The 135,840-nt window shown below is 39.4% G+C and overlaps 2 protein-coding genes across 2 annotated transcripts in view; one reads left to right on the forward strand and one right to left on the reverse strand.

Annotated features, from left to right (window-relative positions):
- Positions 1-3,455, forward strand: part of LOC109483895 (glutamate receptor ionotropic, NMDA 2A-like) — an 18,478-nt gene extending 15,023 nt beyond the window's left edge. The window contains 4 exon segments of the mRNA XM_019787035.1: positions 631-732; positions 1,251-1,402; positions 2,089-2,309; positions 3,221-3,455. Coding sequence (XP_019642594.1) covers positions 631-732; positions 1,251-1,402; positions 2,089-2,309; positions 3,221-3,455 — 710 coding nt within the window.
- A 4,583-nt stretch (positions 3,456-8,038) lies between these two features.
- LOC109483897 (glutamate receptor ionotropic, NMDA 2B-like) lies at positions 8,039-75,211 on the reverse strand. The gene is made up of 12 exons (XM_019787036.1): positions 75,140-75,211; positions 74,517-74,958; positions 44,137-44,768; positions 31,856-31,970; positions 25,185-25,375; positions 21,749-22,068; positions 20,389-20,511; positions 18,158-18,378; positions 15,357-15,511; positions 13,355-13,542; positions 9,637-9,875; positions 8,039-8,668 (listed from the first exon to the last, which is right to left on the reverse strand). The coding sequence occupies exons 2-12, from the start codon at positions 74,934-74,936 to the stop codon at positions 8,039-8,041; spliced, it is 3,234 nt and encodes a 1,077-aa protein (XP_019642595.1). The 5' UTR covers positions 74,937-74,958; positions 75,140-75,211.
- Positions 75,212-135,840: the final 60,629 nt, after the last annotated feature.

Here is a 135,840-nt window from a genome sequence, read left to right on the forward strand (position 1 = left end):
TACATGGGCATTGTTACATTATAGGGACATATGCGGTTCCAAATTTAAATTGTTTCTACAGTGTTTGTGGGGCTGCACTCTTACTTTAACAGCTCGACTCTAAACAAACTTAAGCTTGTCATGATATATTATTCTTATTTATCTTTTTTGTATTGGTGCAGATCCAAGTTAATGGTACGTTTAGATCCGTATATTATGAACTAGTCAAAAGTATAGGTTATTAGGATTTTGTTCTTACTCAACCGGTAATAAATTACGTTTCCCACCTGCTTACGTTTCGATGCCTGTCAGACATCTTCCTCAGAGCTTCTAGATTTAACTGCAGTACTACTCCTCGCCGCTATATGTAGGTGGCGCTTTTGCCCCTTTTGAACACAGCCCCAAATGTGGCTAAGTTTGTATCCCCCCTCGAGCTCGTCCCGGTCCATTACGGGGATACAAACTTAGTCACGTTTGGGGTTGTAATTTCAGTAACTTTTGTAAGAAAACCCGTCCGTACCCAACTGCTAATATTAGACCTGTGGAGTATTGGACTTGGCCACCGACTAAAAGTATACAGATGACTATGAAGTCATGAAAAAGAGGAATATATTTTGAAATCCACATATCATCTTTGATGTTTTCCCCCAGGGTATTTGGACATGTTCAAGAGTCAGTGGGTGGAGGGGATCTGCAGCAGAAAACAGGAACTGGAGAAAAACACCCATCGCCTTGCTATCGAGAACTGTTCAGGTTGGAAATCATACTGTGTTTTGGAGTTTATATATAAGAAATATATGAAAGATACGAAAGAGCCAGCCAAACAGCGACCGATTTTCAGAAGCTAAAAATTCAGAACAGTAGTTAAATAGACCGGCTCTTATCTCCCCATCAGTCACTCTATCTGGTCTTCTTTAACGAACCGCGACGGGGGCCGACATCGTTTACTAGATACCATTGACCCAGTGTTGACGTCACACTTCAAAGAAACCACGTGACACGAAGTCTCGTTGGGCCAGTCTACTGAAGAAGACCAGAGTGACTTTTCGAAAGCTCAAGATGAGAACAATCTATTGTGTTGGAACAGAAGTTTCAACTTTAAACAAGTTTCATCTTCGCCAAAAGCAGTACTTATACTCAATTGGATATGATTGTGGAATCATAACCAGTTGCTTAAGTTACTGCGTTTTGGCGTATCTTATTACCTGGATGTCTAACCTTCTTCGACGTATGTTTCATCTTCCATGAAAAATTTGTTTTGTGTTCTTCAGGAGTCTTCATTCTCCTACTCTCCGCCATCGCGCTGAGTTTGGTGATCTTCTGTCTGGAGCACATCGTGCACAAGTACCTGGTGTTCATCGGCAAGTGGCCCATGTTGTCAGACAGCGACATCCCGCCCTCTCCTGTGTACGAGAACGTACAGGTCAGACTTTCAAGCAGGAGTAGGACAGTGGATAGATTTACCCATGTGTGTTATATATGTATTAACCCAAGTTATATATGTTGATGAAAGCTTAGGAAACTGGTAATTTATCTAGTTTAACTGAAACATGATACTAGTAATCAGTAATCTGTTGGCACCAACGCTTCTCGCTCTATTTATTGATGTAACGTTACACGTTTGTCAAATAATCAATTTTTTATTCAATAATATATCGTACCTAGGTATTTGTCAATATTGGGTAACGGGAGAGGAGTGAACTGTACAAATCACTTGAATATTGTTGCTTTGTGTGTATGGGGCTTAACAGATATATGTTGTAACGTCACATAGTCCCTGTCCTTTTAGCAACGCTGGTAAAAAATATTTTTGCAACACTTCGATTGAATTTTTGGCAATATTGTGGGGCTTATTGCATGACGTCCAATACAAAACTTAAATGGCAGTCGTCGATAAAGGTTATACACAAGAGATACACAAGGTTCAAGGAAATGGTTACTCAAGCAGTTTGACGAATTTTGAAAACTGTCAGATTTTTCAAGTAGCATCCACTACTTTTCGTCAGTGACAAAATGTAGTGGATTCTACTTGGAACGTCCAGCATCCACTATTTTTCGTCAGTACTAGTGTTTGAGTAACACATAATTTTGTTAAAATTGATCTCCCAGGGTACCGGAACACTCCGGATTAACGGCGCAGAGCGGGTAGTGGTGACGGAACACAAGGTAATCAGCCATGGCGGGGACACGTTCGATGACGAATGTCCCGGATGTCAGACGGCTCAGGAGCAGATCCACGCGCTGACGTCACAGGTTCGACAGGGTAACGAACAGCTGCGGAAAGCCTTTACACGGCTGGAGGAACTGGAGGGCGATGTGTCAGCAAGCAGGTAGAATTAGTGTGCATACAAGGCCGTTCCTTGTGTGTTTTACACCCAAGGGCGGTTATACGAGCCATACAGATACAGATCCCTGAAGTCTTCGTCAAGGGCACAGACAAAGTGACTGCGAACTCAAGTTAGGAACAACTTATATTCTCACAGAAACTTTTAAAATGAAAAATAAAGATAATAGCATTTTAAAAGACGTTTGAAAAGTTGTTGAAAAGTCATTATGTACCTTTGTCCTTTCTTCTAATTATTATTACTTTGTTTTATTGTTTCCTTTTATGTGTGAGGAGAGGGCTGACATAAGTTTCATAACCTTTTGCCCAATCCTCGAAAAATAAATGTGAATAAAATAAATAAAAGTTGTTGAAGCGTGAGTCAAACTTCCCATCCCAGAAGAAAGGAAAACAAAACAGGGCACATATAGCTAAAACGGTTTGTTTCTAGCTATGATGTAGTTTGTGTGGCTAACATAATTTTACAGTTGGTGTCATAGGAACAGAGTAAACTACCGCGAAGAACTAGGATTTGATTTTTATGGCAAGGCATTTAAATTAAGCTTTTCTTTTCATTTGTAATACGTCTAATGTAGAATAGTGTCAAAATAGAAAAAAAATAGTTGTATACCACTTTGTAAGCCTTGTACGATTTCATCATTCATGAAAATAACCAAATTTGACAATTAGACGGTCTGTTTGTACAACCTCCTCACAGCGGCCAGAAGTGGTACTGCAGCTTTTAAAATTTATGGAGTATAGCAATTTCCGGCATTTGAATTATGTTACGATACTGAGCGCTTCATTTTATGTTTGAAATTTTTGGCAATATCGTAATTTTAGTAGTCTTATCTGGTTAGGACAATCTGTAAGACATGTAAAGGTTGAAAATTCTCCTGTGGTGTTTTTTTTTTACAGAGAGGTGGTCCCTGAAGTTTTGAATGTTCACAAACTTTTAAACGAAGACGTCACTTCGAGAGTACCGGAACAACCTGGTTCCCCGATGTCCCTTCATCGCGTGGTACTACAACTGACAGCCGGCGATCGGGGTGAGGACGAGGATACCTCTCACGAATACGAGAACCTCGGTCAAGCTGAGTCCTCGGGTAATATCTCCTGTCCAGAAACTGCCAAGCATACGGATCAGGACTAAAGCCAAGAAAACACAAAAGGTCATGAAATTAATAATGATTGAAATAAAGTTCATCTGTGTTTGTAGTATTCATCGTACAATGTTGAACTTTATTCCAACACTAAATGAAATTTTCAACGACCACTGTCGCCTTCATCAGGATGACGCATGACCAATCACTTCACAAGGTGATCTCGCGAGAGTTACGGTTGCAGACACGTGAACTTATTCACGCGAGACTTTACGGACACGTGACGTAAACAATCGTGGATAATTGACCAATAGGATTCGCCGTCAGCGTTACTCCGCCAGCCGTATCGTACTTACGTGTGTAAGACGTTAACGCTTCCTTGAAAAAATTGCTATCGATTTTAATGTCTGATGTAGTGGCGTACAGTTGACAGAGGTGGAGATGTCAGCTGATAGACTGTTCACGGATCACAGGGAGCTATGCGTCAAGTCACTTGCCGGGCGCAAAGTCATCTGTCTCCGTCTACACAACAGTACGGATGTCGTTCGTCAAATTACGAGTAATTACAACCTGTGTGTGCTCGCCCTTCCCCCTGGTACACACCGGCAAATCTGACAAAAGCAGCCGGAACAACAAAGTCACCAGCGCCGTCAAACTGCCAATCATGCCGCGGGAAACAATGCCTGGCTCGCCGAGAGGTCGATATTTCATTTTCTCTGCAAGGAAAGCGAGCTAAATGATGCTGCTGCCATACTGCCATGCTACTCAAGAAAAGGCATACGTTCTGTTGTGACAAAATGAGGCACTGCTGTGCTGTGAACAAGCTTAAGTTGAAACTAGAAAGGTAACACTTGCAAAGCAAATGCATAATGTTTACCTTGATCTGGTCTATCCCAACAAACTACTGTACTGTTTATTTTTACGCAATGCCAAATGCATCCATATGTATAGAGAACACCTTTCTGATACAAAATGTAACACAACACAGGGTGTCTGCTACAGCACCAGTCACCATGGTGACAGACGTCTGGTCCAGGTCATTGACTTCATTTGTTTGGAGAAGAAGAAAAGGAAGAAACTGACAGAAAACAACATAATTTCCGTCTGCGATGGTTAACAAATTTGTAGAGACTGTATAAGAAGGTTCTTAATTCAACAATCATATTTACACTTCTGACGTTTCGGTGACTGACTGTCACCTTAATCAATAAGATCGCATTAGCCAAACGTGTACTTTGACATCAAACCAACAGGTGGTTTTAGAAGAATAGTTTATGCATTCTGATTATACGTACGCCTCTGCTATACATTGTTCTTCTTTTAAAACTTGACGTGTAAAAAGCAGTGTCTGTGTGTAGCACTTATGTATCATATACTATCATGGAAGTTCAAATGTGTTGGCAGTTTCGTGTTCAAAGCTACTAAGGCCAAGGACATCTATGCTCTTGCTGAGCCATTCTCTTGTAACTAACTGCAACTGCAATGATATTGTGTTTGGTTAGATAATGATAGATATTATCATAAAATTCATCTGTGTTGGTAGTTACATGTTCAAACTTAAAACTTTAGATCCAACACAAAAAGTTCTCTCACCTAGAGCTTTCGACCAGTCAACTCTGGTCTTCTTCAGTAGACTGACCCAGTGAGGCTTGTCACGTGGCTTCTTTGAAGTTTGACGTCAACACTGGGTCAGTATACCGAGGAAGACCAGAGTTGACTGGTCGAAAGCTCTAGGTGAGAAGACTTTGTGTTTGATATAAAGTTTTAACTGTAAACAAATAAGAGATATCAGTACTTCATTTTTCCTCAATATGTTAGTTCTGACAGGATGTGATGTAGTTTTCTGCTGAACTAAGTGTTTGAAACAAGTGTGTAATGGTTGTTGCAAAGATAATCATAAAGAATAATCTCTCGACCTTTCCATTCTACAATACATGGCTGTTGATAAAATACATGTGGAGTAAAGAAAAGAGTGCAGTCTATCTGTGTCCATTGTCAAGACCGTATTTGTCATTATTTCCCAACCACCCCCAGAACGTTCTTTGAACTGTGGATCGCTGTCTTCTAGTCTAGAATTATTTCTCTATGAAATATAGTGTTTTTATACGTTTTTATATGTTTCAGATCTACAGTAACGTTATTACATCAACAACAAGAGTCTCCATTTCAAGTATCTGCCAAGAAATAGACTGATCCGGTTTGAACTCGATCGTACGTACGTGCACTGAAGCCACGCCTCCCTTAACAACGTCACCAAATGCTGTTCTCTTATTGGCTGAAACGCTAATTATGATTGACATCCTGGAACGGTCTATTTTACTTCGGTTGTAGTTTGCAAAAGATACCACACGTTACTTCATTGTGCAACATACCGTTGTTGATTTATTTGGATAAACGAAACATTACATTTTCCACTTCTGTGTAAAAAGACTAGGACGATATCATTTCCAGTTAACAGCTAGACGTGAAAACTTCATTTTTGTTTCCATTCTAATTTATTGTCAATTGTTACGTTATTTTCAATACCAAATATTTATGTGCTTAATTTCTTACTTAGCATTTTTCTTAGTGTGGCCGAAACTATCCATGGAAACAAAAGACTTTTTCACGTTCTGCTCAGGCCACATCAAGTAATTTTTATGGATGACATCAACGTGCGCATTAATTTTTGCCTGATTTTGGAAAAAAAATTGTTGCCCTCTAAAGTGGTCAACATGCCGAAAATGGGCAAAGATGTCTGTTGCCATGCCGGAACGTGGATGGCTGATAATTATGAATGGCTGATAATTATGAAGACAGGGGACACATTTAATGTTTTGTCTTTTACTTTGATGAAGTGATGCATTTCAGTCCTTTTACTTGAATATGTGATATTCTCACTGAACCAAAATCATTCGTACAATGATTGAAAACTTACTTTTTTTCAGTGGCAAATGGACGTTGCAATAGTTGGCAGTAAACTTAGCACATTATAGGTACCATTTCTTGTTTAACAAGGTTTATGATGTCAAAATTTTAATTTGTAGGAACCTTGTTTTTTGGCACGTTTTTTTTTCATCCTATTGCATTAGATTTGGAGTCTGCGGAGGATGTCAACCATGAAATTTACGTGCTTTGACCTTAAATACATCGTGTAAGCACCAGGACAAGAAACTTTTTGCTGCTTGACAGCTCACTATTTCAATGGAGAGACGGGTACAAAAATATCATCGCCAGACTTTTGTTACGTTTGTTTCACGTGTACTTCACGACTGTTGGCAACACTGTGAGGGTTAAACGGGCCATCCTCCAATTTTAGTTTCCAACTTACAGGGTCACATTTTTCCGCTAGAGGGCGCAGTGGTACTGACAATAGTTTGGTTGTGCGAAATAGCTGGTCTAATATGAACTTCAAACAGATTTATTTCAAAATGGGGCTTGTTTTTTTTTTTTAGTAAGAAATACATATATAGGTACGGGTGGCATTGCGATATTTGACTGCTTTATAAATTTATCCACAAGATTTGTAGATTTAGAGAAAGCATTCCAAAGGCATGTACTGCGTAAGTACAAGTGCGCCAAGGATGGCCCGTTTTCTCATGGTCAAGGTTAGTTTCTTATAACTGCACAAGATGCTTACGTTTCTTATACCATAAGACAATCTGTCTTCACTAGACAACGTATCCTCTGAGGAGGAATTGTCACTAGAAATAGTAGGACGACATATCTAGGTTGCCTGGTGTAGTTACTGGTTCATACTACTACTCGACCGACCGCATTTTATAAACCACTGAAAAGAAAAAGGCCAGGCAACACTCTGGTAGCAGCTTTCTGTCGGCTACTGTACAATAAAGAAGGATATCAACAAGTCGGGATACTATAGTCATTCAAGTAGGCTCTGATATGTAGCTTGCGGACGGATATTTCACGGAAATTTCATCATCCACAATACAGAAATACGGTCCTCTATTTTCCTATTCTGTACATTGGCATTTACAGGGACGTAGAAAAGGCCCGTTGGTGATGGTACATGGTATAGCAGCGCTTCACACGCTGATTTCTAGTTCCGTTTTCCCCCAGTAGATTTATCGTTTTTAGTACTTAATCGCTGGCCTTGGTACAATAAATTCCACAATCCTTCAAACCTGAGTAAAATAATACAAATAGTTTTGATGTAAGTTCATCATCAAAGGTCTACGACGCAAAACCGTGGTACATACAAATAAAAACCTGATTTTCTCGTATAGTCTCGTCGTGTGGTTCACATCAAAAGCAGGTTGGAAAGTTCCTGAACGAAGCTTGTATTCAAATTTTGCACCTGGTACGAGTTCACACCCCGAAGGCGTGACAGTTTTTAGTTTTAATACCGACGTAAGCGTCTCCTGAGTTTTCATAGTGTCGGCAAATGCTGTGCAAATCCTTGCAGCGAGTCCGTGTTCTTGATGGCAAAAGCAAACGGTCTGGAAAGAACTAAAGACAGAGGTTGACACTGTGATTTGCAAAGCTGCTATGTTCTGCAATAAAGGCAATATCTTCAGCCGAATAGTTCTTCAAAATTAATAATCAGTACAGATAATTTCATTTTTAACGTAATTTGATTTGATTAGGTTTGATGCTGTTGTGTTCGTCGCCAGGTCGTAAAGTAGGGTTCCGGTCATACCGCCGACTCCCGTCTGCCCGGCAGTCTTTGTAGCACGATGCCGTTCGGCTCGAGTTCTTTAAAGGGGAATTCAACGGCACTTCTGGGTCGGGGAGGGTTGTCCTGTCGCAGATAGTTCGCCTGGTGGTTGGCATTGACGTGTTTCAGGAAGGGACTCACTCCTACGACGGTGTGCACGTTTCTCGTCCGAGGCTTGGGGTTCATGGGGAAGGTGTTGAGGTGTAACTCGTGGAAACTCCTCCGCCGGGGGCTAGGCTGCCTCAGGAACGGGTTGGAGAGGGGATGCTGTGGCCGCATGACTGGAGACTGGTGCGCGCTTCTGGACACCCGAGGTCTGTCGGGCTTCAAAAACGGGTTCGGTACGACGTTTTGTCTTTTGTTCGACACCGCGCTCACCAGGTGGTTGACGAACGCTTTCTCTATGGCGTCCTTTCCTTTGGCACTGTCGCTCTGCTCGGTCTCGTTGTCTTCGGCATACAGCTCGGACATGTAAGGTTTGCTATGCTTGACGGAGCTGTAGGCAAACGCCCTGGTGGCCATTATGACGTCCGCCTCCACTTCGGATCTTTTCCTTTTTTTCCTCTTACGTTCAACCTCCTCTCCCTTCAGACAGCCGTGTGTGCCCTGCGAGAGAGAAACAAGAGTCCCGTAATTTTAAAGTTTTTTTTTTTAATTTTCAAAGATTTTCTTTAAGATCTGATTTTTTTTTAATTTTCAAGATTTGAATATTTTGAATGTTTTAATGTTTCAATTTTTTAGTAGATTTTTTAAATTTTAAAAATGTTTTGTCATATACCTACAAGGTTTCCTACTCAGTGACTACAAGATACAGCAAAAATGATATTGACAATGATAATAATAAAAATGATAACTAACCAGTTACAATAATATTGATAAATAATAACAAAAATGTCCAATCGAATGAAAGTTCATCTCTGTTGTTAGAATCCAAAGTTGTAGAGTTTAAACTTAGTTCCAACACAATAAAATTAAGAACTCATCATAAATTGTCGGTCGACCTCGTCAACCTTTGTCAGATGAATGACCCACTCGCCGCTAACTCTCCGGAAGTCGGACTCGTGATGACGTCATGAGTGAATCAAGAGTGGCGGGAATTCAAAGACGGAGTCTCGCACCACCAGACGACCGAAAATTCTTGGAGAGTCCCTTTCTTGTGTTGGAACAAAATCTAAACTCCACAGCTAAAGATTCTAGCAATATTAACTTTCAGTTATAGATTCCAGTAATACTGACCGTCAGTAATAGATTCCAGTAATACTGACTTTCAGTAACAAATTCCAGTAATACAGACTTTCAGCAATAGATTCCAGTAATACTGAATTTTAGTAATAGATTCCAGTAATGCTGACTTTCAGTAATAGATTCCAGTAATACTTTCAGTAATAGATTGCAGTAATACTAACTTTCAGTAATAGATTGCAGTAATACTAACTTTCAGTAATAGATTCCAGTAATACTCACTTTCAGTAATAGATTCCAGTAAAACTGACTATAAAGCTTAAGAGGAGCAACCGGCTTGACCTTCAAATAGCAAACTATTAGACATCTTGTAGGAACTACAAAGTACTTACCCTGCTAACGATTGCCAATAGTTCTTTCTTGTCGAATTCACACCGCTTCAGTGGCTCCCGTAGGCATCTGTAGAAGAAGTGTTCCAAGACCAGGATGACGATGCTGAGGACTATCGCGGCCAGGAGGAGGTAGAACACCCCGGCGGTGTTCTCTATGCCCAGCGGGTGCGTGTCCAGATCAGACGACGCCTGGTTGCACGATCCTGTCAGCCACAGTTCGTGTAGCTCCTCCAGCTTACCTGCATGGACGGGCAAGCGGGCACACGGTGCCATTTAGCGAACGCCTGGTTGGACGTAATCACATAGTTGACAGTACATAGGCAGACAATGCGGCACCTTGCGAGAAATGGACATGGGAATGGATGTAGCAAACGTGCTTCGAAGGTTATGCAGTCTGTCCTCTAGTACTGACTTATGTACAGGGATTACCAAACGGATCGTCAACGTTAGTGAGGACATTTTTCTTCCTTTATGCGGTGTTTTTGTGAGGTAGGGAAAATTCTCGGGAAAAGACTGAACCGCCAAATGGATGGTCCAAGTTAGTGATGACATTTTTCTTCCTTCCTACGGTGTTTTTGTATGATAAATTCTCGCAAGATTGAACCGCAAGGAATGAAGACGGGTTGAAGTCTGCAACACACAAGCGCTAGCTGTACAACACACTCCATGGTTTGTCATAATGCATATTGATACATTGCAACTTCAGTGAACAACAGTGCAGGTCAAACACAAAAAAAGTCACAAGGATCGGTAATATTGTGTGGTCCTTGGTCTGCGGGCAAACAGTCGTTACAGTGGAATAAAAGTCATGATGTTAACATTCATTCCAACCTCATCGTTACCAGGATCACCCCACATGCTTTAGGACTCTGGGCCCGTTTTGATCTCAAAATATGCAGCCTTGTAAACCACCAACCTTATTCAGACATTGCCACGATGGTTAAAACCGCCCATTTTATCTATGCATTATAACTCTATGGATTACTACTGTCAATTCCTTGCCTTCAGCGCTACGTAAAATTGCGTTGCCCTAATTGCTGTTTCTTGTTGCTAAATTATGTTTATCGGACCATCTAAACGACTCTGTCTAAAATGAAAATGACTAAAAGGTGGTTTCACTTCATTGTTATAGTGATGAGGCTAGAAAAGTACATACTGTGGCCCCAGAAAGGAATAGAATGTGAAAATGTGAGAGTTCAGTTGAGGCAGTGCCGCAATTCTGTAACGGGGCTGGCACAGACCATGAATAAAGCATCACACACTGGAGGACAGGGTTTGTCGAAAAATACACTTCGCTTTTTCTTTTTTTGCTCTAGACCGGGGAGTGCAGCACAGCACAAAAATATCGACACGTTTTGCTCCATGTAAAAAAAAGTGAAAAAATGTTGGGGAAAAATGACTTGAAGGGGGACGGCACGAGACGGAACGGACATCCGCATAAAAGTAGAAAACACAAGCCGTACTCGCTAGGTACCACGGGGGTTTTGGAAGGGGCGAGGCGTCACAAACCCCCGATAGCCACTTTGTATGAAGATCTTCTATAAAATCTGTGGGTAAAAACAATAAAATCCGTAAGATAGTCTCCATTAAGCTTTCTCTGGAGCGCACATCTTACGCAAAAATTCACTCAAGATAACAATTCTACAAGTGTCGCTTGAATGGAATGAATTCGAAAAGAACTGTAACGTCATTATACAGCATTCGGGACGAGAGCAGAAAAATAACATATAGTGTATCACACACAAAACCTTCTCTGAAATGAAACAATTTGGTCTGAAATGATAATCTAAGAAAATGTATATTTTTGCTTTCGTTGTAGCAGGTTCCCACAATTAATTGCATGAAAACTGTGACGTGTATTATTAGTATGATATAAAACTGGCAGCTTTAATGTATACTATTCATCGCATAAATTTGTAAAACGCCAAATACGCACGATTAAGCTGTCCAAAAATAAGATGCACTATTAGACTACACCAAGGCATTCGATTAGACACAACTCTTTTGTAAACGAGGTAGGAACGAGAAAACTACATGATGTAATACATATTCATGTATCAAATTTTTCTGCCTTAATCGCTGTGTTCAAATTTGACCCAAAAATAACAGTATGAAACCTAAAATCGATTTCAAACTATCTGCATTCTGTTACAAAGAACTGAAACGAGAATTAGGCTTTTCTAAAGGGAAATCTGCAATACATGCGACACGGTATCAACACAGCTACCGTGTCCTATGAATTAGTATGCTTATTTCCTTATGTCGTGGCATAAGGTAACTTTCCACAAGACTAACCAATTAGTTGATCCCTGAACAGATCATTTTGCACGGCTCACTTCGCCCTGCTGAGAGGGTGCTTTGTTGTCTTCATCTTCTACTAAATGGTTGAAGCATAATTTAGGATACAATGAAGCGGTATATAAAGTGTACGCCTTATTTGCTATGTGGGTCAAAGACCGTGCTATATTTGCCTTACTTTAAGTCGCTTAATCGAAACAGACTCTTTCAGATATTGATATTTCGTGGATACGCTCTGATAACAGCCATTCTGCATGTGTTAAGGTGTTTTTTTAAATGCGAGTTCACCTGCTTGTGGGTTTATACTTTCATGCAGAAAATAAAGACAGAGACTTTTTGTAAAACAAGATGGAATGCAAGCGCAACTCAAATTTCACCACGACATCTCAGAGGTGTACGTATTGTCCTGTGGACCTGAACTGTGACTTGATTCCAGGAAAACATTCATACTGTTTTATGAGATATCCCGTTTCTAAGTAGCAAAGTAAGATTAAAATCGTAATACAATTATGAAGGCGATGCCTGGCAGCGACAGCATAATACAAAACAATTACCACAAATAGATGGTGTTTTTTCGACCGAGTACGGACATAATGTGTTTTTTTTCTTCATTTTTTAAATTAAAAATCCGTCTCTGCCAAAAAGATTATAAATAGTGACATTTTCTGACAAAAAACTGCAATTTTGTGCAATTTTGTTCCTTCTGCCCTTGCTGAAAATGCATGATTCAAACACGTGACATCGGACAATATATTTGATAAGCCTGACTAATTGATGCATATGCGGCATAAAAAATATGGCTCGAAATGAAATGGCCTTGTATTGATTATTCATCTGATGATAAAAATGGGGCGAGAAAATTGTATCTATGCGTCTTAACGTTATTGACAAGCGAATGTGGTTACTCCCTAAAAATCTAGTTAGCCTTGCAACAACCTCCAAAGGAATGAAAATACTGCCTTGTAGTGGAAACGCTAACTAGTGTTAGTCGAAATACTTTTTTTCAATGTTTTCCAATATTGCAGAATGTCACAATATTATCCTGCAGTTTCTGAAATACTGTCTGCAAATATACACTTTTAAGCCCTGACTAAAAACCATACAAAATTGCATGTTTAGTTGGCAAACATTTCACATGCAATTTGAAAAATACATGTATAACTAGTATATCATTAAGTCAGTAGTAAGCACAATTTAGCCCCTAGACAATATTACACACAGACACAATTGAACCACTATCCGTATTTTTTCAGTCTGCAAAATTGCAGGTTGCTTAAGTTTTTCCTCTGCAATATTGAAAATTTTTGCTGCAAAATGCAGACTGCAGATGGGTATTACTAACACTAACAAGTATTTGCCACGTCACCACATATGGTTACTAGTATCGATAAGCCATACGTAAACCTGTAACAGACCTTACCATTAGCGAAATACGAAAGCAGAGCGAGGTCGATATCGTCGACCCACTCCGAGTTCTTGGGAAATCCTATACCGTAGCCGGTGGTGGCAAACACGCTGCCGTGCCCGATCGTTCGCAGCTGGCACCCTTCGTCCTTCCCTGCTTCGTAGTTCAGCACTGCGGCATCGTAGATGAAGGCATCCAGGGTTCTGTTTGTACATAAAGTCAAAGTTTATTACACAACGATTGTAACAGGTACAATGTATGGCAGATAATAAGCTTACTACCTGGTATGAGTATGTCAAAACTTTACTATAGTTCAATGGGTACTATGACTGACAGAATGTTAGATAGCACTACAGACTAGTAGTACATCTCTACACGTAGGTTCTAAACTACGCTGTACTATATCAGTAAAAAGTGCAATGAGAAGTTTTATATATACTGTATATTTTCTATGATGAGTAGCATACAGCATATTCTTAACATCTTTAGAAGTGTCAGAAAAATGGCAAAATCATTCCTGTACTACTTTTCTTTAGAAATGAAACATAATTAGTTTTTGTTGGCATTTTACTTACTTTATTTTACATGATGCACCCCTATTTTTAGGTTGCAGCAGTGCATCTATTCCCAAAAATGAATTACGAGCCCTGGCACGTACGTAGTGAACATCTTCACTATTATCGTGAATCTCTGCCCACTGAACATAATGAAACTGTAATTCTCCACTCCTTTCTTTATTTCTATCGTATTCAAAACTGACCTGGGAAACACATCGCCCAGGGCATTGCTTTGTACTTTTACTGAAACGATTCGGAGGCGAAGCAATGAATTATGGACACGGGGGAAATTTCCATGCCATGATCCCACCAAGCGTTAATAAAAAAACATTCATGAAACTTATGAGTAGTATGTGGCTTTCATAAGCAATCTGAACATTGTATTGCTTCCTGGATTACTGCACAGCATATATTTTACATATTTTTCACATACTCCGTGTACGTAAGACGCGCTTTGGGCTAAAATGGGGGTGATACAGATTTACCTGTAAAAACGCATGTATCTCAAGTTTGGCGCGACAAATCAACTTCAAATTTGGAAGTAACTTAGATGAAATACCACTGATTCCAGATAATTACTTGTTCGGTAGAAACTCTGCATAGTTTTTCTATGATTAATTATAATATTAGATCATTGTGACTCGATAAAATTGGTCTAGACCAAACCCTTCCGCTCAGAAATCTATTACAAAACTTTCCGAGTATGTGAGGAGATATGCACTTTATAGGAATCGGTTTCCAGAAAAGAAGAACATAGCTTAGATTTGAAAATGTTTTGAAATAGAGTCCATTTTGGTAGAATTTTAGGGGTAGCTATTACTTCATCTACCAATGGCTCGATATACGGGGATAAAGTACTTATACTAAAACCGATTCATATAAACCGACTACTTACGCGTTGTTTGCACTCAGTTTCAACTTTGTAACCCAACGGGAAGAGTTTGGTCTCGGGCTTTAAATTTTAAAAGTCTAAATTCTGATATTAATTTTATTCCAGCACTCTTCATCAGTGAAAGTTTACATAGGATTTTCTTAACGAAAAACAAAGGTTCTAAATAAAAAAAATATATAACAGTCAAGTCTAAAATACTATCTTACTGATTCAAGTTCTCTACCCTGGATGACTAATCTTCAAAAACGTTTTACATTATTGTTTGGATTTTTCACATTATTGTTTTTTTCACATTATTGTTTGGATTTTTCACGTTATTTTTTCGATTTTTCACATTATTGTCTGGATTTTTCACATTGTTTTTTTTCACATTATTGTTTGGATTTTTTACATTATTGTTTTGAATTTCATACATAATTGTTTCTTTTCACATTATTGTTTGGATTTTGTACATTATTGTTTGGATTTTGTACATTATTGTTCGGATTTTTCACACAAGATTAAAGAAGCTGCAAGCACATCTGTTCACTATTGTTCGCCCATTAATATAATGATATGCGGCACTTACCCTTGTTTTAATGCGAGGATGGCGTCCTGTACAGATGGTTGGTTGTACCTCATCATGTATTCGTGCATTCTCCTGAAGTTCTTGGAAATAAAAGCTTCGGTGCTGCCGTTAGGTTTTGTTCCGAACCTGAATGAGTGAGCGTATGGGTTGCTGAACTGTGGATAGAGAAAGAAAGAAATCATCAAATTAACGGTGGTAAATAAGAAAACAAAGACCGAAAATCACGCAAGTTTGCAAGCAAGTGGTCGGGTCAATCAATATGTCACATCAAATCACCTCAAAGTTAACCTAATCACACACATCGTCGTTTGAATCAGCATTTGATGTACATGTATAATATACATGTATACTTTGGGCCTTTGAAACTGCAGAAACAAGTCCCAGAATGACTTCTTTTTTACACGGGTGGTACCCTAAACATCAGCCCAGGGCCCTTTCAGTAACCATTTCCGTCAAAATTGTGGGAATATTTGCTCCATGAGGGTCAATATACATTGGGATAATGTGGTTTCATCTCCGTATGTAGATAAATGACTAGAATATCGACTTCGAAAAACCGGGTTTCCTAGCCCTAAAAATTGCACTGGATGCTTTTAACATGACGTTTCCCATTTCCAGGTGTACTCGCACGTAGGGTGACAAGATTTATACCCATCTTCTCTCCCCCGCCGGCCATGGATGAGTACTGACGTCAATGCCGGGATGAAGGCTTCAGGTTAATCCTGACCCTCGACACTGTTTTTATCCTCATGTTCAGTTTGATTTCCGGTAATGTTCCCAACATTGCCCTGAGGAACTCTCAATTGTCCTGCATTATTCTGGGCAGATGAACTGTCATAAACTCGGTTCAGTACGTATAATTTGATTGGATAAGATTACATCTAAAGGGTCTTATTCAGTCACTGGTCTACAAGGATTGGAACTTTTGTCAGTAATGAAAGACAGAAAGTACTGGCGACAAAACCTATAACGCTGCACCGCAGAAGAGGATGAGTAAAGAAGAAGAAAGAAGAAGAAGATTACATCTGAACCACTGTTGCGTATCTGTTGTATGTTTGACTTCTGTGTAGTCAATGTCTTCAAACATTTAATTACAAGGTTCCACTGAGTCGTACCCAAAGACATAGACAATTCTTTATTCCCAGAACTCTCCAAATCATGCAGCAGAAACAGATGTAAATTGAGTTTCAGACTCTTCTTCTGCAGATTATTTCTATGTGAACTTGTCTTAAAACTGTACATTCACATCGCCATATTATATACTATACTTTAATTAATAATGACTTTTAATCATGCATTTTATCGTTGAATTTTAGACTGTTGTAAAATCACAACACAATTCAGGAGTTTCTCCTGCCATGTTGTTTTTTATCAAATAAAGTTCAAAGTTCATGTCGATTGTTTTTTTTAGTGATCCAGTGAATCCATTCTAATCTGTTTTTCTAATCTGTTTTTCATTGGTTTCACAAATGTCCTAATATGTCCAAAGTTTCTCTACTCAGTGTGTCACCCTTGGCCATTTTTGTAGATAAAGCCTGTAACGTATTGTGATGATGGTCATATCCAGTTGGAAGGATTGCCGGTGCCCTAATGACCTATTGCTACACGTAGCAATGTCAGTACCCAGTATAAAGTATTTGGTGTGATTCATTCCTCAAAGCTAACCGACATCTCGTCCCTCGGGAAGATATATGAAGCCGCATAGTTCCCGTTTAGAACTTTTATTCAGCCTAGCTGTCACATAGGTGTGCGAGATGTCGGTTAGCTTCAAGAATGAATTCTCTCTGCTGTAGTCTGCCACAACGTACCCAGTTTCATGTTGTACCAGTCCTGTATCTGTATCTGTATAGCCGCTATAACCGGCGTAACACACAACGTCACAGGCACACGGCGCGGCGGCAGCTATCTAATGATAATGCATGTACTGGTGACAGCGAGTTTCACTCTGCTATAGTTCTAGAAAAGAATGAGTTTTTGAACATTCCAATCCTTATTTGATAACTCTGGTACTTGAAGGCATGACTATTCCTTTGTTTTCTTTTCTGAGCTGGAATTAGGTACTTCGTAGTTGGTACGTCCACCAGTTTATTAGTCATTTTGTACATCATGCACAGTCTGGACATTTTAATCTGTCTTCGAGTGACACCTGCTGTAAACTATAGGTTTCTTTTCATTTCCGTGACACTAGCACCTCTTATCGTAAATATTGTACGTTTGGGAATGCATCCATAGTAGGGACAACTGTGCTGCAGTGCAATGTTCCAACCAGTCAGAATTGCCCTGAGGAAGGTGACAGACGGTCACCGAAACGTCGGCTGTGAATAAAACACTTGGTTGTGTGAGAAGAGTTTTTTTACTCAGTAACTTACCAACCTGATGAAACTATTCACGGACCCCTTATATTTTTATTTTATCTTATTTTATGTTATTTTATGACGATTTACCACATTTGTGGAAGGATTGACATAGATGACAAGATGTCAAGAGACCAGACTGTAAGGTTTGAACCACTCACACTGGGAATGTTCCCTACTCTTTTCGATAAGTGCGGTCGGTTCGTTAACTTAGGTGGGGTGTGGATCTCCCCAAACACGGGACCTCCATTTAACGTCCTATTCGAGGGACGTCCCTAGCCGAAGCTAGGTATTTATTTACACCTGGGTGAAGTAAAGAAGTCGTGTAAAGTGCCTTCTTTCCCAAGGGCACAAGATTCTTGGCATCGGGCAGGATTCGAACCCTCGCCCTCTCGAGTCTGGGCCAAAGACGCTACCGCTACACCACACGACCACACCTTATCGTACCTTTTCGTCCGTCAGTCCTGTGATGGCCTCGGTGTACTCTTCCTGTATCATGAAAGCTGCCAGGTTGGCCGTGTAAGTCGCCAGGAAGATGACGGCAAAGAACGCCCAGAAGGTGATCATGTATTTGCTGGTCGCACCGCGAGGATTTTCAACCGGCACAGAGTTGTTGAAGATCAGGGCCCAAAGAAGCCAGAAAGCTTTTCCCACTGTGAATCTGCCAGCTAGAAAAAGTTTTAAAAAATACAAACTATTCAACTACAAAGGTAATATTTGCAAAGCAAATGCATAATGTTTACCTTCTCACATAATCTTCTATCACACTCTATGAATTCAAACACATTCAACTATATGATGACAGGAGTCTAAATCTCTCCTGCTATAAAACTGCAACATGATGTAATCCAACACTAGTTGCCATGGTGACAGACGTCTGGTTCAGGTTATTGACCTTATATGTTTGGAAAAGGAGAGGAAGAAGAAACAAAGTAAAAACAATATGCTTGCCTTCGGTAAAAATAATTAGATTAATTTTTTATTAAAAAAATCCACGTCAGTCAAAATCAATCCATAAATGCGATGTTTACGAATGCTAGGTGATGGAGGCTTTGATGAAATAGATATTTTCTTTTTCTTATCCGTCCCGGGTTTGCAGAATACATTATTGCTGAGGTCACATTTCCAAACCAGGGCCCGGCCGGGTAGTCTTATGAAACAAAAAGTATGATATAAAAGACAACAAAGCACAAAAAAGCTATAAAAAAAACTTAATAATGGGAACTATTTGTGTATATTCTTAATATGAATTATTGATTTTTCGTTAATCAAAACAGCCCGACCGGGCCCCGGTTTGGAAATGTGACCTCAGCATCATGCTTTTTTAGTCAATTTTTGTCAACTTTCAACTAGTTCAGTTATATAACCCACGTACCTTCGCTTGCTCTTGGTGGAGCGTCATCTTGGAAATATAAGAATCATATTGTCTTAGTCATAGTCATTTAATAATATATACATGTGTTATTTGGTTTCAATCGTCTTTTGTGCAATTGTCTGGAATGAATAAAAGGCCACATCAAGTAATTTCTATAGATGACGTCCTCTGGAGACCCTAAATCTAATGCAGGAGCGCGAAATAAAAATAATAAGGGCAAAAAAAACAAGATGCCTAGATTTGAAATATACTAAGGGACGACAAATATTAGGACACAAATTGAATGAGAGAACACAGTGTTACAACTAATTCTTTTATTCGTCATGAAAACAGCAATAAATCAGTGGAACAGCAGATGTCGTCCTGTCTGGTTTCTTTTCCTCACATCTTCCCTTAGGCCACACCAAGTAAATTTTATGGATGACGTCCGCGCGCGCATTGATTTTGGCCTGTTGCTAGAAAAAAAACAAGAAATTCTGCTCCCTGTAACTATAATCAAAGAGTCACGACAGTGCCGCAAATCATCAGATTGACGTGAAACCCGTAACGCAAAAACAGGACAGGACGACAACTGCTGTTCCACCTGATTTATTGCTGTTTTGATGATGAGTAAAAGACTTCTTACTTGCTACACTGTGTCACCTCATTCAATTTGTGTCCTAACATTTGTTGTCTCTTAGTATATTTCTAATCTAGGCATCTTGTTTTTTTAGGGCCTTTCTTGTTTTTTTTTCGCCCTCTCGCATTAGATTTAGGGTCTCCAAAGGACGTCATCCATAAAATTTACTTGGTGTGGCCTTATCCCAATGATTTTGCAGGCCTGCAGACACATGTGCTCATTTACCGACATCGCGTTACGGGTTTTATGTTAATCTTACGATTTGGGGCACTGTCATGACTCCTTGGTCATAGTTACAGGACTCGGAATTTCTTGGGTTTTTTTCTGGAAACAGACTAAAATTAATGCGCGCGCGGACGTCATCCATTAAGATTACCTGGTGTGATCCTAGTCCCCTATAGTATACAGACCGCCTACTCTCATTATCTAGACAGACCTGAATTACCTATTTCGCCAAATCTGATTGTTGAATATTTCTTTCGTTCTTTAAGTTTTTAATATTACAATTTAATTTTATTGGGGGAAATGAGCTGACTTATTGTTTTTTTCAAACGTTGTTTATTTACCTTTGTTATTGTTATTATTAATTATGTTCTTAAATGTAATGGAGGGGGCACGAATAAGCCTGGAAGCTTTTAACCCGCCTCCAGCACATGAATTTTTCCTACGAAATAAAGTGCTTACCTGACGGGTGAAGGTTTCCGGCGTATCCCTCGGGACTGAAGAACTCGAACGCCATGACGGTGAACGCTACACAGGACAGGCACACCGCAAACATCGCCATCCACGCGAACACGTCAAAGGGTTCTATAAAGAATCAAATCAAGTTTCAAGTTTTATTAATAAAATCAGCCTTGCAGCCAGTTTACAAAGTCGACCAAGCTGAATTACACTGATGTGTACAAATTTTGTACATAGTAGATACAAATACACATTTACATGACAATACATATACAGGCACGTAAACGAACATGTTACAAAATCACACATAAAGTCCAGAGTCTTGAAAGTCATTGCTACAATGACTCGTTGTACAGGCGTATTGCCTTGTGTAGGAAAGAGTTTTTCAGTCTTTTGGTACGGGCTGCTGGTACTGTGAGTGCAGCTCCATTTCAAATTTTATTCGGTAAGACTCTCGCGGGCAAATACCCGACTTACGTCCTTATTACATAAGTACATACCGCATTAAAAACAATGATATGTTACACTCTTCATTGTGCACATCAAACATGGCAAGCACAATATCAAAACATTTGAAAACGATTGCACAATTAAAATCTATACACAATGTGCGGTTATCACGTAGGATTTATCTAGATGCTATAGCACTATTTGTAAATTGTCTTGTTATAGAGGCGACGAAACCTGATTTTAGTAGATAATAATGGACGTGGACGAAATATAATGGATATGTCGTCATTCTAGACCACGCAATAAAGTTGATTTACATATGTTCAGCCATCGAAATACGATGCGGAACCAAGAGCCTACACCCCATCTAGAATTCATTTTTCTAGATACGAACCCCAAACGTTTTCAAACTAATATAAAATAAATGAAATAAAATGAAAAATAAAATGAAATAAAAATAAAATACAACGAATAAAATGAAATAGAATTAAATAGAATTGAATACAAGAAAAGAAAATTAGATAGAATTAAATCAAGTCAAATTAGATAAAATTTAATAAAATTAAAAAATAATAAAATTTACTAAAATTTGATAAGATTTACTAAAATTTAATAAGACTTAATAAGTTTTAATAAAAGTTAATAAAATCTAATAAAATTTAGTAAAATCTGAAAAAAAGCTAGTTTCCTTACTTTGAATGTTACTAAATAAGATCCAGGTTAATTAAAATTAACCGTAATGCATCTCTACAGCATTTATAAATAATATGATCGTGTGTTAGGTTCATCATCATCATCAGTCGACCCCTCTAGGGGACGGGGTTTGCCGCTGCACCACTCCTGCCCACATCTCCCGATCTGCCATGGCTGACTTTAAGTCCTTTAACTGTTAGGTTAGAAATAGTACACGAACCGAGAAATGCCGTGGCCGGCACCACCCCCTTCCTTCTCCTGGTCATGACAGAGATTCCCGTCTCCACGAACGGCATGGAAAAGTCCACCGCCGTCGCTCTCTCCTTAGTGATAGAAATGGACCCCAGGGCCATTTGGGCGTGACCCTTGACGAGCTCGCCTATGCAGCCCGTCCATTTCCCCTTCTCGAACTTGCCGTGCTTGTTGTCCGGCACCAGGTACAGGTCGTAGGAGAACATGACGTCTCTGGCCAGCTCCTTCAGCAGATCGATGCAGAACCCTGTACAGCACATCTTGGTCCCTCCCCTGGCGGTGCGGTTTCTGTGAACATGAATACATACGCCATGTCGTGTCTACAGATGTTACAAGGTCCCTTCGGAGCACATTGATAATGATGAGGTCGCATTTCCAAACCGGGGCCCGGCCGGACAGTCTCATGGAACGAAAGATACGGTATAAAAGACTACAAAGCACAAAAAAAATTGAAAGAAAATTAACAATGGAACTATTTGCGCACATTCTTGATAAAAATTGTTAATCCCGGTTTGCAAATGTGACCTCAGCATTACTTTTTGTTGCTTGGACGGGGCATATCTCAAAGATGAAACAAAAGGGGTTGACTAGGTACTGGATGACTTTTTGCCTTCAGTAATGGTTTTAATATTGCTTTTCCTTCCTTTTGTTTTTTATTATGTATATTTTTGTGAAATTGGGATACTGCATAAAGTTTAAAAAGATTAAAAAGAAAATTGCAAAATTAATGTAATGTAATCAAGTAATGCTGGAGTCTAATTCTACATTTCTAAGGTCCGGCCGAGCTGTTAGAATGAAGTTATGCTTAAAATTATCTTTTAAGCCTTATGTGTGTTTTGTGGTCTTTTCGTATCAATTTTTTGTTCCCGCAAACTGCCCCGCCGGGCCCCGGCTTGGATATATATAAATGTGACCCTAGCATGAGGCAGACTGCGTCTAATGTATATGTTTTGTCTGCCTATTTCTTGATAAAGAACAGCAATGTCTGCAAGCTTTCCGCTGCAGCATTCACATGAGCATCACGATCTCTTCTCCACTTTTCACATGCAGCGATTCAAATTCTACCGTCGACTGTGATAACCTTGGGATTTGGACGCGCGGCAGTGCATGCATATTAGGCAGCGTTATACCTTGTTACGAAACAGACTCTCGCCTTTTCCAGCAATTTCGCTGCGAAGCATTCGCTTGACTCAATTGGCACGCCTGTGCTTTTAGTGGAGTCGAAAGTACTCTTCAGTACTTTCAGCAACCAGTACAACTTTGGGTGTGTGGGGGTTGCAATCGTCAAGCTATCTTTCAGAGGAAAACAATTACTCAAGTAACTGGATATGATTTTGGAAACGGTCAGACATTTCAGGTAGCATCTACTACCATTCGTCAGTGACACTGAAGATATTTCAAAATCAACACAAACTATTGCTTGATAAATACAGTTTTTTGGTAGTCTAATGGAAAACAAAAGCCAAAGAAATCTATCTTTCAGTTAGTGTGAAGTATTGTACGACTGGTTTTAAATTTTATGATGATTCCAAATGGAAATGTTCTTCCCTGACACTCTGGTCTTTCTCAGTAGTTTATCTTTGTAACCCTGTGATGACGTCACACTTCAGAGAAGCCACGTGACAAGTCTCACTGAGTTATTCTACTGAAGAAGACCAGAGTGGGCCCCAGTGATTGGTCGAAAGCTCTAGATGATAAAATTTCCCTTTTTTGTTTGAACAAAAGTTTTACATTTAAACATGACAGTGTAAAAACTACCAACACAGATGACGTCAAAGAGGTTCATCAGTCACGTAAGATCAACAGTTAGTATAATATCCATCAATCAGTGATTGTTTTGAAAGGTAGCAAACACGTACCTCCAAATTTTTATCAAATTTTCAAATCTCGATTTAGTCTCGTGTTCTCGCGAGACTAGGTCATTCCGTGACCAAGACGTACAGTGGACGTCGAAAATAATTTGGAGGTACGCGTTTGCTACCTTTCAAAACAGTCACTAATTTTTGAACATTATACTAACTGCCAACATAGATGAACTTTTATGATAGATCCATGACGAAAAGACACAAACAGTCTTTTGTACCCCGTGCGCTGAAGCTATCGTCTAAGACCTGATCGTCGTATATAGTGGTTTTATGATGTTATTCTTCTATGGTGATACTGATTTTAGAATGTTTAGCTGTTCTTGATGTGATAAGTTTTTATGGCTTCACCACACCACGAAGTGGTGTGGTGAAACCATATTGCTTTTTCTGATGTTTCTTCTTCTCCTCCTTCTCCTCCTTCTTCTCCTGCCATTTTTTAAATGGATTCAGCTTCTTCATTTTGGGGCCTAAGGTCCTGAAATTTGGTATGGAGGTACAGTGGGCAAATACCCCCAGGCGTTTTTTAAATTTTTGTGATACAGGCTTTTAGAATGGTTTTATTTGAGCTTTTTGGCTGTGTTATAGCAAATGTATTACTGTGCTGTGTACCACGTTTGGGCATGAGTCATCACAATGGAATGCAGGGCATCAACCAATAGGCATGCAGCTTTCCTCTATTCTTCTTGCTGATTGGCTGTTGGGATTTAACCTGATTAACACCTGCACAGAGCATTTTCATACTGACAGTATGTCTGTATTCAAGTGTTTTGGTAGGTATTTCAAGCTTTCCTGCTCCAGCATTGGAATGCGGGGCATGAACGTTTTTTTTTTATTTTGAAAATCAACAGTTTGCATTATGCAATTAAAAATCCTAACCAATAATGTAGGGAATAGCTATCCAACTGTTGTTTTAGTTGTATGTTACTTCATATTATAGTTATATCAATGTAAATCATTGTTTTCCCTTGTGTTTCTCATTCTTTCCCTACCATGTCGTAAAATGTGGTGAAGCCATCGCTGTATTTGCTCCTAAGCAAATATTGGCCTTTCTAGTTTATGATGTATTTTATCGCTAATGATACAGATATTATAGGATTATAGGATCTATTTGTAATAACTGCGCGCAAGTTGTAAATACTCGACATATTTCATGCACTTAATGTGACATGCCAGTCGATATTCAATAAATCGACTGGCATGTAAAAATGAATCTGAAAACTTCTGAATCTAAAAAAATCTATATTAAAGTTCTGCATCGAAAATTCCATATTAATGTTCTGCAGCGAGATTTCTGTGCATGTAACTCTAGTTATAAATCAAAACACTTTAACCTGCTTAACCTAACCAGAACGATGGCTCAAAAAGCTTTTTCTAAAAATGGGTGTGGCCATTAACGAGTGATGACGTTATCTTGACGTCAAGTCAAATTTGCATTAATTATCATTTTGCAACAAGGTACTCATCTTCAAAATATTAGGGTCTAAATTTAATTCTAAATTCTGAATCTGAAAAATTCTATATTATGCTGATTGTATTTACATTTTCTTGCACTCCACAGTGTTGTGGCACTCTCCGGTGATGTCTGTTTCGGTGACGGTGATGAAGGGGTGCTCCTGGACGGCCACGATACGGATGTGTTTGTCCTTAGAGATCCCGTTAGGAGGAGTTGCCTTGTTCCCTGGCCATGTCACGCCCTCCATGTACAGGCTGTCTTCATTCCAGCTTCCAACCTAAAAAAATGTAAAAAAAAACTAGTGTGAAAATGCTGCGTTATCTCATTATATTTAAACTTTATTGCAAATACATGCCCTAGGGATAATTGCAATTACAATGTATGAAAAAAAAGATACAATGATATGACTATGAACGAAGGCTATACTATGTCGCTAATGCGGACAAAGATAAAGAGAAAATATGAAATTTATGAAGAAATATAAATATTGTTTTCCATGATAATTGAATATTGTTTAGACACTGTAATAAATATCAACAAACGTAAACATTAACTGAATATTTATCATTTGGACACCATAAAATTTAAACAAGCATGACTAATAGTCATCATCATACGATGATAAAAAAGTATACGTACTTTTGCTAATATATGCTAAAGGCATGTTGATTAACATCCAGATTGCCTTGTTATACATTGTAACTTAAGTCTTCGTGTTTTGTCATAGATAATGAACAACAGGCTTTTCATTTATAAGGATCTTCTACTTCGTGTTAGATATATAGAATCTGGCAGTTGTGCGTGACGTACATAAACATAGCCTCATCATTGTCGTCCAGTATTTAACCACACATAGATAATCAATGTTGACATCATAGAACCACGGGTCAATAACGGTCAATAACCTCAGCCTACGTGCTAACTAGCCAACCAGCCAGTCAGCCATGAAGAGCTTCAAGATCAAGTTCGATATCTACATGAGGCATCACACTAGCCCCTACGTTGATAACGATACAGGCGTGAATTTGTATGCCGGGTCTTACATACACCTTGCATCGTTCAAGATGGAGGAGTGATACTACTGAAGAACCTGGGAAGACTTATGTTTCTTGGTATGGGGATAAACCAGGTGGCGGGTTACGCAAGTTCACGGCACGCACACACACGAACATAACATATCAGTTTTATGTCGCAGGCATACTTATTGTTGCCTTCGTCAGATATTGTTGCCTTCGTCAGATATTGTTGCCTTCGTCAGAAGGGTATGTATTCATCCGTAAATAATTTCATCAGGTTGGTAAACGAATGAATAGCAAAGTTCTTTGATCACAACCATTAATTTTTTACAACCCGACGTTTTGATGGCCGTCTGTCATCTTCATCAGGGCAATTCTGACTGGTTTGCTGTGCACTGACACTAGATGTTACTTGGTGCATAGTGCACTATATATAAAGGTGTTACATATTTTACAGTGCACTGTTGCTTGGTTCACAGTGCACTTAAGCTAGTTTTTACTGTTAACAATGCATATTTCCGAACGTACTGCAATTGTGATATGCATTGTTACATCATAGGGACATATGCGGTTGTAAAGTGTTAAGTGTTTCTATATATAATACAAAATTTGTTAACTAACAATACTGAGCTATCGCAGTCCCAAATAGTATGTATTCAGTTTGGCCCTGGTAGGACAGCTGTGGTGTGGGTCCGTATGTAAGTCTATAACTCGATTATTTGTCGGTGGATTTTTTTATCATTTTTGGTATGTGGGTAGCTGTTGTGGATATGAAGGTTAAGTTCAAAAATGGTCCACCTGGCTATTTTCAATCGTACTTCAGTGGGCTTTTTGTGTATGTAACTCTAGTTATAAATCAGAAAACTTCAACATATTACTTAACCTAATCAGAACAATGGCTCAAAGAGCTTTTTTTCTAAAAATGGGTGTGGCCCAAAAACGAGTTATGACGTCATTGTGACGCCACAAAAATTGGCATAAATTATAATTTTACAACAAGGTACTCATTTTCAAAATATTAGGGTTTAACTGTGAACCAAACGCTTATTTCCTATACATTCAAAAAATCCCCAGACACCATTTTACACTACCTGATGCTAAGGTCACATTTCCAAACCGGCCGGGCTGTTTCGATTAACGAAAAAAAATAAATAAATATTTTATGTCAATAATATACGCAAAGAGTGCCCTTATTAATTTTTCAAATTTTGGGAGTTTTGTTGTCTTTTATAACATACTTTTTGTCCATAAGACTGCCCGGCCGCGCCCCGGTTTGGAAGTGTGAACTCAGCATGTACATGTTGTATGATAAATCCTATATAGTATTGGGAAGAAAAAAAGAAACAAAAACATCTTCATAGCATTACACTACGATAGGGGCATCTACAGCATTTTTTACTCTATCGCCATCGGCAAACTTAAAAGCTAATATATGCTTAAGGCGTGTTCATTAACATCCAGATTGCCTTGACTCAATATAGACAAAATTGCAAACGATGCCGTTTCTGGTAATGGTGAGCCGTCATAACAAAGGAGTCAGTCGTTAACAGGGAATGGAAGAACGATGCATCCAATGATTGCTTTGACGCGATGCCTGAATTACGCTCATAAACAAACTACGCACTTGTTATCCGCGCAAACCTACATCACAGAAACAAAACGCTTCTAGTTGTATGTGTCCTGCTCTGCTTTCCCTCTCTTCTGGGATGGGAGGTTTGACTCATGCTATCCATAGTTGTTCAAATGTCTTGTAAACGCCTTTTTGTCCATTGTAAAAGTGGCTGCGAGAATATAAGTTGTACCTAACTTGAGTTCGCAGTCACTTAGTCCATGTCCTTTTATTTGTATTCATCACTGTGCTTCTGGATAAAAAAATTACGCACTTTATGTTCCGGAAAAAGGCATGCTGCAATCCTACCTATTTTAGCCCTTGTATAATTCTACCTATTATACCAATTGCAGTTCACAGCTCTGCGCACGGGTGTTCCACAGCCTTACACTTTCCTTGGCAGATAAATCGTTTGGTAATAAATTGGACACACCTCGGGCGAAGGCAATCATGTAAATGGCAGTATCTTTATCACAAAATTGGATACGAGCAGAAAATGTCAAGAGTTGGTTGCCAACAATGATCACCGTCCGAAATACCAATAGATTTGCTGTCATTCTGGTAAAGCACCAGATGTAGTGAAAGCCAGGGCAGATATTTTTTTAAAGGAGTGGTTCAATGCAAGGCATATACGACCACTTCTCGGCATTAAACTAGAAATATGAGAGAAACATGGCTATGTCAAGAGATGGCGGTGAACGTTTGATTTGAAAGCCTGTAGATTTTAGGTTGGAGGGAAACACTTGCCAAGGAGGGAATTCCAAAGCTTGGCCGTACGAGGAAAGAAACTCACTGTAAAAAAAATTTAGAACAAGGAATTTGGACGGTGATTTTTCACCTCCCCTGTGAAAACTGGTGTTCCTACCGTATCCTCTACTCTCATCATCAGAACGCCCTATCCAGGGACATTACAATTACAGATATATGTACATGACTCCGCCATTTCCATTCAGTCAATAAAGAATACCGTAAAGCACCAGATGCAGGGGAAGCCAGGGCAGATATTTTCACCTCCCCTGTGAAAACTGGTGTTCCTACCGTATCCTCTCCTCTCATCATTAGAACGCCCTACCCAGGGACATTACAATTACAGATATATGTACATGACTCCGCCATTTCCATACATTCACCAAAGAATACCGGAATTAACAACCCTATTCTCGAAGTTAAGCTGTGAAAACTGGTGTTCCTACCGTTTCCTCTCCTCTCATCATCAGAACGCCCTATCCAGGGGCATTACAATTACAGATACATGTACATGACTGCGCCATTTCCATAAATTCACCAAAGAATACCGGAGTTAACAACCCTATTCTCCCAGTTAATCACTTAGATGGGAATGCATAAACATGTACGGGAAACGACGCCAACGAGTACCAGACAGTTTGATGTATAAAGGTCTGTCAAAACTATATCTATGGGAATGTATGCGTGCGCCTACGTAAAACAGACGCATTCAGAGCAGATGAAATACTAACACAGACACTGGGGGATTCACACTTGGCTAATTAACTACAAAGGCAGCAGAGGTTAATCAACTTTTGTAGCACGGAATAGTTATGAACAGTTGTTAGAATGTTTGTACAAAGTCAGCAATCTTGGTGGAGATTTACACTAATGGGAATAATGACTCTAAACAATTATGTAGATTGATATGAAGATTCACTATATAGAAGTATAAATTGTGTAAGAAATAAATGTCGTTTTTGATTTATCAGTCAATGATTTATCAGTCAATGATTTAACAACAAGTTGCCTCTAATCTTATCATAAGAGTGACGAGCAAAGTCATCTATTACCGGGACTGGTTGAGATTTGCATTAATGACAATGAATACTGAATCTAAACAATCTTTTATACGGCTTGATTATATAGATATGAAATAAATAAATATCATTTTCGGTTTATAAAATCCTCAAGATAAAATAATGTACAATTATTAGAATGTACAAAATTAATTAATCTATCAATGGCATTTACATCAAAGGAAATACTAAATCTAAACAACAATTTATACGGCTGGATTATATATTTTTAGTTATGTATATAGGTTATGTATGTATAATTTTAAGAACCTTAAGGTATAATAATGTACCATTATTATAATGTTTGTGTAACGTTAGTTATCTATCAATGACATTTGTAATAATTTTATAGATTAATACAGATTGCTTATATCGAAATATATGTCACAAATAAATGTCAATTTTGATTAATAAGATGTGATCAATGATTCAACAACAGACTACAGAGGTTGCCTCTAACCTCAACATATACAAAAAGAAGCGTGTTTTTATTATTCCAATATGTAATCACGTGAAGGCGTGGTGACGGCACAGTCATGTTTTTCAACTTGATGATGACTGGTTTATTTCACATAAAAACATACAATCACAAAAAAGTCAATGATAGCCTAAATGGCTGAATTGCCGACCTCTCACAATTTAAAAGTTTTAAATCTAAAACTTATTTTCAGGTCGAAACCAACACAAGACAGTACGTACAATTTTCACCTGAGTGAAGTGGGAGAAAGTCGTGGTAAGTGCCTTTCCCATTTTAGTATGGACGGTGCGTATAGTGAGCTAGCGTTGTGACTATCGTGGGAGACAATCAGTATTCCGTGCTAACAGCCTCATAGCATGCACGGATAAACAGAGCCACCGAAAAAGTTGGACGGCAACAGCTACTTTTAGATTAAGTTACTTCGCAGACTGGAGTCATTGCAGTGCTGTGAGAAAGTAGATTTTAAATGGCTATTACACCAAGAGCCAAGAAGGAGGACCCCATCTAAGAGTCACCGTCTAAAAATATAAGTTGGCACGGAGGTGGTTATATCAAGCAAGGTCAAACAGTACCACAGCCGAGCGTTATTTTAGAGTGCCGGTTGGGTATTGACCCCGAATTGGGCATTTTGCAGTCAATACACGCAAGGAGACTGAGACTGAGACTGGGACAGGGACAGGGACTGAGACTGTGATCTTTTGAAATGTCATGCGAGGTAGTGTGTAACGACAGAGCGTTCGGCTCGGGACCAAGAGGTCCCGAGTTCGAATCCTGCCATGCCATCAAATCTTGCGCTCTTGGGAAAGACATCTACACGAATTTCTTCACATAACTCAGATGAAAATGAGTATGTCTGTTGCCCGTACGTTTGTCTGAGTTGGTGGCGGCATAGAAATAAGTTGGAAAAACTTGAGTGTGCCACCGCCATGTCTTGTAATAAATGTTGGAACATTAAAAAAAAATACCATAACAAGGCCGCTGCATCTGCTGGCTTAAAATGTATCTTCTGGTCTGTACTTTTTCCTGTTACCTGTTGCTACCTCTGTACATGAGAATCTTTTTTTTGCAACTCAAGAAGGCAATATTTGCCCATTTTGCATCTGCTTTGTACGATTTATAGTGTGGTTGAAAACGTTTTTTTAATTGATGCGCGCGGATGTCATCATTATAATCAAATCAACATGTACTTGATGCAATTTTCGACTAGACGTAACTATTTAGTTACCATTGCTGTATGTTTACTAACAACAGTAACTAGAACTTTTTTTTTAACGGTATCGCTCAATGCAAGGCCAATTATATTTGGCCACTTCTAGGCATAGAGCTAGAGGTACTTAGGGGAGTATATTGTAGCTATGTCAGGAGATGGCGGTGGACGTTTGTTTTGAAGCTTTGTAGATTGTAATCGGACGGAAAGCAGCTGTTTGGAAGAGAGTTCCATAATTTTGCAGTCCGGGGAAAGAAGCTGTTGTTGTAATATGACTTGGAGACAGGTATGTCAACGGTGTATTGATGAGAACTGGAAGAGAACCTAGTGGCACGCTGAAAGGTTCTGAGTGGAGGAACAAGAAGTGCAAGTTCTCCTGAACATCGACCTGAACTAACTGCTCAAATCATACATACGTGTGTGTATTGATGAAACTCGATAACTTTCGTACTATAAGCTCCATCTGTTCTTACATTTACAACTGTCTTAAGAAGCGAGAAGAAGCAGAACCTGTACATATGTAGTTTTACTATAGATATATTTGAGTCTACCGTCGCTATTTACCGTGACCAGTTCGCAATGAGCAAAAATGTACAATAAACAATGTTATATAAGAAAACGTTTAAGAAAACAGATATTCACCCGCTCCCATAGCTTCATCCCGTCGACGTTCATGATGTCAAACGTGCTGATAGTTGTGGTGCCGTCCTTGTTAAACTTTATATCCACGTCTTCTATTGTTGTACTGGTAAGGTATCTGAAATTCAAGGAAATATTTATATTAGATGCATGGTAATATCTTGACGGAGACTCAGCCGGCAGATCTTTCAGTGGACGCAAAGGACGGTTACTATTTGGCCAGGCAGTATCTATAGGATATCCATGGATACTGCCTTGCCACCCTATGATCTTCTTGGAGATTATAATAGTTTTCTTCAGAAATGCAGATCGGATGAATATCCAAGTATTAGCAAACGGTCTTCTTTATATTACTGCTGACGAAACATTGCCAAGTTTCTGGCGACAATCTCTAAACTAGCTCGGTGATTAATAAAGGGTTGATGCCCCGCTCCTAGGTGTATATGGTGCGAAAATCCATACTCCGGTGCAATAACCACCGAATAAACCACCGAGTGAGCGTAGCATTAACGTTACTATCATATAGCCTAACCAACTGACAGTTATTTGACACGAATTCAGTAAATAAGTAAATAAATACAGGAAATTAAGTAGTACTTGTCATAATGCAGAAATCAAATCAAATGTAACATAGCTGATGAATAATAATAATTTAGGTTTAAACCAAAATTGATAATGCATAAAAGTAACTCCTGGTCTGTACAAGTCTTAACACTACCTGTCAGTGTCATGTCTCCTGTATAATGTTACGGTCCAAAAAGTGGTCGGTTATTCTTATAACCGACCAGTTTTGAGGTTACAGCCTGAGCAATGGGAAATGGAACCTTCTGATTGGTCGACGTCTTCTGGCTGTATGATAATACTCGGTCGATATCGTCAGCATGTTAGAAATGATCTGGTTGCATTGCACGATGGTCAAAAATGCTGTTAAAAATCCTCACTTGGAAGTCATTAATATTAATGAGAAATCGGTGTCAATCATTCATTTCAATGTTGGCAACAATAGCTGATTGGTTCAAGCTTTAGCGGGCGGGCACTTGACATGTTTTGGTAATACCTTGAGTCACAATTTTTTTTCATCTTGTTTATTTTTTATTTGAATTTACCACGTGTACAAGTATACAAGTGAAAGGGAGGACAAAACAGGTGCATTGACACTTTACAAGTTGCCCTCCCAACACTACATGTACAATGCAAATACAGATTATTATTAGAATGAATACAAAGCAGATATACCATATTGAACCGAATTCCAGATGATTAAGCACCCTTCGGAAATACGTACGTCGTAAACCTCTCCTGAATGTGTCATTATCTGAATGATTATCAGTCTTATACACCTGATAGATACGGAGTCAAAGGGGGATGTCAGAAGTAGGACATTACTCCGCCACGATACCCCGATATGCCATCAGCTGTATCTGCCGTTAGGCAACCGCTAGATCCATCATACTGACCCGCTTGTCAGGAATCTATCTACGCTGGATCAATGAGGGTAAAAAATCCCGCCTCGGTCGGATCAAGAAGAAGCACGATGACCGATAAATTGTATTGTAAGTAAAGATGAAGACATTTCATCGGGTTGACCGGTCGCCCACGCAGAGGTATATTAGAGCAGGCTCCAGGATGACGTGCCCGTCTTGAAGGCATCCGGTGTAGTTTTTAGGGGTTTGAAACCAGATTTTCAAAGTGAATATTCTAGTCATTTATCTACGTACTGAGTTGAAAAAACACCTCTCAATTTATGTCAATATCTCAATGTATATTGACCCTGATAGAGCAAAAATCCCCAAACTTCTGACGGAAAATGGTTCCTGGAAGGGCCTTGGGCTGATTTGTAGGTCACCGTCAACATTCTAGTCACTTATCTACATACAAGAATGTCCCGATGTACAGTATATCGACATTCATTGAGCAAAAATGTCTAAATTCTGACAAAAACGCTTACTGAAAGGACCAGCATTGATTTTCAGAGTACCATCCAGAAAATAAAGGTCTAATCTTGGGGCTTGTTTCTGCAGTTTTGATGCTTGAAGTATGATACATGTATACTGATTCAAATGTGCTAATGTGGGACAGTTTGTGTCTATATCGTACAGACATACATTATTCAGAATATTTCCAGATTTTCCACCCTGAAATTGCATTGGATGCCTTCAAGCCCAAATTCGCGAATTTGGCCTCCGGAACTCTAGCCGAGGTGTTCGGAGAGGTCGGCTACAGTTGGGCTGCGCCACCCGAATGTTTTAAAACAGGTCTTTAAAATGTTTCAAACATTCGTGGGGCGTTTGGGAGGTTCGATCGTAGTCCACACTGGTTTTCGACCTTAAGCCAGCAAAACATGGGTCAAATTTTATTCAAATTCAACTCAAATTCGTTTAGATTAATATAGAAAGGCAGGCGTGTTCCCGATCGCGAACGTCGCCCGACCCTGGTCAGGGAAAGGTCTTGAAGTTGTGACAGGGGCTTTACAATACAGCTACATGTATCATATCCAATATGACTTGTGCCGTAACTGCAGAGTGCTCGTCACAGAACCAAGAGGTCCCGAGTTCGAATCTTTCCATACCACCGATCTCGTGCCATTGGGAAAAGCACGTTTTATGACTTCGGGTAAAAAAAAACTACTGTATTGCTTTTAATATTTCAGATTTAATGAAAAGCCATAGTATAACACATATAATATAAGAAAGCCATATGATGTCAGAAATACTTTCATGCTTCGGCTTTAACCTCTTCGGCTCTAATCCCGAAGGCAATATCGTAACCTTTGCTTTTTTCGCCGTCTCAAGTCCGAACGCCGTTAGCTCAAATGTCATCAAATGAAGAGTGGAGATACATTTATTACAAAGTAATGCAGTGAATATGATGGGCTATAGATCAACCACAGTAACTTTAACATCGTCTAGGAGTGAACTCTTTTATGACGATTAATTGGCATTGGGCCAGACCATCGATATCGAGCCCTAGTTTTACCAAACAGTTTTCTAAAATAAACGCCCTGGTTTACTTTTACGATAAACGATTGATGATGAGCATGAAAGATATACAAGATATTCCTGTTTTTATGTTTACCGAGGGAAGCATACTGTTTTTGCTCAGGTTCGCCCTCTCCAAACACTAACCTCTGACCTGGCCAATGACCTGTTGGTGACGTCTGTCACCATGGTAACTGGTGTTGGGTTACACAATGTTGCAGTTTCATAGTAGGAGGGATTTAGACTCTTGTCACTCGTCACCATATATGTGAATGTGTTCGAGTAATAATTAACAGAGCAGACTATATGCAAAAGTAAACATTATGCATTTGCTTTGCAAATGTTATTTTTCAAGTTGTCATAGTTGATATTGGCGTCCGTAAAGCTGTGTACCCGAACCAAATACAGTTACGTGTTGAGGATGGATATAAGATTTCTACGGTACAACAAAAATAAATGGTAAAGTTGCTCAACTCTAAAGCCCTTGTCACACATTCAGAACTTTCCCCCCGAACACCAGCTGACCAACGTTTCGGAGCAGTCTGTCCACGCCTACGTTTTTATACTAGTCGAATTTGAGTTAGATTTGAGTCAAATTTGACAGCCAACCACGCCCCGGAATACTCAAACACCGGCCTCAAACACTCAAACATCGTCCAAGGCCCCGCTGTAAAGCAGTGCGTAGCCACTGAGAGGGTCACGCTGGTTAAAGAAAACAGAATTTAAAAATAAATAAAAAAACTCCCGAATGTTTTAAACATTTTGAAACAGTAGCTATTGCTGAGGTCACATTTCCAAACCTGGGCCCGGCCCAGTCAAGGGTGACATATAAAAAACAAAAAAGCATGAAAAGTTTTAAAACCTAATAATGGGTACCATTTTCCCATATTCTTGATATATATTGTTGATTTTTCGTTAATCAAAACAGCCCGGCCGGGCCCCGGTTTGGAAACGTCACCTCAGCAAGACAGGGAGCTTGCTTTTTTGATGTGATACTTTTGACCAGAGTTGTTTAAACTCCTCACGAAGAAGCGTCCTCACCTCGGCGAACCATATGAATGATTTATGGCGTAAGCATTTTTTGTGTACACTCGTAATAAAAATTTTCGTTCACACAAACAACCCGGTCGGGCCCCGGCTTGGAAATGTGACCGTGACCTAACAGGGGCTCGATGTGATACTTTTGACCAGAGTTGTTCAAACTCCTCACGAAGAAGCGTCCTCACCTTGGCGAGCCATATGAATGATTTACGGCGTAAGCATTTTTGTGTAATACTATACTCTTAATAGAAATTGTTGATTTTTCGTTAGCGCAAACAACCCGGCCGGGCCCCGGCTTGGAAATTTGGCCGTGCCCTTTTGATACTTTTGACCAGAGTTGTTCAAACTCCTCACGAAGAAGCTTCCTCACTTCGGCGAACCATATGAATGATTTATGGCGTAAGCATTTTTTGTGTATACTCGTAATAAAAATTTTCGTTCACACAAACAACCCGGCCGGGCCCCGGCTTGGAAATGTGACCGTGCGCTAACAGGGGCTCGATGTGATACTTTTGACCAGAGTTGTTTAAACTCCTCACGAAGAAGCGTCCTCACTTTGTCGGACCATATGAATAATTTATTGCGTTAACATTTTTTTGTGTATACTCTTAATTAAAATTGTTCATTTTTCGTTCACACAAACAGCCCGGCCGGGCCCCGGCTTGGAAATGTGACCGTGCCCTAACATGGGCTCGATGTAATACTTTTGACCAGAGTTGTTTAAACTCCTCACGAAGAAGCGTCCTCACCTTGGCGAACCATTTGAATGATTTATCGCATAACCACTTTTTGTGTATACTGTTTTTTTTGTTCACGCAAACAACCCGGCCGGGCCGCGGCTTGAAAATGTGACATCAGCATGACAGAGGCTTGCTTTCTTGATGCGATGCTTTTGACCAGAGTTGTTTAAACTCCTCACGAAGAAGCGTCCTCACCTTGGCGAACCATATGAATGATTTATCGCGCGTTTGTTCTACCGAGATAAGGCAGGATACGCAGGAAACGTTCTTATTTTCCACGCCGGGCGGGCCGTAATGTTCTCACCGGAGACGATAACACCCGCCAGGGACGGAATACGCGCCCATAAAACTCCGCTTGGTTTAATGAAGTTTTCCAACACCGCAGGTTATCTAGACGAGTTGGGAAGGAAGGTTGACGGAGGTCACTTCGAAATCGACAAGGAATATTAATGTTTACCGAAGAAAAACATATTGTTTTTGCTCAGTTTCTTCCTCTTCTTCTTCTCCAAACAGTGACCTCTGACCTGACCAATGACATGATTTGTTGACATCTGTCACCATGGTGACTGGTGTTGAGTTACATACTGTTGCAATTTCATGGTCTGCTCTGCTCCTGTCACCATATATTAGTAGTACATGTATGTGAATGTGAATTCATACAAACCATGACGTTAGTATTAGAAGTTAAAAAGTTAGTATTTTATGGCAAAGGATTGGTTTAATGAAGTTTTTCTAACACCGCAGGTTATCTAGACGAGTGGGAAGCAGGGTTGACGGGGGCACTTCGAAATCGACAAGGAATATTTCTAAAATAACTTTTGCTTCGAGTAAAACATCAACACAACAGTATGCACATGCAAGAATGCACTGTAAGAAGTTTGTACATTAAACAAGACTATTTCCTGAGTGGGGTGAAAGAGGCTATTAACATCAGGGCCTATCACCCTTTACTTAACCGCGACGGGGGACGACATCATCTACAAGAAACCTTTGACCCGGTGTTGACGTCACACTTCAAAGAAGCCAAGTCGTAGGTCTTGATAAGACCTGGAAATGATTAGATTTTGGAACCCCTAGCTGCTTGTTACGGCACTGCATCTGACCTTCCAGTTTTGATATCTCATGATCTGAGCATGCTAGGGTCACGAAAGTTAGATGGTAGGTAGCTCTTGTGTTGGGAAAGACATGATGTAAGTTTGGTATCCCTAGCAGCTTGCTCTCGAACTCTATTTGCATAATCAAGGGGGGAAATTTATATAATTCGTCAGTGATACAGATTAACATCATTTGGTGAAGGTATCAGGTCGTGGAACTCTATTTTTCCACTGCTTCAGCCATGTCGCTGGAAAGGGGGAGGGGGTAATATGTACGTGTAGTCACGCCCGCGCATCAAGTGTCGTCTTGTATTTCTGGAACGTTCGATCTTGGAATCAACTACGTATACGTGACGCAAGAACACAATGTGAGCAATGTATTTCATCCACACCATGGTATGGAGTGAAATAAAACAAGTTATATCTGCAACGTAACGCCATTAGCCCGTATATTCATCCGTCGCCAATTCAAACATTTTGTCGTTTACTCAACAATTCATTACCGAAACAAAACACTTCTAAAACTCAATTTCCCATTGTCTTCTGCATTGTACGTGTACTAAATTTTTTTCTGCGTTCGTCATTGAATTGGGATTTGGTCATGTCCTTTCAATATCTTCGTGTGTTATCATCTGTATTTTCTTTATATTGGATTCGTTTTTGTTAATTCATCCTCTCATTATGTGTAAGTGGGAACGTTAAAAAAGCCTTAGCTACTTGAGTGCGTTGCCACTTTGTTACCATCTTCCTCAATGTGTGAACAATAACAAAAAAACACTATTGGCACATCCCCTTGAAAGACCCCGCTATTCTTCTCACCTGGCTCGGGCCTTGTGTCTACATGAACTATTAACATGCAGCGTGTACGTAGAGCTGGGCTCTCGAGGGGGTTCGAGGCGTGTTCAGAATAACGTTAATTACTGATTCCTGCTGCAGCTTCTGCTTGATTAGGAAGAGTCATTATAAATATGCTCCAGTAATAAACCGTTACTCTGGAGCTGCTCAAGTATTCGAAGAAACATTTAGTCGCTGTTGGCCTCAGTGGGGCGATATTCTTACATATCACGAAGGGGCCGTATAAGGGCTATATATATTCTTGGAGTGTCTACCTTATGCTGAGGTCACATTTCCATACCGGGGCCCGGCTGGGCAGTCTTATGGAACGAAGAGTATGATATAAAAGACAAAAAGCACAAAAACGTTGACAACATTTGATAATGAGAACTATTTTCGTATATCATAAATGAAAAGTTTATTGCAAATTTGTGCCCGGAGGCTAAATGCAAATTACAAAACATAAAAGAACATTGAAACAGAGTATAAAATAACTAAAATCTACCTGATGAAGGTAGCTCGGCCGGGCCCCGGTTTGGAAATTTGACCTCAGCATTATTAAAAATTCTGCGTATGTTATGCTGAGGTCACATTTCCAAACCGGGTCCCGGCCGGGCTGTTACGATTAATCAAAAATCAAGAATTTTTATCAAGAAAAGACACGGATGGTTATTATTACTTTTTTTTAGCTTTTTTGTGCTTTGTTGTCTTTATATCATACTTTCCGTTCCATAAGACTGCACGGCCGGGGCCTAGTTTTGAAATGTGACATCAGCATAACTAGTTGTCCATGTCGTTCAAAGTTACCTTTATTTGCATAAAAGACAGGTGACGTATTTTGTAACCGCAGCATAGTCCATTACACGCCTATCATCAAATGACGTCTCCTAGCGCGACTATAGCTACTGCTCTAACGAAGGTTCCCCGTGGTACGTTCAGACACTGCCGTTCTTTTTTACGACAGTAAGATACGATTAACGTCCCATACTCAGGCTTTCTCGGGTTCCATATTTTGCATTGTCAAATCAACAACAGGATCTAGGAGCTGGCTATAGCTTCGGTCCCAATTAAGCCGGTGCCCGTCGGGAATGTAGGCCCGGCTGCCCAGAAACGCAGCGTAGCCCAAATGAGGATTCGTTGAGTATCTTTGCCTATTACCACGAAACGCCATTTTTAGGCATACTGAATAAGGCGAATTTTGTGATGTTAATATATACTGCTTCATTTTAGCACATTTAAATAATCATTTCATACTCTGGGCATTCAAGACTGCAGAAACAAGCCCAAAGATGAGTCCATTATTTTCTGGGTGGTACTCTGAAAATCAGCCCAGGGCCCCTCCGGTAACCATTGTTCGTCAGAATGTTGGTAATATTTGCTCCATTAGAATCAATATACATTGAGATAGTGTGGTTTTAACTCAGTACGTAGATAAATGACTAGAATTTTCACTTTGAAAAATCTGTTTTCCAAGCCCTAAAAACTGCACTGGATGCCTTTAACACACAGAGAATTAGAAAGAGCCAGCGTACTTAAATACATCAACATTTGACACGAACCGAAACTTTGGCGTAAAATCCAAACTGCAAAGGATCAGTGACTGTAATGCTCGGATATTGATTCGTCCTGCTCGATGTAATGATTGCCTGAGGCGGTTGATCCTCCCCTCTCTATCAAAATCCGGTCAATCGACATGCCGGGCTATTCCGGATAAAATACGGCGTCTGGATCAACATGTTTAGCAATTCGGTGGATTAACATCAACAGGTACTTTACTACAGGCCTACTGGACTGCAATTTCCAGGAAAATGACAGCAGCTTACTATTACTTGAGCAGTGCCTTTGCTAATCACAAAGGCAGTTACAAAGATACAACCACGCCGAGTTGGTAAATCGAATCTTCTTATGATACTTTATTTTTTATGTTTCCTTTCAAACCGGTCTGGCGTCTGAAAAAAACATGTTTAGCAAATCGGTGGATTAACATCAACAGGTTACCTACTGGCCTGCAATTTCCAGGAAAATGGCAGCAGCTTACTATTACTTGAGCAGTGCTTTTGCTAATCACAAAGGTAGTTACAAAGATACAACCACGCCAAGTTGGTAAATCGAATCTTCTTATGATACTTTATTTTTTATGTTTCCTTTAAAACCGGTCTGGCGTCTGGATCAACATGTTTAGCAATTCGGTGGATTAACATTAACAGGTTACCTACTGGCCTGCAATTTCCAGGAAAATGGCAGCAGTTTACTTGAGCAGTGCCTTTGCTAATCACAAAGGCAGTTACAAGTTACAACCACGCCAAGTTGGTAAATCGAATCTTCTTATGATGCTTTATTTTTTATGTTTCCTTTTAAACCGGTCTGGTGGTTAGGAATCCCAGTTTAGGGTCGAAAGGTCGTGGGTTCGACTTTTGACCAATCCGGCGAGTCTGAAACGTTAAGTTTTAATGCTAAGGTCACATTTCCAAACCGGGGCCCGGCCGGGATGTTACGATTAATGAAAAACCAACAATTTATATAAATGATATACGCAAATAATTCCCATTATTAATGTTTCAACTTGTTTGTGATTTGTTGTCTTCTATATGATACTTTTTTTCCATAAGACTGGCCCGGTTTGGAAATATGACCTCAGCATAAGAATGACTGTTTCACACAGACAGGACAATAATCAGAGAACTCCAAGACGAGATGTTTAGATACCGGGTTGAAGAAGAGACATAGTGCATCTCGAAAGCTCCCAGTTCCCCAGAGTTTGTTGTGTGGTTTGTCAAAAATATCCTCCAAAAGTAACAGGACATCCCTGGGTGATGTCGACGGTATTTGTCCATCTAATGCTGAGGTCACAGTTCCCACACGGGGCCCGGCCGGGCAGCTTTTGGAAAGAGTTCGATAAAACAAAAACAGAAAATGATAATCATCGGCAGTATTTCTGTTTATTTTTGGATAGGGGCGTACCAGCCTGGCACCCGCCAGGATCGCCCCTGGACCCCGTCAGCTGCCCGGCCGGAATGCAAGAGCCGGGCGGCACCCTTCCGCATCCCGCATGGAACTCACATGTTACTCACATTGCGTTAAGACAATCAAGAAACATTGCCCTATTGAGAAGGCATATGTGGGCGATGCCTTTTGCAGTTTGCAAGGTTGTTGTTTGTGCACTGGTTCTGTCAGTTGTGCAGTACTGCGCACCAGTCTTAGCCAACATGTCAGACTCCAACATGCGCAAACTGCAAGTAGTGCAGAATAGGGCATGTAGACTGTTACTGAAATGTACTCCTGATACTCCTACCAGGCAGATGCATCTAGATCTTGGTTGGCCGACTGTGAGAGAGAGATTCTTGAAAAGCACTTTGGTCATGTTCTTTAAGATCCTCACGAGTCACGAACCACAAAATATTTACAACTCCCTTTTGCCTGTTCATGCATCTCACAGTCATAATACCAGATCTTCCGCACATAACTTTAGATTACCAATACCTAAGTCCAACAGCAGAAAACGCTCATTCCTGTATCGTGCAGTCGTGCTCTGGAACGATCTACCATCTGACGTTAAGACACTGTGCGATGTTATCAGTTTTAAGAAAGCCGTTTCAAACAGTAGTAGTGTCACCTGATCCTTGACCCTTGCTCGCCACTTTTAAATTGTTTATATCTATGTGTATTCATTGTTGATGTGGTGTACATGTATGTATGTATGTATTTTTAAATGTTTCCACTATGTTGTAATTGCTATAATGTTTGAGCCTTGGAAGATTAGCCCTTCGGGGCTAAAAGGTTTCGAAATAAATGAAATGAAATCCCGCACGGGTCAAGACGGGAGACTGACCGGGCACCGGACGGGTCCCTAAAAGAAACCGGCCGTCAAAGGGACCAAAATTTGTGAATTTTTAATAGAAGCCGCCTCAGCGCCCGGACAGGGAGCCGTAAAGGAACATTTAATTGTGACCCTGACAGCCGGCGGAACGCTCGGCTTCATGACGCCGGCCTGTGTCTACACCGTGAACATGCAGTTTGAAATGTGACTCCAGCTTAAGTAGCAATAGCAGTTAACTAATTCGGAGACAAACCATGGGTATAGAGCCCTGGAGAGGAGACCGTAGAGCAAGATGCATCTTCCAAACAATTATTTTCGCCTCTTGAGGACGTGTTGTCATCTGATTTCGTTTAGAATACACGAGTTCCAGGCGCAAGTGTGATATGTCTGCTCTGTTCCTAGCCAAAAACACATAGATCTCAACTGGCGCGCTCGTTTCAGTACAGATCTGCCAAACCACCACTTAGTCCCATCGAGTAGTGGGGTTGACTGAACCCCGAGACGTAGTTTTGAATTTATATTAGCCCCGGCCGATGTATCAACATTCTAGTGGGATGATCCAGTCGTGAAACGACCATCCAAGCTGAACTAACTAGTCCATACGCGCAAGGAATAACTATAATTATGGTTACCTTCACAGAATATTGTTTTTGCTCAGTTTTTTCCTCTTCTTCTCCAAACATATAGGGTCAATGACCTTGACCAAGACGTCTGTCACCACGGTAACTTGTGCTGTAGCAACGCCCTGTGGTGGTGGGTTACATTTTGTAGCACGGCAGAGCTGGAGGAACGGCTCGACATACATATGGATGTATTTGGCTTTGAGTAACAATGAACAAACCAGTAGTTTGTTTAGCTAGACCATGTGAAGGTAAACATTATGCATTTGATTTGCAATTGTTACTTTTCTAGGTCTTAACATCGTTACAGTCTGGTGGGGCAGGCGGTTTAGACAGCTCCAAGGACATTTGTTCTTTTTGTGTCATTTTTGTCGACAGCATTTATAGAGCAACTGTAATGTATTTCATCTGCGGATATGTTATGGTTTATGATGAAAAAGTGAAGATAAAAGGCTTTCACTTGAAATAAAACAGCAAGATTCGAACAACAAAATATCTCTCTCCTGTCTGAAAATGTCTGGACAAAATCTCGTCCTGGCAAAGGGGAAAAAGATTATTAATGTAAGTATCAAAATTAGACAGGCAAGTTTAGTAAACTTTCTTTTGTCATCACATAACACAGAGGTAATTCATTTATCTATTTATTTGCACAAATAAAAACATTGATCAACAAATATGCAAAACAAAGGGAAAAAGTGTACAGGAGAAGTAAAGAAGCCTGCAATGCTTGTAAAATGCCCTGCATTTTGAAACTCAGGAAATATTAATCATAAAACTAACATGATAAATAAACTAAATAAAATCTAAATATAACAGAACAAAACTGATTAAATCGTGTATAAGCAAGCGCAATACTAAAGTGAAAAAATATATAAATGGATATAAAGTAATGTATGCCAGAACTCAACACAACGTAAAATACACGATTTATTCCTTGCTACCATTATTGGCATTCACGTCGAGTCCTCCTGGTTCCCTTGTTAAGGTAAGTCCTGCGATCAATAGATGGCGACAAAAGGCTGTAAAATGCTCTTTGGTCACAACGTCAGTAAAATACGTCGGTTGCGGCTCTTTCACATGAATAACAATATCCTTGTTCACTTTTTTCAGCTCTCATTCAACATCTGGAATTTAAACCATTAGGTACCTAATTGCCTCACCTGTAAAGTAATTTGGTTGCATTTGAAGATCGAGTTCCATTCATGTCCTTGCAGTTGTATGTTTGTAGATCGCTAACAGAATTTCCGTCTTGAATGTATTGCCTCAAAGCCTCCATGTACAGCAAAACCCCTGTCCTGATGGTAGCCTCCTTGTTATAATTTAGGCTTTGGGAAACCAAGGACAACAGTCCCACAGGGAATTGTGGTGGGGCCTCTCTTAGCCTCGTAAAATCTCCTATAACCGATTCAGCGGCGATCCAGACAAAATCCTCGCTGGTGTATCCCAACGCTCCGGCAGCCTGAAAAATGGTCTTCGCCTCTGACTTGGAACAATACAGCAGGATGACTTGCGACATGTTTCTTCCAACCAGTTGAGATTTCACGTCTTGAACTGTGCTTGTAGGGTGGACGTTTAAGGTAAATGTACGATGAATAGACCACACTCCTTTTTCCTCGTTCTCCTTGAAGTTGACGACCATGTCTCGAAGTGTCTTCTGGAAGAGGCGGTGTCCGGGCATCTCGCTGGTGACTATGGAGAACCGGTACCAGCGCTGCAGCTTGAGAACGGCCACCATGACCTCAGCCTGTTGGGCTATGGAGCTTCTTAGCAGCAGCGGATAGAATGGGTTATCCTGGAGAAAAGAGAATGGCAGAATTAGTCAAAGAGTTTGATTTTGTTTATTTGCACAAATGGACAAATATGCCGGGGAAAATAGTAAATAACAGTACTTACATTAACAAGAAATCAAATCACGATACAGAAAAACGGAAATACATGATCTAGTAATTTAAAATACAAAATGAACAATCTGTCTTCAAATTAGTGGTGTCATTACTACAAAAAAATGATTCTTTATTGTGTCAGTATCAGTGTTATCATCTTTAATTGTCTGAAAACAGTTAAAATATGACTTTGAGTATAGACGGACCTAGATATTACAGGTCTTCATTAACTTAAATCTGCTTCCAAAAGTTCTTAGACTGAAAAATCACACATAGTTGATTCTGTACTATAGTCCATCTATTCAGGTCTCACCAACTATCAGCATCTTCCGGAATTACATGATGAAAAAACATTAATTTATTCACACTCGTATAATAATGTCGCCGGAAAATAATGTTAAACTTGATGCCCATAATTATACCCTTTTCATTTTGTGTGTGTGCACCGACAGTTTTGATTCAGTATCAATTTCACGGGTAAGAATGGTGCAAAATAAGCTTTGCTCGTTAAATTGTTTCATCGAGTTGCCTATAAAACTTGAATATCCCTCGCCTGTAATAACTTCCCATTGTCACTATTGAGAATATGTTTATAAACGATTAAGTTGAGAAGATTGTCTTGATCGTTATCAGAAGGAGATCTTTACAACAGACAATAGTTTGTAGGAAGTAGACCATAATCAAACTATGCCTGTATATATATATACCTTTACATATTGATTTTTGTATCCAATATCCTCAACTACATAAAGTCGCAGAGAGGCACGTAAAACATATTACTCTTCGCCACAAACGCGGGGGTGACTATCGAATATCGTTACTAGTTCGAGCCATTTTAATTAGCTGTTATATCGAAACGCCACGTAAAAAGGATAGCCTGCAGATGTGACTATTCTCATCTAAGGGTTCATCGTCCGTGATGACGCAACTCAATATCTGATGAATCAGTAAGATAGTATTTTAGACTTTTCAACTGGATAAAAATTTAATAGGCAAACGTGTCAAGTGTTATTCCGACACTCTTCATCAGTAAAATGTTTACATAGGATTTCCGGAACGAGAAACAAGGTTATAAATAACCAAAAAAAACATTCAAGTTGTTCAAATTGTTCTAAATAAACACAAGGTAACTGGGATAAGTTAAGAGATTCGTTCTAAAAAGGGGAAATTTTTCACTGATGAAGAGTGTTGGAACAACAATTTTGGATATAAACGTTTGGATATTAAATTTTTATCCAGTCGAAAATTCTAAAATACTATCTTACCGATTCAAGTTTTCTACTTATGACTAATCTTCACAAACATACAAAAATCTGATGTTTTTTTTTCTTGAGAAACATAGAAACTTACAGGACACAGTGGCGGGCAACTCTAGCAGGTTGCTAATCTTAGCCCCACCAATGACAAAGAAGAGTAGTGCTACATACAATGGTAGCTAATAATAATAATAATAATAATAACAAACAACTACAAGTAACAAAACAGCAAATGGGCCATATAAACTATAAAGAAAAGGATCATGATGTTTTGAAAAAAATGGTTTTCCGTAGAACACATATAGTCAAGTGTAAACCGTCTTGAATGAATGATGTAGGATTGAGCTGGGGTCAAGATACATCTGTTGGTTTTTAGCCCTTAAGTTAGTACAAGATTGTTCAACCAGATTTTCACATCGAGAATGGGACTGAAAAATTGTTGAAGATTGCTGAGTGGGAACAGTCTTTGGTGGCTATATAAGATGAAAATGCACAACGGTTTTGAGATGTACGTATACCTCTAGGACACTCCACCAGCGGACTACTTTTGCGAGCAAGTCATGTTCGTGCTGACGTCATGGCGAAATTGGCGGCTGTTCCATTTGAAGCGGCCATTTGCAGGTCATTTAACCTGCCAATAGCAGGCAGAGAGTCGTAAAGCATACAGAATGGCGGCAATATGGCTGACAGTTACCAGAAAGGCCTAGCAAGATGCCGGGTCTGGTGTACCAACGCTCATGGTCAGATGGTGCCAGTAACTCCACTGTACTTCATTATGTTATTTAAGCTAGCTTTAATTGTTGTGCATATAATTAAGTAGGCCTTAGTGTAGATTGTTGTTAAGATTGTTATTGTTATACTGATATTTAAGCTGTTTGTATATAATTGTAGCTATTAAGTTTGTAATTGATTATATTTCGTCTTTAAAATGCAAAGGACTCCAGGAAGACTAGTAAACAAACTTTGTATTATTAATGGAGATTCCTAGTAACTAGTAAACATAAACATAAAACTAATTCCTATTCAATTTTTTGAGATGGATTTTGATCCATAGATTCAAGTATAAGGCCACACCAAGTAATTTCGGCCTGTTCCTAGAAAAAAAAACAAGAAATTTCGCTTCCTGTAACTATGACCAAAGAGTCACGACAGTGCCGCAAATCGCAAGATTGGAAGACATGATGAAAGGAAAGAAACAGGACAGGACGACAACTGCTGTTCCACTGATTTATTGCTGTTTTCATGACGAATAAAAGACTTGTTGGTTGTTACACTGCGTTCTCTCATTCAATTTGCGTTCTAACATTTCTGGTCCCTTGGTATATTTCAAATCTAGGCATCTTGCTTTTTTTTCGACCCTTCTTTTTTTTCGCGCTCTCGCATTAGATTTAGGGTCTCCAGAGGATGTTATACATAACTAGAGTTCCACGATCTCATACCTTCGCCAAATGATGTTAGCTTTTATGAATAAGAACTTATATACAATGTATTAATCCCCCTGATTATGCAAATAGGATCCGCAATTGCATGAATTATATCTGTTGATCATAATCTCCACCAACAGTCTTATTTCAACAAAGAATGCCATTATAGCATTTCCTCATATATTATGCAAATGAGGTCCTTATTTGAATAAGTTATGTTAAATTATGTTTACCTTCACTAAACTTCAAACACCCCAAGTATAAAATTCCAGGCAGTTACCACTATGCAATTATAACATTTTCTCATTAATTATGCAAATTAAGTCTTCATTTGCATAATCGATATCTGCCTGTGTTTCTCTCGTTGTTAATAACATATGTCACAAGCTTGAACTTCCTATCATGGAATGCAGTTGATTAATAGAATTTCCTCATTAATTATGCAAATTACATCCATATGTGCATAATTGTAATATCATTATGTCAAGCATTACTCAAGCTACCTACATACCAAAAATCATGATGATCCATCAAGCTGTTCTTGAGTTATCCTCCTTTAAACATTTGTCCTTTAAACCCCCCTGCAGTTCTAGAGCAAGCAACTAGGGGGCCCAAACTCACCTCACTTCTTCCCCAGCACAAGACCTACCTGCCATCAAAATTTCGTCACCCTAGCATGTCTGGATCATGAGATATCAAAACCGGAAGTTCAGCTGCAGTACCATGACAAGCCGCCAGGGGGCCCAAAATCTGATCAGTTCGAGCTCTCATCAAGACCTACCCATCTACCAAATATCAAGATAATCCATCTAAGCTTTCTCGAGTTATGCTGTTGACAGACAGACAGACACACACACACACACACGGCCAGGAAAACATAACCTTCTCCAATTCTTGGCGAAGGTAAAAATTACTTGGTCTGGGTGTGGCCTGAGTAAAAATGCATACATGTCAGTGATTTTTGTTCAGGGTCAGAGACGTCGCATTTTGCTCTGGCAGGTGAAAGTCCCCTGTGTTTGTTTGGATAATGGACAGATAATGATGGAACGACCCCAAGCGGCCTTTGTTTCCATTCAATTAGTGTGCTTTATTGGTCGTCCGTCCGGGTTGATTTGGTAGCCGCTGCGTATCGGAAGAACAGTATACACAGACCGATAACTTTTATTCTTTCTGTCGTAAAACGTCCCGTGTGAAAACCAGCCGTTACTTTTTTTTTACTGAATGTAAGAGTTATTACTTAGAGAGGAGTGTTTTTACGGAATGTGGGTTTCATGACTCCAACGTCCCTCACAATTAGGCCATGTTGATTTGATTATATGGATGACATCCACGCACGCATGAATTTTTGGCCGTTTAATAAAAAAACGTTTTCAATCATACTGTAAATCGTACAAACGAGATTCAAAATGAGCAAATGTATACAGTAAATTGAAAAGAAGATATTTGAAAACGATACCAATGTCGTAGAACGCCAAAATCAAACGAAAAAGAGTATTTGTTCATCTTTTTTTGCAAAAACTTTTTTTCAAAACGTTTATTATTCGCACGCTCGCATCAGTTTTGGGGTTCCCTGTAGATGCCATCCATATAATCAAATCAACATGGCCTTACTTCAGCCGATCCTCCTACAAGAGGCCGATGGCCTTAAAAGTTTCATTATATTATATATATATGAATGGTTTATTTCAACACTGTCGCAAACATAGCATCCAGAATGGCTGAGTTGTGTTGTGACATGACAATGAATTCGGCAAGAGACATATTCACATGTAAAACACTGGAATAAGAACAATCTATACAAAATTTGCTGGATTAACAGACGCTAGTAAACAGTAGAATAGTTCGACAAGTTACAATACCTTAACAGCGCAACTATTGAGCATAGTTGTCAGTTAGTACAAATAGTTTCCTTCAGACATAAAGAAGGTTGACACAAAACAGTTCCCTGTCATATTTTTCCTTATTGTACACCATTGACATGCATTCAGAAGCCTGGAGAACTGCCTGTTTCAGCCCAAAACCAGTATATGTAATTCTCAATACGTTAAGTACTGTATTCTCCACAGCTCTTACTTGTGACATTATGCTATTAACCTCAACGATCGATTTTCTTGGCCTTGAAAAGACTCGTGCCACCCGAAAACCCCTTACGCAGGCCTTATTCTGCAATTCTTATGTATTACACCCCAGTGCCGTAATGTGTTTTACAATGCTGGTCGGTATGGTGCGTTTTCATCTTACCTATGCCTGTCCCACACACTGACTAAACATGCACGACTAAAGAATAATCCACCTGCTACAAACGACTACAATTCTTGTTCCATACCAGTATCTCTTTCAGATTTTCTTTTCATATTTTTATAAAAATGCGTAAGATATTCGGTGGTAATTTCTTCCATTTGCTTTGTTGTTCCTGAGTAAATATAATATCGATAAATCTCTAAAACTGCTTTAATAGCTCACAAAAGATGTGCAATGAAAAGCAACCATAAAGACAATTGGTTTATTGCTATGAATAAGTTCGATCGTTGAGATTATCATTACCTTTTTTTTCTATTTGGTGTTACATTATGCCTGCTTACATTTTGTTCACGCACTACCCATATGCCGTTCTTAAACTACACATATGCCGTTTCTGAAATTTCACATTTGTCGTTTAAGCTACACATATGACATTTCTTAAACTACACATACGTCGTTTCATAACCTACACAAATGCCGTTTCTTAAATTACACATATGCCATTTCGTACACTACACATATTTCGTTTCTCAAACTACACATATGCCGTTTCTTAAACTACACATATTTCGTTTCTCAAACTACACATATGCCGTTTCTTAAACTACACATACACTGTTCCTGAAAGCGTTACTTGAGTAACGCTGTGCAAGGTGTGAATCAGAACATAATCATACGCCCACGTACTCAGATTAAGTTTCTCGATGCAAAAATAATGTGCTACGTAATAGCGGTGCTTAACTACAATTCCACATTCATCATATCATATCATATCTTTTAATGCTGGCGTTGATGTTAAGTTCTATAAGCTGGATTTGTATCAAGAAGGTAAAAGAACTAGAAGACGCAACGTCGTAGATATCCACAATTCCACATGCATCATATCATATCTTTTAATTCTGTCGGTAACTTTAAATTCTATATAAGCTTTATATCAACAAGGTAAGAGAACAAGAACTAGAATTTACAACGGTGAAATATCCATGACATATACTCCGGCAGATATCCAAAATAATGTGCTACGTAATAGTGGTTCTTAACTACAATTCCACGTGCATCATATCATATCCTTAAATACTGCCGGTGACTTTAAATTCTATAAGCTGGATTTGTATCAAGAAGGTAAGAGAACAAGAAAAAGAATGCACAACGGTGAGATATCCATGACATGTACTCCGGCAGAGAAATCATGAGGTGCACAAGCATCATAATGTGTTACATAATAGTGTTTAAGAGTTTAACTACAATTCCACATTTATCATATATCTTTTAATGCTGTCAGTGATGTTAAGTTCCAAAAGCTGGATTTGTATCAACAAAGCAAGGGAATAAGAACTAGAATTCACAACGGTGCAGATTTGATTTAATTTTTGATTTTATTAGTTTGTACATTAAACAAAACAGGCAGTAATAAGGATAAAAACAGGTGCAGGAGGAGGGGAGAAGCATGAAATGCTTATACAAGGCCCTCCTCCTCTAAACTATACAAAATTAAATATAATCAATAAATGGAAATAATACAATAAGATAATCAAGTAATATACGGTATAAATCAATGTAGGTTATAAATACAGTGCAATAATGATAATAATAATAATAATGATATGTTATATCCATGACATGTACTTCGGCAGAAGAGAAATCATGAGGTTCACAAGCATCAGTCATGACACGATATCCCCACAGATGTTAAGAGCGAAATTTCTGCCATTTCGGGCTTAGAACTGCATTAACGTCGACGTCGTCTTAAGATACCTGACGTCAGAATGACGGCCGGTCTTCTTAAGGATATCGATTCGTGGCCGTTTATCTCTGGATGGTAGCAGAAGATCAGCAAATTATCTGTAACGTTGTCAGATAAGCTATACAGCTATGGTGATAATTTCTGGATAGTGAGGACCTATAGATCAGCTGCCATAAACTACACATCGAAGACATAACCCCACTCCCCTAGAACAACGGACTTACCGATACTGCAATTTAGATAAGAGAGATGATGAACATCATTTTGTAGTAGAATGTAGCTTGTAATATTGTGAGAGAATTGAACTTTATAGATTGATAACACCGATGTTTCCCCACTTTATAAATTAAATAATACAGACAAGTCACTTTTCTCAAAAAAACTTTGACATGTACAAACCTCTAATCCTTAAGCAAGTATGCTATTATATTTTCACTATCACAAAGAAGCGAAGAGAATTCGAATTTACGTAGATTATATACAGCGCTAGTACTAGCTTAATCATGTATATTTGTTTGTATGCAGAAGCGACTCCTTTGTACTTTACCCAGTGGGGTATGTTTGTACAATAAAGGTGTTCATTCATTCATATATGCAGAAAAAGTTCACCATGCTTCTTTAGTGCAGACCTTTTACGTATACGACTAAGGATGATACATCGATAAGTTGATGACAGGATGAGCGGAGACCTTCAATCATGATCATCGCGTTTAAACTCTTCTTAAAACGGGGGAAAATGAGACGGCATTGATTCATGGAGAAGATATCTTGGAGAGTAATGAACGGGGATTTAGCTGTCAGTGCTAGAAGATTCATCAATCCTGTACGTTGAGTGAGCATTTTTCTTTCTTTACACCTTGCGGGGCGATCGGTTGCTAGGGTATTCTTTGCCGTTGCTAGGGGTGTTCGGTAAAGTATCGGGTTACAAGACACAATATTTCGGCTAACCGTAAATTATTTGAAACTAAATAGAACGGAAGGGACAGTTTCGTTAAAATAGACAAAAATTATCGTGTTAACATATTTCTGTATGTCAACTTTTTACATTGAATGGTTGATTTCTAAAAATTTTAGCTCGGAAAGATGATAATTCTACAGATTTTGGAACGCCACATTTTTAGCCAAACATCGTTTAAGATTAGCATGAAAGCTCATCTGAGTTGGTAAATTACATTATGGATAATCGTTTATGATTGGTGCTGACTTATGCCGATTAGACATGGAGAACGGAAGGTTGTCATTGCGTTCTATTAGTTCCCTGGCAAAGCTGTAGCGGTGTTTCCATAAAAAATGTAAAACCTCCAGACGTTAGGCATGTAGATTACGTGGCCTACGTGTCCGGCTTTTCTTGTCATCGGGCCTAAACAGGCAAAGCGGTGGTGGGGAAAACATATGCCGCAGTTCGGCGTGGGCACGGCGCAATACCACGCTTCACCGGTCCCGCGGAGTAATGGAAAGTTGGGCACATTTCCCTTCTTCTTCCGTCTCTTTCCATACCAACACATATAAACTCTGTTCTCTTGTTACCTGGACGATACCCATGTTTTGTGATGTAATTTTTATCTTATGTCTAGTGGTGACGTGAATATAAGCATATTGCTTGAGTGCGTCACCACTATGCTTGCACGTTAAAATAAATTTAAAAAAACACATATAGCACATATTGTCATATCTACTTATCATATAGAAAAAAAGAAAAAAACATATTGTTTTTGCTTTGTTTCTTATTCTCCAAAAATCATGTTGCAATTTTATAGCAGGAGGGATTCAGGCTCCTGTCACCATATATGTTTGAGTAAGACTTGACCATATGCGAAGGTACACATTATGTATTTATGCTTTGTAAATGTTACCTTTTAGTTACAAATTCATATTCCTGACAGCCTTCGATAAACCAATTCATAACCGCCCATAAAGTGAACAACATTAGCTGGTGTGTTACACCGAAGGGCGATTATACTGGCTATACTGATACAGATGCAGATACATTTATACAATTACCAAGAAGGAAATTGAAAGTACTTGTGTATACTAGATATTTATAAATATATATATATATACATCTATATACATTGTATATGGCTGTTAACATTCACATTAGCATTCACTACGGAAAATTTTATTCATTTGCATAGAGTACAACATTCACTCTTCAGTGTCAACTTCAAATTTCAGTTCCAATTGTAAGATAGCAAGCTACCTGTACTGCCTAGCGATGCTTTCCTATTAATGCTATGGCCAACTGCAGATGTACATTAGTGTAATCATTTGCCCCATCCCCATACATGTAAGCAATATTACCTTTCTACCTTATTGACAATAAGGCCCCCTTTAGGCGTCCTGTCCAACCAGTTATAAACCAAATGTTCAGGTAGCCACGAAGTCCTATCAGGACCTTATACATGGTCATTATCCTAACAACATCCTACGGCAGTGTGCTATGGTTATCTATCACCTTGCTTGAGAATACCACCATATTGTTTTGTCAGACCATCTACTCCTAAGTGAATTATGCTGAGGTCACATTTCCAAACCGGGCCCGGCCGGGCAGTAGTCTTGAATTAGTGCAATGGCTACAAGGCGAATTTCATTGTTAATACCATATTGTATGGTATACCTTGAGAATACCATATTGTTTTTGTCAGAACATCTACTCCTAATAGAATTTGTTGAGGATACATTTCCACATTTCCAAACCGGACCCGGCCGGGCAGTAGTCGTATGCAATGAAAAGTAGGACAGAAAAGACAATAAAGCATAAAAAGTTGACCGAAAAATTCATAATTGGAACTATTGGCGTATATACTTGATATAAATTGTTGATTTTCCGTTAATCAAAAAAGCCCGGCCGGTCACCGGTTTGGAAATGTGACCTCATCATTATATTAGTAGGAAAATGCTCTATCGTCTCAAAGTTGTATGTAAAGAAAGATACAAAAATGAATGGTGAATGACGTAGAAATATAAATTGTGTACATTTGACCAGCCACATTTTTACCATACACCAATAGAAGATCTGTGAGATATGTCTTTTTTATTTGTATCTGTCGGTAATGCGCTGACGTAGCGATGTCGTCATCAGCCCAAAGCAATGCAATAGAGTGGATGAGGGGGAGATCATTGCTTGATTCATGAAACCTCATGAAGAACGATGCAAAATATATGAAAATATAAATCATAAGAAGGAAACTGCTACTTGCATCGATAAAGTTGGGACATCCAAGACATTGGAGAATTCTTTTAACGTGGGGTCGTGTGATAACGGTAGTGGGTTCGTCTCGGAACCGAGAGATCCCGGGTTCGAACCCTACCAAGCCCCTGATCTTGTGCCCTTGGGAAGGGCATTTCACACGACTTTCCTCACCTCACTCAGGTGAAAATGAGTATTGTGATGTTGTCTATGTTGATAGCGGCATAAATATAAGTTGAAAAAATCGTGAGTGTGCCGTCACCACGTTTAAATGTTGGAATAAATAAAAATTAAATAAAATAAATCAAGCAAGATTCAGATAATTCAATCATTTGGTTGATTTATTTTTCTATTAAATAAGTGCTTATTGTCTGCTACACAGTGATCGTAACACGTGGGTTTATGATGTATTACGCCCCAAACATTGCCTTTACTATCTACACCAAATCATCCCCGCCGGTCTCTACAACTGTGAAATGTAATTATTAGCACAGATTTGCATCAGCTCGCACTCCGGGCGTCGGTGGACAACATCCGTATCGTCCGTCATCCTGCTCGTAAAAGCACCATGAATTTACGTTCTGTATAAATCACACACTGTAATGTTACTGCCCCTTAGGTGGTAGCGCCGTTGTATTGGGAGATTTCAATGTTTATCATCGCCTGTCTATGCTGAGGTCAAAGTGGCGACACTGTAGCGGTAAAAAAAATTGAGTTATATCTGGAGATGAGGGACCTTAGGGGAGGTTTAGAGACAGTTGTAGATCAAGATGAGCTGCGTTATTATGATTTCCGCATGTAAAAGTTTGCCAAAGGCGTGTCCCTAAATCAACGCATCAGGAGAACGGCATGTTGCCATTTACCGGATTTAAGCCGAAAATAAGTCAAGTCAAGTCAAAGTTTATTGCACAACGATTGTAATAGGTACAATGTATGAAAATTGACTTTCTTGGACGTGATGTAACTAGGATTAGCTTGCCTTAGCTTATACACAAATCTAAAAAATGTTTGGTTATATCTAGGTTTCTTTAGTTTATTTATCATTAACTATTATTTTGTTGGCTTCAAGATTAATATTTGTTTTCATATGTAAGTTTTCATTATTTATTATCAGTTATTATTGTCAGCCTCATGATTAATATTTAGTAAGTTAAAGGAGGAGGACATTGTACAAGCCTTACAAGCTTTTTCCTCTTCTTTTTTTCTATTTTATATGTGCAAATAGATAAATAGAATTAATAAAATTACTTTTATTTGAATAAGTGCAAGATTAACCCCTAGCAATTGGAGATTCGGCCTCTCAATTAGCTCTGTTAACTGATTGTAATTCCGCTGCCTTATATTCAAGTATTAAAAGGGTAAGAAAATCTGTGACAAGGCAGGAAAATCTGCGTGCTATTCCAGCACCCAGTAGGTCATGAATAGGCAAGGTAAGCGGCATTATTTTCTTGGCTAATTTCGATCCACTGCCGTCGTTCTAATTTCATACCTGAATGGTGTTGAGATCTTTATTGATGGTGGCCGGCTGCTGGGAAGGTGCAGCTCCCATGCATTCTAATCAATTAGTCAATAGGAGCTAAAGAGCTGGGTGTAGGATATGCCAATAGCCTGTAGATACTCTGACTAGCTATACAATCATGCAGAGATCAATGTTGAAACGTTTATCCTGGCTGCACATCACAGCAAGCGTGATGTTCCTTTATTTTGCAAGATAACGTTGTTTTCCCACTATAATAAGGCCACACCGACTTAATTTTATGGATGACATCCGCGCGCGCAATGATTTTCACCTGTTCTAAAAAAAAAGATAACGTCCTCTGAGGCTTTGTCCTGGCTCTAGGCCTATGGTAGTTAGCGACAATACGGAGCCGATGGTAACTCTGGAGGACAGCACCCAGGCTGCCGAACCTCCAAGACTAAAGAACTCAACACATACGTACAGTGACGATTCACGTCGCTATATACTGCCGCAAATTCACAAACCAGCTTTGTATTCCTGTGGTTTAGTAGCATTTTTATTTTTGGCCGGAATTTTTTTATTCGCCCGCTCGCACTAGGTTTTCAGAGGATGTCATCCATAAAATTAAGTCGGTGTGGCCTAATGCACTACCCACCCTGACGCTTCCAAGTTTTAAAAACATGCTCCGCCTTCAGTTCAAAATAGCTTGTCGTTCCTATAAACTGATAGTTACACCTAAGCCTTATAGAAACAAAATCAAAATAGTAAGGGTTTAAGGCTTTTTTGTGACGAGAGTGGCTATAATTGCTTAAATTATAGTCTTGAAATGAGGGTGTGCAGATTTGGGCAACATTTCGTTTAAACCTTACCAGTTGCCTAAATCTAAATTAAAGCACCGGCAGCCTCTCAAAAATCCTAATAATTCTTCACGAAGCGATAATGAAAGTTCTTTTCCTCACAAGTTCCAAAGAAAACCCCACTCTCTGTCTGTGCACAGATAAGACAACGATGTAATATGGTAGTCACGAACCTCCACGAACATCCCCTGCATTCCTGTAATACCTCAACGTCCCACCTCGTTTCACCTCTCTACTCTCACGGAACAGAGAAGCAGCCAATCCCAGGAGACGTCACAAAACGCCATTTGCTCGTGACGTTGATTGGTTCCTAATTGCGTAACAAGTTTAGGAGCCAATCAGGTATCGGATAGATTGCAAAGTAATCAAATGGGCAGATGGAGTGATGCATGAGACCCGGAGACATTGTCTTCCGAAACGTCCCTCTATCTGAGCTAAATCAATAAGGGAAGCGGCTGGTGTCATATATGAATTACTGCCTGCTTCGTGAAGAATACCTTAAAGTCACGGCGGAATGATAAGATGGGTTACTTGAACGCTGTCTTGGCAAGATTAAATTGCAGATTATGACTCCTGCAACGTCCTTCGTCAGTGATACATTGTGTTTACGTGCGCGCTCAGAGCAGCAGGATTTCAATGTGCTATTCTTTTTTTATTTATTTATTTCATCTTATAAACACCTGGGTAGCCTCTACAGCATAAGATTGCTGATTTTCAAGAGGGCCCAGGGTCACAAACAAATATAACATAACATAAAGCAAATTGTATAAAAGTAAATTATACAATCAAGTAACAAAAGTTAACAGAAATCAGTAAAACTGAAAATCAGCATAACTGAAAAGTTAACATATATAAACATATAAACAACTGAACAAAATATACAAATCATTAAATCAGTGGAGGTCTATTCTCATCTAAGGAGAGACAATATTCATGTGTAACGTCCATTAATCTACACCCTACAAACAATCTACAATTCAGAACAGAGATGCAATGCCACTTATGCTTATATGAAATTCAAACACCCTTTCTGATAATTCTATACAATATTTAGTTCTTCGCGGTAGTTTCCTTTGTTTGTATGATACCAACTGTAAAATAACGTTAGCCGCTCAAAATTATATATTAGAAACAAAAAGATTCTAACAGTATGTGTCTTCTGGGATGGGAGGTTTGTTACTCACGCGAGGTCTCATGTATTTTTTAATGTCTTGTAAAATATTTTTCTTTCATTGTAAAAGTGGCTGCGAGAATATAAGATGTACCTAACTTGAGTTCGCAGCCACTTAGTCCATGTCTTTTCATTTGTAATCATCACTTTGTTTCTGAATAAAAAAAGATTAAAAAATTAAAAAATTCTAACTCTACTCCTGGATAAATTACAGAGATAATTTTCGGATGTTTCGAGTGATATCCACCACTCTTCTTCAGCGTCACTCATAAACTAACAGATGACATAGACATTAATGACACTAATGGAACAAGAGTGGAGGATGCCACTCAAAACGTCCGAAAATTATCTCTGCAATTTATCCAGTAGTACAGTTTGAATTTCCTATGAGTATTGTTTACCTGGATGTCTAACCTTCATCGATGTAATGCCACGTATGCTTTGACACGTTATCTTTTATATAACATCTACTATGATGTTATCTTTTGTAAGAAAGGAATTGACTATATAGCCAGACAAATCTGAAATCCTCTCCAAAACGCCGGAAATGCCATTTTAGAAGGATCATTTTTTTAAATTTTGACCCCCCTAGGGACCTCGCGCCTACGGCGCTCGATGGTCCCCTCAAGCAGTGGGAAGACATCCCACCCCATTCAAGATCATGGGTACGGGCATGCACCCCACACAAGGAGATGCCCGGCCCATACCAACCCGGATCGCGCACACTCTCAATGGGCCGTGTCCACCATATTGCGTCCTGTGATTGATTGCCAACGTGGCCTCCTGACTTCAGCTCAATAACACGACTTTATGCATCACAACGTATTTTACACACAGCCATGTAAACCAGTAAGTGTCTTGCAAAAGCTCAACGACGACATAAATCGAATTTGAATCCAAAGTTTATTCCAATGAATGGATGGATGGATGGATGGATGGATGGATGGATGGATGGATGGATGGATGGATGGATGGATGGATGGATGGATGAATGGAAGGGTGGATGGATGGATGAATGGATGAATGGATAAATGAAGGAAGGAAGGAAGGAATGAAAGAAAGAATGAATGAATGAATGAAAAAGCTAAGGATTCGTAAGTAACCGTAGTTAATCAGAAAGGCTTCGTAAGCAAGTAAAAGAGCATAAACATTAAAGTTATATATAGCCAACTTCCAACTAAATTCACTGTAAAAATTTTATGGAAACAAAAAATTGTTTCACATATTATCTTAACTTATTATGCAGTATAAAAGATCTGTTTTGGACATACGACAGTCATTTTATACCTACGGAACTGGGTGTGATGACTTGAAAGCTAATCAAACTGCCAAGGTATATCACTGTCAAACCTTCAACCAAAATCAATTTGCAAAAGCCTTCTTTTCAGAAATTCACAAAATGGCAAATCCAATGTATTATAACACAACTCAAGGGAAAAACAACCTTGTGCCATAAGCAAATCTTATGAAGCAATAACCCACTGACCACAAGAGATCCAAAAGTAAACTTCTCCTAGTAAACTGTCAGAGTGTGCGGAACAAAACAGCTGAACTGGCGACAGTAGTTGACACTTACAAGCCAGATATAGTAGCAGGTACAGAGTCATGGCTCAACCAAAACATAGCAAGTAGTGAAATATTCCCCAGCAACTACATAGCACACCGGAAAGACAGACAAACTGGCCAAGGAGGTGGTGTATTTCAGGCCAACAGAGATGATCTAATTGTTACCCATAGGCCAGACCTTGACACAGACTGCGAGGTTCTGTGGACACAAACTCAACTTGCAGGAAGGAAACCACTGATAATAGGTACATACTACAGACCCCCATCAGACCAGGGAAATAGTCTGGATGAACTTGACAGGTCTATAGGTAAAATGGGAGCAAAAATAAACTCTGACAATGTGATCATTCTTGGCGATTTCAACACCCCTGGCATCAAATGGGATACTACTGTAGCTGACAACAGTCAGGCCTACACAGGCCAAGCAGAGAAACTACTAAACCTAATGGATAACCACGGGTTATTTCAAACAGTCCAGGAACCAACTAGAAATGGTAATCTCTTGGACCTGGTCTTAGTTAATAACCCCAACATAATTGAGAAGACCACAGTAGTCCCGGGGATAAGTGACCACGACATGGTTCTAGTGGACGTTAACCTGGCACTGAAACAAAACAGGAAACCTAAGAGAAAAGTGTACATCCGCACAAAAGCCGACGAACCAGCCATTAAGAAAGACCTAACGGATTATGCAACTAACTTTCACAAAGGAACTCAGGATATGTCAGTTACACAGAAGTGGTCAGACTTCAAAGACAAAATGAAAGACACGATGAACAAGCACATCCCTAGTAAGATAACATCAAGCAGATACAACTTGCCTTGGTTCAACAGAAACCTAAGGAGGCACTGTCGTAAGAAGCAGCGGCTCTATAACAAAGCTAAGAAAACAGGCCAAGAGGAAGACTGGAACAAATATAAGAGAGTTAAGAAGGGAGTTCAGAAAAGCATAAGACAAGCACACTCTAAATACGTGGCAGACATACTGGGAGAAGCTATAGTTGACAAACCCAAAACATTCTGGTCGTACATAAAAGGACTGAGGAAAGACCTTGTCGGGGTAGCACCCCTAAAGGTGGGAAATACCATCATCAGTGACAGCGGGAAAAAAGCAGAAGTACTCAGTTCACAGTTCAAAAGTGTTTTCACAGAGGAAGACACCACAGATATGCCATCTCTAGGTCAGCCCTGTACTCCTCCAATGGAACATATAGTAGTTTCTACTGATGGTGTCGAAAAAATGCTTCAAGGTCTCAATCCCTCTAAAGCATCCGGACCAGACCAAATACCACCGTGGTTCCTCAAGTTGACAGCTAGTGAAATCGCGCCTGTTCTAACCAATATTTTCCAACACTCGCTAAACACTGCAGAAATCCCTAAAGATTGGAGGGATGCAAATATATGCGCCATCTTTAAAAAAGGAGATAGAGCGGTCCCCAGCAACTACAGACCTGTTTCACTGACCTGCATATCCTGCAAACTACTTGAACATATCATCCATAGCCAAATCATGAAGCACCTAGAAAGTTACAGTATATTAACGGATTACCAGCATGGATTCAGAGCCAAACGATCCACAGAAACACAGCTTATACTAACAGTCCATGACATAGCTGGCGCACTAAACAGTAAACGGCAGGTAGATTTAGCAATACTTGATTTCACTAAAGCCTTTGATAAAGTCCCCCATGGCAGGCTCATCTCAAAACTGGAGTATTATGGAATCCAAGGCCCTACGCTGAATTGGTTAAAGGCTTTCCTGACCAACAGGGAGCAAACAGTAGTGGTTGAAGGGAAGGCGTCGGCTCCAGTTAAAGTAGCGTCTGGGGTCCCTCAAGGAACCGTCCTGGGGCCATTGCTCTTTCTCTTGTATATAAATGACCTACCAGATCAGCTTGACTCAAATGTGAGGTTATTTGCCGATGACTGTCTATTGTATGTAGAGCTTTCTACACAGACCGACTCACAACTTCTCCAAAAAGACCTGAACACCCTGGAAGAATGGCAAAGCAAATGGCTCATGCAGTTTAATCCCGAAAAATGCTACATTATGCACATAACAGACAAACGAACACCACATGCAACTAGCTACCAGTTTTGTGGTCAGGCTTTAGCAACCACAAAAATCCATCCGTATCTGGGCGTCACGCTGACAAGCGGACTGAAGTGGGGTGCACATGTTAATAATATCACAACTAAGGCGAAACAGACATTGGGAGTGATTAAACGTAATCTGTGGGCATGTCCAACGAGAGTAAAATCACTTGCATACACGTCACTTGTAAGACCGAACCTAGAATACGCTGCGACAGTATGGGATCCATATACAAAGAAAGACAAAGACAAATTGGAAAGGGTACAGAATCAAGCTGCAAGATTCTGTATGAACAACTATGTAAGAGGTGCTAGTGTCACGGAAATGAAAAGAAACCTACAGTGGACCTCACTTGAAGACAGAAGAAAGATGTCTAGACTATGCATGATGTACAAAATGACTAATAAACTGGTGGATGTCCCAACTACTAAGTACCTAATACCAGCTCAGAAGAGAACAAGAAATAGCCACGCATTCAAGTACCAGAGTTATCAACCAAGGATTGAGGTGTTCAAGAATTCATTCTTTCCTAGAACTATCGCAGAGTGGAACTCACTGTCACCAAGTACAGTAGGGGCACTGTCAATAGATAGCTTTAAACAATGTCTAGAGCTAGAAGTTCAAGGGTTAGGTGTAACAAGTCGATCGGTGTAATATAGCCAGCTGCCGCCGCGCCGCGTGCCTGCGAAGCTGGTGTGTTACGCCGAAAGGCGGTTATACCGGCTATACAGATACAGATACAGACCAATGGGGAATGAACAATGGGACGACTGAAGAGATATCGAATAAGAAGAACTTACTTTCACAGAAAGTGTACATGGTACTATATATGGTAATGAATATTCAACATAGTACAAAAACGAAAAGTGTACATGTGCATGTATAGAATGAAAATTAACATCCTTATTACTAAACAACAAGAGCTCATACAATATACAATCAAGAGGGCTAATCATGAGTTTCAGCATTTTTCTCTAATAGCAAAACATCCATTTATGTATTTATCTATTTTTGTATTGAAGTTGTTGCATTTTAATACATAATATAAATCTCTCCATAGCATCGAGTATATCTAAAATTCTCCTAAGTTTGTCCAATATTGCAACGACCTGTTCCAAAGCCTTTGACGCAAAGGCAAGGTCGATGACCATACATACACCGCTCGTCAACAGACACACGCTGATGTATCCCTCCCCTGGGCCGTGTACAGGGTAACATCGCTGGGGGAAATCAGAGAAGGGTAATACATGCGACATTCTGTGGGGGCGAGCGAAGTCTGAATTATTGAAGAAAGTTCATGGTAAGGCCATAGCAAGAAATTTTATGGATGACATACCCCGCAGACTCCAAATCTGATGCGATATGGCGAATAAAAAACAAGGCGTACCCCAAAAAAGATCCCTTGTTGGCATCGTAAGCCTTGTTAAACAAGAAATGATACCTTTATTGTGCCAAGTTTACTGCCAACTATTACAACATCCATTTCTCACTGAAGCAACTTTGATTCCGTGGGAACATCACATATATACAGTCACCATCATATAAAAGGAATGAAATGCGTAAAGCTGATCACTGCAACACATTAAAGGCAATATATCACTTAGTTACTCAGAGCCTTGTCTTGTCTCCTCTCTTCATATGTATCTGCCATCTACGCGGCATGGCAACCCATTTTCGGCATGTTGACGACTTTCAGAGGGCAACAAAATTTCTTGCTTTCTTTCCGAAATCAGGCGAAAATTAATGCGCGCCCTGATGTCATCCATACATATTAATTGCTGTGGCCTAAGGTACATGTACGTCTCTGAATTTGACCCATGTGTCACGTATTGTGCTGAAGCTTCAGGAAATAGTTTACAGTATAGCCAGCAGTATACCTATAATATGATTTTACATCACAAATCAAATCTATAAACTAAAAACACGTACATAAACTACCACTACATGCTATCTGTGATGATATTACAGAATAGATGACTTTTGTAGGAGTGTCATTAAACAACATATTGACATGTTTATTATCTCATATATCTAAAGTTGTTTTTCAATATATCATGTTTGTGGTGTATTAAGTCAATGGAAGGGTTCTAGCATACCAATTGATATATTCTCAACACGTAGACAATATGGCAAGTTATGGCACTCTTGTTATGATGGAAATGCTATTGTAGGCAGCCGCTTTACTTTAGTGACCAAAGTGTGGAATTTTCCCATGCAGATGTACATTCAACCGTATCTTTATAGTCTAACAGCAACAGGGTGCTATCAGGTAGACCACCTAGTAGGTAGAAAATAGGATAGAAGAACTCTCTAGACGACCTCACTCGGATTTTGGCTATTACTACTTCAAAAAACAGCGAAGGACGAGATCTGTCTCTCCTGCCTGCCAAGAAATTCATCAGAAAGCTTGAAAGGAAGCAATTAGGGCCAGTCTTGCTGAGAATTGCGCCTTCCTTAAGTATCCTAATGCGTCTGACTTCCCTCTTCTCGGCAGTCTTTTCCTGTTCATAGACGTATTTGCGCATATTCGATGGCTCTAAGTACGCACGAAGATGTCGTCTCAAGTGCCTTTGATAGGTGTGCTCTATGAGGTTAGCTCCTGTGTGTCTAGATCAATGTGACTACACGGAACATACATCATTCTAGCTAATGGATAACTGGTGTGTATTGGAATGTCCATAACGCGTTTGAAGGCCCCGAGCCTATCTCTTTGACAAAATGTGTGTGAATACCGCAGTGAATTTGTAATAAGTTGCTAGCTTTATGGTCTTATTCGTGTGGGAAATGCGAGAGAAAATCTTTACACTTTTGAGAATACATCTGATGCACTTTCCGCGCTATGGATCCATCCTCCTGTGGTTTGTTGCTCTCCTGCATCTTCTTCAGGCATTTTGAACATCCATTCCAGTTCTGTATTGCAGATGCAATTACTGCATACATGCCCATAGTCACTCTTATTCATCCGGTGCTCCCCATGGCAAGGGTATCTGCCTGTACGATCTAGGGTCCTCGACGGAACTCGTTGTTTCGATTAAATCACATCCCTACAATACCATCTTAATCATCAGGGTTTTTTTATATATCAGCATAGACGTCATATAGCAAGTCTCATAAGATTAAATACCTCTGTGCTGACAAATTATCTCACGGGTAGGTAATATGTTACCGAATGACAAATTCTGCCCGGGGAATAGACAAAATCAAATCATGCTGTTGCACGGCGAGGAGCAAATTACGTGACTGTTGGAGATTGACAAACGTGATACCTATACAACATTGATTACCATCGATTGTGCAGATGCTCAACCTTCAACACTGTAAAATATCCCACAAATCTTTGGCTTTCCATCTGCTGTTTTGAAGATCGAACATCAGCTTGCTGATGGCATATGATAACCCCCCCCATGTCAACGATACTGTTTAACGATATGTTAAGTTAAAATGGCATAAGATTGCATAAACATTAGCTGATCTGTGAACTGCTCTTTTTCCCATATTTTAGAGATGAACACTAGTTAGTTACTCTGGCAGATCAAAATTCAGCTTGCTGATAACCCCCATGTCAACGTACTGTTTAACGATATGTTAAGTTAAGATGGCATAAGATTGTATAAACATTAGATGATCTGTGAACTGCTCTTTTTTCCCATATTTTAGATGAACACTAGTTAGTTACTCTTGCAGATCAAAATTCAGCTTGCTGATGGCATATGATAATAACCCACATGTCAATGATGCTGCTTAACGATATGTTAAGTTAAAATGGCATAAGATTGTATAAACATTTGATGATCTGTGAACTGCTCTTTTTTCCACATATTTTAGAGATGAACACTAGTTAGTTACTCTTGCAGACCAAAATTCAGCTTGCTGATGGCATATGATAAACCCCCATGTCAACGATGCTGTTTAACGATATGTTAAGTTAGAATGGCATAAGATTGTATAAACATTTTATGATCTGTGAACTGCTCATTTTTTCCCATATTTTAGAGATGAACACTAGTTAGTTACTCTTGCAGATCAAAATTCAGCTTGCTGATGGCATATGATAATCCCCATGTCAACGATGCTGTTAAACGATATGTTTAAGTTACGATGGTATAAGATTGTACAAACATTTGATGATCTGTGAACTACTCTTTTTCCCCATATTTTCGAGATGAACACTAGTTACTTACTCTTGCAGATCAAAATTCAGCTTGCTGATGGCATATGACAACCCCCCATGTCAACGATACTGCTTAACGATATCGATATGTTAAGTTAAGATGGCATAAGATTGTATCAACATTTGATCATCTGTGAACTGCTCTTTTTTTCCACATATTTCAGAGATGAACACTAGTTAGTTACTCTTGCAGATCAAAATTCAGCTTGCTCATGGCATATGATAATCCCCATGTCAACGATGCTGTTTAACGATATGTTTAAGTTAAGATGGCATAAGATTGTATAAACATTAGATGATCTGTGAACTGCTCTTTTTTTCCAAATCTTAGAGATAAACACTAGCCTATCACACCATTGCCTGTGATATTCAAGCTTTTTTCCATGGTCAGTACTGACCGTAGGAGGCCATACATATAGCATATGTCTATACGCATCTTTATGTGAGACTGGAATGCATTTGTCACGGAATATATTATCTCGGACACATTAGAAAACAGTTCCAGTAATCAAAACTGAGCAGCATTGATGAATGTATACGGACCAGCCTATCTCATCGTTTCAATATCCTGACATTCACTGCATCGCATTTGAAACACCAGCTTACTATACATCATCCAAAATTCACTTGCCAGAAAAATGTCGTTGAAACGTATTATCATAAACGCTTATCAGCTGAACTTTATCCGTCTGCAATTAATATTTGATGCGGGGGGCTATGAAATAATGAAGCCCCCGTATTGCCAAGTATTGCTAAACACATTCCGGCTCAAATAGCTAGGGAAATTGATGGCGGAGCCGCGTCCGTTTTGCGGTATTGCTGAGGCCCTGATAAAGCCACTTCAACTACTGCTGGCCTCCGCAGTAATGATACGTGTTCCCTCCATCTACCGGTAAATGTATTGAGCCGCATTGACAGAACTAGGGCTTGGCCCTATTTGAATGTTGTTGTTCTTACGGGCTTCAGTTACGAAGGAGTCGTTATCGGAATGGGGTTTCTACATTGCAATTTAGTCGGTTGGTCTGTCTTCATTTCGCAGTACGTGACCTCAGGTGGTTCGTCGGATTGTTGGCAAACGGCCGAAGGCAAGACCTCACGTGGGGATAAGGAAAAGCATAAGTAATATGACACTTGCTCTCTTTCTTATACTTAAATCCAACTACATTCTCAGGATAGATAACCAATACAGTGTTCAAATAGGAAAATACATTAAAGAATGTTTCGATCTTAGAGAACACATGTTAGAGAATAGTTAACCTTTATTGTTACATCATACATATACTTTGTACGTAAGATGACGTTATCCACACATGTATTTAGCTTTGTTGGATCTTTAGTTAAGTTGTAGAAGACCATACAAAAGTCCATGTACTTTTTTGTTGTGTCAATAAAGAATCTCTCTTAAAGTGTTCATGATATGATCTTAGCTGATTGTAATTGACATAACTAGTATCACCTGGCTAATAGACATATTTACAATAAATATGCACGGTTCTCCTGTTACATTAGAAATTCTTATGCCCTGCCTTGGAAAAGTCAGCACAAGCCAGTACTGGCAGGCGATTTGCATCTCTACATTTTATTTTGCATGTCTATATTTTTTCCTGAGCTGATGTCACCCAGTAATGTCAGCTCAGAAAAAGCACAGAAATGCAAAAATAAAACACAGATATGCAAATAGGGATGTCCGAAGTGGGCAATTGGCTTGCTAGAGAGTCTCCAAAAATTCACTTTTAGAAGGCCATGATGTCATTTATTTGGTCTTTAAGTTATATCGATAAATAAATGATTTTGAAGTTACGAAAACTTAAAATGTAACTTTGCCGATGATAATCTCGTCATAAAAGATTGAACGGCAACAGTTGACCAGGTACAGATGCCGTTGCTTGTTACCATTGCATATAATAAAATTTATTTGCACTTCAGATAATTTCTAAGTAATGTTATGGGCGCTCAAGCTTACAAATAGATATGCTGCAAATAATTCAAATCCTAAGGTCTGCTTTTCTGCTATTTCCCGCCTATTTCACATTTAGTTTTCAAGTACACATAGGAAGAAGACTTTGGGGATAGACGCAACACTAATGACGTACCATTGAAATCAATGCGCGTTTCAGTCATATACACTGTGACATAACAATATTAAAGTAGAAAGGCACACATTTGCTCGGGGGGCAAATACAGCATATTTCAGTCCATACTCTAATTCCAAAATAGTTACATATCCACCTTAAAATCCCATGTACTGCTTCGTATTATTAAGTGTTTCCATAGTCTTCATACCCATACAATGGTTAACGAGATCTCCATACAGTGTTTCTAAAACAATTCTAAAAGGCTGTATCAAAAAAAAGGAAAATTAGCCCACTCTTCTTTCATACCAAAAACTAGTCATTTGAAGAAATAAAGAAATTGAATCCACTTAAAAAATGGCAGGAGAAGAAGAATAAACTAGAGGAAAAAATATTTCAGCCTATGTCCAACTGGAATACAACTACTCAAGGCATTACCGATGTGGATAACGCAATCAGAGCTGTCTTTCGCATTGTTTTAATCATACAAGACGACATTGCATGCTACGTCAGCCTCGTGAATTGGGACAACTCTGGTAGATTGGAAATTTTAATCAGGTGAATCAAACAAAATAATTACTTCAAAGTGACAGTTCAATTTCTGTTCTGATTACGTGGTACCGTTTCTAATAAAAGTTACCGACTAAATCAGTCCATACGGCATTTCAATTTGTGTGGATTCTCCTCAGCATGTGAGGGTTTTTTCAGTTGTTCTACGTGTGTTAATGATATGATCTTTATTATTTTCTTTAAGTTATAAACGTGTAGTGTTTTACAAAGATATATCTTTGCAAGTTACAGAAACTAAACCTCGTGACATATTGGTTTATTGTTATATTAAGATGCCATTTAGCATGAGGGGCTAATATTCCAAGGCTCATTAGACAAGACAATGTAATCCGTACATAAAACAATATATACACAAAAGCACATATTATATACAATTACAAGTTAAAAATTAAGAATTGAGGTCAAAGGTTGAATAACTAGTTTCGACTGAAATCAACAACCTATCAACAATAAAACTTGCAAAAACCTGCAATATAAACAATATTATCAGGGTTGAACAACTAAGTTCCGTAAAATTGTATAATTTTCTTTAACTGCCTCACATCAGATACAGTCTTAATACATAAGCCTGACATGTGAAGTTTTTTGTATTTAATTAGTTCTTGTGTTTGTCATAATTCTTAATATGAGTACTAGTATCAAAACTACTGCAATAAATACTTGCAGATTGCAAGCTGAGAGATCGTCAGATAAGGCATGTTTCCCGGGGTGCCGGGTGAACGAACTTATTATCAATATAGCGCTCTGACTATGATTAACTTCATCATTAACCTTTAAGAATACAACAAGCTGGGTGGGGTAATGTCAACAAATTAAGGGAATGTGTTAATTGGAAACGGTCCATTCATTTACTTGACTGTCATAACATCTGCTGACGCTGCGTGAGTAGGATTAATGTGCTTTAAGCCTTTTTATCCGGGTGTATTACTTTCTTTTTATTTAATTATCATATAGCATAATAATTTATTAGCAAAAATATATTAATCACATCATTTCTATATGCATAATAAATTAATTAAGGGTCAATGCCCCGAGGTGAATATGGTGTGATAAAGCCTTGTCAGGTGCTATAACCACCGAATAAAGCCACTGAGTGAGCGCAGCAAACAAGGTGGCTTTGTGAGGTGGTTATGGCAACTGTCAAGGCTTTATCACACCATATTCACCGGGAAATAAATAATAACTTATATAATTTATATGCAGAATAAATTAATAACTTATATAATTTTATGCAGAATAAATTAGTAACTTATATAATTTTATGCAGAATAAATTGATAATAGCATTTACACATTGTGCGTAAATGATCAACAATAAAAGGAAGCAAATACACCATACAAAAAGTTTGTTGATGTAAGGACACACTGACTTTATTTTATAGATGACATCCTCTGAAGACCCCAGACTAGTGCGCGCGGGTGAATTAAAACAATCCAGCAAAAAATGCTGCTAAACCACAGGAATACAAAGCTGGTATTGTGAATTTGCGGTAGCACATAGCGGCTTTTACGACAAGCCTGCAAGGCTGGCCTTTTGCAGCATTTATGAGTCGGCACTGTACTCTGTTTCTTAGTTCCGTGGAGCTTCGGCAGCCTGGGTGCCGTCCTCCATAGTTACCGCCGGCTCCCTACCGTCCCTAGCTACCATGGACTACGGAAGATGGCACCCAGGCCAGAGCCTTGGAGGAGGTGATTTTTTAGAACAGGCGAAAATCAATGCGCGCGGATGTCATCCATAAAATTAAATCAGTGTGGCCTAAATGTTGATGTAATTCAGGTGTGAGTATGACCAGGGGAGCTGTGGCACTGTATTGTACAGCCTGTTACGTCGATGAAGGTTAGACATCCAGGCAATACGATATGCCAAAAAGCAGTTACTCAAGCAACTGGATATAATTTTGGAAACGGTCAGACGTTCCAGCTAGCATCTACTAGCTTTCGTCAGTGACTGAGAGACCAGATGGGAAATCAGCAGTTACTCTCTTTTTCAATCTGCACCAAGTGTCATCTACATATCGAAACCAGTTGGCTTGGGGAGTGTCATTGAAAGTGCTGAGGGCTTTGTTTTCAAACTTCTCCATGTACAGGTTTACAACGATCGGTGAAACTGGTGATCCCATAGCACAGCCGTGCATTTGGTGGTAGAACTGTCCTTTGTAGGTAAAACATGTGCATCCTAAGCAGAGTTCTTGCAGTTCACATACTTGGTCAACGGATAGGTTGGTTCTATCTACAAGTGTATAGTCGGCTTCCAAGGCTTCCCTGACACTGCTTTTTTGGGTGGTATGGACGTAAAAAGTGAGCACACGTCATACGGAGTGATACAGCCTGTTACCTTCTCCAGTAGATCAACCACAGATCTAGAGCTGATGACACCCCCTGGGAGCACACACGCATGGAGCTGCATTACTCTTAAGCTTCTCCGGTGTCTGAGAATCTTGTCTTAGCAAGTTCGTGGATCGGGTAAGTATCCTTTAGGGACATGCATGATGACATCCTTGACTCATCATCATATTGATATACATCTACTAATAATATCTGCCATACAAGTTGTGAAAACCCAACCTCTCTGGCAAATTTTTCCTTCAATTTTTCTTTTATATTTTCAAAGCAAAACAGGCTGTATTTTTAGATCAAAACCGTTTTCCTTATACCTCTCTAGAACAAAATATGATGAAACAAATGCTACAATTTCTTATTGTTCCCCTCGTCTAGAATATATTTTACATGCACATCTAAACTTTTCAAAACAATTTAAAAAAATACAAAAAACTAGAAATATAATAGTCGACACCAATGCTACAATTTATTACTAATCACCTCGTGTAGAATATATTTTACATGCAGATCTAGACTTTTCAAAATAAGCTAGAAATAGCATAGAACTGCCGACACAAATGCTACAATTAGTCACAGACCGCCTCTTCTAGAATATATTTCAGATGCAAATCTAAACTTTTCATAACACTGCTAAAAAAAGCTAAAAATGTCCTAAAACTGCCGACACAAATACTACAATTCATTATTACTGACCACCTTGTCTAGAATATAGTTCATATGCAGATCTAAAATTTTCAAAATACTGCAAAAAAAATAATAAAAATATCATAGAACTGCCAACACAAATGCCACAATTTGTCACTGACGGCCTCTTTTATCATATATTTGATATGCAAATCTAAACTTTTCAAAAGACTGAAAAAATCTAGAAATGTCATAAAAAACTGCCGATTGACCTGAGCCACAGTCTTTCTGTGTTTTTCCGATACACGCAGTTAGCTAATCTTCACCTTCCCTCTGACTGATGGGTCCTGTTGCGCACCTATTGAATCCATCTGAACGGGGGTCATAGGTCAGAAAATAAATGGCCACCCTATACATCAATCTGGACACCTCAGCTCAGCCATATCCAGGATTACAATGCCCCGGTCCTGTCTACTGTAAATTTGGCATTCCGATGTTATATGTAACGTACATGATAAGTACCTCACCCCCAAGTTCATCGCTCTGTAACGTCCATCAATTCTCGGCACGACTTTTTATCTCTCTCACAAGACACTTTGCAGTATCTTCTTTGAACGCTAAGCACTTCATTTTTTCCATTTCTTTTTCATGTTAACTCTTTTCACGTTATAAAGTTTGTTGTATTGTTGTACTGTGAATGATAATAAAGTTTAGATAAAAATAATGACAAGTAAAATTAAAAACCTTTTGCCTGACCTGAACCTAGACATCTGGACCTGTATCCGGACCTGAACCTAAACCTCTGAACTTGAAACCGGACCTGCACCTAAACCTCTCGACCTGAAACCGGACCTGAACCTAAACCTCTGGACCTCAAACAGGATCTGAACCTAAACCTCTGGACCTCAAACAGGATCTGAACCTAAACCTCTGGACCTGAAACCGGATCTGAACCTAAAAATCTGGGCCTGAAACCGAACCTGAACCTAAACCTCTGAACCTGAAACCGCACCTTATCCTAAACATCTGGACCTGAATTCGGACCTGAACCTGAATCCGTACCTGAACCTAAACCTCCTCTGAACCTGAATCCGGATCTGAGCCTAAACCTCTGGACCTGATTCCGGACCAGAACCTAAACCTCTGAACCTGAATCCGGACCTGAACCTAAACATCTGAAATCGAATCCGGGCCTGAACCAAACATCTTGACCTGAATCTGGAACTGAATCCGGACCTGAACCTATACCTCTGGACCTGAATCCGGACCTGAATCTTAACCGCTGGACCTGAAACCGGACCTGAACCTAAACCTCTGGACCTGAATCCGGACCTGAAACCGGACCTGGACCTGTACGTGGGTTTGGGTACACAGCACAGCTATATCCGTCGGTGTTTGGTGACTGATGTCTCCTCGCCTCAGATGGAATGAGAATCGAGCGAAACGTTTCAGCCATCAGCGTACGTGGGCCGCTCGGATCACAAGGGCTCCCACGCTTCGGAATCGATCTCTGATACTTTCGCCTCTCAAAACAATTACTAGGCGTATTTTTCCCCGGAAGCTCTAATATTTCACATTAATGAAAAGCTGAGTAGATAACTGCCCTGAGCCCTACACAGAAGAAAAAGAATCCTGCATTGTTTCAAGAATTAAAGCGATATTATGTCAGCTTTTTGGCACCAAAGCTGTATATGTAAGTAAATTGAATTTTTTTTCAAAAGAATGTAAACAAACAGCTTTTTTCGTCCGGGTATCCGTCAGTTTTCCAACACGTTTTTGCGGCGCAATGACGTTGATTTTTTTTACTCCCCTGATGGCATTATGAACCCAGGTAGGCTTATAGCGCAAAAAAATGTGTAAAATAGTGAACATCTTTCAGTTATGATCATTTAATAAGTAACTAAACCACACAAACCTCGATCCTACATCGAAAAAGTGCAAATTTTCTGTAAATGCCCCCACTAACACCACAAACCGCCCACTGCTGTTCATTTCCTTGATGTGAAAACTAGACCTAATGTAGGACAAGCGCTTTCAAATTTGTTGACACCGTGTGTTTCATATCGACCCTCTATTACAAAACGGGCCGCCAGCCCTGCTAATACTTGCAAGGGGTAACTCCCTAGGCATGGGCAAATTACATGCCACGGAGTGTGGAGGTATGTGGCTCAAATTACACCTTTGGAAACAGAACAGCGTTTGGGGCCTTTAATTTATAGGGCTGAGCCGTGAAAAAGATGCACTGATTACCAAATGCCCCATTAGGCGACGTCTTAATATTCATCAACACCGAGAGAAACCTTTTCTTAAGGCGTACGTATTAACGTATATCGGATGAGACAGATATTAGAGCGGACGTATTTTATATCCTGACCTGGGTTTGTAAGTAAGATGTAGAATAGTGTGGACTTCTAGCAAAGATGACAGCTAAGAGCGGCCCTTCTGAATAATAACGCACTGTGCTGGTCCATTAACGGTAGAGTGTGCTGGCGAGGGGCGCTTTAGATTCTAATTGTAGTCTTGAGACCCAAAAACCTAACATCAGGATTAGTGTTAAAGCGTCAAATATTTCTTAAAGACAGACTGCAACCATAAGCAATACGATTCGAAATCTCTAAGCGGCGACGAATTGTCTGCTTTGAATTTTTTTCGTTACGACGTCATCCTCTGACGTCAGAGGCGAATCTGAAATAGAGTCAAACCTGTTTGTGTTCGCACACACCAGCTGCCATGAGTATCCACTTCGAGATTACCCCGTATATCTGTGCACTAATTTGTAGTACATCACAATTGCGGGTTATTAAACATGATCAAACAACCTGGGTGTAAAAAGAATATTTACGTTTGCTTGATAAGAATAAGACTAAAAATTGCTCACCTGAGAATGAAGAATTTCGGAGCTTCCACCTCCGGCCATGAGGATGGGCATTCCAAGCTCCCCTGCTATCTGCTTCACGTACAAAGACGACTTGACGTTGTCTTCGTCACCAGCGTAGATGACAGCGTTTACTCCCTTCTTCACCAAATCCCCACACAAGCTCCGGACAATATTCTCGGGGCTGACGCTCTTGATGACTTTGTCGAGCGGCTTGATCTCCAAGGTCTGGCCGCTGCGATAGTTGGCCTCCATCACGGCATCTCTGTAAGGTTGCACCATGCGTTGTTCCACGAACATACCTCCCAGTTTGATCTCAGGTGCCGTCCGATCGCTCCCGCAGATTCTCCGTGACGATCCGATCCTCTGTGCCCGCAGCATAGACAAGCAGGTAAGGCAGTACAGGCCCACGAGCACCTTCATCGTGACGGGCTTCCTTCCAGATCTAGCGAAGAAAAGCAAAAAGGCAGCCGTTAAAGAACATATTGTCCCTTCTTGTTACTCCCTTCACTCCGCACTCTACGCCACACATCAAATGTGGAATATTCAGCCTTGTGAAGCTTCGCAGCGGCGCTGAAGTGAAGGAAGGCGCAAGGCTGTAATAATATTCGCAGAGCGAGCCACACCTTGAAGAAGGGCCCTGGATGGGAATAAAGTCTGTGTGAGAGGTTCTAGCAGAAGCGGCGAATGACGCGGGACTCCTGAGGTACGCCTGCTGCTTCCATCGCCGGCAGACAAATGTAGCATGTGATTGAGTCAGAACCTTCTGGTGATGAATGCGCGAGGATGGTGCGCGTCTCGAACCTGGGAACGCCGGCGGAGGGGCCGGGCTGCCGGGTGGAAGGAGAGGTGGATCCGCGCAGACGGATGAAAAATTGGGACGAAATAGCCACAAAATATCCGCACAGGGCTCATACAATACTCGTACTCAACCCACCAGAGGACGATTGTATAACACAGGCGCTCACCGCGCAGACCGTTCGGACACTTCGATCGAGTGTCAGTCTTGTTTTCTCTTCAGTAAATTTGCTCGAGTTGATTATGCAACGGAATAATTACACCAATTCTGCTCTCTAAATGCAAAGAAAGAAACTCATTATTACAAGTATCCCTAAAATTAAGACATGGGTGTTTTCAACTACGAAAACTGCATTGCACTGTAAATGTATTGCACAGTAAATTTGCGTTAGTTGATTATGCAACGGAATAATTACACCAATTCTGCTTTTTATATGCAAAGAAGGAAATGCATTATTACAAGTATTCCTGAAAAGACATCTTATAATGTTTACAGCTATGCAAACTATTTTACACTGTAAATGTATTGCACAGTAAATTTGCGGTAGTTGATTATGCAATGGAAAAATTACACCAATTTTGCTTTCTATATGCAAAGAAAGAAACTCATTGTTACACGTATTCCTGCAAAGACATGAGTGTTTACTTGCAACTATGTAAACTATGTTACACTGTAAACGTATTGCACAGTAAACTTGCGGTAGTTGATTATGCAACGGAATAATTACGCCGATTTTGCTTTCTTTATGCAAGAAACTCATTGTCACAAGTATTCCTTAAAAGACATATTATAGTGTTTACAACTACGCAAACTAGTATTGCACTGTAATTGATCATACACTCAATGGGAAAAGATATACATACATGATAAGAAAAGATTAAATTTTGCATCGCCTGTGGGCTGCTTTTGTTTCTGCATATTGCATAAATCTGACATAAGTTTACAACTACGCAAACTATTATTGCACTGTAAATGATCACATACTCAATGGGAAAAGATATACATGTACATACTTTGCATCAAAAGATTAAATTTTGTATCGCCTGTGGGGTGCTTTTGTTTCTGCATATTGTATAAATCTGACATTAGTGTTTACAACTACGTAAACAATTGCACTGTAAAAGATTACACACTCAATGGGAAAAGATATACATACGTGGCATCAAAAGATTAAATTTTGTATCGCCTGTGGGCTGCCTTTGTTTCTGCATATTGCATAAGTTTACAACTACGCAAACTATTATTGCACTGTAAATGATCACACACTCAATGGGAAATGATATACATGTACATACATTGCATCAAAAGATTAAATTTTGTATCGCCTGTGGGATGCTTTTGTTTCTGCATATTGCATAAGTTTATAACTACGCAAATAATTATTGCACTGTAAATGATCACACACTCAATGGGAAAAGATATACATACATGACATCAAAAGATTAAATTTTGGGCTGGTTTTGTTTCGGAATATTGCGAAAATCTGTGCCCTGCTGGGACCACACATTGTCCACATGATTGATGACACTGATAAATGTTAGATTTAAGACGGATGCTGCCGATCATCTGTTGCCGGCTCACAGGCATGTATGCGATTGTTTCATTATAGCGCAAAAGCCTTTAACAAATTCCCAGCCTACCCCAGCGGTAGCTATCTCGATTTTTAGTGATTAGAGAATGAATTCCCGTTTCAACGGCGAACGCTGATACCGATCTAAAACTGCTATTAACACTGGTTTTTCCTATCCTACTGGTTTATCACGCTTTAGAGGTTGCCGACTTCAGAACTCTCAGAAATAGCAACTCTTTTACTCAGTACAATTACAGAACTGCCCGGTATCAGAGCAGCACTCTTCCCTTCTGTGTACGATTGTTGAATAATGACATGTAAATATTTGTGCGGCCTCCATGTATGCAGAATATCTTATTTATCAGCAAAACGTTTTAGAATATAATCACCAATTGATTTTAAAATTTCTGGAATTTTATATTGACTGATTGTACCCACCTTCCGTCTGTTTCATTCATGTGATAAGAATTTTCTATTATGTTGTCAATATGAGTCATAGATGACCTTGAATTGTTAAGGAACCACAATTCAGACTAATTAAGGCTGCCAGTGTTTTTATTCTCAATAAGGCCACACCAATTTAATTTCTTGATTAACGGATTCGCCCGCTTCATTTCTTACTGATTTGCAAAAAAAAAATCAGAATCAACTGCAAAATGCTCATATTTTGCCCCGAACAGTTGAAAACAGTCCTTTTCTTCCTAGTTGTTACAGTTATTCCATCTTTCAATGCAATGGTATCATTAGAAATTAAAAATTCATCGTTTAAATTTTGAACCAGCCTGGTGTGTCGACTTCATGGCTCCTATTGTACCATTTTGGGCCATAATAGGATGCCTAGGCCTGTTTTTTATTTTTTTCGCCCGCCCGCTCCATTATTTTTCTAGAAAAATCCGTTAACCAAGAAATTAAATTGGTGTGGCCTAAACCATAAACCATTTCATCACTCTCGTTAGAAGCTGATCCAAGAAGACTAAGACATTCGTAAACCGCCATTGTTGCTGCACCTAGCTAGGCGCTTGGAGAGCAAGTCTCGAATAACAGTTCCTCAGCCCAGTGTCGTTTGCTCGCCATGCTGCATTATTTATGAAAACCATCTCGCCAAATATTTCTTAAAAGGAGCATCCACTTATCGACCAAAGCAACCTAAGATGTCAACCCGCGTGTCATAATGCAATATCAACGATATATGAATCATGTCAACTTCATGTCCTGATAATAACGCGTCTCTATATCTATTTTATTTTATTTTATTTTATTTTATTTTATTTTATTTATTTTATTTATTTTATTTATTTTATTTATTTTATTTATTTTATTTATTTTATTTATTTTATTTATTTTATTTATTTTATTTATTTTATTTATTTTATTTATCTTATTTATTCTTATTTATCTTATTTATCTTATTTATCTTATTTATCTTATTTATCTTATTTATCTTATTTATCTTATTTATCTTATTTATTTTATTTATTTTATTTATTTTATTTATTTTATTTTATTTATTTTATTTATTCTATGTATTTTATTCATCTTATTTATTCTATTCATTTTATACATTTTATTCATTTTATTTTATCTATTTCATTTACTTAATTTATCTTATTTTATTTTATGTATTTTATTCACTTCATTTTATTTTATTCATTCTATTTATTTTATTTGCTTCATTTTATTTTATGTATTTTATTCAAATATAGTCATTGAGTACTAAGCAAGAAGCACAGTTGCTTATGTGACGCCTTCTACTCAAACGAAGGTAAAGCACAATGACAAAGTAAATGATTTCAAAATGGGTGAAAGAAAAATGAATATAAACACGCTTCTCTTTCGTCTGATATCTTTGTTCAATGATCTCCGATGCTTTGTATTTAGATTTTGATGCAAAAAAACAATGAAACTCCTTTCTGGGATATCCTAGTCACTTGCTTTATTTAATCCGATGACAGTTGAGCGAGCCGCAGACCTGGTCACCACGTAACACAATGAGGATTTACGGGACTATCGGCTGTGGCCCAGAAATTAAGAAGGCCCATTTGGGGGTAACTGACTATTCGATTTGCGGATGAGGTTACGGGGAAGATGGGGGAACTTTGTTTGTATTGGAAAACCATTAGGAAACTTGCCCAAACACTTCGCTATGAGGAAACGTCGTAAGGACGGCGGCAAAATGAGGTATCATTTCAGTATGAGCGGTAATGGCATGAAATTGGGTGGGGGAAATTTGCAGAGAGCGTTGTAATCACATGTATGTATGCACAGGTAGTACATACATACATGTGATGTCTTTGAGGGGTATCAAATTATTTCTCATCATTTCAAATGGTAAAAATTTCTGCTCTTCGAATGCTCATGTGCTACTGCCAGCAACTGGGATTCTGAAGATTCTTCAATGACACCTTTCTTGCTTGCCAAGAAGGTTATTTTCAGTATAGTAGCGTTTGTCTGTTTGTTTGTTTGTTGTTTGTTTGTTTGTTTGTTTGTTTGTAAATAGCACAACTCAAGAAGGTATTTATGGAATCTAATGATATTTGGTGTGTGGACAGGTTAGCCCCAGGTCTTGAAATGGCACATTTAATTGCAGGAGTTGTTTAAAGCTTTCTGGTGATGATGCCCCAACTGTGCTTTACGGCAACGGATTCCACTCTACGATAGTTCTTGGAAAATACGGGTTTTTGAACATCTCAATTCTTGGTAGGTATATAATCATTTTCATTATTTCAGAGGGTAAAAATTTCTTCTCTTCGAATGCTCATGCCCTGTGCTCTGATACTTGAATAGATGACTGTTTCTTGTTCTTTCTTAGGCTGGTTACTTAGTGGTTAATACGTCATTCTGTACATCATGCATAGTCTGTACATCTTTCGTCTGTCTTTCAGCGACCCCCACTGTAGGTTTCTACCACTCCTTATGTAATGCTTAGGTCACATTTCCCAACCCGGGGCCCGGCCGGGCAGACGTAAGGAACACAAATTATGATATAAGGGAGAAAAACACAAAAAAAGGTTTTGAAAATTGACCATGAGCACTATTTGTGTATACTCTTGATAAAAATTAATTTTTCGTTCATGCAAACAACCCGGCCGGGCCCCGGCTAGGAAATGTGACCGTGCCATAAGGCCCTTCACAGGAGTCAACCCACGGAGACTGTTGGGGCCTGCATCGCCTGACCTCCCGAGAGAACCGCGGGGAATCCTCCCTAATCCGGGCGTGACACATCCCGGAACACGGCTCTCCTGTGTCCACACGTGTCGGTTAGGCCCTCCCTCAGGCCTAATTCACGGCGTGTTTGGCCGGGTTAAGTCTGTGCCGTTTTGACAGCTCGAGAAATCCTCCTGGGACGTTACCCGTTACGTGTCAGGAATATCTTGTCATGCTGTCCTGGACAGCGTCTAGTGCGCTCCGCTAACGACAAAGGAGATGGAGACCGGCGTTGAGCCAAATCTTTGAGCTGCCACATACATGAGAAGCCAGGTATTTAGGTATTTAGGGCAGAGTTAGGGTTAGGGTTTTTTATTCGCATATATTTATTATTAGGCAAGTAGCACAGTTGCTTATGTGACGCCTTCTACTCAAAACATAAAACAATGACAAAATACAAACATAATTACAAAGTACGTAAAAGAAAAACAAGACAAGTTGGTGATCTATCAATTACGTGAATCTACCTGTACAGTAGATAAAGGTTTGAACTACATCAAAGACATTACAGTTTTGTAAATGTGAAAGGTTTAGGGTTAGACCTAGGGTTAGAGTTAGAGTTGGGATCATTGTTCAGGGCTAGGATTAGACTTACGATTGAGTTTAGGTGAGGTTCAAGTCTCCCACATCACGACTTAACCCCTCCCACCCCTTGCCTCAGGTATTTTGTAAACCCAGAAAATTTTGTCGGAGTCATGTATTTGGCGGGATCCGTCTTGACACCAGGCCAAAATGAGTTAACTGTCGATGGAAGATGAAGTGCATTGCCTGTCCGAGGGGCCTCGGAATAATTGAAAATACCCACCGGCATCGATTGTTTCTATTGTATGATTACTCTGACTTATACGCCGTTCTTACCGACGTGAAGAACTTTAATTAGTATCGTCGTTTCGCTAACGGTCATCAATACGTGTTGGATTCTTAAGACATCAATGACTTCACTTCAGCTTAGCATGAAAGTTCATCTGTGTTGCAATTGGAAATTAAAGACTAAACTTTCCTTCCAACATTTGAATGAGTTGAGAATTACCCCAAAATAGACCGATCCAGAAGCCCCGCCCACCTCCGTCAAAACATAGAAATGTAAATATTTGACGGACGACATCAAGCTTCTCTCTCATTGGTCGAACCGCTAATTGCCCTTCTCTCATTGGTTGAACTTCTAATTGTGATGGACCATTCGGGATCGGTCTTTTGTCGGCTGACTCCTTCAACCTCACAGACCTACCCTGAACAGAGACGGGGGGCGACACAAGTTATTTGACCCTCTACTAAGGTCACGTGTCTCTGACGTCACGTTCCAAGAGTAGACGGGTCCATTCCGTGAACAAGGTTGATGGAGTCAGTCGAAAATCGGGGCAAGTTCCAATTTATTCCAGGGCTGGAAGGAAGTTTAGTGTTTATGTCATAATGATTTCTAGCTCTTCACTTTGCAATTTAAGAAAATCTAAGGAAAAAACTGTTCACACAAACCCTATATTTGTTTATATTTATTTGTTTATTTATTATTTGCACGTATAAAAAAGTTACATAATCAAACAATACAATAAGAGAATATGCGGGGTAGGCCAGAAAACTAGGTGTTTTTTAAAGGGCCTACCCCAAACAAAGGTAACTATGATACATGACAAAACATATTTGAATTAAACATCAAAATTGAACAACGAAACAATTGATTAATTAAACAAAATCAAGACACAGAAATAATAACTGAAGTGTATAAACTAGTTTTTACATCTACTAAAAGAAATTAAACAAAAATCTTATAATTCAGGTCGCTCTTGCAGAAATAAACTGATTAGATAATTAAAATAAAAATTAACGATTAAAACACATGATTGAAAAAACAAGGAAAACAAACAAATCAGATTGTAGTGGTACTGAGGTTAAATGATATGATAAGACCAACTACAATATACAACGATAAAAGTGAAAGATAAATAGGCTAGTGATATTCAAAAATTTCCTAGATCAATGCGTACTCAACCTACTGCCTACTGAATATAAACAAGATATTGACCGTTTTTGTTTTGTGATTTAGATATCAAAAACTTTCAATTTCAGATCAGATGGCGTGTCCCACTATCTTCTCAGCGTGCCTATAGCAGGTTGGTAACGACTCATTGCACACGCCATCTTGTATGCACGGCAGTGACTACTCTGCATGAAGCAATACGTATATACATGTAGTAAACAATGCCTTTCAATAACCAGACAGGGAATACGCCTTTGACCATAACTTGAGCTTTCATTATCCCAGTAAATGAATTTGTGTAATCAACTTGATTTCTGCATCAGTAAACAATAAACGATATGCAAGGCCAATTATCCATATCTTTGTCGGGCAAAATTAAAAAAAAAAAGACAAAAATCTCACGGAGCCTCTTTCTTACATCTTAAACCTTTGGTTTTTTTTAGATTCGGGTAAACATATTTGTATCATCAAATTGATTTCTTGCTTCTGCAGTAGACAGTAGACTCCACCCATTTGAATTGTTCATTTTTTGTTTGTGCAAACAGCCCGGCCGGACCTTGGTTTTGGAAATGGGACCTTGGCATTATACTAGGTTGCATGTGTAATTTGGAGGGATGGAAGCAGGTAGCGTGTGAGCGTTTGAATACAATCTAGTACGTGACAACGTCCTGACGTACTGACGTCATGACGTGACATACGTGCCCAGGTAGGTTACAGAAAAATGAAAATAGAGCTACAAAAATCCGAGAAAGTCTCTGTCTTACAAGTTATATATTGTTTAATTTGGGTGGATAGCAGGGTGCGTGTGAGAATGCGAGAACAATCTAGTACGTGACTAACTGACGTCATGACGTGACATACGTGCCCAGGTAGGTTACATAAAAATGAGAAATAGAACTCCAAAAATTTGACATAGTTACATGATCTAATTTGGATGGATAGCATACAGAGTGTGAGAATGCGAGAAAAATCTAGTACGTTACGACGTACTGACGTACTGACGTCATGACGTGACATACGTGCCCAGGTAGGTTACAGAAAATTGAAAAATAGAACTACAAAAATTTGTGTCTCTGTGTTATGGGTTACATGATCTAATTTGGATGGATAGCACACAGCATGTGAGAATATGAGAAAAATCTAGTACGAGACGACGTACTGACGTTCTAACGTCATGACGTGACATACGTGCCCAGGTAGGTTACAGAAAAATGAAAAATAGAACTACAAAAATTTGACATAGTTACATGATCTAATTTGGATGGATAGTATACAGCGTGTGAGAATGCGAGAACAATCTAGTACGTGACGACTTCCTGACGTCATGACGTGACATACGTGCCCAGGTAGGTTACAGAAAAATGAAAAATAGAACTACAAAAATTTGACATAGTTACATGATCTAATTTGGATGGATAGCATACAGCTTGTGAGAATGCGAGAAAAATCTAGTACGTGACGACTTCCTGACGTCATGACGTGACATACGTGCCCAGGTAGGTTACAGATAAATTAAAAATAGAACTACAAAAATCTGAGAAAGTCTCTGTCTTACACAGTTATACATTGTTTAATTTGGATGGATAGCAGGCAGCTTGTGAACATTTGAGAACAATCAAGTACGTGACGACGTACTGACGTGCTGACGTAACATACGTGCCCAGGTAGGTTACAGAAAAATGAAAATAGAACGACAAAAATCTAAGAAAGTCTCTGTCTTACAAGTTATCCATTGTTTAATTTGAATAGATAGCAGACAGCGTGTCAGAATGCGAGAACAATCCAGTACGTGACGACGTCCTGACGTCATGACGTGACATACGTGTCCAGGTAGGTTACAGAAAAATGAAAAATAGAACTACAAAAATTTGACACAGTTACATGATCTAATTTGGATGGATAGCATACAGCGTGTGAGCATTTAAGAAAAATCTAGTACGTGACGACGTACTGACGTTCTGACGTCATGACGTGACATACGTGCCCGGCTAGGTTACCGAGGAACGCGGGACGTGCTATTACTGGAGTCCCGCAGCGACCATCGCTCGTCGTCAAGACAGAAATTGTCTGACACGGGGGAAATGGCTGGTCATCCGGCTTACCGGACCACCTGTAACAACCTCCTCGGGGGCCAATCGACAATCCGCCGGCTCGCATAACTATCGGGTCGCCCTGATAGTGTGTCAAGTCAACTTTCCTGTTATCAATTATCTTATTCCAGTCTTTTGGATGACTACGTACGTACTAATATTAATAAACTCTCTTCTTCTCTCTTGGTTGTCCATCGCTGTCGATGAAGATATGCATCCTTCTCATCTGTTGTGCACTCGCATGTGTATATTAATAATAAAAATAATAACCTTTATTGTACTACTTTAATAAACAGATCGGGCTACGTAAATATAAACAGATGCAAATGTATGTACATGTTTGTAGTACAAACAGGACTACTGATTTTTTTTTTTTTTTTCTAAACTTTATTAATATTCACAATGTTACATTAAAAAGATATACATAGTTGACATACATGTACAATCGTGTGGGATGATACATCAAGGACAGTTTTTTAAGGTAACGTTATCTGGGGATTGTCAATATATAATGATATCACATAAAATGTCCCCATTGTTCATTATCGTCTATTTCTATAATTTGATTTAGTCTGTGCTTGAAAATTGAGAGTTTTGGTTTACAGGACTACTGATACTAATCTAACTAACAGCTCTAAAACTATTCTAATACAGAACAACATTACCTCTGAACTACTTTGATACAGAGGTTCGGCTTCTTCTCGTTTCTTTGTGATGTTAAAAATATAATTTGAAATGTTTTTTTTCAATACAGGATGATCAGAGCGCAAAGGAAAATGAATTTTATAATTTACAAAATTAGTCAAGGAATGGAAGTATGGAAACGTTCTTGGAATCTAAATTTTTTTTTTCTGTCTACGTTATTGTTATATAAACTACAATCTACGACAAAATGGACTTCATCTTTTACCTACTTTGAAATCATTCTAAACCTTGCCCCCGTCAGAGGTACCGATGTACTAATACACTTCATTTTTAACTGCCTTATGTAGATATGATAAAATGAAGCCATTTAGACTATCATTAAGGCGGACAATAAGCATTAAGGAGAGTGACCTTGAATAACTGGTTATCGACGCATCGTTTACACGTTACCGATAAACCGGTAGTAAAGATAATAGGAAGAACCATTTTGCGTTGCAAAACGCTTTATCACCAATTGCACCATTACAACCTACAAAACATTTATCAACATAATGACAAATATGAAGGCAGCTTAGAAAACTTTCCTTAACATAGCGCGATGACTAACTTCATTTTCAACAGAAATGCTACACAAGGATTAAATTTTCAACGCCTTCATCAGGGTAATTCATTGACGGCGCTATCTCTACGGTCATTGTTGGATCGCCTTCCTCGGCGCTCACACGGCGACGGTATGAGCAGGTTCAAAACAGTTACCGAGGTGACGGCGCGCTCATGGCGCCTTCATGGCGCTCTCTTGGCGCTCTCGTGGCGCTCTCGTGGCGCTCTCATGGCAACCTCGTGGCGCTCTCATGGCGCTCTCATGGCGCTCTCGTGGCGCTCTCATTACGTTCTCATGGCGCTCTCATGGCGCTCTCATGGCGCTCTCATGGCGCTCTCATGGCGCTCTCGTGGCGCTCTCATGGCGCTCTCATTACGTTCTCATGGCGCTCTCATCGCGATCACATGGCGCTCTCATGGCTCTCTCATGGCGCTCTCATGGCGCTCTCATGGCGCTCTCGTGGTGCTCTCGTGGCGCTCTCATGGCGCTCTCACGTCGCTCTCGTGACGCTCTCGTGGCGCTCTCGTTGGCGCTCTCATGGCGCTTTCATGGCGATCTCGTGGCGCTCAAATGGCGCTCCCAAGTCGACCTTGGCGCTCTCTCCGCGCTCTGGCCAATTTCAGGTCGCAGAGAGAGCTACGTCCTAATGAAATGGGTGCCTATAAGGCGACAAAGGTCGTTGAAAATTCGATCCTTGCGTGTCCTTTGTGTTGGAATAGACTTTAACATCGTACTATGATTACCATCAACACAGGTGAATTTCCATGATAATTTACATAATGACTCGAGCAAAACTGTAATTGATTATCATGTTGTTGTCGATGTTATTGTTGTCTTTATCTGTCTTTGCATGCTTGCGTAAACGAGCTGAAAAATAGCGGAAAGCTCCCAGAAGAATTGAATTTCTTGCACGAGGACAGAATTACAATGTCTCATCAACATGCAGGCAGCGAACCATGCGTCCTGCACTTGACGTCATTCGATATATTTCGGTTCCATTTGCTCCAAAGAGGAAACCGGTGAACACTATCTATATGCTGAAGTAGTTCATAGCCTGCCACAAAGATAACACGTATACGCCAGTGGTAGCGTCGATATGTCGGTAGTTCGTCAAGTTCTTTTGTATAGAAGAAATATTTGGAGACGAAATTGTCACAGAATAATATTCTGAAGTATTTCATAGCCTGCAACAAAGATAACACGTATAGACCAGTGGTAGTGTCGATATGTCGGTAGTTCGTCAAATTCTTGTGTTAAGAAGAAATATTTGGAGACAATTCTGTTACAGAATAATATTCTGAAGTAGTTCAGAGCCTGCCACAAAGATAACAAGTATAGTCCAGTGGTAGCGTCGATGTGTCGGTAGTTTAAGTTCTTCTGTGCGAAAGAAATATTTCGAGACAAATTTAAAATTGTCACAGAAGAATATTCTGAAGTAGTTCAGAGCCTGCCACAAAGATAACACGTATATAGACCAGTGGTAGCGTCGATATGTCGGTAGTTCGTCAAATTCTTGTGTTAAGAAGAAACATTTGGAGAAAAATCCGTCACAGAAAAAATATTCTGAAGTAGTTCAGAGCCTGCCACAAATATAATACGTATAGACCAGTGGTAGCGTCTGACTCAATATATCAGTAGTTCGTCAAGTTCTTCTGTGCGAAAGAAATATTTCGAGACAAATTTGAAATTGTCACAGAAAAATATTCTGAAGTACCTCACAGCCTGCCACAAAGATAACACGTATATAGACCAGTGGTAGCGTCGATATATGTCAGTAGTTCGTCAAGTTCTTCTGTGCGAAATAAAGAAATATTTGGAGACGAAATTATCACAGAAAGATATTCTGAAGGAGTTCATAGCCTGCAACAAAGATAACACGTATAGACCAGTGGTAGTGTCGATATGTCGGTAGTTCGTCAAGTTCTTCTGTGCCAAAGAAATATTTGGAGACGAATTTGTAACGGAAAAATATTCTGAAGTAGTTCAGAGCCTGCCACAAAGATAACACGTATAGGCCAGTGGTAGTGACGATATGTCGGTAGTTCGTCAAGTTCTTCTGTGCGGAAGAAATATTTCGAGACAAAATTGTTAGAGAAAGATATTCTGAAGTAGTTCAGAGCCTGCCACAAAGATAACACGTATAGGCCAGTGGTAGCGTCGATATGTCTGTAGTTCGTCAAGTTCTTCTGTGCGAAATAAAGAAATACGAGTATTTGGAGACGAAATCGTCACAGAATAATATTCTAAAGTAGTTCAGAGCCTGCCACAAAGATAACACGTATAAGACCAGTGGTAGCGTCGATATGTCGGCAGTTCGTCAAGTTCTTCTGTGCAAAAGAAATATTTGGGGGCGAATCTGTCACAGAAAAATATTCTGAAGTATTTCAGAGCCTGCCACAAAGATAACACGTACAGACCAGTGGTAGCGTCGATATGTCGGTAGTTTCTCTGTGCGAAAGACATATTTTGCGACGAATATGTCACAGAAAACTATAACCATCAACCATCTCTGAAAACTCGTGCATACGATAGAAAGGTCACAATTCTTCCCACCAGCCTCTGCTTTTTGTTGAGGTCACATTTGGTTTGGTTTTCTTTTCAATGCCCACGATCATAGTAATGATCATTCTGTCATACTCATTTTCACCTGAGTGAAGTGAGGAAAGTCGTGTAAAGTGCCTTTCCCAAGGGCACAAGGTGGGGTGACAAGGTGGGGTTCGAACCCGGGACCTCTTGGTTCCGGGACGAAGACGCCACCGCTACGCCACACGACCCCACATTTCCAAACCGGGGCCCGGCCGGGCTGTTTTGATTAACGAAAAAATCAACAATTTATATCAATAATATACGCAAATAGTTCCATTATTGATTTTTCAACTTCTTTGTGCTTTGTTGTCTTTCCTATCATACCTTTTGTTCCAGTTCAATAAGACTGCCCGACTGGGCCCCGGTTTGGAAATTAGCATTAGCTAGAGTACATCAACCACTGCTGTTGAATTCAACTTATAAATATCTAACACCCTGTAGCGATTGCCAATTTGGGTTGAAATTTATTTGATGCTAATCCAGTTGAAACTTCTTGTTCATGCGCCATTTGTCTGGGAGCTCAAGATGCGGAACAAGACGAAGACGAAGGGAGTCACAGTCGGCATCAATCACCCGTTTTTACCGGTTCTCTACCCGAAGGTTCCCGTCGCTTGTTTGCCAAACTTCGATCCATCACCGGGTAATTCACGAACGGGAGCTGCCAGCGTCAGTCACTCCACGCCAACACGGCATCGGAAGTTTATTTGTCAACTTCGGCTGACTAGGAACGATGGCATGCCTCGGTACACGCGCCCTGTGGCCCGCAGGCATCAGCGAAAACACAGGGTACCCAACTGTCAAACTTAATCAGTGCCGTGTTTAAACAGCACTTAACTCAAACCTTGTCTTCCGTGACTGGAAGAGCCTACGTGACGCCAGGGAGTCAGATGTTGCACAGATTAAAAGTGAACATGTGGTTATATCATTTTAGTGCGTGTTGTCCACAACAATGTGCTACCCAGGTTGGTGGGCGTTTTTTGACACGAACATGATGCCATAGGCGTATGGACTAACTTTGATGAACAATACATCATCAGTGGCAGAAAACTTTGATGAACAATATATCAACAGTGACAGAAAATACATCACTTCATGTCTCCCAGTTATGGAGTTCTGTGAGCAACAGTCATGCCTTCAAATATCAGAGTTATCAACCAAGAATTGAGGTTTTCAAAACCCGTAATTCCCAAGAACTATCGTAGACTGGAACTTGTTGCCACCAAGCACAGTTGGGCATCATCACTAGAAAGCATTAAACAACTCATGCAATTAAATGTGCAAAGATGAGTGTACCAATCCGTTCGGTGTGATATAGCTAACTGCCACCGCGCCGCGTGCCTGCAAAGCTGGTGTGTTACGCTGAATGGCAGTTATACCGGCTATACCTATACAGATACAGATACAACTACTTTAGAATTATTATGAACCTACCTCTGCTATGTAGTGCGAGCGAGGTGTTTGTTTACCACTGCACTGTCACATTTGAAACTAGCTGGAGGAGGATTTGTTACTCTTTCTTAAAGCAATTATTATCCTCCCATAACGCTTTCGCTTACTACGATCAGATGCCGTCTACAGGAACTCTTTCTTCCAACACAGTTACGGGGTGCTATGCAACCAGGTTATCTGTTCTATTTTTTGTACGTCTTTCCTGTATATGTTAGGGTCTTGCATTATTTTAAGATGCATTGTCTTTAGAGTACTTTTGTACCTGAAATAAAGAATAAAGGAAGAACAGAACAGATAGAATTCCATGTGAATGAATTGAACAGGAGATTTACGGTACGATGGCAAGACATGATCAATTTTGCAAGAATGCTTTCTTTTGGTGGAAAGTATTTATGGCTCAAATATCACGTAAACTGAGTGTATATGGCGAGACTATGAATAAAAAAATTCCTCTACAAAATGCAACGAACGGGCTTATTTGTCCAAAATGGTACGCATATAATTGAACTAACTTGTTTGTGTATAAGCGAGATGACCAAAGAATAAAAATTGTACGTCGTTTGAAAAGAGCCAGGGTGTACTCAACAAGAAAGATTATACTTTGATCATCAAATGGTGAAAACACTATAAACCCATGTAAAGTAATATTGGAGCATTATTCTATAACTACTACACTATACAATAATATCATATATATATGTTCTGCGAAAAACCATTACGGAAACACAATTCTAAGTAGATAACTATCACAGGCTTACATATTGAGATACCTGCCCCCCCCCCTTCTTTCTGTAGCTCGTATGTCACACTTTTTTCTAATTTCACGATGGAAACTTCCTCCGGGGATAAGAGTTCTTAAGTAGTTATCGTCTTCTTCGCACAGCCTCAAAATAGCTCAGAGACTAAGTACTCCTTCAATATCTTCAGAAGAGGAAGGAAGTCGTTTTATCATCAACTTTCTTGGACTTTCTTGATATGCGACTTGCTTAAAGGTACGGGATGTAATGGACTTTTTAACGATCCCAATGTCTGGGTATATATACCACAACACGATAACATTTCAAACTTGGGTGTATTTCTATACATTTTCAGCACTTGCATGTGTTCAACTTGACATTCTGAATGTCAGCAAAATAAAAGCTGGTATCAATCATATTCTAGCTCCAGGGCACTCCAATGATATCACAGCTAGAAGAAGGTTAATTGATACCAGGTTAAGTAAATTCTATACTAGTATCGACAAAAAGCCTATATATTAGTAGAGTTATTCTTCCAGATGTAGTTATGTTTTGCTATGAGGTTATATCTGAAGGGGAATATCAACATTATATATGGCTACATTTCATGAGAACTACAGTATGTAAATTCAGATTTATTGAGTGTCGACTGGCATGTCACAATGAAGTGCATGAAATATGTCTAGTATTTACAACATGCGCCCATTAGATAAAGTTAGCATAAACTCCTACATATATCTGTATCATAGCGGTAAAATACATTACAAAAACGTGTCACAACAATCAATACATCAACTAAAACATTCAGAAATCAGTATGTTAATGCTCCTCATACTACGCTCACTCAGTGGTTTTATTCGGTGGTCATAGAAACTGGCAAGTTTTTATCACACCATATACACCTCGTGGCGGGTCATTAACCCTTAATTAACAGAGATTGATAACATCATAAAACACTATGATAATACAGAGATCATGTTTTGGACAATGGCTTCAGGGGTACAAAAGACTGTTCTTGTCTTTTCGTTTTACTAGATGTAGGGACAGTGACTGGTTTGCCTCTGCGCAGGTTGCAATTGCATTGTGTCGGAGTGGATACAAAATGAAGCAGAAGACTATCAGCATATAAACTCCCTGGCACTTTTGATCAATTGCTTACGTCACGTATCAGTAAAGTCTCGTGTTAATAAGGTCACGTGTCCGTAACCGCAACTCTCGCGAGATTACGTTTAGAAGTGATTGGCAGCTCATTATCCTGATGAAGGCGACAGTGGTCGCTGAAAATTTGATCTCTGTGTAACTTTGTGTTGGAATAAAGTTCTACATTTTACTATGACTATCAGCATCCTTCATGATGTTCTGAATCGAACATGCTATTGTAAAGGTCCAAAATATATGATACTCTCATGTTTCTCATGACTAGATCAACCCTTCCATCAGCCCTAATAAGACTTTCATTTCTCAAACCACGTCACAAATCTACTGCCGTTTCCCCCAATTCTATTAAGAAGTAATCTTCGGCACAAGGAACGTGAATGGGGTACAATAATGTGTGAAGATGGATGTAAACATTGATTTGATTATGAGACACATCGCTATGTAATACGTTTGATCATAAAGATGATTAACATGGTCAAGTATCAAGCAATACAGTGAAATCCATTGAGGTCAAATGTTCGAAAGTTGACACTGTCTGGGAGGTTTAATTTATGACATTAACTTTATGGTTTCTGTTGATGCACCAGGCAGGTTCATTCTATGTTTACTACAAGTTTTTGGATTTATATATACCACAACGTGTACGTATGTTTTATGTCTCGTAAGCAAAGGATTCTTATAAGCACATTATGTACTTTCTGCCCAATGCTCACAAATCTATGCGATTAGAATAAAATAAAGACAGAAAAGGCTACATCTAAGACATTTTTTTTTTAATGTTGACACATCCATATACCCCTGCGGGTTATATCCAAAATCAAGCTTCATGAAACTTGTTATACATGTAATATCTTTGTTATGCTACTGGACTAGAGGATCTACTGTACACAATAAAGTAAGAAACTTAGAAAAGTATTTTCCAACTTAACTTTACGAGACTGTGGAAAAAGTGCTTTAGATCAAAGCGTGATACAGTTTCATACGTTCATCTGGCATAATGTATTTAGAGCTACCGCAGCTTCTAGTTCTAGGATATCTGAATTTTCCCAAACTTACTTTCATTATTGCTTCCGTACGGACAACGTATTTGGCAAAACTTGTCTCTAGCTAACTGTTTGACTAGAGACTGTTGGATTGTTGGGCAGTTCCGATTGTTCCCATCGCTCTAGTCTAACTGTCACTCAAATTCCCGGAAAGTGGGCGTGATGACGCACAAAGGACCCTTTCAAGTGACAAGTTTAAGTGATTTGCAACAGGTTTGGAGACCATCAATCGATCTACGACGTGCGAAACGGATCCGAATTGTGGACCTTAACAACGCCACTTGAAACAAAAGGCTTAATGGCTGCTACACTCGCATGCTGCGAATTACCACAAAATCCAAAAGTCATTGTAAAAGTCAAAATTACTGATTTTTGCAAAAATGCCTCTCAAAAAAACCAATTGCCACGGCAACAAGAAAATTGTCATCTCCATGCTATGAAATTGTTGGCAACAATATTGTAGGAGACGGAAGTCACCCATATTGGTGGCCCTAGCACAAGCCGTTCGGACGTTATCCGACATCAAAGTTGGCGCGGGCAATTCCCCCCCCCCCCCCAGTCCAGATAGGGTTAATGCCTAATGGCAGCATTAGCTAACAAACCAGCAGTTGTACCAGGATCTGCCACCTGTCACCAATAACAGCGCAGAATGAAACTTGCTGGTCACTGCATCAGACACTCCGAAATTCCTGCATTCCATCTTGTGCTTTGGGACCCTACTGCTAAAGGAAAGATAGGTAGGGGGAGACCCAGAGTCAACTTCTTAGACAATGTGACACTATCACTGACCTGCAAGATACCAACAAATTGCGATGGGCCATGAAAGACCAAGTGCTATGGAAGAGACTTTCTGGATTGGTTTGAGCAGGATCTCGAACTAAGTAAGGCCACACCGACTTAATTTCGAGGATGACATCCTCTGAAGACCCCCAAACTAGTACGCGCGGAGGAATAAAAAAAAATTCCGGCCCAAAATAAAAATGCTACTAAACCACAAGAATACAAAGCTAGCTGGCATCGTGAATTTGCGATGCATACGATAATCCGGCACATGTTGCCTTTCTACGGAGATTTGAATCGGCAATGTTTGTATTATATATGTACTGTGTTCTTGAGTCGTGGAGCTTCGGGTGACGTCCTCCGGAGTTACTACCGGCTCAGTATTGTCGCTAACTACCATGGACTACCCAGGCCTAGAGCCAGGCCAGAGCCTCGAAGGACGTGATCTTTTTTTTAGGACAGGCGAAAATCAATGTGCGCGCGGATGTCATCCATAAAATAAAGTCGGTGTGGCCTAAGTAAGACGTGCGAGCAACCACATACATCATCCCTGGTGTCGATTCAAATTTGCAACTGGCGTTTTCGTACTTCTGAAATACTCGTTCTGGCAATACGTCGTGAGTGACAGACGGATGTAACGGTACAGACGAGGACTTTTCTCCGCATTTATCTCATTTTAGTGCCGCATTTGTAAGTCATGGTGGATCTCTGACATTTATCCTAACAACTATACAACAGCGGGAGACTGAATGGAACACTCAGATTAGTTGTGTGAAACATGTCGAGCGTGCACATTTGCTTAGCAGTGGTTGTCCCCATTATATTGTTCAGAAGTTGTAAGATCATCGCAGATTTAGATAATTTCAATATTATCTTTGGAAATCTTACCCGGGGGCCTGAATTGGTAATCATGTATCCATATATATTGGCCAAAATGTACATTTACAAATGCATGAAATCTAAAACAACTCATTGTCAATCTTTTATTTCTTTGAAAATTTCTTAGAAAAAGCTTAATATCTTATCGCTTCAAGAAGGAATATCGAAAAGCACCGAGGAAAATGGGGAACATGATACGTTATTTTTGTTTGATTGATTGATTGATTGATTGATTGATTGAAAAAAATAATAAAAAAGATCGCAGATTTGGAGTTTCTGTGGCTTCTGCGAGCTCCTGTGTCATCTGGTCTTTTCTAGTGTATATTTTCGAGCTTTTAGTGCCTGTATTCTGTCTCCGTAACATGTTATTTGGGCTTGTTAAATGTCACAGACACAGTCAAAGCGAGGAGGTCAAACTAAGCTATCAGAACCTAAGAATGGCACAAGCATGGGGCTTCCAAAATTGCTCTTCTGAATGTCATCGTTACATTAGCCTCAAGATGGTAGATATTTCACCTACCGAATTCCGGAGAGAAGCCATATCATCGCAGAATCCACTGCTAAAATCATATCTTTACACACAGCTTAAAGAGTGCGTAAATGTTACGAGTACATTTTTCCATGATTCACTCGAATGAAGAAACCAGACCTTTCCGTACGATTTAAATTGTGATTGAAGATTGAATTTATGCAGTGATCTGAACGTTACATAGATAAGCCAATTTACAAGTTTTGTTTATGAATTTTTTAACTGACTCTCCTGTTAGAATTAAATTACATTTGATAATTTATATAATAAAAATGACTCTTGTACTGTAAATTGTACATAATAAGTATACATGGGTTATATCTACATGATGAATAGATTATGCTATTTTAAAGCCATACAAATAACAGAAACGCACCGCACAAATCCAGTACTACTTAATAGGCCACCGCAAGTAATTTTTATGGATGATCAGCGTGCGCATTGATTTTTGCCTGGTTTTGGAGAGAAAAAAAATTGTTGCCCTATGAAAGTGATGAACATGCCGGAAATGGGCAAAGATGTCGGAACGTGGATAACAGGTGGATATCAAGAGGAGAGTCAAAACATGGCCCTGATTTAATGTTTAATGTCCTTTACCTTGGTGCTGTGATGTATTTCAGTCCTTTTATATGTGAAGGTGGCTGTGTATATGTGATGTGTTCCCACTGAATCAAAAACATTTGTACAATGATTGAAAACGTTTATTTTTCAAAGTTCTTTCAGTGACAGATGGGTGTTGTAATAATTGCTAGTAAACTTAGCACAACATAAGTATCACTTCTTGTTTAACAAGGTTTATGTTGATGTCAAAATTTCAAATTGTAGGAATCTTGTTTTTTGGCACGTCTTGATTTTTGTGGCCCGCTCGCATTAGATTTGTAGTCTGCGGAGGATGTCATCCATAAAATTTACTTGCTGTGGTCTTAGATGAAAACATATTCTTACAAGAAAAATCCCAGTGTATCGTACCATGTGTATTTAAAAGCAGTGGGCGTCGCTTCTTGGCGTCTGGGGCATTAGCAAGTCACGACTGTTCCTGTTGAAGCACGATGTGGCCCGCAGCTAAACCATTTACATCGTTAAGAGACGCTTTTGATAAGTTCTGCCTGGGAGACATGGCGCCCCTCGTCCATCAAAAAGTCATTCTGCCTGGCGCTGAAGCTGTGGATTTCCTGACTTGGTGGCATTTACATAGGAACGAACGTTTTAGTTATAGCACTTCTCTAAAGCAGTTCACATAGTTTCCTGTTTCTAAATCATATGGATGTTGTAAAACCCGCACCACTTATTCCTGACAGGTAAAGCTATCTGTCACAAAAAATAACTATCAAGCTCATAGCATGTTCAGGATCCTAGGACAAAAGATACAAAAACCGGAAGTTCTGCTGCAGTGCCAAGGTCAGCCACCATATTTGACCATGACCTTTGCTTCCTACGACCTACCAACATACCGAATACCATCACAATCCATAAAGACGTTCTGACGTTATGACAACAAATGTGCCTAAACACATACAAACACACACAGACACACACACATAGACCAAAAACGATACCTCCATTTTTCATGAAGGTAACAACATACATTACATACAAACTTAGGTCCCCAGGCTTATGCAGTGTATACTGCTTGGTACATAACACAGTATTCAAAATACGGGAACTTTTCATCCATCTCATTATCAGGCAAGTGACCTTCATCGTCTGTGTTAATTAATTACTGTTGGAAAGGGAAGAGGAGGAATGTCACTCAATGTCAATGTCAATGACAATGGTCCATGATAAAATAGACAAAATAACATAATGACAAATTGGATGTGTACGATAACTCCCAGGCACGTTTAGACAGTTGCTGACGTCACGTATCTGTTTAGGTCTCGTGTGAATAAGGTCACGTGTCTGTAACCGTAATCCTCGCGAGATTTGAAGTCGCGAGACATTTGGTCATTAATTATCCTGATGAAGGCGACAGTGGTCGTTGAAAATTCGATGTCTTGTGTTCATATAAAGTTCAACATTTTACTAAAGTTTGAGGCCTTTTATATTTCAATAGCAAACCATCCGGACTTTTTTTCGCATGCCTCATCCGTGTATCATTTGTTCAAATATGATTGAAAATGAGCACCATTTTATATTAATGGACTGTACACTATACATTGATAAGCGACTAATGCTGTTCACTTTTCTCTCCGCTTGTTCAACTGATTTCAATACATTCGATTCTATAGATAAATTCAACTACATTCTCAAGGGAAATAACCAGTACAGTTTTCAAGTAGGGAAATATACAAAAGAATGTTTAAGTCTTAGAGAGTACATGTCAGAGAATAGTTAAACCTTTATAGTTGCCTCTGACATACATATATTCTGTACGTAGTTTGCCGCATACATATATATTCGGTACGTAGGATGACAATATTCACACATGTATTTAGCTTTGTTATATCTTAAGTTGTAGACGACCATACAAAATCTCCAGTACTTTATGTTGAGTCAATAAAGAATCTGTATCATCAGAATGAACATTGATGGGTTGTTGTACGTGTTTCAATTAACATTCATCTCGGCGTAGCCCATGTATCTAGCTAGATCACCGGACAGAAATCCCAAGAAACTCGCAATATTCTCCTGCCCTTTACCTTGAACTAGTCCTCATCAGGACACCCGTAATAACCAGTTTGTTACGTGATTTTGAAAGACCTTGCTTCGCTGAATATTTGACTCTTGGTCATCAAAGAGTTTGACGAGGACAGAGGCCAGACAGTGAAGCAGACTTGGGTTACATCAATCTGACATGATTACATCCATGTGCGAGTTAATGCAATGAAATAATAGACACAGAGTATAGCAAGGTCATGACATGAAGACAAATATAAAGTCGACCAATCACTTCAAAACGTATAATGTGTATATGGAACTATATTCCAACACAAGGTTACACAGAGATCAAATTTTCAACGACCACTGTCGCCTTCATCAGGATTGATGACCAATCACTTCAAAACGAAATCTCGCGAGAGTTACGGTTACAGACACGTGACCTTTTTTTCACGCGAGACTTTACGGATACGTGACGTCAGCAATTGATCAAACGTGCCAGAGAGTTTTTATCGTTCTGCCGAAGTGCTATGCACAATACATTACGGGTTTGGCGCAGGTGAAGTACGTGCTTAGCACAACGCTGCCGACGTGTTTAGCACAACGTATGGCATTACCATACATGGTTAAGTTACTGAATAACTCATAACCTACAAATACATAGTGGAACGGAGTGTCCTCTGAAACGGCATGTAAAAGTGATCTGTTGCTAATGTTGTTTCATGTACAACACTTTCTCACCGAACTGTTTTACTACACAATGTAACGTTTTGAAATATGCCTATTGACTGTCAAACCATTTACAACTCCAGGACTGCGTAGTGTCTAAAGCAGATGAATATTTTATGATTATATAAATTTAGCAATGTGTAATAATGTGCAATAATATTTTAACAATAGTACCTGATAGCATATTCTAATGATATTTTGTGTTGACCACAGAGCAATTCACGCATCCAGTATGGTTGCCTGCGAGTCAGTTTTCAGCGTTTTGTGTATGTTTGAGTTTCAAATTAAAATAACACTTCGGCTGAACGTCTCATTTAAGGGCGTATTTAAGGATGACATCTCGTATACAGTTTACAAATGTTGTGTCGGAAAGGGTACTGTTTGCAATGGGCATAATTCAAATGCAACATTGACCTAACATCCAACGACATCCGTGAAAAATTCTGGATTCAGGCGCAGTACGTTCTGCCCAAGTGCTTCGTTAGCCGTGAATAGTCTCATCAGGTTGGTAAGTCAGGGAGCCTTCAAGTACGAGAGTTATCAACCAAGGATTGAGGTGTTCAAGAATTCATTATTTCCTAGAACTATCGCAGAGTGCAACTCGCTGTCACCAAGTTCAGTAGAGGCATTGTCATTAGATAGCTTTAAAAAATGTATAGAGTAGAAGTTCAAACTAAGGTCTAACAAGTCGATCGGTGTAATATAGCCAGCTGCCGCCGCGCCGCGTGCCTGCGAAGCTGGTGTGTTACGCCGAAAGGGGGTTATACCGGCTATACTGATACAGATAAGTCATTGAGTAAAGATACTCTATTTACACAACCAAAGCCGACGTTTCGGTGACCGTCTGTCACCTTCCTCAGGGTAATTCTGACTGGTTCACATTGTATTGCAGCACAGGTGTCGCTGCTATAGATGCATTCCCAAACGTACAGTATTTATATATCTACACATATGCATGGTTACTTACAGGGGTACTGTGCCTGCTTCGTCAGCCAGTATTCTTAAGGCGTACGGCCATTCCTTAAGCTTCAGCTATCTTCAATTGTCGCGCATTTACGGGAAAAGGTCACCTCAAACGTGACTGGAGACGGTCTGTCTACCACACGCACTCGCGGGACGTCATCAAGACTCACGATTGTCTCCCTACATAGGCCACCACGTCATGAGATCAAGCGCATCCTTAACCAGAACTGAATACATACACTGTGACTCTAATGTCTTAAAACGTGTATAGGTTTTTACTTCCATGTCGTGCACTTGTGCTTGAATACATGAATTTAAACAAGAATTCGGAGATCTCATACCTCCATGAAATATATGAGTTTTTCTAAATGTTTTTACACAGTACACTACAGTACAGAACAAAATAACACAGGTTTTTGTTTTCAAACACACAGTAGCACCTTTGGCCTGGATATGGTCATGTAGGCTTTTCCCGAGGGAGAACCTTATTAATCAAACCGGGCAGGCGCTGCCACCACGCACATCTGTTTTCCCTGCAGTACCAAGATCAGCCACCAGGAGGCCGATATTTGACCTTGACCTTTGGCCTCCTAAGACCTACCAGCATACCAAATATCATCACAATCCATAAAGGCGTTCTGAAGTTATGCTGACTACAAATGTGCGGAAACACACACACACACACACACACACACATACACACACACACACACGCGCCAAAAACAATACCTCCATTTTTCATGGAGGTAATGAATGGAGTTTATTTCAGTGCATATGCGTCAGTGCTTAACCAGAATGGCTCGTCAAATACACGCCTGTATTAGTGTCGCCCTGCTGTCTTCTAAGCACTCTGCATGCAAGAGGATCTGCCAAATTGGTCAAAGAAAGTAGTAAAAAGTGCCCACATGATTTATGATTGCGGGGGAGGAGGTATCATTCGAATTGAAACCCCGTGAGCAGGATTACTGTGATATTGTCGCGAGCGAAGATGAACTGTCCAACCGCCATGTGAAAAAAAAATGTAGCAGCTTAGATCAAAGTGAACTATTTTTTTACTTCCTGTGTATCGATAAGGATGTCTATGTGGAACGTCTTTATTGCCGGGGCACCGCTGCGAAAGAAAATCCATCCGCCGCTGGCGTGATTTCTACGATCGATGCAGGAGACCTCCTAATGTCTGCGGCTCAGATACTGCCCAGTTACATCAAGGTACTCCATATCCCCACTGCAAGGCATGATAGCGAATACAGAAGGCTATTAAGAACGACATCAGTCATCCAGCAGTCCTAAGGCACAGGGAAAAAGACCGTTCCAAGAGACACTTTGTTCCTGAGATATGGTAATCGCACGTTGTGAGGAATAAATTTGAAGTTAGACCCTGCAAGTCGCACTGCGCGAAAGCTTAGATTTACCAATGGCAGTGAATACCAGTAAAGTTGGGTAATGTTTACTTTGTTTTTTAATGAACACAACTAACTGGATTTTACAATGGTAGTAAATTAAAGTCCAGTATGGTGATTCTGGACTTAACATGGGTTGTAAATGAAATTACCAGACTTGGCTTTTATTTACTACTATTGTAAAGCCAGATACTATTCAAAGTAAACATTACCTGAATTTGCTACCTTTAGTACAACAATGTAAATACAACTTTTCGTGCAGTGTCGTACAGGGTATGTGCGAAAAATACTTCATTTGCATCTAGATATTACGTTTTTTTAATGTTAAATGAAATGTTAAATACTTGCAATGGGATTGTTGAATATTTATGAAAATGTCTTATATTATGAATGTTAATGCTACCTTTTTTTGTCTTTTTTGGAAGTACCAAGTAAATGAATCCACAATTCAGCAAATAGCTGCGAGTAATTTTAGTGTTTGTGACTAAAATGCTGCATCGTGACTTTTGTGTCAGCAGAATTGTATGATATCTTAAGCTATTCTTCAAATTTTCACTCCTTTTATTTAGACAGTTTCATGCCATTAGGTGTGAAAGAACCTACAGGGAGTTATCCTTTATGAAGATAGACACAACCCACGTCACGAGGCAATCAGCTATATTACTTAGTCACTATATATAGGTGACTAAGTGAACACATTACACGGGGGAAGTAATTATTGTCTGTGTGAAATCACTAATGACACAGCAATGTTGATGGTGTTATGTACGCAAAATTGAAAGATAGATGAATGAGAACATGGGATTTGAGATGTGAGATAGGAGATATTGTTTTGGGAATCTGCCGTTGTGTAACGAGGATGTTGCATAAAAAGCCTGGGGAAGATCCCAGTTCCAAGCTGCCAGTACCAGTTTAGTTTTTGATGCAGATGGTTGTTAGCTACAACAGTGTTCGCCTGTTCAATTATTGTGTCAAAGTGTTGACTTTGGAATTGTTCATGCGAATTAAGGGAAGCGTATTTTACCAGTGTCCTACTGTGTCTTTCCCCTGTAATAAATGAATGGATCACTTACAGGTAAATCCACGTCACTGCAGGTTTCTCAGATAATTTCTGAGGCATGTCTGGGAAAACGTCAACAATTCAATTGTTTTCGATTTCAAGACTCGCTTAACAACAACAGTTCATTTTTGTTTTTGCTTTGCCATTCCGAATCGCATAGTATGTCTGTAAAGGCATTCAGTGCAGTTTTTAGGACTCGGTAACAGGATTTTTCAAAGTCAATATTTTAGTCACTTATCTACGTACTGAAACAACACTGTTCCAATGTATATTGACATTCATGTAGCAAAAATGCCCAACATTTTTACGAAACACGGTTACTGGAAGGACCTGGATTGATTTTTAGGGTACCACCCAGAAAATAATGGACTAATCTTGGGGCTCGTTTCTGCAGTTTTAAATGTCTAAAGTATATATGAAATACTGATTCAAATGTGCTTATCATGTTGGACAGTATGTGTCAATATCATACAGGTTGCCTTATTCAGAATATTTCCAGTTTTGCCGCCCCGAAATTGCATTGGATGTCTTAATGTTCGGTTAGGAGCAGATGTCCCTAGTCCCTAGGGGAGACACACACGAGGACGCCGCAGTAGGAGATCGGATCTCCCGCTCCCAGGGATGGGTCGACCCGAGCGATGATAAATGGCTTGCTGAGGCCGTGAGATTAGTTTTATTGTCGCTCTGGACCAGAATGTGGGCGGCTGGGACCCGAGAGATACTAAATGTGCTTAACACCTGCACACTGCTAAAGGAGACCGTTAAGATAATAAAAGAACCCCAAAAGTTATTCAGTGTAATATAGCCTTAAAAGAACCTCAAATAGAAGAATCAAGACAAAAGTTATTCAGAGGAATAGTTTTCACTTTAAAAGGTATAAATTTTGAATGATAATTTGCATGATGATTGTATACCATTCGGCAAAGATACTAAATGTGCAAAACTAGTCAGGTACTAATTATGTTAAACTCCTGAACCCGGCGAATCTGAATCTGGCGTTAAGATAACAAAAGAACCTCAAGCAAAAGAATCAAAAGTTACTCAGTGTAATATAGTTTTCACTTTAAAAGGTATAGGTTTCGGATTATAAATTGCATGATGATTGTATGATATCTGGCAGAGATACTAAATGCGTTTAACCCTATCTAGACCGGGCTTTTTTGGGCTTGGTGGGACCGGGGAACCCTCAGAACTCGCGAACGGTATATCGTAGGACCACCAAATTTTCAGAGGATGGTGTACTAGTAAAAATTTATCATATGTACAATTCTTTTTGTCGTTGTGACGTAATATGACGTCATTATGACGTCATCAATGTGATTTTATTGGCCAAAACCGTCTAGATAGGTTATTCCCTGAAAACTAAACAGTATACGACATAACTTTACCAAAAGTGTTTATGACAGAGTATTAGGATGTACTAAGTCTTATGTTGCCCATAGCAACACCGATGACGTCATAAAATGACGTCATGCATATATTACCTGTCCGCCATCTTGGATCATCAATCTTGAATTTTGAAAAATAGTTTTTTTTCAGGATAGAGCCTAAAATACATTGTAAACAGACTAAAGACGTTCATATGAACCTTTTTTGTAAAAAGAAATGGGAGTATTGATGAAATTTTAAGGAAAATTAGCTGTATTTACCTGATCTAATGATATGGTCCGCCATCTTGGATTTTGGCCAATGACGTCATCAAATTAGCATAAATTATGCTTTTTAATGATAGAATTTACATATAATTATATGTGATGTTATTAATATTAGAAACAATGTGTAACTTGACATAAAACCCATAAAATTCTGTTGTTTAAATGGAAATTATTAAATTTGGCAAAAAATGCCTGTCAGAAACCCGTTGCCATGGCAACAAGAAAAATCATAATCTTATTCCACTGATACAGATTTGTTGCCAACAATATTTTAGGAAAAGTCACTAAGTTTGGCGGGTCTAGCTCTGGCCGTTCAGACGCTATGTGACATCAAAGTTGCCGCGGGCACTTTTAGCCCCCCCCCCCCGGTCTAGATAGGGTTAACTCCTGTACACAGCTAAAGAAGACCGTTAAAATAGCAAAAGATCCTCAAACAGAAGAATCAAAAGTTACTCAGTGTAATATAGTTTTTACGTTAAAAGGTATAGGTTTTGGATGGTAATTTGCATGATGATTGTATACTATCCGGCAGATATACTAAATCTGTTTAACTCCTGCACACTGCTAAAGGAGACCGTAAAAATAACAAAAGAACCCCAAACAGAAGAATCAAAAGTTATTCAGTGTGATAATTTTCACTTTAAAAGGTATAGGTTTTGGATGATAATTTGCATGATGATTGTATACTATTCGGAAGAGATACTAGATGTGTTTAACTCCTGCACACTGCTAAAGGAGACCGTTAAAATAAGAAAAGAACCCCAGACAGAAGAATCAAAAGTTATTCAGTGTAACAGTTTTTAAGGTATAGGCTTTGGATGATAATTTGCATGATACTTGTATACTATCCGAGGGAGATACTAAATGTGTTAAACTCTTATCTTGCACACGGCAGATTCTAAAGAAGACAATTAATAACAAAAGAACCTCAAACAATAGAAACAAAAGCTATGTAATAGTTTTCACTTAAAAAGGTATTGGTTTTGGATGATAATTTGCATGGTGATTGTATACTATCACACGGCAGATTCTGACTGAAGAAAACCGTTAAAATAACAAAAGAACCCAAAACAGAAGAATTAAAGTTATTCGGTGTAATGAATGAATGAATGACTGTTTATTTTCGTGCCATTGCGATCAATATGTCGCCCAGCCCATATGGGCTTATAAGGCACCGACAAAATACAAAATCGAAACAAATCAAAAGGTACAGAGAATCAGATATAACATAAATTATAACTTAACATAATATATAATAAATACAGGAAATTAAGTAGTACTGGTCATATACAGAAATCAAATCAAATGTAACATAGATGATAAATAATAATAATTTAGGTTCAACCAAAATTGATAATGCATAAAAGTAACAAGAGGTAACTGTCACATGACTTACATACAGAGAACCAACTTAACAGAAAAGTGAACATTTAAACGTAGCAAGGAAAGAGGAGAACCAAACTGAAAATGACAGTAATAGTTTTCACTTTAAAAGCAAGGAGATTAAAGAAGTCTCCTTTTTAAAATGTACAGGTTTTGGATGATAATTTTCGTGATGATTGCATACTATCCGGTTGAACGACTAAGTGAAACTTATACGATACTGTTATTAAAATGAATCATAACACCAGAGTCAGCTTTATTTATGATTTGACTCTGCCCCGAAGAACAGGAGTCGCCTTTATTCATTCCTACTCAGTAGGGATTATTCCAGGTCCTTCTCCAGATCTTACTTTAGATTGTTCCGTTCACATAACTCATTACGTCCTGTCAGGATTTATCTCATCCAGTGTCCTAAATAGACACGGTTATCGTCATCTAACTGTCATCCATCAAAGTGACGAGATCCCAGGATTATCATCAATCAAAGCTGTGGGTGCCAGGGGGATGACCCGAATTGAATAACTGTCCATACTATACTAGGTGGTACCGATTGCACCAGCGGTGCACAAGTTTTTATCCATTTAACTTTGCACTGATATATATTCCAAGAGTCTCGATGCTGGAAAAAAATGTGAATATATTTGTGTGTATGTGTGTGTGTGTGTATGTGTGTGTGTGTGTGTGTGTGTGTGTGTGTGTATGTGTGTCTGTCCGTGTGTGTGTGTGTGTGTAAATCTAAATTGATAATGACGGAGAAAACCAATATAAGCACAAGTCGAGTTTTGCTATTGCGAATGTGTACATCACTTGTTCTAAAAATAGATGCTAACACCATTTCTACGAAGCCCATTAAAAGTGCCCATCTGGAAGCGTTATTATAAGTTGTAGCGATCCAATGGTGTACATCTGAAAACCCCTACTGCCATCGTATGTGAAAGAGTCAGAGACAGTCAACATTTTATTGTAAAACAAGAATTAAAGTTTTCTCGTCCCACACACTTTTCGTCATTTTGTTCTACGGAGGAGTGCCTATCGTCTTGTGGCCATGTTCTAATCAGACATTCCCATACCGTATCTATCATTACCCTTCCATTCCTCGTTCTTTCGAGAACATTCCTATTCCTTCTGGTACCTTCTGGTACCTTATTGTAAAACAAGATTTTTTTTTTCGTCCCACACACTTTTCGTCAGTCTGTTCTACTGAGCCGTGCATATAGTCTTGTGGCCATGTTCTCATTAGAGACAACCCTTCGACTTCTCACTCTTTCGGGAACATTCCTATTCCTTCTGGTACCTTCTGGTACTTTATTATAAAACAAGAATTGAAGTTTTTTTCGTCCCACACACTTTTCGTCACCCTGTTCTATCGAGGCGTGTCTATTGTCTTGTGGCCATGCTCTCATCAGACATTCCCATACCGTATCTCTCATTATACTTCGGATCCTCACTCCTATTCCTTCTGGTACCTTCTGGTACCTTATTGTAAAACAAAAATTGAAGTTTTCTCGTCGATCCCACACAATTTTCGTCATTCTGTTCTACTGAGAAATACTGTCTAGTGGCCATGTTGTTATCAGACATTCCCATACCGTATCTCTCATTATCCTTCGATTCCTCGTTCTTTCGGGAACACTCCTATTCCTTCTGGTACCTTCTGGTACCTTATTGTAAAACAAGAATTGACGTTTTTAGTCCCACAGACTTTTCGTCAGTCTGTTCTACTGAGAACAATCGTCTTGTAGCCATGTTTCCTTCAGACATTCCCATACTTGTTACACCTAACCCTTAAAAATCTAAATCTAGACATTTATTGTTTAAAGCTATCTAATGTCAATGCCCCTACTGTGCTTGGCGACAGTGAGTTCCACTCTGCGATAGGTCTAGGAAAGAATGAATTCTTGAACACCTCAATCCTTGGTTGAGGTGTTGAAGAATTCATTCTTGAACACCCCAACCAAGGATTGAGGTGTTCAAGGATTCATTCTTGAACACCTCAATCCTTGGTTGATAACTCTGGTACTTGAAGGCATGGCTATTTCTTGTTCTCTTGGGCTGATATTAGGCACATCTGTACTTTGTTGTTGAGACGTCCACCAGTTTATTAGTCATGTTCTCATCAGACATTCCCATACCGTATATCGCATTATACTTCGATTCTTCACTCTTTCGGGAACATTCCTATATCCCACTCCCAACAAGATTGACGTTCCAGACCTGTAGTAGTAATAACAGCTGCTCCCTGTGGATACTCCTACATTACTTCTCACTAAGGTATTGTCCAGTTTGTCAATAAATGTCATTTCTCACTGCCGAATATTATGGTGGAGTATATGTAATCATAGACCATGTAGACGGTCCGATAGAACCCCCTAGGTAGCGAAAAAGCAATCAAAACACCCAAAAGTTGTGTAAGGTAGCACACTCTAATGCACGTAGGCGCCAGAACTACTCCAAACGGCCATTCATCCAATACTTGCCTGAGCTCGGATTTACTGTGTTGCACTTGCGAGTGGAAGCTGATAGATTCGTGCCAGGTTCGAAAGCTTTCGCACGGGCTTAGGGGATAAACCGAACGCAAGCAATATTTTGTGATTGATGAAAGATCAAGGTTTTGTCGACAGATAAGCCTAAGTTGAACATAACGTATCCATTAGTGCATTGCCCCGACGTTGGAAGTGTGCGCTGAGGATGAAGTACAAGTACAGAGTGCGCATTTACCATGTACTGTTTCTGGCCGTTTATGAAGAAAAGGAATTAGCGAACTTTGATCCAACATTCCATCAAAATAGATGGTGTACACCAGGGGGTAAGCCTCAAAATACAAAGAACAAGCAATATCACAACTACTGTATATATGAAGTACAGGTACAAAGTAAGCATTTACCATGTACTATTTCTGGACGTTTATGAAGAAAAGGAATTAGCGAACTTTGATCCAACATTCCATCAAAATAGATGGTGTACACCAGGGGGTAAGCCTCAAAATACAAAGAACAAGCAATATCACAACTACTGTATATATGAAGTACAAGTACAAAGTAAGCATTTACCATGTACTTTTTCTGGCGGTTTATGAAGAAAAGGAATTAGAGAACTTTGATCCAAAATTCCATTAAAAATGATGGTGCACACTAGAGGGTAAGCTTCAAGCATCTACTGCAAGATACAAAGAACAAACAATATCACAACTACTGTGTACATATATGGAGTACAAGTACAAAGTGCGCATTTACCATGTCCTTTTTCTGGCCGTTTATGATGAAAAGGAATTAGCGAACTTTGATCCAACATTTCATCAAAATAGATGGTGTACACTAGAGGGTAAGCTTCAAGCAGCATCTGCTGCAAGATACAAAGAACAAACAATATCATCACAACTACTGTATATATGAAGTACAGGTACAAAGTGCGCATTTACCATGTACTATTTCTGGGCGTTTATGATGAAAAGGAATTAGCGAACTTTGATCCAACATTTTATCAAAATAGATGGTGTACACAAGAGGGTAAGCTTCAAGCATCTACTGCAAGATACAAAGAAAAACCAATATCACAACTACTGTATATATGAAGTACAAGTACAAATTGAGGGTTTACCACGTGCTATTTCTGGCCGTTTATGAAGAAAATGAATTAGCGATCTTTGATCCAACATTCCATCAAAATAGATGGTGTACACTAGAGGGTAAGCTTCAAGTATCTGCTTCAAGATACAAAGAACAAACAATATCACAAGTACTGTATATATGAAGTACAAGTACAAAGTGCACATTTACCATGTAATATTTTTGACCGTTTATGATGAAAAGGAATTAGCGAACTTAGATCCAACACACCATCAAAATAGATGGTGTACACTAGTGGGTAAGCCTCAAGCATCTGATGCAAGATACAAAGAACAAACAATATCACAACTACTGTATAAATATATACATATATATGTATACTCTTTACATAGTTGCCACCAGAAAAGGGTTCATGAGCATATGTACCTCGTAACCAGTGCAATGACCAGGCCAAGTGGGTAGAGTGCTAGCCTTGTCACGCAGATAACACACGTGACTCCGTGAGCAGTGGATCAACAGAGACGGGGGGCGCCACAGACTTTCTGCAACCTATGATCCACTGCTTCGAGTTGTACAGTCGAAAATTTGGGTGAGTCCAATTTCTTGTGTTGGAAATTACAGTTTAAACTTGCTGCATAATGACTTCTACCAACACAGATCAACTTTCAAGATAGGAAAAAAGGAGTGTTGTAAATCGGTAGAAACATGTCACATTGTACCTTGCTTTTTTAAACAACATTTAAAACCTTTTAACTAGATATGTCTTCTCCTTCTTTCCCTGCCATGTCGTAAGATGTGGTGAAGCCATGCTGAATTTGCTCCAATGCAAATGTCGGCCTTTCTAGTTGGAAATAATGTTGCCTACGTGCACATTACACCAGAGGGGATACCTCTGACGTCATCACTTTGTGTTCGTGTCTTTAGAATTCCCGTTTATCCAGCTTCACTTTGATTACATCGTCAAAAGATCTTTCTACCAACATCTCTCACAGATAGGAGCCGGAATAAAATGTCATCCATTTTCACTTTGAGCAGTAGTAGTGGGAAATCATGTACTGAACGGCTTAAACCCCCGTGGATAGTATTTCATCCTGAAAACGCCAAGAGCGAAGATTCACCTCTTGCTGTGTATAATTCATTGGTCTTTCAAAAGAACCCATCACAAATTTCCCCGCGGCTGTAAGCATTATAAGGCCATGTTGATTTGATTATATGGATGACATCCTCTGGGAACCCGAAAACTGATGCGAGCGTGCGAATAAAGAAAGTTTGGCAAAAAAAAGTTGCTTTCATCATGACATCTACGTGGTCATGAAGTTTAAACAAATGACAGAGTGTGATATGGCAAATAATCTATTCTTCAAATTCATTTCTTTACATTTTCCTCTTTTTTCGTTTGACTTTGGCATTTTACGACATTGGCCATCGTTTGATGATATTTTTTGTAGCTTATGGTATATATTTGCTAATTTTGCTAACTGTTATGAACGATTTACAGTATAGTTGAAAACCTTTTTGGGGGGAAACGTCCGAAAATTCATGCGCGCGCGGATGTCATCCATATAATCAAATCAACGTGGCCTTAAACAAACATCAAGATGTATTGTCAATCTTCCAGAATGCCATCCTTCTTGCTTGTCAGAGACCTATGACACGAAGTTTGGCCTTGAATCGTTTTACTTACATTTTGTGGGGATTAAAAAAGCGACTTGTAAAATCCTTCACGACGTGTCTGTAATTGAAAAGCTGGCATGGAAAGATAAGTGACGGGGTCGGTCGTCCAGGTGATACTTCATCTTCTACCTGAACAAATCAAGCTCTTTGTTCATACTTCTTAAGGTTTTAGGAGGTAGAGTTATCACCATCAGTTTTAATAATGCATCCAATCGGCTCACCAAGACAAAGGCAGTTCTTACAAGGCAAAGAAAACTTGGTTAGCAGTCATATTTGGTTCAAATTTAACTCAAATTCAGTTCGATTCGTATCTAATGGCAGGCGTGGCCTAAATCTGGTCAGGCTTGTTCATTCTGAAGTTCTGAACTTTTGAAATTTGTTCAATTTCAAAAGTTTTGAATGTGTGAGAAATGCTTTAAAGCATTTAAAACCTGTCTTCAGTTTTTCCTATTGAGCTTTTTTATTCTATTCAACATTTATTCCAAGACACGGTGCCGGCACATTCAAGTTTTTTCAACTTATTTTTATGCCGCCACCAATATCAGGCATAGTCATTTTTACCTAAGTGAAGTGAGGAAATTCGTGTAAAATGCATTTCCCAAGGGCACAAGATCATGGCAGGATTCGAACTCGGGACCTCTTAGTTCCAAGGCTAACGCTCTGTCGTTACACCGCACGACCACACTTCTTCCTTGTTTGTTTACGTCCCGTGCATAATTAAGCTGTAACACGGGGAAGGGTGTCTAGCTGTGAATGTACATTAGATCCTCCTACAATTTCGTTAAGTAGAGGGGATTACGGTATGTTGACATATTTCATTTCCGTGGGTTTGTTATTCCGTGGAGAGTTAGTGGGTGTATGGCTCCTGTCCAACATTTCTTTTGTTTCAGACCGCCCGGATCAATTTTCAGCGTGTCGATGTTTTTAAGTGGGAACAGCCCAGGAGTCCGACCCACCTGAATTGATACCGAGGGATTACAACATGTAGGTACTGTGTGTGTATTACAAACGCCACAAGATCTGACGCCAAGCTATGCTGAGGTCAAATTTCCAATCCGGGGCCAGGCCGGGCTGTTTCGATTAACGTAAAAACAACAAATAGTTCCTATCATAAATTTTTGTCTGCTTTGTCTTTTACATAATACTTTTCGTTTAATAAAACTGCCCGGCCGGGCCCCGGTTTGAAAATGCGACCTCAACATTACGACACACGGTCTGGCCACTTCGGCGCAACTACGTACACAAAATCACCCGGAAAAACAAAGTACAAAAGATATATAGAACTAGAGTTCCTCGATCTCATACCTTCGCCAAATGATGTTAATCTTTATGGCTGACAAATTATTGTGCCATTCTATTGTTTCCTCATAAATTATGCAAATAAGGTCCTGATTTGAATATATTATGTTTAATGATGTTTACCTTCACTGAACTTTCACATACCACATGTATAAAAATTCCAGGCAGTCATCATTACAGAATTATAACATTTTCTCATTAATTATGCAAATTATGTCCTCATATACATAATCAATATCTGCCTGTGTTTCTCTCCTTCTCAATTACCAATCTCACAAGCTTCAATAGTCTTATCATGGAATGCAGCTGGTTTATAGAATCTCCCCATAAATTATGCAAATCACATCCATATTTGCATAATTGTCATATAATTATATCAAGCATCATGAAAGCTACCTACATACCAAAAATCACGACGATCCATCAACCGGTTCTTGAGTTATGCTCTTTTTGATATTTTAAAACAGATAGCCCTACAGTTCCAGAGCAAGCCGCTAGGGGGCGCAAACTGACGTCACTTCTTCCCCAGCACAAGAGCTACCTACCATTTAAATTTCGTCACCCTAGCATGTCTAGATCATGAGATATCAAAACCGGAAGTTCAGCTGCAGTACCATAAGAAGCCGCCAGGGGGCCCAAAATCTAATCAGTTCGAGCTCTCATCAAGACCTACCCACCTACCAAACTAATCAAGATAATCCATCTAAGCTTTCTTGAGTTATGCTGTTGACAGACAGACAGACAGACAGACAGACACACACACACACACACACACACGGCCATGAAAACATAACCTTCTCCAATTCTTGGCGAAGGTAATAAGACCTAATATAGAAATAGATTTTGTAAAACCTAATAAATCATAATTACGTATCATAATTGACGTATTTTTGCATTGTAGGAATCATTGCATGTAAAGATTCAAATTTGTCTATTGCATCGAGTCTCTTTAAATCTGCTGTAGTTGACTCAAAAGATGTGAATAGCTTGTTCCGTAAAACATTATATTTAGTGCATTCTATAACAAAGTGAAATTCATTATGTTTACCAAAGGAAACATATTGTTTTGCTCAGTTTCTTCCTCTTCTTCTACAAACCAAAAACGTCAATGGCCTGAACCAGACTGTCTGTTACCATGCATATGGTAACTAGTGTTGGGTTACATCATGTTGCAATTTTATAGCAGGAGGGATCTAGACTCCTGTATGACCATATATATGGATGCGTTTGAGTAAGGATTGCCAGAGCAAATCATATGCGAAGGTAAACATTATGCATTTGCTTTGCAAATGTTACCTTTCTAGTCTTCAATTTACTTTCGACAAAATGGAAAAACCTTTGGTCAGGGGCTATATATATGTGTCCGCCACATCACCGGTAGCGTCTGTCTACATCGAGCAAAGCGATATAACATCCTGTCACAACCCCATCTCTGCAAGATGGGGGTCAGCAGATGGAATTGCCGCACACTTTCATAGGACACGCGGGTCGCCAACGCCGCCGACCCGGGGTCAACTCTTCCGGGTATCTCGCCGGTTTAGCCTTTTTGCGTGGGCGCCAAGGTATTGACTAGACTGCTAACTGATCTCTTCCAGCCGGCGGAGCCAATGGGGTGGTGGGACTGAATTTTGGTACAAGGCTAGAGACAATCCTCGAGAGCATGATGTGATGGATCGACGTATGTACCAAATTCTGTAGAATATATACAGATGTACAAAATCTGCCGTCATGTTCATGGACTACTAAGTAAGTTTACAGTAAGGCCACAGTACAGTACAGTAAGGCTACAGTATTTTTATGGATAACATCAGCGCTCGCATTAATTTTCTCCTGCATCCAAAGAACAGCCCAGTATAGAAGGGTCTGGGGAGCTTTTGTTGATGCCCTACATACCGGGACTGGCATAAAAGGGGCATTATGTAATTTAGTTGTTTTTATTTTGCACCAAAATTGAAATGTTTTAATTCATGAAATATTATTATGACTGTAATTTACTTCCACTATTCAAGATGTTTGTGAAATAAGTTCATATTTCTGACATTCATGCTTGGCGTTTAGACAACCAACACGGGGCGTTCTAAGTTTGTGGTGCCACCACAAACTACTAGAATATAAACATTTTTACAAAAATGGTTGACAGCTATGTTTTCAGCTTTAATGTGTCATACACCCGTAATGTGTCATATTTTGCATCTCAAGTTCCCGAATGACACTTATAATTATTTGCAACGGAGTAGGCCTACTTTGTATGACCATAAAATGTACTTTTTACATCGTCCCTATGTTACGTTATGCGCCTTTAAGAGCAGTAAGTAAGTAAGTACGACACTATTGCCTTGGAGCGACCAACAAGTTTGTAAGTCATATAGTTTTACACGGGGGGCTAGAATGTAACTCTCCTTGAAAACCGCATCGACCGCTTGCAAGGTCGTCTGAGGACTACGTGCAATGCGCACTCGTCGTTTCAATGCTGGGATTTACAGTCTTCGGGGCAGACAGCTAGCCGTTAGACCTTTCCAAGCTACTTTTTTGTCTGCCACATGTAACATGCGACATTCTAATCTTGAAGGTTCATTTGTGTTGGTAGAAGTCATTATAAAACAAGTTTGAACTGCAATTTCCAACACAAGGACATTCAGTCTCATTGGATAAAGTAAGAATCTTGGACACAGAATCGGACTTTTTGCACTAGGGATTAAAGAGGCCATCTACGTCAAGGCATTACAACCATCCCTCAACAGAGACGGGGGGCGCCACAGACTTTCTGCAACTTATGATCAACTGCTCACGACGTCACGCGTGTTATCTGCATGACGTCACGGAAGTGGTGGACTGCTCATTCTTTGACAAAGACTGGAGTTGTGCAGTCAAAAATTTGGGTAAGTCCAATTTCTTGTGTTGGAAATTGCAGTTCAGACTTGTTTCATAATGCGACATTCTTGTTACCAAAATATTAACAGGACTGTGTTCTCAAAATCATTTCGGTGGACACCTCCTGTATAACAAATCATTGGGTTCCGTCCCAGCATCATCAGGGATCCCAATTGGTCCCATTGACATTTGTACTAAGGCCACAGCAAGTAAATTTTATGGATGACATCCTCCACAGGCTCCAAAACTAATGCGAGCGGGCGCAAAAACTAGGCGGGCCAAAAAAAAACAAGATTCCTATATCAGATTGCGACATCACAAACATTGTTGAAAAAGAAATTATAAATATATTGTGCTAAATTTACTGACAAAATTATTACAACATTCATTTCTCACTAAAACAACTTTTAAAAATAAGTTTTCAATCATTGTACAAATGGTTGTGATTCAGTGGAAACATCACATATAGAAATCCACCATCACATATAAAGGAATGAAATACATCACTTCATCAAAGTAAAAGACAAAACAATAAATCAGAGTCTTTTCTTGCCTCCTCTCTTCATAGTTATCTGCCACCCACCTTCCGGCATGGCAACAGACATCTTTGCCTATTTTCGGCATGCTGACCACCGTCAAAGAGCAAAAAAATTCCTTGTTTTTATTTTCCAAAATCAGGCGAAAATTAATGCGTGCGTTGATGTCATCCATAGTAATTACTTGCTGTAGCCTAATTGAATGACTGTGACTCCTACGATATACGACCTACTAAAATTTTCTAAAGGCCAGGAGCTGAAACAGTCATGAAACTAAAAGGTTAAATAGTGACACGTAGTAGTAATTTCATCAGTCTCAAAGGGACACAGTTGACAGAACAATTTGGCTCCAGCTCCTATACTTTAATAAAGTGGAAATGCATAAAACTGTCAGACTCTGTATCTGTATATAGCCGGTATAACCGCCCTTCGGCGTAACACAACAGCTTCGCAGGCACGCGGCGCGGCGGCAGCTGGCTGCATTACACCGATCGACTTGTTACACCTAACTCTTGAACATCTAACACTAGACATTATTTAAAGCTATCTAATGACAATGCCCCTACTGTACTTGGTGAGAGCGTGTTCCACTCTGCGATAGTTCTAGGGAAGAATGAATTTTTGAACTCCTCAATCCTTGGTTGATAACTCTCGTACTCAAAGACATGGCCATTTCTTGTTCTCTTCTGGGCTGGTATTAGGTACTTAGTAGTTGGGACGTCCACCAGTTTATTAGACTATATCATAGTCAGACACATATTCACTGCTGCAGTTTTCTATATCACGATGGGTTTAATGCTATTTTTTACAAGAGAAATATTCATAATGTGCTTTATTTAGATATTACAGATACTTAATACAACAAATCTTACTTAACAAATACAACGACTTTTTGTGTATTTTTGCTCCATAATGGTCAATTTACATTTGGACAGTGTTGTTTCAAATAAGTATGTAGATAAGTGACTAGAATATTGACTTTGAAAATTCTAAGCCCTAAAAACTGCATTGGATGCCTTTAAACGTTCATTAAGGCGCTGCTATTGTCGTGTGCATCCCACATGACGTCACCGACGCAAATCCACGGCGACGTCGCGACGCAAGAAAAATCGATAAGATGGTTCTCACACTATCTCCCCAGGGTTCTTCATAACGAGATTTCGCCGTTACTCGTTTATTTTTCCGTCGTATTAGGCTACCCAGGCTTAATTTTATGGATGACATCCTCTGAAGACCCCCAAATTAGTGCGCGCGGGCGAATAAAAACAATTAAATCCGGCCAAAAATAATAATGCTACTAAACCACAGGAATACAAAGCAGGTATTGTGAATTTGCAGCAGTACTCAGCGACGTATACGACAAGCCGGCACATGCTGGCTTTTTGCGGAATTTATGAATCGGCACTGAACGTATATACTGAGTTCTTCAGCCATGGAGCTTCGGCAGCCTGGATGCCATCCTCCAGAGTTTCCGCGCGCGCATTGATTTTCGCCTGTACTCAAAAATAAAAGATTACGTCCACCGATGCTCTGGCCTGGCTCTAGGCCTGGGTAGTCCATGGTAGTTAGCGGCAATACGGAGCCGGTGGTAACTCAGGATGGCACCCAGGCTGCTGAAGCTCCACGACTCAAGAGCTGTGCCGATTCATAGATTCCACAAAAAGCCAACATGTGCCTGCAAGTCGTATACGTCGGTATGTACTGCCGCAAATCCACAATACCAGCTTTGTATTCCTGTGATTTTGCATTTTTATTTTTGGCCCGGATTTTTTTTATTCGCCGGCGCGCACTAGTTTGGGGGTCTTCAGAGGATGTCATCCATAAAATTCAGACGGTGTGTCCTTGCACGCGAAAAGTCACCCAAGTTCGTTCACAGAGTGTACTAGTGCAAAGGCTGTTGCGTGTAGTATAATTAATCTGTAATAAATACATCCCCTGATATGATTACGTATATATTTGGCCGCTATTATTAAATTTCCGTGCGTCACGCACGAGTAGTTTAATCTAAACAAGTATGTTACTCGTAACGTTAGCTATCATGTATATCGAAATGCGTAGGGGCAGAGTGTATGGAAGTTTTGTCTGTCATAAATTTGGGCACTATTTGAACACATTTGTGCCGGCAGGCCTCTAGGTTTCACCAGAAGGTAGGCATGCCCCCAGCTGCAGTACAAGAGCAACATTAGGCCATGTTGATTTGATTATATTAATGACATCATCTGGGAACCCCAAATCTGATGCGAGCGTGCGAATAAAAAGAAAAGTTTGACAAAAAAAAAGTTCCTTCAATATGAAATCTACGTGGTCATGAAGGCTCAACAAATGACTAAACACCCAGAATATGGTGTGGCGAATAATAGACTCTTCATGTTCATTCTTAAAATTCTCTTCTTTTTCTTTGGAATTGATGTTGGCATTCATCTATATTAGTATCGTTTCCAATATCTATTTTGCAATTTACGGCATATATTTTCATTTTGCAGCTGCTTTGTACGATATCTAGTATGATCGAAATGTTTATTTTTGAAACGGATGCGTGGATGTCATCCATATAATCAAATTAACATGACCTAATCTAAAAATTTAAAAATACGTTGATATATATATATATATATATATATATATATATATATATATATATATATATATATATATATATATATATATATAGATGTATGTAATATCGACTCAAACTTGATAAGGGCACCTCCATCCAAGTAATTGTCAACCTGCAATCGTAGCCATTATATTTTCGGCCCTCTGGTTTGAATGGGAGCTTAAGACGCATTGAACGGTAGATGGGTCCAAAAATGGATGCAAAGACGCCGTGAAGATACGATACAACTCCTCCAAACATCCAAACGACGTGCGTGTTAAAAGATACCGGCATCTTCTTTTTAGTACAAAGTCACGGCAATTTGACGATTTCTTATAGCCGAGGCGATAGCAAGAATTGTTCCCCCAGTATCAGAATTTCACAATAGTCACGGTCGGGTGAGGTAATATGAAAAGGGTGTGCTTAGATGTTAGAGATGGGAAATGGGACTGTCGAAATGGAAACCATCAAGAACATAGCTTAGGCCACAGCAAGTAATTTTAAGGATGACATCAGCGCGCGCATTGATTTTCGCCTGATTTTTTAAAAAAAAAGAAATTTTCTTGCCCCCTGACAGTGGTCAACATGCCGAAAATGGGCAAAGATGCCTGTTGCCATTCCGGAACGTGGATTGCAGATAAATATGAAGAGAGGCTCTCATTTAATGTTTTTTTCCTTGATGCAATGATGCATTTCATTCCTTTTATATGTGATGGTGGCTGTGTATGCATGTATGTGTGATGTTCCCACGGAATCAAAACATTTTGTACAATAATTCAAAACTTCTTTTTCAAAGTTTTCTTCAGTGACTAATGAATGTTGTTAATAGTCTGCAATAAACTCAGTACAATATAGGTATCATTTCTTGTTTAACAAATTTATGGAGGATGTCATCCATAAACTTGACTTGCTGTGGCCTTACGATCGTCACCAGACCTGTTCAGACCCAACAGGCGGATTCTAAAATCTGTCAAAAATTGAAAATGTAGGAATCATGTTTTTTGGCCCGCCTTGTTTTTTTCGCCCTATCGCATTAGGTTTGGAGCCTGCGGAGGATGTCATCCATAAAATTTACTTGCTGTGGCCTTATTTGAATTCCGTACGGTATAAGAGCAGGGCATCAGACAAGTCTTACACATCCATTACATGTCGCCACCTACGTACACGTACGCTCGCACATCTTCTCATGTGTACAATCTTCAAATAAATTATATCATCTGGCAGAAAAAAAGTTATACTCAATCAACTGAAGATGATTTTGGAAACTTCAGGCGATATGATTTGCCGGTGAAGGTTAGACGTCCAAGTAATAAGATACGCCAAGAAAACATGTACAGTACTAGTACTCAAGCAACTGGATATGATTTTGGAAAACTTCAGGTAGCATCTATCCACTACCTTTCGTCAGTGATACTGGAGAGTTGTCAAGAAATGCAGGTTTATAAGTACGAACTATTGATTGATATGCAAATAAGTGAATACAATTTTTTTAAGTCGAAAAGAAACAAAAGTTTGACAAGTTAAGTCAAGGATGATGCAAATTAGTCAAAAAAGCTCGTGTTGTTTTAGAACAGGAGCTTAAGTATGGCCTGTCCTTGGGGCTGGTAGCACCTGTTTCTTTTGGACTTTAAAAAATTGTCTTCGCATATCAATCAATAGTTTTTACTTAATAAAACTGCTTTTTTTATTACTTTTTTATTTCAACTTTATTTACATATAGTACATTTAAAAAGGTCTTGGGAAAACAGCAATATCCTTTAGACTCCCTGACCAAAATTAAGATAGAAATGACAGTCCTTTTCAATGAATAATAAATATCAACAAAATAAAATGATAATAATTGTAACAAAAAATTCAAATAACAATAATTGTAACAAATAACAATAATGAGATAAAAAAGTAATGCAAAATAATGAAGTAATGCATGATAATAAAGTGACACAAAGACTTAAATGGTCAAAGAAGTAACTAATCACTGGTAACATTTGAATCAATAAGAATAATTGAAACAATAATTGTAACAATAATTGAAACAATACCAATAATAAGGAAAAATATTCTGACAACTCTCCAGTGTTACTAATGTAGTGGGTCGATGCTGCCAGAAGTTTCCAAAACCATATCCAGTTGCTACAGTAACTGTCTTTTTTTTGGCGTATCTTATTACTTGGATGTCTAACCTTCACCGACAAATTATATCATCCTCGACACTTCCAGATGTTTCCACACAGTTATATAATTAGCGCTTTCAAGTCGATGAGGAATGACCTTCCATGGAATGCACCAGAATGGCGATACGAAGAGTTGAAATGAGATTTTCCACGGTACATTTGCCGTCTAAATTCGGCACGGTTTGCGGATGGCATGTCTGAGCAACCTATCAACTAATCTTTGAGTGCCTTGGTGAAAAAAGGCATCGAGCTTTTAAAGGCATCCAATGCCGAGTTGAAACCACACTGTCCCGATGTATGAAAAATATTGACCATTAAAGGCATCCAGTGCAGTTTTTAGGGCTTAGAAACCCGATTTTTTGAAGCCGAAATTCTAGACATTTGTCTAAACTGAGTTGAAACCACACCGTATGTATATTGACCCTCATGGAGCACAAATTCCCAAAATTCTGACGGAAAATGGTTACTGTTCTCCAACTCATGAATTTCCCCCCATGATAGGGGACTTCAGACAACCTTTGACCCTTTGCTGACGTCACACGTGGGAAAAATCACGTGTCCACAGCATTTGGGTCAGGCAGCTGAGGAAGACTGAGTGATTCAGTCAAAAATTCCGGTGAGTGAAATTTATGAGTTGGAGAACAGTTCAAATTTTTCATAAGAATTACATACTTTTGTCCGATTTGAAATTCACTTTACATAGTTTGAAAACTAGCAGCCGTACTGATTCAGCAGTCGTGTCAGGTAAGGAATTTTAACGTCGGTCCGAGCTCGGAGATGGCCCAAACGGAAGATGAACGTCTTCATGAGGCGGTGCAGACGTGACAGATGTTACAGCGGCTCCATTAACTCCGCCGGCCCGCCATTAGCGAAGCCGAAGCTTGAAGTAAATTTACAGGTACTTTAACTAACTTCGGTCTGGATCTAATGCAGCAGTGTTTTCAATTATTGAGTCAAAGTACATCCATTTTTCATGACTTCGCGAAATATATATATAACAAGTGTGGTATACTCGAGATTAAAAGTACGTAATTACATTCGTATGACACTAGGATAAAATCCTGGTACAAGGTTCATATTACGTCTTGACGCTAAAAAACAATTAAGCTCATCTTAGAATTAATCAAGTTTCTAGATTGGAATCTGTAGAGCCTTAAGACGAGTATTACAAGTAAATATCTCGGTATCAAATTTCGTGGATGTTTAATGGACTTCTTAAAAGCATTCGATACAATTTCGGAGATTTTCTCAATATGGCAATTTGTATGATATTGACACATACTGTCCCACATTAGCACATTTGCATCGCTATTTCATACTTTGGGCAATTTAAAACAGCGCAGAAACAACACCGCAGATTAGTCCTTTATTTTCTGGGTGGTACCCAAAAAATCAGCCCAGGGCCCTTCCAGTAACGATTTTCCGTCACAATTTTCGTCATTTTTGCTCCATGAATGTCGATATACATTGGGATAGTGTTGTTTCAACTTAGTATGTAGAGAATAGACTGAAATATCTACTTTGAGAAATCTGTTTTTTCAAGCCCTAAAAACTGCACTAGGTACTTTAAAAAGATGCCTTCTCGCGGATGAAGCTGGAACAAGAGCTCTGTATGACATCAAAAGAATCCACATGGGTACAATTAGTAGCTATTTCAAAAGCTACGAACATATACCACGGAATTCGACGATGTTTGGTTTTACTTTGATGGCGTTTTGATAGATGTGTTGATCCCACGTAATGGACTCGCGAGCCGGTTTTCGTAACGGTTGGTCTGCGTGTGAGCGGTGTGCAGCCCACGATATGCCTCTGAGTTCTTTGCTCGTTGAGCCAACGAGAACCTTCACAGGCACTCAAAACACTTAAGAATAAGCCTTCGATGCGTTTTTGTCAGAGAGACAGTGACTAGAAAGGTTCAATGCCATCGATCAAAAGGAAGGGCCAAGTTTGTTTGAAAGCGTATTTGGAACTATAAGAGATACGATGTGAAGGCATTAGAAGACCTAGTATGTGTGTGTGCAAGTATACCCTATAGGGAGTACAACTAAGCACATCAATGGATAAAACTACAATGCCAATCGAACGTCTACCTAGGCGCCCTATAGCTACCATCCAAAGATCCAGATTTGCCTTTAGTACGTTGACAACAGTATTATAGTATGATCTATGGCACCAAGAACTGAGAAACTTCAAAGAAAGCGCCTTGGCTCCCTCTTGCAAATGGAACATACATTCATGCATTGCTCCTTGTGAAACTACGTTCTTATACCGCGGACCACGTAAATCTACAGTAACGGTGTAGCTGAATGACATGACAGTCGACATAAACTACCCAAATCCCCTGCGTGTAATGTTTAAGGTTGATAAGAGCCCGTTATATTGAGGCATTTCATCATGTGGGTGATTTTTCTTTGGTACCATTAAGGAAAGATGAACCCTGAAGTGGATCTAAGCGGACGCAGATGTACTTGGCTACCGGGCAACAACTGATGCCACTGATCCCCATTCTTGACGTTTCTATACTTAGCCAGCAGTAAATGGCAGGGCTATGGGTACTTTAACTCTGTAACCATAGTCCTGGCCAATTCCATGCATTTTCTATGAAATACCTCAAGGCCAGTGTCATCTTTATAGGTATTAACTTCTGGCTGACCGTTACATGGGATACATGATAGCACACACAAAGTTTTCTCAACTCGAAAGGCCCTCTATATATAATGAGGGAATTCAAAGGCGCGCTCTTTCATTTCAAGAGCAAGCATGTCGTACTGAAGGTAATCAATGGACAGACTTGGTCAGAAAGATTACCCGTTGGAGACCATTACCTCCATCTATTTGCATCAATATCTGACGGTTACACTGTCTTGTCCACCTTCTTGTCCTATAAAGTATCTTAATAAGATCCTGCTTTCTGGAGGAGAAAGACGTAATACTGACGTATGTAGGAGGAGTGAATGGCAACATAAACCTTCTCCTCGGTAAGATAGGGTGGTGCTAGTTTAACGGAAATGAAAAGAAACCTACAGTGGGGGTCGCTGGAAGACAGACGAAGAATGACCAGACAGTGCATGGTGTACAAAATGACTAATAAACTGGTGTAATTACCATGTACCAATTAAAAGCAACCACTAAGTATCTGATACCAGCCCAGAAAAGAACAATAAACAGTCATGCCTTCAAATATCAGAGTTATCAACCAAGAATCGAGGTGTTCAGAAACTCGTATTTCCCAAGAACTATCGTAGACTGGAACTCGTTTCCACCAAGCACAGTTGGGCATCATCACTAGAATGCTTTAAACAACTCCTGCAAGTAAATGTGAAAATATTGAGTGTGATATAGCTAGCTGCCGCCGCACCGCGTGCCTGCAAAGCTGGTGTGTTACGCCGAATGGCGGTTATACCGGTTATACTGATACATATACAGATATAGATAGGGTTATGTGGTGTAATGAGTCCTACCCACTATTAGTCTAGTCCTCACCTTCTATTATTGAAGCTAGTTGGAGCGGAATGGTGCACACTTCAGTAGTTACATCCTTCAATGTCCTCAACAGAAATAAATACACCAGTGGTAGAAATACGTTTTGTTAAAATTTTGTTCAGCAATTCAGAAATACTTTTTGCAAATACTTAAAAGTCCGGATCTAAACCTATACAAAATGTTTGCAAGTTGGTAAACATTCATACATGCAATTTGAAAAATACATGCACATTATAGTCAGTAGTAAACACAAGAGCTCTTAAACACCATTGGCTGATTTTTTTCAGTCTGCAAAATTACAGGTTTCATAATTTTTCTTCAGCAATATTAAAAATGTCTCAGCAAAATGCAGACTTCAGATGGCTATTTCTAACACTATATGCTGTTGAAAACACTCCTGACAGAGATTTTTAATATTTGACCCCTGTGTACTCTTTCCATATTTTTACTGCAACATACCCTAGGTATGTACATTTGAGGTGTGAAGGATTGCATACCAAAGGTATGTTGCAGGAAAAATATCTTTAAGCACACTGTTTCTCAAGGTGGTGATATTATGGACCCTGGTGATATTATGGACACAGATACGATTTACAGTATGGTTGCATTTTTTTTTTGAAGCGGAGGAAAATTCATGCGCGCGCGGGTGTCATCCATATAATAGGTAGCTACAGGTAGATGCTTGCGGAACGACAGTGCCTTCACTGTGCCAAAAGCCAGGACTGAGCGACTGAAAAGGTCATTTGTTCATTGTGCGGTAAAACTGTACAATGAGTCTGCTTCATAAGCTATCCCATGCTGTATCTGCATCCAATTTTGTTATCTTTAAGCTGTTTATTGTTCATTGATTGTATTGTATTATGTGTTTTGATTATATTGTAACAAACTATCCACTTCAGGGAGACTTTTGTCTTTCCCTGCATATGTATGTTTGGTGGTTGGGAAAACCAATAAAGACTCTAATAAAATGAACATGGGCTTACAGGTGTCTGAGGATGAACCTGTGGTAACGTGGGGCAGGGATAATGTGACAAACCGGGCCGTACAGGGCCGAGAGGTCAGACATTTCTTCCACAGGTCGTGTCCAAAACGTCTCATCTGTGCCGTCTCCTACTGGACGATCGATACGCACAGACCAAAGCTGTTGTCTGTGTACCTGACATGAATTTTTAGACCGATAGGATTTTCCAGACAGCACCTCTATTTACTGTTTCTACGTGTACTAGTCTTTTACATAATCAAAACAATTCAAAACTTTCTGTCTATTCTGTGTTAAAGAAGAGATACTGACTGACTCTGAAATACATAGTTTGAAGTGTGTAGATTTTTACAAAGATGAGAATTTATGGCCAGGAAATGAATATAATGATAATGATAATAACCTTTGTTGTACATTCATGCCCTATCGGGCTAAGTACAGGTGAACAGATGAAAGGGTATAATATACATGTTTGTAGTACAAACAGCTCTAAAACTACACTAATACAGAGGTTTGGCTTCTTCTCGTTTCTTAGTGATGTTAAAAATATAATTTGAAATGGGTTTGTTTAATACAGGATGATCAAAATGCATAAGAAAGATGAATTTTTCAATATTAGTCAGTTATTGGAAGTATGGAAACGTACTTGTAATATATCTAAAAAGATCATTTCTATCATTACTATATAAATTACAATCAACGATCAACAATCTACAAAGTGGACTTCATCTTCTGCTTTGTTTGAGCTACATTATTGGCATAAGAAACCTCTAAACAATTAAAATATTTCTGTCTATTCTGTGTTAAAGAAGAGATGCGGACAAGAAGATGACCTTTCTGAAATACATAGTTTTGAAGTTTGTAGATCAATTGCAAAGATGAGAATGTCTATTAGCCATAAATTGAATATAGAATTAGGAAGATATAAAAAAGCTCCTTTATTTCATTTACCTGTCTCTACATTTACTAACGTTTTCATTGGACTACCAGCATCCATGATTGAGAAGCGACAGTAAAGGTTTATAAAATGGTATATAGGTCGCAAATATAAGATCAGGAACAAGAAATTACCATAGAACATAGCCATTATGTGATTCAAATCATGGCATCTTCCTGGCACGTAGTATGAAGCAACTGGAAAGGTGTGTACTTGAAATGGTGAACAGTCCTAATAGAGACGAAAATTCATTGGATTACAAGTGTTTCTAAATTAACTAGAGTTCCACGATCTCTTACCTTCGCCAAATTAGGTTAGCCTTTATGGCTAAGAAATTATAGATTAATTACTGATTGTGCAAATAGGATCCTATATTGCATCAATTATATCTGTAGATCATATTCTACACCAGAAGACAGTCTTATCTTATCAAAGAATGCCATTATAGTATTTCCTCATAAATTATGCAAATGAGGTCCTTATTTGAATAAGTTATGTTTAATTATGTTCACCTTTACATAACTTTCAAATATCCCAAGTATGAAATTCCAGGCAGTTACCACTATGTAATTATAACATTTTCTCATTAATTATGCAAATTAAGTCCTCATTTGCATAATTGATATCTGCCTGTATTTCTGCCGTTCTCAATTATGTATGACACATGCTTGAATAGTCCTATCATGGAATGCAGCTGATTAATAGACTTTCCTCATTAATTATGCAAATTACATTAATATTTGCATAATTGTAATATCATTATGTCAAGCATCACTTCAGCTACCTACATGCCAAAAATCACGACGATCCATCCACCGGTTCTTGAGTTATCAGCCTTTAAACATTTTTCAACTAACGCCCCTGCAGTTCCAGAGCAAGCAGCTAGGGGGCCCAAACGCACGTCTCTTCTTCCCCAGCACGAGAGCTACCTACCATGCAAATTTCGTCACCCTAGCATGTCTGGATCATGAGATATCAAAACCGGAAGTTCAGCTGCAGTACCATAACAAGCCGCCAGGGGGCCCAAAATCTAATCAGTTCGAGCTCTCATCAAGACCTACCCACCTATCAAATATCAAGATAATCCATCTAAGCTTTCTCGAGTTATGCTGTTGACAGACACAAACATAACCTTCTCCAATTCTTGGCGAAGGTAATAAGCAACTGGAAAGGTTTTATAAAATGGTAAAGAGCTAACGTAGGTCGCAAAGTAAGAGTAGGAACAACAACATATTACCATGTAACATAGCCGCTATGTGATTCAAATCATGGCATCTTTCTGACACGTAGTATGAAGCAACTGGAAAGGTGTGTACTTGAAATGGTGAAGAGTCCTAATAGAGACAAAAATTCATTGGACTACCAGTATTTCTAAATTAATAAGCAACTGGAAAGGTTTATAAAATGGTAAAGTGCTCACGTAGGTCACAAAGTAAGAGCAGGAACAACAGATTACCATAGAACATAGCCGTTATGTGATTCAAATAATGGCATCTTCCTGACACGTCAACACTCCTATGACAGTACCAGCGCCCTTAGTGATCATCCCAGTTTAAGCGAATGTTGCCAAATGTGATTCTGCTGAAATTACGCGGATTTAATTTAGTGGATCCCATGTTTCTTAACATCATTAAGGCGTTATCAAATAGAATGCGCCCGTCCTGTAGGGCAATGGTGCACGGAGGGTAATAGTTCCAATCATACTCGGCGAGTTAAAGTTGCGCCTTCACTGCCGTACCTGATAGAGAACATCATTTCCTCCGCTTCAATTTCCGTCTAATCCGTCCGGCCTACCGTAATGGGGCGACCTCCCGATGCCGTGTTGTGTAATCATGCAGCAGCCACGCACTCCCTTCCAGGAACATTACGGTACATTGCTCAAAACTTTCCTCCGTAAGGCCACACCGACTTAATTTTGTGGATGACATCCACGCGCGCATGAATTTTCATCCGTTTCCAAAAAAAAAGTTTTCGACCATACTGTACAAAGCAACTGCAAAATTAGCAAATGTAAAACGAAGATTGCAAAAAAAATATTGGAGAACGATACTTATGTCTTAGAATGTCAAAGTCAATTCCAAAGAAAATGAAAATAAAGATTCTATTATTCGCCATACCATGTGTTTAGTCATTTGATCTACCTTCATGACCACGTACATTTCATAATGAAGTCAACTTTTTTGCCAAACTTTTTTATTCGCACGCTTGCATTAGTTTCGAGGTTCTCAGAGGATGTCATCCATATAATCAAATCAACATGGCCTTATCTGTGAGCCAAACGACCAGACTTCCTTGGGAAAAGGGAAACAAACCCAGGCAGGGTCCTGTCGGCACATGACCGTTCTGTCTCTAAAGAGAGTGATTCCAGCTTGACGTTTTTGATCCCCAGTAAGCAGAACTATGTCTCTTGGGTCCTGATCTGCACAACTTCCAGCTCCAAAGTTCTGGTTTATCTAAAGCCACACGTGCACACAGTTACCACTACACTAATCACGAAAATCCCTTAAGCCTTCCGTTGGTTCCCCGATTTCAATCCGTGTCAGACATGAAAAAACCGTAAATGATATAAAGTTCAAGGGAGTCTGACATGGTGCTAGGGGAGTCCTTACTTCTGTGTGCCGGGTGGACGTTTTTAACACCGGAACACATTTGTACAGAATTACAGTACATCCATCTACACTGGAACAGCAAGACCATAACCCTATATATCTAGACTAGGCTTTTGGGGGACTTTTGGGACTGGGGGTGGGGGAGCTCAATGCCCCCCCCCCTCAGAACTCGTGAACAATATATCGTATGGCCACGAAATTTTAAGAGGACGGTGTACTAGTAATAATTAATCGTCACAACAATTTTCATATCATTATAACATAATTTGACATCATTATGATGTCTTTCATGTGATTTATTGCCTAAAACCATTTTTCTCTTAAAACCTAATAGTATACAACACGAGTTTAACACAAACGAAAACTTATTTTTTTTATCTCACGGCTATGAAATTGTTGCCAACAATATTTTAGGAAAAGTCACAAAGTTTGGTGGCCCTATGGCAACGTTATCCGGCATCAAAGTTGGCGCGAGCAATTTTAGCCCCCCCCCCCCTCCCCAGTCTAGATAGGGTTAATACAACCATGCCACAGCATAATGAAATTGACAAATGACAAGGATTAAGGGGATCGACTGTGAGGGACCCGTTGGGACTTCTACCGAACCGCCTGTTTTAATAAATAAAGACGTAACTAGCTATATTAAAGCTAACGCCATTTATTACGGATAGAAACGTATCCATTACGTACGAAATGGCTGTTTTATGTGACGGCCATGGCATATTATAATGTACTACACGTGATAGATTTAGTCTGCGTGTCCGGTAGAGATGACCCTTTGGAAGATTTTTCTGTCCTTTTAGGCCACACCCGACTTAATTTTATGGATGACATCCGCGCGCGCATTGATTTTCGCCTGTTCTCAAAAACATAAAAAGATCACGTCCTCCGAGGCTCTGGCCTGGCTTTAGGCCTGGGTAGTCCATGGTGGTAGGCGACAACGAAGCCGGTGGTAACTCTGGAGGATGGCACCCAGGCTACCGAATTGAAGCTCCGAGACTCAAGAACTCGGTACATACGTGCAGTGCCGATTCATAAGGCCAGCATGTGCCGGCTTGTCGTGTACGTCACTATGTAATGCGCCAAATTCACAATACCAGCTTTGTATTACTGTGGTTTGGTAGCATTTTTGGCCGGATTTTTCTTCTTTTTTTTTGGGAAATGAAATGAGGATCTTATTTTCATAATCAGTGAGAAAAATGTATCATTTCGTTAGTCGGAACGGTTATCCTCTTTTGGCGAAGGTATGAGATCGTGGAACTCTTGTTTTTTTCACCTGAGCACAAACCTAGATAGGAGCTTATTTGAGGCACCAGAAATAGTTCTAGACCCTCAATCTTGGTTTGGTAACACTGGACTCTGGGGGCCAATTTGTAGCTAGTTGTGCGAAGGTACGAGGTCTTGGAACACTTGTTGTGTGTGTGTGTGTGTGTGTGTGTGTGTGTTTGCTCCTTTTAACCTGAGCACAAAGCTAGATGGGAGCTTATTTGATGTACCAGAAATAGTTCTAGACCCTTAATCCTGCTTTCGTAACACGGACTCTGGGGGCCAATTTGTAGCTAGTTCTGCGCACACCACAAATACCTGTGGGAGTAACGTAACAACTACGGCACTTTTGATTAATTTCACCCACGTCAAACCAAGGACATTCTACATTCTGTAAAACGTTCTTGGTCAAACACGAAGTCAACATCAGATACTGTACATGTCATTAGGCCACAGCAAGTAAATTTTATGGTTGACATCCTCCACAGACCCCAAATCTAATGCGATAGGGCGGAAAAAGAACAAGGCGAGCCAGAAAGAAACAAGAATTCCTACATTTCCAAATTTTGACATTATTGCTAAACAAGAAATGATGCCTATATTGTGATAAGTTTACTGCCAACTTCTCACTGAAACAACTTTGAAAAATAAAGGTCTTCAATCATTATATAAATAGTTTTGATTCAGTGGGAACATCACATATACACATCCACTATCACATATAAAAGGAATTAAATACATCACTGCATCAATTTAAGTAAATACAAAATATTAAATCAGAGCCTTGTCTTGTCTCCTCTCTTCATATTTATCTGCCATCCACGTTCCGGCATGGCAACAGACATCTTTGCCCATTTTCGCCATGTTGACCGCTGTCAGAGGGCAAAATGTCTTGTTTTTTCCCCAATCAGGCGAAAATCAATGCGCGCTGATGTCATCCATAAGAATTACTTGCTGTGGCCTTAGTCAGATTTCCTAATGTACTGAGATGAGTTAAAGCAGTATACCACGAGCGGCCTTTTGATTTTGATTTATTAAAATTGCAACAGTGCAATGCACGTAGGACACAGGCAGCTGTTGCTGGTGTTGTGTCCCACACATAGAAACAAATACAGGACAGACAATACTCATTTTCACTTGAGTTAGTGGGAAAAGTCGTGTAAAATGCCTTTCCCAAGGGCACAAGATCGGTGGCATGTCAGGACTCGAACCCGGGACCTCCTGGTTGCGCCACACGACCACCAGCGTTTTTTTCCCTTCATTTTATACGGGGCATTGACGCGGGGTAATTATTCTCCAAAATAGACATCTCAGCGACTGAAGCCAACTTTGCCGGCAGTGCTATTTCCCCGGAGACAGACTGTGCTCTTTATCCGTCATTATCTAATAGAGTGACTGGGCTCGTCACGCCAGCAGGTATTGATTAAACTGGGAGTCTGCTTCTTTCGTGAAAATGTCGCGACGTGGTGTGTTGGACGCTATAACATTGGCGTTGTTGAAAAAAATTGGCGTTGTTGAAAAAATGACGTTCAACAAAATTGGCGTTGTTGAAAAAAATTAGCGTTGTTGAAAACAATTGGCGTTGTTGAAAAAAATTGACGTTGTTGAAAAAAATTGGCGTTGTTGAAAAAAAATTGGCGTTGTTGAAAAAAATTAGCGTCGTTGAAAACAATTGGCGTTGTTGAAAAAATTGACGTTGTTGAAAAAAATTGGCGTTGTTGAAAAAATGGCGGTGTTGAAAAAAATTGGCGTGGTTGAATTGTTATTAACCCCCTGGTTGGGGGGTACGGGAACCAAGAGGTCAAAAATAATAGAGGACATGCATGTGCTTATAGTTTTAAATGTCGCAGTACCTGCCGTATAGTAGCGTGCGTAGTCCAGTGGCTAGCGACCCTGCCTCCACCAAGAGGTTGGGAGTTCAAATCCCGGCTAGTTGTCGCTCACCCGACATGCACGCTACAGGAAATATCCCTACTGGAAAGGGTCACAATCCGTTACGCTGTGGTCCACTGTTCATTGTGCTTGTTGAAAAATATGGGGAATTTTTCAGGTACACTGATCCTGTAAATACTGTACATAGCATCTGCCTTCTTTGTCACAACCTTTTTATTGCACCCAGATTATGTAAATATTGTAACTTGAACAAAATAGAAGACGAACGCCAGTTTGTAACGGAATGTGAACTGTATAGCAAAGAGAGAAATGAACTGTATAGGTTTATACAGAACTTATTCCTCTATTTCATGCACTTAAGTACTGTAGAAAAATTCATATTCCTTCTGCGACTAGACAAACCACCCATCGAAAAACAGATGTGTACCTTCGACTACAACTGAAAAGCGGGAAGTTGAATTTATAGAACGATAGTTAGTCAATTTTGTATCTGTTAACCGTGTCCATTCATCTTGTTTTGTTGTGACCTGTACTTATAGCCAAGTGTGGCAGAAATGTGCAATAAAGGTCTTCATTTATTCATTCATTTAATTTTTTACTGACAATTTTGCTTCTGGTAGATCTATGTCTACATTAAGCGCGCTGGGTCAGCAGAATTTTTAGGACACGGTCAGTGACCTGGTCCGCAAACCGTTAACTTAAGGGCTTCCCGCAATCGATGCCCGTATATTCCCGCTAAGAAAGACAAATCAGTTAGGCCCTTAACACACCATCCCGCTCCATGAAAGGACAGTAAATACTAACGAATTTTAACGGTCGATATCGCGAGGCTCCATCCATATCCTGCCCCCAGCCAACCTCGGCCCTTGACATCTGACCCCCTTTCTCTCTCTCAAACGGGTGTAAAAAATCAATGAACGCAGACATTCTAACTGTCCAGTCAAATCACACAGTCATGACTTTATTTCCGCTCAGAATTAATGACAGATATGACTAAGAATATGTGACCTTTGCACATCTTGTTCTTAGCTTTTAAGTAAGCAGAGGGTGCCATCCGTTTTGCAACGGGGACCTTGCACTCGCTAAGGCCCCCATTCCACTAGGACGGCGCTCTCACGGCGCTCTTTCTGCGACCTGAAATTGGTCGGAGCGCAGAGAGAGCGCCAAGGCCGCCATGGGAGGGCCATGAGGTCGCCATGAGGTGGCCATGAGGTGGCCATGAGAGCGCCACGAGAGCGCCGTGAGAGCGCCACGAGAGCGCGATGAGAGCGCCATGAGGGCGCGATATGAGCGCCATGAGAGCGCCATGAGAGCGCCACGAGAGCGCCACGAGAGCGCCACGAGAGCGCCATGAGAGCGCCGTGAGAGCGCCATGAGAGCGCCGTGAGAGCGCCGTGAGAGCGCCATGACAGCGCCATGAGTGCGCCATGTGAGCGCCACGAGAGCGCCACGAGAGCGCCACGAGAGCGCCACGAGAGCGCCACGAGTGCGCCACGAGAGCGCCATGAGAGCCCCACGAGAGCGCGATAAGAGCGCCGTGAGAGCGTGATAAGAGCGCGATGAGAGCGCCATGAGAGCGCTTGGCGATCTCTCGGCGCCCTCTCCGCGCTCCCGCCAATTTCAGGTCGCAGAGAGAGCGCCGCGAGAGCGCCGTCAAGTGAAATTGTGATATACATAACCAGAAAACAAAAACGGATGGCTCCAATGCTACGAGAATTCAGCGAAAGACAGTATTTCACTATTGATCACCCCCTAGTGGTATCCATAATTATTACAGTCTAATGATTCAGTTTCACGGCTGGAAGAATCTAAAGATTTATCCATCAATTAATTGGATTTCTATTAGTTCGTTGAACGTAAATAATGTGATTTGGAGGTTTTAATGTTTCAATTTATTTCTATCGTTGACTTATAATCGATTCAACTCAAAGGAATAACTGTAGACTGAATGAATCAAAATTTCTATTTACAGAAAGTTGGTGAAGATGGTCTAAAGACCACTTAGTTCGTCACATTGCATTCTAAAGACAGGAGTGTATTCCGTATCTGTATATCCGGTATAAATGTAATTGCCCCTCGGCGTAACACACCAGCTTCGCAGGCACGCGGCGCGGCGGCAGCTGGCTACATTACACAGGACGACTTGTTGCACCTAGCCTTTAAATATCTAACTCTAAGCATGGTTTAAAAATCCTGGGTGCATGTACATATATGTGCACCTAAGTGCACCAAAATTTGGAGCTGTGCACCCAATCTTTTTATGTGGGTGCAGCAGTGCACCCAAAAAGATGTTAAATGTAGTAGTATACAGTATATTCTTAACATCTGAGTGTCAGAAAAATAATCAAATTATTCTTATAGTAATATTCTTTAGATATGAAACATGATCAGTTTTTGCTGACAATCTCCTTGTTTTATCTTATGTGGTGCACCCAAAAAATTTTGTGCACCCAATTTTTAGGTAAGGTGAACCAGTGCATCTATTTCCAACAAGACTGGCAATGAAAACATACATTGCCATGGCGACGATGGTTGCTGTTAGGGTTATTGTTTCCATGATTTCATGATTTTGAGGAAGCCTTGGTACCCCCTACCCCCAAGGGTTTCCAGGAATGTGGGCATGTCAACAAACAGAGCTGGGAGACATTCCTGTGGATATTCTATGCCTGTGGACAAAATTTCTGCATAATTCCTAGAATTCTTGCAAACTGCACACAATACTGTACCATTAAGCTCCCCCTGAAGCGTCGTCAAAATGAATTTCGATCCCTGCTATCTAGTGAGGATGCCCCCGCTGAACTTGGTGTAAATGGATGGGGAAATATGCTGATATGAAACATAATTGGTTTTCGCTGACTTATTTTATCTCATAAGGTGCACCTGAAATATTTTTGTGCACCCAAGTTATTAGGTTGGGTGCAAGTTTTTAGGTTGGGTGCACCATTGCACCTATTCCCAAAAATAATCCCTGTGTATCTAGTAAGGATGCCCCTGCTGTACTTGGTGTAAATGGATGGGGAAATATGCCGGGAGTTTGATGAACAGCGTGACGCATGGGTGGGCAGGTGAACGGCACTTCGTTTGAAGCGGAGCACAAAATTACACATTCCAATAACACGGTTGTCGTACCAGCCGTCCGCAAGGAACGCCGAAATCCCACGACCATGGCTAGGTCGGGTGTTATACTTCTTTATTAAAATGAAATATAATTTTTAGCACCAAATGTCATCTATGTTCAACTTGGTAAATTTGTTATTATTATTTCTAATAACTTATAGCTTAATCAACTTCCTATAAATTATTATTAATTTTATCATTACTATCATCACCATTATCATTATTGTTATTTATTGTTACTATTTATTGTTACTCATTAGTTACCGTTTTCCATTATTATCATTGTCATTATCATTATTAATCTTATTGCTTTTCATGAGTTGATCTATTTTCTTTATTTGTGTAATAAAGGGCCCCACTGAAAGCAGTGCTATCACTGAGTGGGAAATCCTACATAAATATGACGGAAAATAAAAGTAAAATAAAGTAAAACAAAACAAAACAAAATAAGATAAAACAAAATAAAAGAAAACAAAATAAAATAAAATAAGGTAAAATAAAATAAAATAGAATGAAATAAAATAAAGTAAAGTAAAATGAAATAAAACAAAGTAAAATAAAATGAAATAAAATCCATAGTGAACTTTGAACTGAGCTATCGTCACTGTGTTGATCTAAAGTATTAAATGGAATATTATGTTCTTTTTGCAAATCATGACTGAATGGAAAAAAGTAGAATGATAAATTTGTATGAGTACCTATCTTGAAACCTTTAATATCACGGTGCAAGAAGCGTCGAACATGTCAGTGATTACCATTTTTTAGTCTATTCATAAATCAAAAGAAAATACATACAGTGAACCATCCATCATACAGTAATTCAAAGCATAATGCAGATAACAAAAAAGATTCAAGAACATAAAGTACCCCATTTGCCACGACGCTTCTACGGATTTCCCCTTCTTGTAGCTATGAAATATTCCACTGTATGGAAGAGGTTTACATAGTTAAGAAAAGATTGAAAAGTAACATGGTTAGCCTTTCTACTATTATAGATGCACCTTTTAGCTAGTAATATTACAAGATTATCTTTTGACGTTGCTTAAGCTTTGCAATAATGATGACAAAGGCCACATAGAATTCTCTGTTCAATCATATCTACCCAACAGTAGCTGATTCGACAGCATGAATGTATGAAGTGAAAATAGTTCTAAGGCTGATGTTTAAGCTGGGTTCTAACATTCATTTCATCGCAAAAGAGTATCTCCATCTCTTCCTACGGTGACGTCAAAGCTGTGAGGTTGTGAAGGACAGTGTAATAAGAGGACTTGCGGCGCAGTGATCCGTTCCTTAGGCCACAGCAAGTAAATTTTATGGATGACATCCTTCGTAGACTCCAAATCTAATGCGATAGGGCTGGCCAAAAAACAAGGTTCCTACATTTTCAAATTTTGACACCTTCAAGTTGTTAAACAAGAAAATTCACCTATATTTTGCTGTTCGAAGTTTACTGCCAACTATTACAACATTCATTCTCACTGAAACAGCTTTGAAACATAATTTTTTTAATCATTGTGTAAATGGTTTGGTTCGGGGAACATCACATATGCACAGCCACCATCACATATAAAAGGAATGAAATGCATCACTGCATCAAGGTAAAAGACAAAACATTAAATCAGAGCCTCGTCTTGTCTACCCTCTTCATATTCATCTGCCATATACGTTCCGGCATGGCAACAGACATTACTGTACATTTTCGGCATGTTGACCACTGTCAGAGGGCAACAAAATGTCTTTTTTTTTCCAAAATCGGGCAAAAATGAATACTTGTTTTGGCCTAGACAAGGTTTATGATGTCAAAATTTGAAAATGTAGGAATCTTCTTTTTTGACCCGCCTTGTTTTCTTTTCGCCCTATCTCATAAGATTTGGAGTCTGCGGAGTATGTCATCCATAACATTTACTTACTGTGGCCTAACTAAAGATAACGTTGTTAGGAGACGGAAAGGTTACAGTTTACAATGCCTGCCATCATTGATATGAGCGCGCTTTGGCATATCGATTCTCCCCGCGGGGAACCGTTGATTACAAAGTTCTTATCCCGGAGGTTTGACGGGCAGGTAATCTCGGCGGACATGTCTTGGAGACAAGTTCAACGTCACGGTGTATTCTCAGGACAGGAAGCGCCGTCACGACGTCTTGGGCCGGCTATCGGTACGTCTTGTGATAGCCGTACGGTAGAAATCCGGAAAACATAAATAAATAAATAAAATAATAAATAATAAATAGAAAATAATAAATAATAGAAAATAGAAAAACATAAAAATATTTAAAAAAACATAAAAAGTATAAAAAGTATAAAAAGTATAAAAGTATAAAAAGTATAAAAGTATAAAAGTATAAAAAAGTATAAAAAGTATAAAAAGTATAAAAAGTATAAAAAAGTATAAAAAGTATAAAAAGTATAAAAAATATAAAAAATATGAAAAATATGAAAAAATATGAAAAATATGAAAAATATGAAAAAATGTAAAAGGATATAAAAAATATATAAA

This window comes from Branchiostoma belcheri, unplaced genomic scaffold, assembly GCF_001625305.1.
Source record: "Branchiostoma belcheri isolate BF01 breed outbred unplaced genomic scaffold, Haploidv18h27 scaffold67, whole genome shotgun sequence".
In the NCBI taxonomy this organism is placed as follows: Eukaryota; Metazoa; Chordata; class Leptocardii; order Amphioxiformes; family Branchiostomatidae; genus Branchiostoma; species Branchiostoma belcheri.

What these genes read in the sequence shown, in the direction of transcription:
- LOC109483897 (XM_019787036.1), bottom strand. Translation starts at nt 74,936, where the DNA reads ATGAAGGTGCTCGTGGGCCTGTACTGCCTTACCTGCTTGTCTATGCTG. An exon ending in CCGAAATTCTTCATTCTCAG is followed by an intron (nt 44,769 to 74,516) that starts GTGAGCAATTTT and finishes TCTTTTCTCCAG; the next exon opens with GATAACCCATTCTATCCGCT. An exon ending in GGATGAAGCTATGGGAGCGG is followed by an intron (nt 25,376 to 31,855) that starts GTGAATATCTGT and finishes ACATTTTTTTAG; the next exon opens with GTTGGAAGCTGGAATGAAGA.